The 144,179-nt window shown below is 42.3% G+C and overlaps 1 long non-coding RNA gene across 1 annotated transcript; it reads left to right on the top strand.

Annotated features, from left to right (window-relative positions):
* The first annotated feature begins 33,136 nt into the window (after window positions 1-33,136).
* On the top strand, window positions 33,137-134,544 carry LOC121827600 (uncharacterized). Its single transcript, XR_013049162.1, has 10 exons — window positions 33,137-33,445; window positions 33,526-33,566; window positions 48,327-48,477; window positions 48,623-49,178; window positions 49,273-51,029; window positions 51,373-51,744; window positions 60,119-60,255; window positions 64,065-64,109; window positions 128,055-128,331; window positions 130,864-134,544. It is a non-coding gene; the product is annotated as an uncharacterized LOC121827600 (long non-coding RNA).
* The last annotated feature ends 9,635 nt before the right edge of the window (window positions 134,545-144,179 follow it).

The following is a 144,179-nucleotide window of genomic DNA, read 5'->3' as shown; positions in this document are numbered from 1 at the left end:
CTCTAACAAAGCCACACCTCCTAGTAGTGCCACTCCCTTTAGGGGGCATTTTCTTTCAAACCACCCTACCATTCTACTGGCTGTGAATGCTTTTTCTTTATCACTCACAGATGGATAAGAGTTTGCATGGTTTCTACCATTTGGCTGTTGGGAATCATGTTGCTATATACATGAATATACCATATCTATTTAAGTCTCTGTTTTTATTTTCTTTTGGTAAATGTTTCATTAACTTTTACCAGTTAAAGATGTTCTCAGTTACTTTAACACAGGGTTGGTTCAACAAAGTCTTTTTATGAGGACTATTGTGGTTTGATCATAGAGGGAATAGAAGCAGAAAGGAAAAATTTTACCCTGGTATGGAGGGAAGAACAGCCTTTATATACGTGAACACACCAGAGATTTATTTTTCAAGTTTCTGTTTGGAACATCTCTTTATTTTTTGTGATAAACGCCATGACCAAAAGCGACTTAGAGGAGGAAAGGGCTTATTTCGGCTTATTCTTCTAGGTCACAGTATATCATTGAAGAACATTAGGGCAGGAACTGAAGCAGAAACCATGCAGGAATGCAGCTTACTGGCTTGATCTCTGACTCTTGTTCCAGTGCCTGTGTTCAGCTAGCTTTCTTTTACAACCCAGCCCCAACTGTCTAGGGATGGTGCTGCCCAGAGTTAGCTGGACCATCCCACATCAATCATCAAATAAGACAATGCCCCACAGAATACCCTGATTTGGGCAGTTTCTCAACTGTGATTCCCCCTTCCCAGATGCCTCTAGTTTGTGTCAAGTTGACAGCTAAAACCAATGAGGACAGAACCTTGTAGCGGTCATGAGTTCATCTTGGGTGGTCTCCAGTGGTTGTAGAATAGAATAGGAATTGCTGGTGGGATGGGACAGCTAAAGCTAGCTGACCCTGTCATTTTCTGCCTATTACGCACAGACAAGTTGTGAAGGAATTTGAGCTTTGAAATTTACTTTCCTTGTCTGTAAAACATGGGTGACTACTTACCATGGATAAGTTGGTACTTGAAAAGGAAGTGCTCAATGTGTTTGCAACCATTGGCCCCTTTATCATGGTGTACTAAACTTTGTTTTGGTTCTATCTGCTTCTGTGTACTGTATCTCAGGAAGGGAAACCTTGATTTGAATCTGGAGGTCCTCAGTGAGGGGTAGCATCTTTTCAGAACCTTGCCTTGCCTCTCAGAAGTGAGAGCCATCTTCATATCCCCAGGGACACAACTGGAGCTGGATCAGTGTCCTCTTCAGCTCCGGTAAGTCAAGCTTTCAGAGTGGCTGCTTCATTTTAGAGTCTCAGGCTGGTGTACCCATGTCTTTTCCAGCAAGCCTTTGTTTGTTGTCATCTTTCTGTTGTCCTTCCCACAATAAAATGTAGTCTAGTTTCCAGCATTTTTAGCTGATATATAATTTCCATAGTTAGGTCCTGTAAAGCTGCCACCATCTCTGAGAACTTTACAGAGAAACACAAAGCCTGCCATGGAGGGGTGGATCCATCTGGGCTTGGGAATTACTCTCCATTCTATTTGCAATATACAGTGAATAAAGATGACTCGAGTTGGGGTTAAAAACCCAGAAGACTGTAGATGAGAAGGGCATAATCCCAGGCAGTGGGCAGAGTCCATTTTGACAGATTCCCCAAAGCTAGTGTAGAAGAAGAGTCTAACGCCTCTATATGATCACCACAGGGGTCTTTCATCCAAAGCCGTTCCCTTTTCACAAACTATCACTCAGGGATCTAGTATAAAGACACAGTCCCATATTTAGCAGAAATGAGGCCATGCTGGCCTAGTCACTCAACTCTGTGGCTTGCTGAATGCCTGTAACAGGCCATAACTTCATTGAATTATCTTTAATCATCACCTATACAAACTTTCAGTAAGAAATCATATATAGTTCCCACTCGCCAATGATGACATGGAGGCTCAGAGATGTTAATTAGCCTACCCAAGGTCACACGGTTACCGACAGTCAGAGTTAAGATTTGAAGCTAGTGTGTCTGACTGGAGCCTTGGTGCAGTCCAGGGATCACCAGGATTTCTAGCAGCTGGGAGCTTGTTAGGAATGTAGAGCCCAGGCCCCCTTCCTAGACCTTTGAATCAGAGGCTCCACTTTAACGAGATCCCTAGGTGATGTGTAGGTTCTGTAAAGCTTTCAAAACATGACTCTTGTTGGTTTTCTTTTCTGTCTGTTCTGGTGGAGTCTGGAGGTCACTAAATAAACAAGCTGATTAACTAATGAACAGATAGATGCACTGTGGGTTGAGTTCTAGGATAAAGTCTTTCCTAGTAGACTATTTCATTATCATCCATACCAATCAGCATCTGTGGATGGGAGGAGAGAAAAGTGATTTTTCACTCTAGGAGCTAGATAGAAGATTGTTGTGGATGCAGAGTAGAGAGCAGATATATCTCATCTCCCCATATTGTTATCAAGTAGACATGAGGACTGACAAGGGGCATGCAATATGGAGAGGAAGTTATGGCAGCACAATCAGGGTAACAAAGCAACCTTGTGTAGGGTCAGATGGGCTGCTTTACGTATTCAAGTCACAAACTCAAGTGGACAAGAGCATCAATGTAATTCTCTTCCTTTTAGCTCATCATTTTGAACTTTCAGTCCTCTGAGTAGAAGACAATTTTTAGTCCATTTGAGTCCTATCATGACGTAGGGTTGTGTCTGAGATCTAGAGGGTCCAAGGGTGAGTGAAACTGTAGGCATCTCAGACCAGATGTGGTACATCTATTGATACTGCTGGATGTGGGATAAGTTGTGCCCCACCTGAAGGTCTGTATGGATCACTGCCTGCCCCATTCATCCTGATTGAAAGACCTTCTATGGTGTTCTTAGTTAGGTCCTCATTTCTCTGATACCAGGTCTCTCTGCATTTCATGTGGCACCTTGGGAACAAACATTGCTGAAGGGTCATCTCAGATCTCTGAAACTCAGCTACCACCACAGAGATGTTCCTTGAGCTGGAGTTGGGACAAAGGCTCCTCTTTATCTGTATCTTAGAACTTCTCTTGAACTTTTGCCGTCTGCTCCCCCCTATACTGCACAGAATCATGGGTAGATGGGGAGGATGGGAGCCCCTTTTCAGGAAAGGCTCAATTCATCTGCTTATTGCTTCTTAGAAACCTTTTCTTATACTTGTGGGCAGGTAGCAATGCTCTGATTCAACACCGTTTTCTACAAATACATACTTATCTCCTGGTTCTCTTGGAGTCTGACTTTTCAACCTTTTCCTTGCATTCTGACCTGATAGCCCTTTCCTGAAATGGTGAAGCTGGGAGATCAGAAGATTAAGCATTGTGGGGAATAAGTGAATCTTGGTGGAAAGTCTTCAGACTGTATTTGGGCTATTAACTCAGCCCTTCAGGTCTATACTCAAGTTAATAAGAGTAGCTGTTATTGTATCTTCCATTTGAAAATTATATAAACCAAGTCATAAAAGGACAAAGCTTTTTTTCAAGGACGCAGAGGTGATAAGACTAAAAACCAAGGTTAAAACTCAAGATTGGTTCCCATCTGGAGCCCAAGGATATGAATTGGGTCATGAAGGCTTGAATTTTGGATGACCATTTCACAGCAGTATGCTTTTGAGCAAGCTCCCTAGCCTCCCTTAGCCTGCTTCATGATCTTCCACAATGATGGTGGGGGTGCCTAATGGAGGTGACTTATAGGCATCAATCATAGAAAGTTCTACCACATACAATTGTTCAATAAAATTAAATTAATATTAATATTTTTATTATTTTGCCATAGAACTAGGGCAACATTTAAAATCTTAGAATCTTAGTGTGACAAGATGTCAAGATTGAAATAAAGTGACTTTGGAAATGAGGCACTCAGACTTCCTTATTTCACAGATGGGAATCCTGAAGCCCATAGAAAATGAGACAGCTACACAGTAGCAGAATTTGGTGCCAGTCAAGAAGGGTGGCTGATTTGGGCAAAAGGTAAAGTAATTTTGGGAATAGTCAAGTTGAGAAGCCTGGGTGGGTGGCTGTGGGAGGGCTTCTTCAGGTGGAGGGGACATGAAGCTTTGTGGTCCTGGGAGAGAGCCATGCTATAGCCTGTGATGGAGGAACTGCTGGCATCTGAGTGGCCCAAACTCCAGAGGGATGTCTGAATAGTCATGAGATGTGCAGCGTCAAATAAAGAGCTGGGAAAAGTTATGAGTTCCATGACCATGTGAGAAGAGAACAGGGATAGTGGCCATTGGGGAATCTCAAGAAGAAAAGGTAGAGATACCAGATAAAGTTGGGAATAGTAAAGAGTTATCAGGCTAGGCTTACAGTTGTTAGAGGAATCGGCTTTGAAACAGCTAGGTAGAGAAGCAAAGGAGCTACCTTGGGAGACTTAGATGTTGTCTGAGTGGGGATCAAGATAATCTCTGTGATCAATTCGAGGACAGCTTGTGACATTTGCATGATCTATGGAGGGCTATCATCTTTGTGTGTGTGTGTGTGTGTGTGTGTGTGTGTGTGTGTGTGTGTGTGTGATGTACTTTCTCCCTTTAAGTTGTGGTCTAGCTTTGTTACTTTGTAACTTGAAAAAATAGGGTTTTCTTGTCAATTGTCCTTGTTTTCTATCATGGAGTCAGAATAAAACCAGGTGACATTTCACTCATCAGGAAGGTTTGGCACTGTACTTGTGCATGCATTTGTTTTCTTCAAGGCTCCAACTGTGAGCTGGAAGAGATTTCAAAAGATAAATCATTTGACTTATTGCCTAGAGTAGGAATCTATCCATAGCATCCTTGGCACATGGTTTTCCAGAATCTTCCGGCGTCATCTAGTGGGGTCCCTTGCCTTCTCAAGCATTGGATTGTTGTTTTAAGAGATAGAATTCTTATCTGGTTCTTCCTTACATTTATCTGGTCCTGAACTTCCACCTAGATGACCTAGATTTGTTCCCTGGGGTCATATTGAGATATCAGTTTTTATTTCCATTGGCCTATATGGCTTGAAAATGCCTCATACTGTCCCTTCAGACTTCTCTTTTCCTTCAGCATCTTTGGTCTTTCAGCCATGGCTCAATCTTTTAGTCCCAACAAGGCACCGATGAGAGGGGAATGACTAGTCTCCTGCCTGGCTTGCCAGCCCTCATCCGGAGACAGCTCAGTCACCAATTTGTACCTTTTGTTACTCTTCTCACCTCTTTGTTGTGGCTGTACTCTCTTAGTTTTCTTATCACAGATTTTATTTAATTGATAGTAAGTTCAAATCCCAACTTTCCACTTACATGATATATATATATGCACATTTTCATGTTTTTAAATTGAAAATAGATACATTTTTCATACAATATATTTTGATTATGGTTTCCCCTCCCCCAGTTCTTCCCAGCTCTTCCCCACTTCCCCATCCATTCAAATCCATTTCTCTCATTACACTACAAACAGGCATCTAAAATAATGATAATAAAATAAGATAAAAGAAAATAAACCAGAATAGGACAAAAAAAACTAAACTAAACTAAAAACAGGGGAAAAAGCCAAAGAAACACATATTGATGCTGACACACACACATATTTACACACACAGAAAACTCATAAAAACAAAATCAGAAACCTTAATATATAAGCAAAATATCTGTAAGGTTAAAAAAAGTTCAGATAAAGCATTGTAGACAAAAAAAAAAAAAAAAAAAAAAAAAAAAAAAAAAAAAAAAACCTTCAGAAGTACTATTGAGTTCTTTTTGTGTTGACCATCTACTACTGTAATGGGCCCTGCCCATAAGTGTGGTTTGTATACACGATTAGATTTCACTAGAGAAAGCTAATGTTCCTTTGTGAGTGGTTATCAACTGGAGATAGCTTCTGTGCTAGGGATGGGGGTTGTGTCCATTTCTCTCAGTGCTTGGACCCCATCTGGGGCAGATCCATGTAGGACCATGCTTCTACAGTCTCTATTAGTTCATATGTGCACTGGTCTTGTGGTGTCTAGAAGGCCTTGTTCCCTTTTTGTCCTCCCTCCCCAATGGTTCTTTCTTAGGTTTTCCATTTGCTATAAAGAGACATCATGGCAACGGCAACTCTGATAAAAGAATACATTTAATTGGGGATGACTTACAGTTTCAGAGCATTAGTCCATTTTCATCATGGTGGGACATGGCAGTTTGCAGGCAGACGTAGTGCTGGAGAAGGAGCTGAGACTTCTACATCTTGATCTTCAGGCAACAGGAACTGGATTGAGACACTGAGCATAGCTTGAGCATAGGAGACCTCAAAGCCCACCTCTATGATGACACACTTCCTCCAACAAGGCCATTCATACTCCAACACTATTAGGCCACACTTCCTAGTAGTTCCAGTCCCTATGAATGTACGGGGGACAATTACATTCAAACTACCACAGACTTTTAAACTCTTTTTGCTTCCTCTTCCACAGAGTTCTCTGAGCCCTAAGGGGATGGGTTAGATGAAGACATCCCATTTAGGACTGTGTACATTTCTTAAACATACTAAGTTCCATTTTGAGAATGAAAATGGTTATGCACCAACCAGATAAGAATGTTGTGAAGAGTGAATGTGACAACTTAAAGGCTTAACATCTGGAAAACATAATTGGTAAGTTATTATTGACTGATTATGCTAATCTAAAAAGCACTCATAATTGATTACTATATAATGGGAACTATTGTAAGTATTTTGGAAATACTAACTCATTTAATATTCATAACCACTCTGGAAGATACAAATATTTTATGTCTTTTTTATAAATGAGGACATAGAGATGTGAAGTCAGTTATTACTACTATTTGTGTGTCTATGTATGTGTGGTATATGGACATACATGTATTTGCATGGTATATGAGCATACATGTGTATTATGCACAGGTGTATACATGTGGGGGTCAGAAGAGGACACTGATATCTTTTTCTGCCTGCTATATTCCTTTGAGACGGGGTCTCTAACTGAATCTGGAGCCACATTAGCAGCCAGTAAACCCAGATGATTCTTCTGTCTTTGCTCTCACAGTGCTATGGTTACATGTGTTAGCATCATCATGCCCAGATTTTTCTTCCCTGTGGATGCTGGGATTTAAACTCGGGTCCCCATGCTTATAGAGCAAGCAAGCACTCTTACTAATGGAGCCATTTCCTCGGACCCCCGATGTCAATTATTAATGTTTAGTGCTTCTGGTGTCATGAGTTTTTGCTGTGTCCCTGTCTCCCACAAAGCTTCAGTGGCTTTCTGCTGAGTCATCTTCCCTGGCTTGGGTTCCACTGGGCAGTTATGCTGCTCTTGGCTAGCCCCACCCATGGGTGTGCCAGTCCTTTCACCTTCCTTATAGGGATGCTCTGCTTCAGAGTCCCTCACACTGAGCCACAGAAACTTTGAAATGAGAAAGGTGTATTGTTTGGAGCACCTGTGCTTTGGAATAAGTGTAGGACCTCAGTCTCCTCCTGTCTTCTCATTGCTTCCAGTCTTCTGCCATGAAGGAGCTTGCCTGCCACATACTTCCCAAGGAATCAAGAGAGACAAGTGATCTTGGAGCTTGCAAAGCCAGGAGCCAAAAGAAACCATTTCTTTTTCTAGGTTCTTTGCCTCAATTATTTTTATTACAGGGATGAAAAGTCGATTAACACACAATGGCCAGGCCTATGGTGGGGTGTTATATCTGGCTTAAAGTGAAACAGCATTCAAAGTTTTGAGATAAAAGATGTGATAGAATTGGATCCAACACATGTGGACCCAGTGATGTAGAACTGAATGAGACCTGGCCCTCCCCTTGGAGAGCTATGAGCTCATAGAAAGATCAGAAGAGCCTCTGGAGTATCAGCACTATTTTTCCCTTTAGTGGCTTGACATTGACTATTTGGATAGTTTCCTGAAAAGCTTACTACCCTTACCATAAATTGACAGAGGGAGTCTTCCAGTTCTGAGCACGTCCCTGATTACTCTCCTGAGTTAGAGTGCAGATTCTTTGCTGATGTAGTTTCTATGGCCCTAGATCTCACCAACTGCTAACAGAGACCTGCAGGGAAAGGAATTCATCTGTTCAATAAACATGTCTGTCCAACCATAGAAAGAAAAATGTTATCTATCATCTTTGTCAATCAAGATAACATGAGGTGGTTTGGCACAGGAGGAAGCTGGGTATGAAGTATCAGTCATCAGAAGCCCAACGTTCAAAGTCGGGGGATCTCAATACATAGTCTTTGGTAAGTCTGTTAGGACACTGTGCTAGGCACCATCTCATCTGAACATCACAAGGGCTCTACAAAGTAGGAATCACTGTCCCCCGTTTGTGGGTGGGGAAACAGAACCAGAGAAAGTAAAGCTACTTACTGCTCAAGGACACAGAGCACCTAAGTACTGCATGCAGGAATGTTATTTACCTAGGCAGAGTTCTTTTCATAGGAGAACATTTTATACCATCTTCCTCTTACCGAATTTAACACTAACATTATGGAACACTGACTCTGGTCAGCACTGGAGCAGGAGTCCTATCACCTTACATTCTAATTGTTACTGCCATGATGCATAAGTACCTTTCTTGAAGCCTGTTTTGGTGATGCCACTAACAATTGTCTACTGTATTGAAAAGGCTTTGAGGCCAGGCTTGTGCTCAGTGGGGAAGGATTTGATGCTGAGGCAGAGAGCACTGAAAGACGTGTAGCAGTGGAATAGACAATCTCTTAGTTCTTTTGAAAATCTTTGTCTCCTCTTCTGTTTCTCTCTCTCTTTTTCCACTTTATGGGTTTTGATCAGGCAAAGCCAATCAAGAAAGGTTCCATCTGTTTCTGAGTGTTCAACTGTTGTATGGAAATAGAAAGCTAGATGGGCAGGCAGCCCTCAAACCTGCAGGGGGATGAGTCCACACAAAGCCCCATATGTCACTATTCTGATAGCACTGTTTTACCACCTAGTGTAAAAACCCCATCTGTGAGAGAAACCAATACCATCAACTAAAGGGCCATAAGAACCTTATGAAGGCTGTGGGCTCAGATGCTACCCAGAATGCACCCATCATCTTGGAATATGGGTGGCACCACTGTGAGCATCCAGCTGCTGGGATGCAACTTTGAGCTTCACTATTGAGAACCCAGACAAGTGGATACATCTACTTCAGAGCTGGTATCCTGGAGGGTTCCAGGAAAAAAATACAGGCCTCCCATTTGCTACTAGGTGTACTATTCGTGGGCCTTCAGTGGTTTGGCCACAGTTGAGTTACAACCATCCTTTTTTTGAGACAAGGTCTCATGTAGACCAGGCTGCCTTCAGACTTACTGTATAGCTAATGCAAGCTTAGAAGTTCTAATTTTCTGGCCTTTATTTCTCAAGTGCTGAGATTACAGGCATATGCTACCATTCCATTTTTATGTTATACTAGGTGGAACTCAGGGTCTCATTTTTACTAGGGAAGAACTCTGCCAATTGAGCCACACCCCTGCCCTCTTAAGTTAATTTTAATTTAAAAGTGAAATTATAGTAATAAAAATCTCCTGCACATGTTGGCTCTACATAGCACTCCTTGGCTAGGAATCCATCCTCCTAATTGATGCTCAGATTTTGTATTAGCCAGGATTCTCTAGAGAAACAGAACTGATAAGATGAATATTTATTAAAAGGTGATTTATCAGTTTGGCTTACATGATGTGGTTTGGGTAGTCCAACAATGGCTGTCTCATACCTGAAAGGCATAGAATCTGGTAGCTTCTCAGTCCACAGTGCTAAATATTTAAGTAGTTCCAGCCTGGGACTCAAGGATTCCTGGAGAGCTTTGGGTCTTTTGTCCATGTTGGAAACGTAAAGCTAGGTATTAATATCTGCCAAGGAATGCAACAGTAGCAGCAGCAGGATGGATGAATTTGCCAATGAGAGTGAAGGTAAGTAGACAAAAATCAAAGCTTCCTCCTTCCATCTTTTATCTAGGTTGCCACCAGAAAATGCCACTCATATTTAGGGTGCATCTCCCCACCAAACAATCTCATGAAGAAAATCCCCTATGAGTACTCGGAAGTTTGCCTTTTAGTTGATTCCACATCTAGTCAAGTTGAGAATGAATCATACCAATTACAGGGTGTGTCAGGAAGCAGCTCTCAAAGTGCAGTGGTCTGTTGTGGGACACGAACTACAACATAGTTTGTTGATGACAAGAGCAGATTTTGGACCAACTTTTAGTTGTTTCAGCTATGGCAGCAGATAAAGTACAGAAAACGGAAATGATGTTTGACCCCAACTAAGAATAAATTAGACATACATATCTGATAGTGTATCCAGCCAAAGCGGGCCATATGAGATTTTTAAAATGATGTTGATTTCTTACTATTCCTAAATGCTACACTTCATGGATTACTCTCCCTATTCCCTCCTTCCTCTTCCCCTCTCTCCCTTCTCTTTCTCCTCTCCTCCTCCTTCTTTTGCCAAACAGTGAAGATTTTAACGGTCCATGGAGGCCTTAGTAGGCTCCCTCAAAAGACTAGCACAGAGTTGTAATTGATCCAGGCACTACTCCAAACATTGTGTATACATTTACCTACTTATTTAAAAATTGAGCTGTGACATAGTATTACACATATGCAGTGTACTATGCCAAATATGTATATAAGTAATCTATTATGATCAAATGGGAATAATTAGCATTTGTGCCCATTCAAACATTCATCTTTGTTTAAGAATCTGATGAAGAAGCTGAAGCACAGAGACTTTAGGTAATTCGTGCAAGGTTGCACAGCTAGTGATTGGTGGATCAAGGGTTTATAAGTAAGTATCTTGTCTTCAGAGCCTACATCCTTTACTGCAGTCCTTCTCAGGTCTAGAACCACACATTGTGTCATAACCATCTCTGCCTACTCAGTGCTGCTCTGTCCCCATAAACAACGGACTCTGATTGTGCATCCAGGGGACTACTTCCCTGACCCAGCAGCACGGGTCTGTCACAGACTTTCCTAGGCTTTTGAGCTATCTGGAAACCAGGACTTGTTTCTCTGGACCATTTTCCTTTTTCATCAAGGTTGTTTTAAATATCATCTTTTCCCTTGAACCTCTAGCATCTCTCCCCTTCCTTCCTTCCTTCCTTCCTACACTGGGACCTAGTTTTTAGCTCACAAAGATAGCTGCACTCCCCCTTTCTTCAGGCAGCCTCTGCTCTACAGTCCTTCTGAGGACCAGCACCTTTACTCCCTCACAGATGTCACATGTCTCCCGGTCCCTTCACATAGGACACAAATATATCAAAAGATGTACCCGATAAACACCTGAATCTCACTCTCCCTTCAGATGCTGTTTCATGATTGGTTCCCTTACAAAGCAAAAATTCTGAGAAGACCCATTTTTACTACTGACTCAATCCTTTTGGTACACTTTCTCCTTGCAATATTCTAATTGGACTCCTGTTCTTATCACTCTGTCAAATCTGACTTTATCACCCAAGATGATCTCTGCCAGCTCTCATTGTCTTTATGATGCTCAAGTTTCATTGTCAGCTTGACTGGATTTAGAATTGGCTAGGAGACATACTCCTGGGCTTATCTGTGAGGGCATTTTCCTGAGAGTTCTAGCTGAGAAGACCCACCTAGTTGGGTCTGAGGCTGTAGTGACAGCACCTCCCTGACTGCTGCTTGTACCAAATACTTTGGGGGACAGCTTTAGTTCCACTCTTTCTTTCATACCCTGCATACAACTGGTCAGGATCCCCTATTCATTCGACTTGCAGAATATACCATAATCCAGCCAGAGCTCACAATTGCCACTATCACATTGTATATGCCACTAGCCATTGCTCCTGGCCATTGTCATGGCCTCTGGTCCTTCTGATATCTACACCCTGTCAGTCTCATATCCCGAGTGACCTTTAGAAACAGCAGATTTCATTCTGCTGAAAAGATGCCAATAGCACCATGGTGGTACTTCCAAAGCCATCCCTTCCCTGTCTTCAGTTCTGACCCCTACCCCAAAGCTCCCCTCTCTTTCTTTCTCCTTTGCTCTTCCCATCATCCTTCTTGCTCTTCCTTGAACTTTACAGGGCAATGGTACCAGTTGTCTTGTTCGTGCCCCAGCATCAAGGACTGACTCCCTCATATCTTTCACATGATCCATTGCAGTGTCTTTGTGGTTGAACTGTCTTTCACATGTGCCCATTTTACCTTTCCTGCTTTATTAATAATGTCCATATCACTCCTCACCATCACACTACAGATCATCCCCTTTGGAAGGTGAAGTTTCCATCTCCCACGTGCCAAAGGCTTAAACCTCAAGATGAGACAGGCGGCTTACTTTTTCTTCCAACAGCATCCTCCGAGGATGGAGCCATGAATGGTGCCTGAGACACCCAGGAGGTAGCTAATGAACAAGCAAACATGTGGTGAGCCATTCTACCATGGATCTGTGCTGGGAGGAGATAATTTTGTAGAACTCACATGTCTTTGACTTCCTTTTATGTTTCTGGATCACTTTGAAGAGTAGTCAAACACTGCAAATTGATTTCTCTTCTTCCTTCTTTTTCCTTGACCCACTAGCATTTATCTGTGTAAGCCATGTTCTCAGAACAATGTACAGCTAAAACTAATGAAAACAATGAGTTTGTTCTGATAAACATAAAAGGGGTGCAGTCAGGGGGTTATGATGATGTTTTTGGTTTTGTATCAACCTGAGCATAGCATCTAATTTGTTTAATCAAAACAGTCCTGTTCTTATTGACTGACTTTATAATAAGTAAAGATTATAATCTGCACTTAGACAATAAATCTGCACAACTAAAATATTTCTTTTTACTTTTCTTAGTTCTTTGAATATTTTGTATAAAATGATTTGGTCATATGCACCCTCCCTTCCCCAACTCTTTCCCGATCCATCCTCCTTTCCTTTTCCACCAAACTTTGTATCCTTTTTTTTGTCTTCATCAATGCCAATTTGTGGCCCAAATATTCTTGAGTATGTGGCCTGACACTGGAATGTGGTAGACTTACAAATGGCTACACTTTTAGAGAAAACTAGCTACTAAAGGAGAGAGAGAGAGAGAGAGAGAGAGAGAGAGAGAGAGAGAGAGAGAGAGAGAGAGAGAGGTTGGGAGGGAGGGAGGGAGGGAGGGAGGGAGGGAGGGAAGGAGGGAGAGAGATTTCAGAGCTCAGATGCAGTGCTGTGTTTATGTGTGGGTATGCATGTGTGTATATGTGCCTATGCTAGTGCACATACACATATGTGTTCCTGCATGTGGAGGTCAGAGGAAAATCTCAGGTGTCCTTCTCAGATTCTATTCACATATTTTTGGAGACAGAGCCTCCCTAGAACTTCTTGAGGGGTCCAGACTGGCAGACTGGCAGTGAGCCCCATAGATCCTCTTGTCTGCATCTACCCCAGCTAGGGTTACAAGTGTAACCACTGTTCCAGGCTGTCTTTTTTATTTTTCTTTTTAAAAGATGGGTGCTGGGGCTTGAACTCAAGTCCTCATACTCGCCTTACCAACTTAGCTGTTCCCAGATTCTAAAAGGCATTTTTGCATGTATTCTGGTTTCTGCTTGCCAGCATACCAGTTTGTTTTCCCTTCTTTCTATAAGAGAACCTGTCATGCCTCTTTGGCCTTTTATATGCCGTGGACTGCCGTACCCGCCCTCCACACCCACCAACTTGATTTTAATCCTTTTACCTAAATTTAATTCAGGCGTCATCTCTAGGAAGAATTTATGCCCCTCTGCCCTTCTTGCAGTATCTTCCCTGGGCACGAGTGTTCTATAAATAGTGACAGCTGCTGTTTACTAAGCATTTATTACAGGTGGCAGAGCCTGGGCTAGTTATTTAATGTGGGTTTAACAATTCTAGAAGCAGGTACAGTCATCCTTCCCATATTCTCATTTTATAGATGTAGAAGAGGGAGAAGGAAAGGGTAGAGAGAGAAAGGGGGAAGGAGAGAGAGAGATTTTACATAGTTACATGTCACGTGATCAGTGAATGTTAATTTCTCCGTCAGGGACTGAGCCAATTGTGTAGGCCCAGAGGTAAGGCAGGAGTTAATTACTCAGTAGGGTCAGTGAAAGTTGGCTGCTACTACTCAGGTTGGATGCTAGATGTCTGTTTCCTGGTCCTATCAGGGTGTATGTTAGCCCTACTGGTCCTTTGCAGAATGTAAACACTTGGTGCATTTGTATACTTCATCCTCTGTTGATGAACTCTTTGAAATATTCCCTCTGGAAGAGCCTCTGAGCTCCCACTCCTGTGGGATCTTTCACTTTTGTTCTGAAAAAAATGCAACAGAATACATCTGAGCTGTTGCAATGTCAGAATGGTGTTTATTATCACTATCTGATCCCAAGTTGGGAGCAGTGTGGCAGATCTAGGAAATAACATGACAGTAGCTGGACATCATTCCAGTTTGTAAAGATCAGAATGTCCAAGAATGAATCCCAGGGGTGGTGAGTGGTTCTTGTGCATAAATGCGTGGGCTCTGTGTGAAGCTACTCCCACATATCCTTGGGAAGTAAGACCAGGAGGAAATGCATAAAGTATAGAAGGTTGACGAGGTAGAGAAACAGAATTGGAATCCGAATCACCAATTTTTCAGGGCTTCTATAAAAAAAAAATAATACGTTGAGACGTAGCTAAGTGGTAGAGTTACCTAGCATGTACAAAGCCCTGTACTTGATCCCCAGCAGTACTGAGTAAATAAATAAAAATTTAAGAATCGTAGGCTGACTCAGGTTCTAATACTATTACTGTGCTGAGGCTGGACTCTTTCTGAATATATATATATATATATATATATATATATATATATATATATATATATATATGTGTGTGTGTGTGTGTGTGTGTACATATGTATGTGTGTTTGTAGTATATATGCATACATATATAATATGCATATGTACATAGGTCTGTATATGCTTGCACACATTGTTATAGTTTGAATATTGTTTGTGTTCTCCAATGCCCATATTTTAAAGGCTTGGCCTCAGGATTATGCTTCTGGGAGGTGGTGGGAACTTGGAGGGGTGAGGTCTAGTAGGTCTTTGGATCACTGGGGATGTGTCCCTGAAGGGGATGGTGACATCCTAGTTGTCCTGTGCCCCACCCCACTCTTTTTGGCTTTTTGACAATAAGATTCCACCACATACTCCTGCCATGTATTATTACTGTATCCAAAGAAACAGGGCCAACTTAATGTGGATAGAATCCTCCAACCCATGAGCTAATAACCTTTCTCTTTATAAGTAGATGACTTCAGATATCTTGCCATAGTAATGTAGTGCCAACTAGCAAACATGCAGAGGCATATACATATGTATATACACACTTCTGCACATCAATACATTGTGGCATCCCTAGTTTTCTTTCTTATAAGTCTTGTTGAGTTGCCAAGTGTGAGAGTGGAGTGACTGACTCTGTCTCAGGCAGCTTACAGCAGGTCAGGAGCTGAAAGCTTTTGTGTGGAGAAAAAAAGAAAAAAAGAAAAAACGGAGAAGGTGGTGATGAATCCTTTGGTATTGTGTGAGCTATAGGAATGAGGAAGTGAATAATCTGTGTGTAGGTAGGGAATACGGAAATTGACAAATGACATGAGAATATTTCACAACAGCTAACCCACTGTAAGCTTAGAACATGAAACAAAGTCCTCGAGTTCCTGCAGCTTCCAGCCAATGTGTCCCCAAGACCCAGAACTGTCCACCATTGGGCTTTAGATCTTCTGATTTTTCCAAATTTGAAAATGTTAGACAGAGTCTCCTACTAGCTGCTGTATATGTGCATCTTGGGCAGAATCTCTCACCATCTGGTGTACCAGTCGGCATTTGCCATGTAACAATTACCATATGAAATTACCCTTGCATCTCTGGGGTTAGCGGGGATGTCTGTTGCTCCAGATCATGCTTGACTGATGGCATGGGGGATTCTTATTTACCAGTGGTTAGCTGGTGAGTTGGTCAGTGGCTTTGTGGTCCAGCACAACAGTAGCTGGAATCCTCATCTTTCTTTATGTGCCTCTTTCATCCAGAAGGTAAGCCACGTTGGTGACCGAGCCCAAGGAAGAGGTGAGGATTTAAATGCAAGTACCTTCAGAAGCTTCTGTTTGCATCATATTGCTATTTTCCAATTGATGGGAAAAATCCAAAGGCTGAGACCAGATCCAAGGAAAACAAACTATAAAGCTGTGGACACTGGGAGGCTAGTGTTTGGGGCCATTAATGCAATTGATTATAACCCCTGGAAACACTCCAGTGAGTTTCTGAAGAACAGAAGCAAACTTAATTAATGAAATGAACATTTTCAAATCTGACCCTTTCCCACTATTTAGTGTACTATGGATTTAGTATGTGTATGATCCCAGCTGAGGTCCTAAGGGAGCCATGTGAGAGGCTATGTTCTCATCTCATCATTCTCAGCAGTACCAACTGGTGCCCAGACTGTGGATATGTGGGAAGCACAGAGTGAGTTAGGATGAGGGATGGGGGGCAGAATGGAGGACTGGTGAACACCAGGTTCCTCTAGCCCGCTGTCTTCCATTGTGACTGTAGAGGACCCTTTCCACTGTGACTTCTTGCAACTATTCTCCACACTCCAAGCTCCCCTCCCAGGCCTCCTTAACACTTGACTTATAACAGAAACCAGAGCTTCAGCTACATTACCATATGCATGTAGAAGCATGAATCTCTGAAGTCGGGGAGCAAAGGCCTGGAGAGGAAATCTATATTCGAAAAATCGTTAATTTCACTTAAAAATCACGTCCAAGCTATTGACTATGTCTGCTGCCTGGGATTTGGTTTACGGTTCCACTTTGTGGTTTGCATTCGGGGGCTGTGAGGAGGGAATGAAGGAGGGGAGGTCTGATCCATCAATGCCTTTTTCATGCAGCCAGGTTGGAGGCTCACTTAGGATGGGGTAACTTGGGGGTGGGGGGGCAGAAAACAGTATTTGTGTGTGTAGCCTTAGAGCCCTGTTTTGTTCCACCAGAAAATCTGACCCATAGTTTACAGGTAAGGAAGCAAGTGAGTTTCAAGGTCATGATTACCCAAGCTCAGAAACCTGTGAAGGCCGACCTGATTCTCCCAGTCCCCTGATTCTCTGCCTTGTTCTACTAGTTACCTCATCAGTCCCAGGAGATACTTCTGCACTGGGGCTTGTAGGTGCCAACTCTCAGCCCCACCTTGTCTTCTCTTCCCTCCCTGGCAGTGCAAAGACTTTATTTTCTGAAGGCAGAAACTGTTCCCGACATAAAATCATCCCTGGGAAGATATACTTTCCTTGGTGACTTATCGTTCTTTGTGTTCTTAGTAAGATTTTTATGTTTCCAATAACCCAAAGAAAGATGATGGATATATAATAACACTGAGCAATAACAGACTGTATTTACAAACACATATATATGCTCCATCAAATGTACATATTTTTATACCTCTCACCCATCTTTCTGGGGCAGCCGCAGTTTTTGAATTACATGGTGTAAGCAATGAGCCCATCATGTCCTTCACACATCCATAAATTACCCAGATGGAGTGGGGCATCCTAGAAGCATCTCTGCTGTAAATCACCTGCAAATCTATCTACCCCTCCTCTTTCCTGGATGGCTCACCCAGGAATGGGGTGGTGGGCATTTTAGATGGGGGAAGAGGGTTTGTAGAGAGGAGGGGGAGGGCATGGGCTCTGGTTTTCTTCCTCATTATTGGCTGGCTATGGGATCCTGACAGAGTCAACTCCAGACCTCAGTTCTCCTATCCTTTGAATGGGAAACTAAAACAAGCCTAGGGAATTCTTTAGCCTCTGCATTATCCAGCAAAGCAATCAGCAGCAAAACCAGATGTCAGCCTGATCTCTCTTGTATCTGCATCCTGTCTGGGCCCCTGTGATCATGGCTCTTGCAGATTGAGAGTGTTAGTCACGCTTCTGCTTCCTTTAAAACTCAGTGGTATTTGCAGGTGGCTCTGTGTAACACAGCAAACTTTGGGGGGGGGGCATAGGACTGGCTTCTGGAAAGGTGATGTCACATCACTCGTAAGTATATTATATTGTGTTCATTGTCTGGAGTTCTCGGTTTAATGTTAATTCATAAAAAGCTTTGGAAGGGCTGGAAAGATTGCTCAGTGGTTAAGAGCAATGGCTATTCTTCCAAAGGACCAGGGTTCAACTCCCAGCAGCCACATGGTGGCTCATAACTGGCTGTATTTCCAGTCTCAGGATATTCAATGCCCTCTTCTGGCCTCCACAGGCACTGCATGCACATGGCACACAGACATATATGCAGATAAAACATACATATATATAAAATAAAACAGATGAAAAACTGAAAAGCTATGGAGAAAATAGGACATGAGAGGTCACATTGGAAGGCTGATGAGGAACCAGATCATAAGTATAGCACTGAAGAAGGTAGCAGGCCAGTGTAAAGGATTCTATACCACAGCATTCAGAAAATGAGGCCTGGCTTTGAGGAAGTGTGAAGAATCACTAGGTGGATCATGTTTAGCAAACTTTCCTGCTGTGGTCAAAGCTGAATTCATCCAAAGCATCCAAGTTTTGCATCCTCATCTTTAATTTAGCCTCCTGGAGTTTTCCAGGTCACCATGTATTATTCATGAGGCCCTTACCAATGTGTCATCTAAGGTACTGGATAAAGAGATGTCACAACCAATGAAGAACAAAATATTATCTTCAAATAATCCTGAGGCCTGGCCAGGTGATTCTAATAGCAGGGATTGCTGCTGGGCCCAGTCTTTGGGGATCTCCGCTCCAACCTTTCCTTGGACTGCATATACAAATGAATATTTCAGGGTTTTCTTTTGGAAAAAAAAGCTGATGAATAAATGAACCACAGTCACTTCTTCATCAGAGAGATGTCAGAGAGCTCTCACACCAAAAATGCGCCACCTGGTATGTTTGCATTCATGATACCTAGTGGGATAGAAGCAAAAAGAAAGAATAAAGGAAAATGACCACTTAAATAATTCATTGAGGAAGTTGTGAGACAGGGCCCTATTCTTTGTCTCAAGTCTTTTACTGTGTGTTCATCAGGTTCAGCACTTCCAAGTTAATGCTTACAGAAACCTTTGGAAACGGGCAGTGTTATTATTCCTATTATACAGAAGCAGAAGCAGGCTTAAACAGATCAAGTTACTTTTCCGAGATGGCTTACAGAGAGTTAGTTTATTTTGCAAAGCAATTCCCAGGGATAGAGAAATGCAGTGGGGGAGGTAAGTAAAATGAGAGAGGTGGAATAGACTCATCCATGGTGGATGTTACTAACTTAGGACTTTGGGCTCCATTCTACTTGTGATCCTCTCAGGAATCAAGTGGAATATGTTTCAAAATTGTCTACTCAAAATACAGAAGGGGTACATTAGTTACTTTTCATGCCATGTGATTAAAAAAAAATGCAACAAAACAACCTAGGGAAGAGAGTGTTTATTTTGGCCCACCGGTCAAGTTTATAATCTGTCATAACAGGGAAGCCCCAGGAACTTGGTCTCACTGCCTCAAGGTGGCTGGTTGCATTATAGCCAAAGTCGAGAAGAAGGGATGACGAATGCTTGTGCTGAGGTTTTTGTTTTTGTTTTTGTTTTTTTCCTCTTTTTTATACAACTCAAGACTTTCTCCCAGGTAATGGTGCTACCTATAGAGGGCAGGTCTTCCTACCTCAACTAACTTAATCAAGGTCACCTCCTACTAGCATACCCAGAGGCCAAAGATGATTCTAGATCTTAAATTGACAATTGAGAATAACTATCACAGAGATATATTTAAATTCTAGCTCTTCTCCCTTTTGAGTCAATAAGGAGGTTGTTAACTTCCAGGTTGGTACAATTTGATGGTCAATGTTATGCATCAATTTGACTGGGTCACGAGGTCCTTATTATCTGGCTAGCCACTATTTCTATGTGTGTGTGTGAATATGTTTGCAGAAGTGATTTCCCTTGAGTAGGTGGATTAACAAAGCAGATGTTTATTCCTAATGATGGTGGGCATCACTCAGCTTCTCACTGAGGGGCCTTGTAGAAAAAGAGCAGGACAAGAGAATTTTCTCTCTGTGTTCTAATAGGAAAATTGGTCTTTGACTGACACTTAAACCATCATTCTCTTGATTATCAGGTTTTCAACCCCAGGCTACAATTACTGTACTGGCTTTCTGATTCTTTAGAGTGAAAAGGGCAGATCATGAGACTTTTCAGCCTCCATAATCATTTGAAGCAATTTCTTATAATTCTGTTTACTGTATTTTTAGCAAACACATGCATATTCCAGAGCAGCCTATTGGCTTTAAAGTACATCCTTTGTAAGATAAACACTGTAGCTGTGATGAGAGTCAGCCATATTGTACATTTACCTACAGCTGATTGCCATATCAAAAGCTATGGCAAAAAGGCACACCAAGAGGAAGTAATTCTCAACACAAAATATTGTTTGATTTGTCCACCCATTGAATCATTTGCATTGTTTTACTTAATATTAATTCTAGTTTCTACTCTATCACAGAATCTGTGAGATAGTAATGGGTCACTATCTCTACAAAGTACTCCATGTGGATGCATTATAAATCAAATTATAATTTCTGCTGCAGAGAAGGGGTCTTAGATCTCAGTCAACCCATCAATCATCATCACCATCACTATCATCACCACTGTCATCATTGTTTCCACCTCTGGCCAGCATTCCAAGTTATTTTATCCTTTTCAACTGCTCCAGCACATTGACCTTGCTTGGAAAGGTAAGGATATGGTAAACCTGATAAGAAAATGCAAACTTCCCTGAAAAAAAAAATCAGATGCTAAGTAGGTGCTTTGCTTTTGTCAAATTGGAGTATTGACATTTCTACTTACCATGAATCATGGCAGCTGTGAGTCATGGAAACACTAGAAGATGATAGCTGTGACTCTTGTGATCTAGAGAAACTTTTTTCCTGCTGCAGTTATGTAGCAGAACCATCAGTGTTCACGATTCCCGTCAGTCTTGGTATGCTTTTTATTCCTCTGTAGAATGTTTTCCTTTACCACACTAAAGGAACCAGTATGTAGGCATGGAAAGTATAAATACAAGTGTGTCATGGGATGAGGATATGAGAAATCAACCCTTCCTGGACCTGCATATTTTATCTATTAGTAGTCTAATACCTCATCCTTAAATACTCGTCCCAGTAATTTAGATTATTGTCTTAGAGTTGGCTCCGCCATGGAGCTTTTACTAGAGTATTTAAGTGTTGAAAGTCCTGAGGTTGTGCACTCATAGTGAAATGATCATGAATCTCTTAGTCTAAGATAATTTTGCATAAGATACCTTTTCAAGATTTATAAGGAATTGCTTCACAGGATTATGAAGGCTGAAAGGTCTCACAATCTACCCTTGCATAGTGGAGATTCAAGAGACCAGAATTGTAATTATAACCTTGAGTTGAGGACATTCTTTAAGTCCATGGTTGCTGGTGCTAACAAGAAGGGGGATACAAATAGAGACACTAAATCCACAGCTTGGGTGGTATTTTTTCCTGTGTGGATAACTGTTGACCTGTCTTCAAGAAATAAGCTAGTGTGAGCCAGGTGTAGTGATTCATACCTATAATCTCAGCATTTAGGAAACTGAGGCAGGAGGAATGCTCCATGTTGAAGGTCAGCTAGGGTTACATAATGAGTTCCTGGACAACCAGAACCACAGAATGAGATTTTGTCTCAAAACACCAACAAAAAGCCCAAACAAATTCATAAAAACAAACAAAACAAATAAAAGCAATAGAAAAGAAAAAGAACCAATGTCATTAATTTGCAACAAAGCGGTGGCTATTGTCTCATGGTGCCACTGTTAGGAGTCATTTTTAGGTTCTGATGCTGTTAATTTTGCTACACATCAATGGTAGTAGCTAGATAGTCCTTAATGAAAAGAGCCCATAAATGACTTCTACTCTTGCATCATGCTGCTATATGTATTGGACTCTTGCTTAGCACCTAGGAAGGTAAGAAGATTAAGTAGGTTGGTTGACATCCACTCCTTCTATCATCCTGTCTAGCTTTTAACAGCTTCTGCTTGAATTACAATGCATGTACAATAATGTGAAACAAACATCTGCATGTATCATTTAGAAACCCATAACTCCATCCATATGCTTCTACCCCACATTTCCTGTCTTCAATCTCCAATGGTCCTTGGAGATTCTGGATCTACCATGAAGAGCATTTGTCATCACCAAGAAATCCCTGTGTATTCATACTTTAACAATTTCTCTTCCTTCATATAGAGTGAATAGCCAAGTATATACCTCAAAATTCTACTATTGAAAAGAATTCATTCATTAAATTCCTTCTAGGTTACCTGGAGCAGAACTATAGTCAAATCCCTTCATCTTAAAGAACATTGAAATCTCTATGAACCACGCTAAAGTTGTTCATTAGGAAGTTCTCATGAGGTCATATGTACTTGTTGAGAGAAAAGTGGTGCCCAAGATGGGAAGTGTCAGGCTGTACCCAAATACAGGCAATTGCCATTCTAATGACTATACTGAGAAAGTGGGTGGAAATGATTTGAAATGGGGCACTTAAAATATCTAAGACAGTATTGATGGAAAGACCAAAATTCAGCACTAGGTGAACTAGTAATGTGTGTGGAGAGAGAGAAGAAATCTAACATTTGTTCAAAGCCTATTTGTAATGTGACATTTTAAATATATTACAATGATTAGCCTTCACAACATTTTTAGATTTTATTTTTTCAATTTACAGATAGAAAAACAGGTTCAGAGAAGGAAAGTGATCTTCCTAAGGACACACCATGATTCATTAATGGAGACAGATTTTAATGCTGTATCAGTTTGATTCTGAGGGCTTTCTCTACTAACTGTAATTGCAACCCTGGATATGAAACTTTATTTTAGTTTGTACCCTTTTGGAAAGTTTCCCTTGACTGGGGAGGACTTCATTCTTAGCATCAATGTCCTTGGCTACTTGAGTTCATCACCTACAATGAACAAACTCAGCAAGCAGCCATCCTTTTCTGTTGCTCTCTCCCAAGTCACTTCTGTGATCCTTGGTGAAGATTTGTCTTTCAAGAATAACAAGAGGATTTCCCATAGATCTTCCAGCAGTTACCAAGGCCTACTCCTTCAGAATTTAGTTCCCAGAAGGGGATGAATTTTTTCCTATTGAAACCATCATTGTTAACATTTTGGGAGACCCACAGTGTGTGCCAAGTGCTGTTCTAAGCACTTTTAATGTATCCATTTATTTAATATTTGCAATAATTTCATTAAGTAGGGACCATTTTCATGCTTTTTTTTTTTTTTTTTTAAAAAAACTTGAAAAGAAAGCAGATAGCAAGAAGTGTTTTGTCTGAAGTCATGTACCTAGAAAGGCCTAAGATCCAGATCTGGTACCTTCTCTGTGACCTCGATACCACTACCTCATGCAGGTTATGGTTTAGAGATGAGTCACAGCATGGTAGATTGGAGGCACAGAGATACAGGAAATTGCAAAAGTCAGGTACGGGCCTGAAGAGATGGAGGAAGCTACCATTGGAAACATCTAGAATCTTAGCTATTTAAACTTCTGACTCTACGGGACTTAATGTTGTAGTCAACTTCATTGATGTCTGATCCATCGACCTTTAAGCCCCACTTCCTACCTTAATTCCAATGTCAACAGTATTTCTCCCTGTCTGAGGGGGTTTCTACAAGGAATTTAACTTCACTGCTCACATTCCAGTTGGCTTGATAAATGTATCCTTGGGTGATATCTCCTTCTCTTCTTTCCTTCTTGTTTCACCCTGAGTTTCCACTGTTTCCAGATACAATGCTTACATTCCCATCTCCTCTTTGCTTTTCTACTGGGTGAGCCATACTAAAATAGATGTGGGATGCTGAGTACTCAAGAAGAGGGAAGAGTCAAAGATATTTGTGAAGGACTGAGTGTCTGTCATGAATGTTTCCTGAAGATTAGGACCCTGGAGCAGGAGAGCACTTGGGTAGAGAAGGATGTGTGACATGGAGGACCTGTTGAATCTTAGATACCTTTGTGGTATTTCCGAGGAAATGCTTCACAGACAATGGGCTCTAGGAGCCCAGGAGAGAGACAGGGTTGGAGAGTAAGTATCCTTATGGGAATTCATGGCTCACTTCTTGGTGTATGAGTGACTGGCCATGGACCATATTCTTCATCATATCTGATCTGTTCTCTCCATATCTTATATATATGGAAGGAACGAATGTGGGAGTGTTTAGGTGGGTGGGAGCTGAGAAAGTGCTTGTTAGAAGAAAGAGAAAGAAAGCAGGCTTACATTGAGGGAGCATTTATTGAAGTTCTGTCAGCCGCTGCAAGCAAATCGTTGATACATTTCAAAAAAATGTCTGGAAGATTTTCCCTGCCCTGTAGGGAGTGTTTTTTAATAAGTGATGTGGTCAGGACTGTCGGGTTAATGTTTTCTCAGCCTGTGCTGCAGGTACACTAAGAGTTGTTAGAGAAATCCATTTAGACTTTATAACAGCCAACATGGAGAGGCCAGCATGCCTTGTTGGCATTCTCTACTTTCTGGGCAGGATGTGTTCTGTGCCTGAGCTGGGATTTTCCTAGTGATGTGGTGCTTATTCCTTTCCAGCTCCAGTAATGTTAACATTACTTTACTGATCTGAGATATGCCTTCCATTGTGTCTACTCACACCATCTGACTTTGTGGGTGCCACCCGGCCTCTTCTCCTCCACAGGTGTGGAACAGTTCTATTAAAAAGCTGGAGATAGTGACGTGGCCTTGTCACATGGACTCCTCTTGTTCAGCCTGAAATTGTTATTCACTTTACTTCCTCAATCTTGGAAATCCTCAAACCAAAATCAAGAGATGAGGCCTAATAAACTGGACCATGCAGACTGTTCTAGTCTCTTTACCCATATAGACACATATGAACACCATTCACATTGTAGACACCCCCAATCTGCACACTTTTTTCTTCATGGCAGTTTTGTCCATTTTGGACCTTTCATCAGAAACCTATAGTCATGTGTCACATACACAGATAGTTATGGGAAGATAGATAGATAAGGAGAAAGGAAGTTACTATATTAATAAGTTTCCTATCACTGTCACCAAATACTTAAGATAACTGTGCAAGTATTTTTTTTTAACTTGTTGCACACCTAGACATATTTGGGAAGAGGGAATCTTTTTTTAATTAATGAATCATCAGCCAGCCTGATCAAAGTTTCTTCTCCCTCCCTCCTCTCTGCCCAGTCCCTCTCCCAACCTCCCCTCTTCTCCTGCATCCACTCCTCCTTTCTCTTCAGAAAAGGGCAAGCCTCCCATGTGTATCAGTCAGCCATGGAATATCAAGTTGCAGCATGGCTGAGCATCTCCTCTCCCATCAAGGCTGGACAAGGAGACCCAGTAGGAGGAAAGGGTCCACAAAGGCAGCCTCTACTCTGTGTTAGGAGTCCTACAAGAAGACCATGATATACAATTGTAATACACGTACAGAGGGCCTAGATTAGTCATATGCAAGTTCTCTGGTTGGCTGTTCAGTCTCTGTGAGGCCCTATAAGTCCAAGTGAGTTGATTCTATGTTTTTTTATAGTGTTCTTAGCCCCTCTGGCTCTCACCATCCTTCCTCCCCCTGTTCTACAGGATTCCCCAAAGTCCACCTAAGATTTAGCTGTGGGATCTCTTCATCTGTCTCCATCAGTTGCTAGGTGAAGCCTCTCTGGTGACAATTGGGCTAGGCAATGATCTATGAGTATAGCAGAATATCATTAGGAATCATTTCATTGACTATTGACTTTTTTTCTTTTTACCAGTCATGTTTGGTCTATTTTAGGTCTATGGGCTGTCCAGCTTCTGGGTCCTGACGATGTAGTCAGTGTCAGGAGTGGGCTCCCTCTCATGGTATGGGTCTCAAGTAGGACCAGTCATTGACTGGCTAGTCACACAATTTCTGTTTCACATTTACCCCCTCATATCTTATAGGTAGGGAAAATTCTGGGTCCTGGTGAGTTTGCCTCTTAGTAGGTCCAAGTTCTATGTACTTGTGTCCTGTCTGCCCTGCCACTGTCCTATCACTGTTTCATGCATTGTCCCCACAGAATGTCTTCCCTGTTTCTTGCCCTTGCCACACTTTGGTCCAGGCTCTTTACAGAATCCAGGATTGTCTCCTTTAAACTTAAGATCATACAGCTCTTCCTTGCTCAGGACTCCTCTGGGTTTTCCCAATGCTCTAAGGCTGAAGAGCAACAGTTTCATCCAAGGTTGCCCTGGCACTTAGCAGTCAGGCACTCACTTCCCTGGGAGCTGCTTTTCTGTGCTGCAGAGGAACAACATGGGTGCAGGAGGTAGTTGGAAACTTCAACCAGATCATGGTGTCTTCTACCTTGGCACTGTGGGCATTTGGAGCTTGATGCATCTTTGTTGCGGAGCATTGCTCTGCCTATTGTAGGATATTTAAAAGTCTCTCTGAGATCTACTCATTAGATGTTATTATAACCCTTCTGTCTTAGTTAGGGATTTTGTTGCTGTGAAGAGACACCATGACCACAACAACTCTTATAATGGAAAGCATTTAATTGGGGCCATCTTACATTTGCAAAAGTTTGGTCTATTGTCATTATGGTGGGAAGCATGGAAGCATGTAGGCACATATGGTGCTAGAGAAGCAGCTGAGAATTGTACATTTTAGCAGGCTTCAGGGAGAGAGTGTAAGACACTAGACCTGACTTGAGCACTTGAAACCTTAACGCCCATCCCAGGACACACTTCTTCCAACAAGGTCACTCCTACTCCAACAAAGCCACACCTAATAATGCCACTCCCTAAGCATTCAAATATAAGAGTCTATGGGAACCATTTTTATTGAAACCACCACATCTTCCTATCACCAATTATAACAGTAAACAGTACTTCTAGACCTTGCTCTCTCTCTCTCAATGTGTGTGTGTGTGTGTGTGTGTGTGTGTGTGTGTGTGTGTGTGTGACAATCATATCAGATAACCTGCATATAGTACTTGACAACACAATGCTATGCATAAGGCAAATGTTCGGTAAACAAATCACAGTAGTTATTGCAATTGTGGATGTCTTCAGTGTCCTTAGTGTAGTCACTCAAACAGAACTATTAGCTGAAGTTGATGGGCAAAATCCCTTAGTTGTATCTGCTTCCCACCATCTCCATCCTACAAAATAACCCCTCCCTCCCCAATCCAGGGAGGAAACCAATGTGTACCCTCCTTCTGAAGAGTCATTTTCTTACGGGAATGAGCACAAATGGGCTCTTGTCCTTCGGGAAACAGTGGCCTTTTCCCGGGGATGCTTTAATCTTTTGAAGACAGATGACTGTGAGCTGCAGTAATCCTGTAGTGCTATTGGGAGAGCTGAGGAAAGGGAGAGAATTTCAATAGGGCCTTGGAGACTTTGAGACTCTGTGATGCATTCCTGAACATGTCATGGGGCTAGCAGAAGGAATTTAAGGGATGGAAGAGGTGAAGGTCATACCCTTCTCTGGGTTACTTGCCCTTTAGATCCACTCTACACATTACCCTGCTGTGTGTGTGCTGGGAATCCATTCTTAGGGACTGTAGCAAGCTCTCGTTTGCCTGTGGATTTTATCAATGGAAGAGGCTAAAGATGGAAGACTGGGAGGAGAAAGACCTTGGGCCAGTTTCCTTCCCAGACAGGTTCCTGTAGCCATTCTGTCTGCTTTTGCAAACTGTTTCTTTTCTTCCTTGTTTCACACTTTGGAGAAAGTATTGCACAGCTCTGTGTTGGCTTAGCCTAGCCTTAGCCTGGCCTTTGCAAATTAGACCTTTATTGCACTCATCTTAGTGACCACATTTGAATGTGTTACTAGTTTCCTGTAAGGTCTGTGATAGAGTGGCTCCTTAAAGAGCCAAGGGAAAGAACTAAAACCCAGGTTTTAATTAGGAAGCCTTCTAGCCTCTGGCTTCTTATGGATCATGTTTTACCCTTCTCTGATTCTGTACTCCACATCTGGTATGGAGGAGGGCTGAGTCATTGCTGAACAGATTTTTATGCAAGGAAGGCATTGCATTTGTCCATGTATGTGGAGGCCAGAAGACAACATTTGGGTGCCCTTCTTTTGTCTGAGACAAGGCCCCTCATTGGTCTTCAGCTTTGCCAGCAGGCTTGGCTAGCTGGCCATTGAGGTCCAGACATTAATTTATCTTCATGTCCCATCTCACTACTGCTGGGGTTTTAGGTTTTTCTTCAACCTGGACTCAGTTTCTCACATTTGTAAGACAAACACTTCAGCAGCTGAGGCAGTCTCTTGTTTTGGATTTTGGAGATAGGGTTTGATATGTATTCTGGCCTCAAAGTCATTATTACCTGTGCTTCCTGGGATAGCCTAGCATTCATGATCCTCCTTCCATCTCCCAGGTGCTGGGGTTATAGCTTTGTACTGTGGAGTCCCACAGTTAATGGGCTAATTATGACTTCAAAAAGACACAGAAGTCACAGCAGGGGACTTTTTCTTTCATAACTTGCCAATGGATACTGATGTTGGGGGTTTCCCAGGAATATTTTTATAAGTGACAGCAATGTTGATGGAGTTGTGATCTAGTCATGCAATCTCAACGCCATTGTCTTGGCCTGTAGGTGCTTCATAGGAAAAACAGAGCACACTCAACTCTGTGACCCGTTCCCCAGCAGAGATGTCACTCCCCAGCACTTACTGTGGCTTAGCTCATTGCTGTTCACACAGAAACCATGGAAGATAGCTCTATCCCTTTTCATAGTACCAAAACAGAGGCTCAGAGAGGTGGATTGATTCATCCTAGGACACACAGCTGAGAGGAACATATGATTTTAAACTCAATTCAATTTGTTTGAATTCAAATTGTATTGCAGGTCCTTATACATTATGGGTGTGGCCCCAAAGAGGTTTGGAGGACCCTGACACTTCTTTATTCCGGCTTCCTGACACAAGATGAGCAATTTGCAGTCAGAACAATTTCCAATTTCTTCTCTGTGGTCAGTATGACAACTCCACAGTTTCAGAATCTATTTTCTTTTAACACTGCTTGCTAAGTGTCAGAATGATGCTGGAGCTAAAACAGAGTGAACAGAAGAAACTACTCATTGTGAATTTAAGAGGTGATTTTTGCCTTTGAGGGAGGAAGACAAAGGCTAGCTACATCTAGACAGCTATGTAGTTCTCTCTGGCCTTTAAGTGGTAGTCAAATCAAGGTGCAATTGTTTTTTTCTGGCCAGCAGATGGTTATGGTCTAGGCAAAGAAGGAAATCTCCGGAGGCATCCACCGAGGTATCTTCCTAATGGTCGGGGCCTTGTGCAGATTTTAGGGAGTTGGGAGCTATGGAGGAACCCTTTCCCACCACAAGGGAATAGTCTTAGGGCCACAGATTCCAAGAGGATTGTAAAGACTATGGCAAGGAGTTATTTTATTTTGGGTTGTACATCATGGAGTGATAAATTGATTAGATCTTGCTTGTTGATAGAACAATGAAAGATAGTAGGTAGCATGTATGAGGGCAGTGGACCTCATGCGAGGCTGTTGTTTTAGTTCACGCTTGTGGTAACAATGGTTGGACAATGGTGGTGGCACTGGAGTGGGGAAAAAATGAACAACCTAAGGACAAGTGTATGAGTCAGAATATGGGAGATGGTAGGAGGAAGTAAGGAGTCCCCTCTTCAGTCATAATAGTGTGTTGGGGTCACATATATGACAGAAGACACTGTTGGTGTGAGACCAAAATGTCTTCATCTTAAAAATAAGGCCTAAGCTTTCTCCATTTTAGGTATGGACCTTGAGTTACTGGAACCAGTCAGCCCAGATTCCAGGAACTAGAAAGGGCAAAGTACAGAGTCATAAGGTATTCATGTGGTGATGATTGCTGGACCACAGAATGTCCCAACCATTGTTCCCAGGGTAACTGTTTGTCCACAGAGTGTCCCAGCTCTAGTCTCCATGGTGACTGTTTAATCACCAAATGTCCCCACCTGGGGGTAGCCAATGAGAAACGGTGACAGGCAACCACCCCCTTAGAAGTAAGATTAAATCATTTTTTTTTCTGGAAAGTCCCTAGACATGAGCCAATCAGAAATGTACATGTATGAAAACCCCCTCTTATTGTAATCTTGTGGGTTTTGCCTTTAAAAACTGTGTTCAATTCAGGCTGAACACTTCCTCCAGCCTCCACTGCATTGCATGTGTTGGACGACACCCCTGCCTAGACTTGTATTGCTCTTGGATATCTAGAATTAAAGCCTTGCTTTTGCATTCTGGTATGCTCGTTTTTGGTGTTCTCTCTGGGGGTCATGATGTGGGCACAACATTGGTATAAACAACAAAGTTCTCACCTCAAAGAGAATATGAAATAGATTGCTCTGGATCCAAAGATGAGTGACCATGGCTTTGGGGGGCACATATTCAGGTTACCCTCAATCCTGTGCTCCAATGTGATAAACAGTTTTGTAAAACATTCATAACAAAGTCATAAATCAGGGCACTTTGAAAATGTGTACTCGAGCTGGGAAATGGTGGTACACGCCTTTAATCCTAGCACTTAGGAGGCAGAGGCAGGTGGATCTTTGTGAGTTTGAGGCCAGCCTGGTCTACAAAGTGAGTTCCAGGACAGCCAGAGTTGTTACACAGAGAAATCGTGTCTCAAAAAACAAAAAACAAACAAACAAAAAACAAAAACAAACACACACACACAAACAAAAAACCCTGAAAAAATAAAAAAAGTAAATTAAAGACATCAGGTAGACATATTATAGCCATATAAGGAAATTTGAAATTTCTGATGGCCTTCTTACCTTTGGGTTGGTGAAAGCTAGGAGTATGCTTGCATATTCCAAAAGCACTATTTAACAGTCATGAGGATATTAGGTTCAATGTAGGCATAGACAATGCATGGCTATTTAGAGGTCTAAGAGAGCCCAAGATAATTTAGCTCTGACTTTCAACATTCCAACTCTCAATCATTGCAGTTTTAATTAGTCAACCAGCCTTGAATGTTTAGTGAAAGCATTGCTCCTTCTACCCCCTGGGAAATTCAGTTCACAATTCAACCATTTGTAGTTGTATTTTCAACTACTTTTAGAATCTCGGAACACTGCTTCAATGGGTGGTAGAATGACATTCCCTGCTTGTTTCCTGTTGATGTCCATGAGAGAAACAGTTCTCTTTTCAAAGGATCAAAAATGATGGTTTATTCTGGAACCAAATATGAATGACCATGGCTTGGGTACACAGGTTTAGGTTTCTTCCAAATAGCATGTCCCAGTGTGGTAACAGCTTCATAGAGTTTTTATAGTAACAAAGTAAATAATAAGTGGAGACAATTTTCAAATCCATTTGTGGCTATAGCAGGTAGGAGGATTACATAAAAGGAGAGAAATATCAACTACAAGCTTTAGATGCTGTCTGATGACATTCTTAGCTTTCTGGTTGGTGGAAAGTAGGGGCTTATTTTTATATTCCAAAGGATTTACCTCATGGTCACAAAGATGTTAGGTCACATATGGAGTAAGACAATAAATGGCTATTAAGGGGGTTAAAGATGGCCTAAGATAATTTGACTCTGGTCTTGGCAATGCTCCTACCTCTTCACAACACTGAAAATCTGATCAATCAATGAGCCTTTGTATTCACAACTTCTTTCTTGGCATTCCCATTCACAGTGGATATGGGATGTTACTACCTCTCTCTGGACTATTTTTTCTGCTTCCAGGCATGGTTGAACTAACCCCTTTCTCCACCATTGCTATACTCTAGGACTAGGCCACCATGCTGTGCTTTCTTACAGAACACAGCTATACTGGTTCATAAGTCCGTCCACTTTTCTGAATTTCTCAAAAAGCTAACTTACTGTTTTTTGCTGTTTTTTTTTTTGTTGTTGTTGTTGTTTGGGTTTTTGTTGTTGTTGTTGTTGTTGTTTTTACATCTCTGCTTTAGGCATGCTTGCCCTAACACTTGGGGCTTCCTTAGTGTTTCTGTGATGCTCCCCTTCCTGCTACGTGTCTGATGGTCTGCCATGTGTTTGACCTCCATGCTGGCTTAAACAGCATGGCTTTCTTTCCTTCTTTCCTCTATTCCCCTTTCCTAGCAACTTGTCTGCCCTGGAGGCTTTGCTTTTAAACTTAAATAAAATTGTCCTTGTGTTTCTGTTTGAGTCTATTCTTAAATTCTTTTATTAATGAGACTAAACTCCAAGAGAAGACCCCATTCCCTTTGTGTTAGTGCCTACTATTTATTTTCTTTCTCCAAACAATCTGGCAAAAATATCTACAGTGTTTCGAGATAACTGTGCTGTGCATTCACAGCCTGAGTGATTAAGGAATGAAGATCAGTGAAAGTAGTGACCCAGAGAGACCTAAAGAGTCCCCTGGGCTGAGACAGGCCCCTGGGGCAGAGAGAGGCTCTGGGCCATCCAGCAAGGTGCCTAAGATTCTAGGATTATCCAGCCTCTTCTTCAGGTTAATCACAGCTCTCTTCAAATGCAAATGTCTTTAGGATGGGCACTGCACATTCATCTCCACCTACACATCAACTGTTTTGTTATTCTTAATGCAGGGAAATCAGACATGCTGAAAGTTAGGTATCTGGCATCTAGCAGAAGGTGCTGGAAAGATTCATACAGTCTGACCTTGAAAGTTTCTTAATTCCCTTGACTTCAACTTTTCAGTCATAAGTAGGGGCTCCAGGGCACTCCCTGGCAACATTATTTTCAGATTAAATCCTATAACAAAGATGCACCCAGGGTAGTGCTTGGCCCATGCAAAGTACTCAGTTATTTTTTTTTTCCTTACCCATGATCAGGATCTCAGGTTCCATCCTGTCTTTGTGGTCCAGGCTCCCCGATCTCCCTTCCTTGCTTGTGGTTATTAAATGGGTCTTGGCTGAGACATTGCCTATAATAAGATCTCTTTGTAGAGGCTGCCAAATGTCAGTCCTTCTATAATAAAACTTTCTTTCCCCATTGGGGTTGGAGGAGGGATGGACAGTTTGATTCTGGCTATCCCTCTGTGATTAAGGTCTACAATCAAGGCAGCTGCTTGATGGAATAGAGCTGGCTGATTAGCAGGGTGCCCTTTGGCCTTAGATTAATGGATGATCTCACACTGTGGCTGCAGAGTAATTACCAGTTAAAAGGTTGGAGGCCAGGGCTCCCTGGTCTTGGGGAGGTCTGGCCCCATTTAAAAGAGAACCCAGAAAACAATATTATTATCCAGGCCTGTAGCAGGTAGCTACTGCGGGGACCCAGGGCCCATGGCTGTAACTCGAACTCCAGGTTTAGTTTCAGCTGGCCAGACAGAATAGAGGTCAGCATTTTAATTATTATTATTATTATTACTTTTTTTTTTGTCTTCAGAGAGGAAGCGTGGGGTTATGGCGAGAACGTGTCTGGGGTTGTGCAAGCTTGGGAGAATTCCAGCTGAGTTACTGTTTATCCATGGGATCTTTGGCAGGGCATTTAACCTCCCTGTCCCTCAATGTCCTCATCTATAAAGTAGGGTTTAAAGTGGCTGCCTCAGAGGTCAGTGTGAAGCTTAATCAGGTATGTGTAGCCTCTGGTGAGGCTTTCCATGCAGAGTGTCTGTGGCTGGTTAGTGACTCTCCCCCTCATTCTTTGTTCAGATGGTTCCTGAAGATTGACTTTGTTGAGTAGCTATTGTGTGGTGAGTATGAGGCCACAGTGGGGATAAGATACTGTCTCCAGATTTAAGGAGCTTCTGGTCCTGTGGGTGTTCCAGGCTAAGCATCTGACCGCTGGTACAACATGTTCTAGTATCATTTCTGTTGCTGTGATATAAGGCTTGTTTTGTTTACAAATCAAAGCTACAACCCACTATTGTACTACCATGAAGAAGAGGAACTTAAAACATCACATCTCATTCACAGCCATGGAGAGGGAGGGAGAAAGTGAATGGGAGGTGAAAATGCATAAATCCTTGCTTAGTTGTTTGCTTTCTAGCTAATGTTCTCCTTTCTTAAACTGTTCAGGAACCACTGACTGAGGAATGGTGCCACCAATAATGGGCTGAGTCTTCTTACAGTGACTGCCAAGCATGATAGTACCCCACAGACATGCTCACAGGGCAACCTGATCTAGAATAATTCCTCTTTACAGCTCTCTTTCCAAGAGTTCTAAATTGTGTCAAGCTGGCAGTTAAAACAAATGATCATAAATGTTGTGATAGAGAAACTGAGGTGTGGAACCCTGAGACCCCAAGTCAGCCCATGATTCCTGGAGAGAGAGAGAGAGAGAGAGAGAGAGAGAGAGAGAGAGAGAGAGAGAGAGAGAGAGAGAGAGAGAGAGACTGAATCTCATCTTAGGGCTGGAGGTGATCACATATGAAGTAATTTGTCGAACTTAAGAACAGTCACAGGCGCAGAGGGAGGAGCGCTGAGGGCCTGTTTGTGGGAGGAAATGAAAAGTACTAGACCCTGATGGCAGATGCTGATGGGTGCCAGAGCTCACGAACGAATGAATGACAGAGCAAGCAAATGGGGAACGAGGGAATGAAAAGAGGTTGGCTACATGAGGCTGCAGCCCTTGGGAACATGAACAGGGGATAGCTGGTGGACAAAGGAGACGACTGTGGACGGATGAGGGCATGGATCTTGAGCTAAAGGCTCAATGGAGGGGTGTGCGATAAATGGCATGTGTTCAGAGCTCTGCTCCTGCATCAGCGTTTTAACCCAGGACTGTCTCTTTATCTTACTGAAAATTGTCATCTGCACACTCCCACTCCATGCTGCCAGTCACCCTTTTCCTCCTCTGCTTGTTTTTCTTCCTGTGGTTGTCGGCACCCTCTAGAGATATTTAATCTGCTGATTTATTCTCTAAGCTGGTTTTTCTCCGTGTTTTCCTCTTTCTCACCGGGGCAGGGACTTTTGTCAGATCTGTTTACTGATGTTTCCTCTAGTAGAGTGTCCTGCACACAGTAGGTACTCATGAAATGCTTGTGGGGTGAATGAGTTCGGTGAATAGTGAGTGAAGAAGTCAGGGATATTTCCCGAGCCTGAGTGTGTGGGCAGGGACCTCAGCCCCCAAGGCCATACCCCCGTGAATGGGTACACCTTGGCTTTATTACAGACATTTCTTTCAGAATTCAGTAGCCTGGGCCCACACATCCTCAGAGAAGCTACCTTGTGTTTTCTAGGTACTGCCCTGGGGCTGGCTTTACTGTGGGTGGTGGTGGCCCCTGAGGGAAGGAAGAAAAGGAAGGGAGGGAGGTGAGGTGACAGAAAGCAATGTCTGCTAGAGAAAGCTATTCTGTCTCCTTCAGCAATCTCAGCAGTGGCCACTTGTCAGAAGAACCAGCAGGAGGAAAAATGACAAAAAACGCAAGTCCAATTTATCACCTTCAAATGGTGTTGAACAGGCTACTGTAGCTACTTGGTTTTGAAGAACTCCCCCCTCCCCACAGAAAACAAACACCACTAAATGCCTCTCCACCTCTTCAGCTCGGTGATGGCAAAACTCCTGCCAATTAAAGGGCTTCCTGCTGTGGGGCTGTTCCAAGGTGGCCACGAGAAGAGCAGAGGAGAGAATTGAGTCATTAAAATGGGAGAACAAAGGAGACCAGACATGTTAAAAAGGAAAATATGCCTTGGGACATTTGTGTCCAGGGTTGAACTAAGGCCTTAGGTAGAAATTGTATCTGGACTAGATTCTGAGATGGTGTGTGTGTGTGTGTGTGTGTGTGTGTGTGTGTGTCCCCGCGCGCTGTTTTGTCTACTCAGAATGCTTTGAGAGGAAACCAGGAAACCGTGTGTCTTCATGCCCCCTGTGTCTTCATGCCCCCTGGGTCAGGGATTCCTGGGCAAAATAGTCACCAGCCTCAATGGGTCCGCTTGGTTTTGTTTCCTGTGGCCTTGGTAGTACATGCTGACAAAACTTAAGGGAGAGAGGGTTTGTTTGACTCACAGCCCCAGGTTACTGTCCCTCATTGCAGGAAAGTGAAGATGGCAGGAACTCGAAGCAGTTGGTCACATTACACAGTCAATAGCAGAGAGCAATGAATTAATGCAGGCCCATGTCGCCTACTAAAGCTCAGCTTGCTCTCTCCTTTTTATTCATTCTAGGGTCCAGACCATGAAATGGTGCTGCCCCCATTCAGGGTGTGTCTTCCCACCTCAATTAACCCAGTTAAAAAACTCCCTTATGAGCAGGCATAGGACCACACTTATGCCCACAAGACAACTCAGTGAGACTCCCTTTCCTGGTGATTCTATGTTGTGTCAAGTAGACAGTCTAAACTAGCCATCACAGGGTCCAACACCTTGCTCCAATCCAGCGCCACAGTCTGATTGTGCACCTTCTGTGATGGTGCTGACTCCCAGTCAGGGAGCACTTTCTCCCTTGAGGCAGCATATCCTCTACTTTGGTAAACCATCAGCTCTTAACTAGTCCTTTCTTATGACAATGGTGATAGATAATTGGAACCTACTGAGAACTTACTACCTGCTGGACACTCTGGCAGGAGCTCGCATCTTACTTCTCTTTCCTTTCTGCTCTCCACTGTATACTTGTCTTAATGTCTTCCCTCTGGGTCCCTTGCTCAGTGGTTTCCTGTCTGGAGAGAGCACTGTCTCTCACAAAATGTTATAGATGATGAACATGAAAGCATCTTGCTGTCCCTGATGAAAGCCCTGCAAATGATAGCTATTTTTATTGCCTATACTTGGCTGACTGTCAAATAAACTATTTCTCTTCTCTGAAGCCTACTATTACAAAATTTCTTTTATCATTTACCTCAACACTTAGCCCCGATCTCAAGATTTAAGAATCACTAAGATCTAGTGATCTTTGGTGAGAAAAATGTCATCACATCTTGGCTTAATAAAAAGAAAATGTTCTCATTTTGTTTCCGATCATCATCATCATCATCATCTTCACCATCACTACTATCACTGTCTCTGTCATCAACGTTTGAGATTATTGTGGTGTTCATCTCTATCACCAACACCATCAAACAATGATCACTGTCACCTCAGTATCATCATTATTACCTTCATCATCATCATCATCATCATCATCACTATCAAGCAACCATGACCACTATCCTGCTCAACCATCTTCCTCACCATCACCACCTCAACAACATTATCATTATTATCATCATCACCAACACATCACATAACGAACACTATTCCTTCTATCATCATCATCACCACCAACACATCATATAACCATTATTATCGTTATCATCATTATAATCATTATCACCATCATCACTACCACTTCCATCATCATCATCATAATCATAATCATCATCACCATCCTCCATGCTAAAATCTACTATATTTAAGCATCTATTTTGTGCCTGGTACTCTAAGTTGCTTTTCCTCTGTTTTCTCTGATCTTCCACATGTCCTTTCCAGTTGGGGATACTATGGCTTAGAGAAGCAAAATAACTTCCCAAGCTTATAGAAGCAATAAATACCTTTGTCATTATTGGAGCTTGTACTTTTCTGACGTCACAGCCTCGGTGTTTTTGATAAAGTCCCAAGTCCAGCATCTTTAGTGTTCTACTTCTTCTGTGAGCTTAAAAGAAGGCTCAGTTATAGCCCTGACTGTGTGGACAACTGTAACAAAGCTAGCTTTAATTTGGGGCTGGTTTCGATAGTGCTTACCATCATCTTTTACTTTTAAATCTTTCACATATAGACCTCTATATTTCTTCCATCTGGAACATTGTCAGATAGCTTTGGGATCAAAATGCAATCATTTTATAGCCATTTTTATGTGTCAGTACTGTCTGGGTTGCAAACCCTGCCTCACTTCATGTGCTGCCCTGTCCTTCAAGCCAGGGCCTCTGAATTCACCTTTGTGACAACATCCCTCCACAAAGACTGAGACTGTCCCTGATATGGGACAAAAGAGACCTTAGTTTCATGTTCTGAGATTGTGATGAGGTACTAGCTGGCTTCATGACTACTCCCTTTGCTACAAATAACATACTAAGGTCGGGAGTTCATTTGAAGGTTCCTGTATTGACAGATTTCTTGATTTCCTCTTGTCTGCCCTGGTAGAAATGGCTACACCTTTTCTTTTAACCTGAGACACTATACAAGTTCCATGTCAGAACTAGCATCTCTAAAATCTCACCTTTAACTTCCTACCCTGAGGCAATTTTCTGTTGTCTCCTAGTACTTCCTTAATCAGGGTTGAGGCCTTTCCTTCAGGCCACAATCATCCCAAGGTACCCTAGATATCTCTAGCTCTTCTTCTCTGGAGTCTCTGGGTTTAGAAATGCATCAAGACTCTGGGGTTATAGATGGTTTCCATGGGATGGACCTATCAGAAACAGTCTTAGGGCACAGTCAAATACCTCAGCAATCTATATACCCCATGGATGATAAGACCGACCTTTGGCCGACAGGATACTTCTGAGTCCATTTGTATTATTTAAATCCTGACACTTCAGCTACTCCACAGCCATTTGGTCACTCAGTCTTCTAAGCAAAGGTTGACTTCACCCTCTTTGGTCCATGAATGTCCCTTCCAGATTTATCTGTCTCTATTCTTCATCCTGCACCTAGTGTTTGCAGCTCTGCTGGGTGCTTCTGACTCTGTTTTTATTTGCCAGTATTCACAGCAATGTTTATTTTATTCCCTACAATAGATGATTTAGACTTTTCTATTCATCCTGGGGTTCAGGGGAGAACTACCACAGAAAGAATTCAGTAATCTCAGAGTCTAACAGCCAGCATGGAGACTGATACTCACAAACATTTTCTACCATGCTGCATTTCCCATAAGAGTGAAGATTTGGTTTCATTTCTCTTTCTCCCTCAATGCTTTACCTGGTACAGAGCCCCACAGCAGGCACTCAGCAACTTCTGTGAATGAGGGAATGAAGACTGATCTAGTTTACTGTATCAGCTTTGACCTGCCATGATTTCACAGTGTTCCTCCCAGACATCTGGTACCACAGTATTTCCTCTGAGAATGACAAAGCTCAGAAAGTCCAAGTGACTCCCTGAGTCACAGGATAGTAAATGATAGAGACTGGAACTGAACTCTAATCTTCTTAGCAGATGTACCTTCTGCTTACATCACTAGAGCTGTGGCAGTCAGAATGTGGTTCCTGGCAAGCTAAGCTCACCATTGGTCCTCAGTTCGCCAATTAAACTGACAGATAATAATGAAAAGTAGAGAGAGATGTATTCAATGTGGATACACAAAGGAGAGGATCAAAAAAGCCTAGTGACACCCCCCCCAGGTCTGTCTTTAGGGTCCTGACGTGAGATTTAGGTTTAAATAGAAAGCAAGAGGTGTGTTTAGCTAAGCAGTCTTTGCCAAACTCTGTTTCTACCTATCTTTGAGAAATAGTTGTCTTGACTCTAGCCTATCCTGCAAGGTGGTCTGGTATGTCAGAACTGTGTGAAGTCTTGCTCTGGAAGACAAGAACCTCTTCTGGTACCAGAAATTCTATTGGTTTCCACTATTTTCTTTTTCCAGCACAAGATTCCTGGAGAAATTACAATTCCTTAGGTGCGATGGTTTCAATAGCCTTGGAGAGGCAGGAGTCTCTTTAATGAACCTTCACTGCTGCCATGACTATTACATTTATCACTCACCTCTCCCTTGCTCTAAAAAGCTGTAAGAACTACCCTGTTACAGATGACTCATTTGTAGACTTATGTATCCATCCTCAGACACTTGTTGGCTGTAATTTTTTTAGTTAATTTGTTCAATTCTCAGCACTCATATATAGATAATATTGACCTAAAGTTCGCTGTATACCACCATATAACTTACTATATATGCAAAGCTCTTATTTACATGACTTGAGCACAGTAGCATTGTATTGTGGTTCAGATATGAAATGACCTTCACAGACTTATGTGATAAAGACTTGGCTCCCCAATGTAAAGTTTATAGGTAAGTCTTTGGAGAAGTAGGATCACAAGGATTCATTTCGGAGACCCATTGATGAATTTATAACGAGGGCATTATTGAGATGTGGTAAAAAAGGAGGAGGAGGTGGTGGTTTGGAGGAAGCAGGGTACTTGAGGTGTGCATGTAAAGGAAGATCATTCTCTGTCCTCACCCATCCTGGCTCTCTATTTCCTGGCTGCTATGAGATGAACACCTCCATGCCCTTCTGCCATGGTGTTCCACTTCAGTACAGTCTCAGAAAGAATAGATCCTCCTGATTCCTGATCATGGACTGTAAACACTAGTACCATGAGACAAAATAAATTCTCCTTTCATGTGTGATGTGTGCCCACCCACATGCATGCAGTACATGTATGCACATGTGCATGGAAAATAAGAGTTGATATTATGTGTCTTCCACTAGTACTCTTCAGCTTCCCTTTGAGACAGTCTCTCACTGGACCTGGAGATCACCAACTGGCTCCCAACTCTAGAGTAATAGATGAGTATGACTCTGCCTAGCTTTTATATGGGTGCTGAGGATCCAAACTCAGATCCTCTTGCTTGGGCTGAAGGCATGTTACCCTTTAAGCTATCCCCTCATGTCCTCCTTCTTCTCTGTCATAGTGATGGAAAAGCAGTACATATCCTCTGCAAGAGAAGAACTCACTCTTGATCACTGAAGCATCACTCTAGGCTTCCATCATCTCCCATCCCTTCCTTATGATGCGTGTAGTAATTGAACTGCAAATTTGCCTTGCTTATCTCTAGGACCCACAATAGATAGTAGGTGCTACTTAAATGTACAGTCACTTGCTCCATTAACCAAACCCTGGGAACTCCTTGGGATTTTTCCTGAAGAGGGAGGGTTAAGTGAACCACCCCTGCAACATACTGAAAGGTAGGCTTTTGGCTTCCAGAAAGCTTGCTTCTGCCTCTGCTTCTAGGCATTCATCATCACTCCTGCCTCCTGCCTAATGAGTACCCAAAGTGATTTTCTATTGCTTGTAATTCACAGAAATTGTTCTAACATTTGGAAAGGCCTGGAAATTGACAGCCTAATACTTTGCTTGCCTGTCTGTCTCGATGGCTTGTTGAAGGATGAGCTGATTGCTTCTCCTGCAACAATTATTCTGGAGCTTCAGACAACATCAGAGGAAATAAACAATTGGAAAGGTTAGAGACAAGACAGGAGGGGAGAAGACAGAGAAGAGGTTTGGAAAACTTTGAGTAAAAAGCCACATTTGAGATGACTGAGAAGCTGGCCTGAGAACTTGAAGCAATAGACAGGGGACCACTCATAATTCTGAGTCTCCTCAATTGCTGGAATCCAAAATAGCACAGGACATATCAAGTTTGCCCCTTATCAGGGCTTGTGGGCATCTTCTGGGGTTTTCTGATCATCATTTTCTCATTTTATAGAGGAAAAAATGAAGGCCTGCTAAAAGGAAGGAGCTGGCCTTGCAAGGCTTGTGGCAAAGCCAGGATTAAATTTAGACTTCTGTATCTCTACAGATGGATTGAAGAACATGGGCTTGGGGCAGGTACCTTACCACTTTCCCCCATTCCCTTTCAGTTACTATGGCTATAGAAGAAGGGGAATTGCTGGATCATATGGTCATTCTGCATTTAATATTTATGAAGTATATTCATGGTGTTTTCTATAGATGAAGACACCAGCAATGTATGAGTCCCCCTTTCCATGTCTTCACTAATGTGTTTTACTTCTTGTTCTTTTGGATACTTAGCACCTAAACAGACACGACATGATTTCTCATAATGGTTTTGATTTGCATTTTCCTCAAGGTGGCTGATATTGCCAATATTGAGGGGTGATGTTTTTCATATGTCTGTTAGCCATTTATCTATCTTCTTTGACGAATTGTCCTTTCAAATATATTTTTTCTTTTGTGTGTATTTGTGAGTGCATATGCTTCTGTGGGTATGCATGCATGCATGTGCACATGGGTGTGGAAGCAAAAAGTCAACTTTAGGGGTGATTCCTCAGGAGCTCTCTACCCTGTGCACAGTTTTTGAGACAGTGTGTCTCACTGTCCGGAAGCTTGCCAAGTAAGCTAAGATGGCTGGCTAGTGCGACCTTGGAGCCCTTAGCGATGACCTTGTATCCACTCTCCAGGGCTGGGATTACAGGTGCACACTGCCGTGCCTCAGTGTTTTTACACATGTTCTGTAGATGGCACGTGGGTCCTCATGCTTGCACGGCAAGCGCTTTACTGACTAACCTGTTTTCACAGCCCCATTTTGTCCATTTGAAAATGTAGTCATTGATAATTTCTTTTGCTCTTGAGTTATAGCAGTGTCTCATAAGTTTGGGAAATTAAGCCAGATCAGATTTATGGCTTATATGCCATATTTATGGTTCATATATCTTTCTCCCTATCTCATAGGGCGATTTTTTTGCTCTTACTTTGTTGATCACTTCCTTTGAGGTGCTGATCTTTCCATATTCTCATAAGGAGTGGCACTATTAGGAGGTGTGGCTTTGTTGGAGTGGAGTATGACTTTGTTGGAGGAAATGTGTCAATGTAGGGTCTGACTTTGAGGTTTCCTATGCTCAGGATATTGTCCAGTGTCTCAGTTGACTTCCTGTTGCCTTCAAAATGTAGACTCTCATCTATTCCTCCAGCACCACATCTGCCTGCCTGCCATCATGCTTCCAGTCATGATGATAATGGACTGATTTTCTGAAATTGTAAGTGAGCCACCCCAGTTAAATCTTTTCCTCATAAGAGTTGCTATGGTCATGGTGTCTCTTCACAGCAATAAAAACCCTAACTAAGACAGATATGTTATCAAAACACAGGGCAGGCTAGTGAATTCTATACAAGATGCATAAGGCTACTACTTGAATCACATCTCCTGGCTTCCACTGTCAAAGCAAGTCACATGGTCCAATCTATATTAATTATGCATAGCATACCCTTGTGCATCATGGGAATGGGAACAAAATGAGCATTTATTGAACACTAATCTACACCCTGGTCTAGGCCTTCAAGAAAATTCGACCTGAGCTTGGCAGTCTGACCTTGGATGAATGGTATCCCCATTCTGCAGCCATACTATCTCAAGACTGACTTCTTTGACTCATGGAAATCTATAAACCACAGGTCAGGAATCACCCAGAAATTCAGTCCTAAGGACTATCTTGGGACAGTGCTTGGGGAGTATCCTGCTTGTGTCAATTGGGCTGGTCAGTAAGTGGAGGCAGCAAAGGATAGTGAGAACAACCTGAACTCTAAAGTCAGGTGGACTGAAATCTTACATAGATGAGACTCCAACCCTACCATGACCTCCATGGTCCCCATAGCTGGGCTCCATTGTGTGTGATCTAAGCTTTCCTGTCTTCCTCCCTTGGCTTTCACAGATTACTTGGACAGAAAGTCTGCCTCAGCTTTCTGTTTGCTGTTCTCTTGGTCTAAAAGATTCTTACTTAATACACTGTCATGGATGGTTCTTACTTATCCAGCATCTAGCTCAGACATCATCTGCTCCCAGAGATCTCTCCCACCAAGTTGACTAAAAATAGGACTTGAATCACGTTTCTTTATATCTCTTTCACCAACTGGATGTATTTCTCTTGTTCTTGTCATTATCTAAAATAACCTTTAATTTTTTAGCTCACTCTCCTCTCTCAATTTTGGAAAATAGGTTTCATAAGGAGAAAAATAGACTTTGGATCAGTTATTTCCAGAGGATAAGACAGTGCTGGGCACATTGTGGCTATTTAGTAAATATTTGTGAAACAATGAATGAATGAATGCATGAATGAAATGAATAAAACATAGACCCTGATAACTCGTTTTTTTTTTTTCTGCAAAGGAGAATTACAAATAAGGTCATTTATTCTTGCACAGTTGGGATAAGGTATTTCCTATGAACTATATACTGGCCTCTAAAAGTGGCGGCATCTAGAATTATTATTATCTTAGCCTAGGACATTTCTGATTACTCTCCTAGGGTTTTTTGGTTTGTTTGCTTGTTTTTGTTTTTGTTTTTTTCCGGGAGGGGGTTGATATTTTTATTCTTTCTAGCATTTTCCTGGCTGGTCTCCACTGGCCTTATCTCCTCACCCTCAAAAATATGAGGAAGTCAAGAACATGGCTGCAGCACTGAAGGGAAATCAGATTGGAAAGGATACTTAATTCTAAAGGATTTGTCCCTAAACCCAGCAAAGACATGTTAAATTTGAGTCCTTCCCATAACTCATAGTCTATCTCCATGGAAATGGGCACCATATGGAGTTAATTAGTAGAACAACAAAACAATCAATTAGTTCCTTAATTAGTTTTACTAAGAAATGATAACAAACAAACACAAACACTTTATTCCAACTAATGCCTGCACCACAGTGATAGTTTAATGGCCTTGGAAAGGCAGCCCAGGCACCGGGCTGCTGTGAACAAAGATTTATTCCCATGATATTGACAGGTTCCCTGGTCTCCGTCCAGCCAGTGTGTTTCATCTTTATGATCAATTATTTACAATATCTGAACACAGCCCAGGGGTCGTCTGGAGCTTTTCTGTCTAGATAGGGAAAAAATGCAATAACTCAAATCTTATGAAGCCACCAGGCTCTGAGATGATCATTCTCTGAATCATTTATTTGACAAACATTTACTGAGCATTTTCTATGTGCCAAGCATGGCATTGGGCATGGGGTAGAGAGGGGAATACGAAGTAAATGACAATGGGGCTTGCATTTGGAGTGGGGTGGCATATCTGAAAAGCCGGTAGACACAGATTCAGCTGTTATAGTCTATGTGCTAGGTAAGGGGAACATAATGCATTGAGGTAGTGGGCTGGGATGTAGGGGAGGGACCTAGAAAGGCTTTTTGGAAGACATGGTGGCTGAGTCTCCAGAGGTGAATAAGAAGCAGGTCCTACTCCACAGGTAGCCAGATGGAGTGAAACAAAGACAAATACAAGACAAGGAAGCCATAGACTCTGTAATCCTGTGGGTACATCCAAAGCCATTGTTTTCATTTCCTTTAAAATGGGGGGATGATATACAAACTTCTTTCAAAGTGTTGTTAGGAGATCAGATGAAAATACAAGCACCTGGTAAATCCACAGAGTTTTACACAACAAGGTATAAGATCAGAGCAGAGGCCAGCAATGAGTGACAGGTCCCAGGCATGCCTTAACTTTCTAAAGAGTTTGCAAAGGAAAAGGATATTCCAGGAACATGTGAGGTATATCTACACATGTATTGATTTCTATAGTATATACTTTTATAATATTTACATATATATATATTCACATATACAGATAGGGAAGCATAGCTGAGTATATATGGATGAAATATTTATCTGTCTGTCTGTCTGTCCATATATCTATCATACATCATCTATCATCTCTCTGTGTGTTATCTTTCTTCTATATCTGTCTATCTATCTATCTATCTATCTATCTATCTATCTATCTATCTATCTATCATATATCTATCTATTCACCCATCCATCAGTCTCTATATCATCTGTCTGTCTGTAGTCTATATATCATCTGTCTTCACAGAGCATCCATTTACTATTTGTGTAGGGGTAGGTATAGGTATGGGTGTGAGTGTGTGTATATACCTACCAGAGGTCAATCTGACATGTTCTTCCTTAGGAGCCTTCCACATTGATTTCTAAGGCATGGTCTTTCATTGGGCCTGGAACTCACCAAGTAGTCTAGACTGACTGGCCAGTGAGCCTCAAGGATCTGCCTTTCTCCTCTTCCCAAATTCTGGAATTCCAGGCACATACCACCATTTCTAGATTTTTACACATATGCTGAGGATTTAACTAAGGTCTTTGTACTTTTATATCAAGTACTTTACAAACTGAGTCATCTCCTTATCCCCTTATGCTGGTTTGAATGTAAATGATCTCCATAGACTCATATATTTGAATGCTTGGTTACTGGGGAGTGGCACTACTTGGGAAGGATTGGCCTTGTTAGAGTAGGTGTGTCCTTATTGGAGTAAGTGTGTCACCGAGGGTGGGCTTTGAGGTTTCAAGGGCCCAAACCAGACCCAGTAGTACTCTCTCCTTGCTGCCTGAGGATCCAGATGTAGAACTGTCAGCTACATCTCCAGCACCATGTCTGCCTGTGTACCACTAGGCTTCATGACATGATGACAATGGACTAAACCTCTGAAACTCTAGGAACCCAAAAGCAAATGCTTTCCTTTGTAGAAGTTGACATGGTCCTGGTATCTCTTCATAGCTATAGAACGTGGACTATGACAGTCCCCAATTAAAAAAAAAATAATATGTTAGTGATAAAATATTGAAACTGTGAAGAATAAGTTTGTCACCTTTCTAGCCAGACCCTTGTATGAAAAATCTTAAAAAATAATGATTGCTACCTTCTGTATCCTTCTAAGTCACTTTGTTCAAACAGTGTGTTTTAATAATCTTTTTCTTTAAAATGTACTATTATATAGTTTAACTTTTTCATGAATTACACCTAAGCCAAGGACTCATGTCTGTACCTTTGGATCTATTGCAGTTTTTTTTTTTAGTGGTTTAATGCTATTTTTTTAATCTACCTATCACCTAGCCTACTTGGCAAGTTTCAGAACTCAGTGAAAGCCCCTGTCTCAGCACATAGGGTGGAGCTAGTTAGATAGCACAATACTTTTTTTCTATGACTATTGACCTAGATTTGATCCCTAGATACCACATGGTAGAAGAAGAGAACCAACTCCCTCAAGTAGTCATCTGACCACATGTGCCATGGTGCATGTGTATGTACTCACACACAAATTCATATGTGAGCATGCACAGTAGATAACTAATAAAAAATGTTTACAAAAGAGCTTTAATGTGGATGGTCTCTATTTAATGATGCTTGAGGTTGGCTTATGGCCTCCACATACACATATACATGTATGTGCATCTATACCACATAAACATGCACACACACTTCCATACAGAAAAATGAATGTCCTGTAGGGATAGATGCTAGATACATGATAGATAGATGGCAGATAATATGCAAAACAGAGGATAGGTGTGATTTATTTAACCAGTCCTCACTCAACAAACATAGGTTATTTCTCATATCTTCTAACCTAAGCAATGAGTTGGGTTGGTATCTAAGCAGCTTCCCATGATGTATTGAATTCTCTGTTTCTTGAGATGGGATGTGTTGACCTCCTTGATTTTTATTTATGTCTTGAAGAGTAATTAATACTCTGTTTTATTGTATGATATTTTCTTTTTATCTATTGTCAGTAAGAGCTGAAATTGATTTGAAAACGCTGTTTAAAAAACATGCACATTAAATTTAGGGTAAGGATTACAGGTATCCAGATCCATGCAGAGAATCAGCTATTAAAATACCTTTACAGAAACATAAAATGACATCCTATGACTGGTGGGCACAAGAATTTTCCCTTCTGTCTTTTACTCCTACTTGCAACCCCACAGGTGTTAAGATTTTAATTATGCTCTTCTAATCCACTAACTGGTCAACCTATGACAAATGCCTCTTGGTACAATTTGAACAAAGAACTTGTAGTAGACATTGGCAGATGAGTCTAACATTACCCAGAATAGCTATGTTTCCACATTTAGTTTGGGAAACAGAAGAGCCTAACTAAGCAGTTGCAGGAGAGAAGCCAGAAGCATGTGGCATATAGCATCCAGTAGCCTTGGATCCTTACTCTGTCAAGTCCTAAAAGCACTGTGGTCTCTTAAACACTGTTCATTTGCAGCTATACAATGAGGGAATCTGTTCTATTGCTCCAAAGAGGAATAATAGAAACCATAACATGAGGGGACTGGATTCACATCTTGATTCAATGTGACTGTTGTTGATTTTTTTTTCACTAGTCCTTAGGTTACATCAATTATATCTTAATCAAATCCCGATTATTATCTTCAGGCTTGGATAATGCACATCTTTCTATCTTCCTAACAATAGGGGCACTTCAGAGTCACCACAAGCACATTTGTACTCCATTCTGTAGAAGGAACATGCACCTACAGAATGCTAATGCTTTTCTCTGAGCTAACCTTGAATCTAGATGTCATCAAAACAGTGGCTCAGTAGGAAAACAGGTCTCAGCAGCCTTGTGTATGTGTGAACCCTCCCCTGCTACATACTGTGATGATAATGAGAGAGGAGCAGAATCTACCTCCTCTACACAGAGAGAGGATACATCAAAGAAAAGTCACCAACACCATAAATCTCAGAGACAAGAATAACCACCTGACCAGAGGGTATTTCCCCCTCCTATATGAGCTGCTGGTTAAAGATGAAATGGAATGGCTCTTTAGATGTCAGCCCACTGTCTTCTCAGATTGCCGACTGGCTTTCTGAATGGAACAGAGTTTGAAAATTCAGTTTCTGGTTTTTGCTTATGTGCCAGGTGATAGGAACTAGAAACAGTTAAAATAATGACTTTAATGGAAGACACTTTTCCTAAGGTTTGTCCAAATGCACTATAGAGCTCTGAAATCAAAACCTTAGACATACCACATGATGTACATGTCGGTGTGGATTCTCTTTGAATGACTTGTTTATTTTTCAGTCTCCTTTCCTGTAAAATGAGGATATTAATAATGATATGAAGATGATGATGATGATGATGATGATGATGATGATGATAAATCAGCTGTGAGGATTAAATGTACTAACAGAGGGATTACTGGAAAGAATGCTTTCTTGCACAAAAGTGCCCTGTAAGTATTTTTTGCTGTTTTGAGCTTCTCATATTTGCTGGCTTACAGACTGCTAGGAAAACTTTCCTTTGAACCAATAGTTTTCTTTGTGAACACAACAAATTTCCCTTCTCTTGTGTTTCTTCTACCTTCAGTGAACTTGAAGGAGCGACTATTATGGACAACACAAAGACAGCCTCTTTTCTTCAGTTCTTACCATCCTCAATTAGACAAAGAAAAACAGCACAATCACATCCTAAGTCTGTCTCTGCCATCGGAGGGGTGAGCCTGTATCCAGACCCTCAGATTCTCCTCAGTTTGAAGAAAATAATTTTACCCTCTCACATCCAATCAATATCGTTGCTGGGTCTATTGTGAGCTGATAATTTAAATACAATTGTCTCCTTAGCAACCATCCTTTTATGGGCTGCCTTCCTGCCTTTGAAAGAGCTGGCAGTTATAAAATTCACACTTTCAGCCAGAAACTTTCTTTCTTACTTTTTGGGTTTTTTTTTCTTTAATTTCTGCAGGAATCATATTCTCTTCCCAAACAAATTCTTGCAAAGATGGAAAAATGGAACAGGATTTTTAAAGTAAGATGAAAATTGTCTAATTATAAAGGTAATTAAGAAGAATTTTACAAAAAAGAGGTGAAAGAGTCTTTACTGCCTTCACTCCTTAGTTACAAGACCATATGGATGGAGTTAGTTCATCAGATGCAGGTAGGATGAACTAGCATCTTAAGATGCTAGAGCTGGAAGAAGATGAAAGAGTCGTTTAGTTTTGTACCAACTTTCTCTGCCCTCTGTTTTGCAGAGAAAAAAACAGAAGACCTGAGGATTGGTAATTTCTTCCAAGGGCTATCAGCTCCAAGTGTAGAAGCTAAACTGGATCTATTACCTTGTCCTCCCTCCATCTATTGCTGTCAAAATGTGGCCTCTGGATTTTCTTGGGAGAGGTAGACATGTGTTAGTACTATGTTTTGAAGTCATCTCAACCCTCATTTGAATTGCTGGTTCTGGTAGGTTTTCCATTGTCCTCATTTTCCTTTGATTAATGGGATATTTCGGAACTTGTGACTACCAATTCCCAAATCAAGAAAGTACCAAACAAGCCTGGCTCTTGTCACTTTGATGACGAGTCCATCTTTAGGAGGATTGGAGAAGTCCAAGTCTCTGTGTCCCCACCTACGGTCATGATAATAGTACACTGCTTGAGCTGGGGAGGTGGCTCAATTGTTAATGACATGAGTTTAATTCCCCTTCAGAGTGTAAGACACATAAAATTCCAATGTTGAAAAAGCAGAGAGAAGTGGATCTCTGGGGTTCACTAGCCAGCCAGTCTAGTTTAACTGGTGACGTCCAGGCCAATGAGGAATCTTGTCCTAAAATACAAGGTTAACTGTTCTCTGACCTCTGTATGGGTGCACACACACACACGCACACACACACACACACACACACACACACACACACACACACACACAAACCCACACTCGTACAATCATAGTTTATCTCTTGATATGAGTCTACAATAAAATACTGAATGTTAGTTTTCTTTCCTTCTCTTCAGATTTCTTCTGTATGTTTCAAAACTCCTCACTCTCTTTAGCTGGAAAACATGGGGATCACTTAAATGTGATAATAGAAATTGTTCCCCAGGCTGGTCCAGTTCAAGGGAAGTCAGGGAACATGATCTTTATCGTAGAGGGTCCAGTATTCTAAGACAAGTTCAAGTACACTTCTCCTAAATGCCACCCACAAAGTGAAAAAAAAAATCAAAATTCTCTTCTTGGCTGCTCTTGGCAGCTGTGATTAATCATTTGATAACAAGACAGTTGAAGCACAACTATTTATTTGCATTGGATCAAGGAGATTACAGAATATAACATTTTCATAAATTTGTTAGGATTCTAGATATATGTTAGCATGATAAATAGTTTAGGTCACAATAGATGTTTTCGTTTGAATAAAGTTATTTTGGGGATATATTTACATGATGAAATAACCTATTATTTATCCAACTGCATTTTTATGAACTAATTTTTCTTTTTGTGCCAACTTGCAATGGTGATTCATTACTTTCTGCCCTTCAATTTTTCTTGCCTTATAAATGGTTTCTTGTTTATTATTTTAAAGTGTAGAACTCCATTCAGATCCATCGACCAGTTTCTCATGTGATCTTTGTTCTAAGCAAACAGCTTCAAAGAACCTCGAAGTCACTTAAAAGAAAGTCACTTTATTCTAACTGTATCTGGGCCCTGGAGCTTAATGGGTTTATGACCTTGGATGAATCACCTTCTGTCTTGGAGACTCAGTCTCCAAGGACTTAGTAGGTTTGGGGTGCAAAATAAGCACTCAGTAGTTGTTGAAAGAAGGTTGTGGGAGAATGAGGTACAGAGTATGGGAAAGGGATTTAGTTGGAGGGCTCCAGGAAGAAGTCTTTAAAGGAGGGCTTGTGCTGTTTCCCAGGGAGAGACCTAGGAATCTCTTTTTGTACCAGTTTGTCCATTTTCTGTTTCTTCATTTACAGTAGGAAGAGGCTGTAAATTCCTGAAAGGGTGTGGATTCCAGGTAATTTACTCAGGCTGGGAGTTAATTCCTGGTGGGGGAGGGTGGGTTTTATTTTCCAGGGTGGGACATTTTATACTTACTTCCTTTAAATTATTTAAGCCTGAACAAGTTAAAAACTGAAGTAGAAAATTGATAGTTGCATGCCAACAATATGATTCAGTAGGTGGTAGCAAGATCTTTGTTTGAGCAAATGTTAAGAAGGTTCTTGAATTTTCTGGATGAATTTTCTTATAAAATCTAGCTTTAGCAAGAGTCCTACTAAGTCAGGTTAGTGCGAATTCCCCATCTTTGATTCCCTTCGCCCATAACTGATTGGATTCTTCCCTTTTTTTCACTCCTCAAGTGACGTCTGATTGCCTGGCCTGTCTTCAGTAGCGGTTTCTCCAGAGTTTCCTTTTGTACTTAACATTTACCTTAGTAATGTTTTCTTAGTAACTCAGTCACCTCCATCCTGCATCTCGGCTGTAAGTTTCTATTTGCCTACTTTGTATGAGGAATTCAGCTCAACTCTGCCCCTTGCAATGGTCCCTTTACCTGCCTCAGTGGTCCTGAATAAAATCTTCTGTTGCATTATTTAACATTTGATGTTTTTTGTTTTTCCAGATAGGGATTCTCTGTGTTACCTTGGCTGTCCTGGAACTAGCCCTATAGTCCAGGCTGGCCTTGACCTCACAGAAGTCTGTCTGCCTCTGCCACCTGAATGCTGGGATTTAAGGTGTGTGCCATTGTTGCCCATCAGCATTTGGGAATTTTTTTAAAATAATAGCTATCATAATAACAGAACAGAAAGTAGATGTATGAAGAACTAGGAATCTGGAGTTCCAGGTTTAGTTTACATTGCTGTATGATCAGAAACAAAGCCACATGCTCACTCTCTCTGTGTGTAAATTTCTTCATCTGTCTGTAAATAAGTTAAGTTATATGGCCTTGGGTGATATATATTTTTAACAGTTTAGTTCAGTGTTTCTGGGGTCATGAAACTTGGGAGTCTATAAAGATATTCTTGAAGCTTCTTGAATTATGGGGATTTTTATGACTTTTCGCTTTGATTTCAATTTCCTTTCACAAATTTTATTGACATTGAACATTTGCATAGAGTGAGTGAGACTTTTTTTTTTTAACACTGAATGTTTTTCAAATCCCCAGCCAAGAATATGGGAAGCTGGTAAGATCCACCTTTCTTTAAAGGAGATTTGCACATTATTCTAGAAATATCAGGTAGCTTACAAACATCAGTACACTGCTTTAAAAATCACAGGGAGGGAAGATGGACCATTTGATTGAATGATGGACCATTGATGAAATGATCGGGAATGAGAATGAAAGACTAGAGAGCAGGTGCTGGTGACGGGGAGGGGGGGGTTATTTTGTGTACTGTTTGTAGTGAAAGGAAGGAACTATCTTAGGCCATTCAATCAACTGGTTACTTAACAGATAACCACTGAGTACTTACTAAGTATCAAGCACCCATACAACATTAAATAGAAGGCAGCAGTGATTTACTCCCTGCCTCCCAAGGAGCCATGGACTAGTGGAGCAGTTGAACTAGTAAGGCAAAAATGTAATTCAGCGAGATGGGAGTCACGGTAGAGCAAGCATGGAGATGGTGGTTTCCAGAGGAAGGTGGCTTTTTGTTTGTGCGGAGACTGTGGTCAGTGGTAAAGGAGATTCTGAGTGGAGCTGTGGGAGAACAGTAAGAAGTTTCAGGCAGAGGAAATGCAGAGGGGGGAGCTCTGAGGATGAAGAACTGCTTGTGCAAGGGTGCACACACATGAGGAGTGAAAGGGTGAATAAGAAAGACTAGCTTGCAGGAGTTCACTATTGGAATACAAGGGGTGACATGGGGATGGGGATTTAACTTAGTGGTAGAGGCCCTGGGTTCGGTCCTCAGCTCTGGAAAAAAGGGGGAAAAAGGGCTGACATGTAATGTTTAATATGACCATATCGTGAAGGACTGTGTAGACCCAGATAAGGAATTTTATCTTTTACACAAAGGCCAGAGAATCCATGGGAGATCTGACAGCAAGGCAGTGACACTCAGGCTCATGTTTTAATGAGATCTCAGTAATATATGTTTGTGCTTAGGGTACACTGGTAAAGCCATCCTGGGGGCAAGGCTGGCCAAAGAGGGTGGGTTTTGGTTGTTCAGAAGACAGATTATAGGCTGGCCAGGAGTACCACAGGGGAAGTGGGTAGGAGGTGTGTGTGTGTGTGTGTGTGTACATATACATATATATATATATATATACACAAATACGTGTATATGTACACACACATATATATGCATATATGTATATATATGTAGGCTAAATAAAGATTAGGTAGGAGAGGTTGTGTTAGTCACTCCTCCATTGCTATTAGAAATACCTAAGAAATATAACTTAATGGGAAGAATTATTTACTTTGGTTCATGGTTTCAGACTAACATGGAGGGAAGGAAATGGCATAAGCAAATCATCTCATGGCAAACAAAAGCCAGAGGGAAAGAAAATGCCTGAAAGTATAGTATTTCTCATTTTCTTTTTTTTAATTTCATCTGAGCCCTTGACCTATGAGATAGTAATACCCGTATTTAGGACAGGTCTGCCCTGCTTAGCAATCCCTAGAAATTCCCTCACACACATTCTCAATTGTGCCTTATTAGTCTCCTAGGTGTTTCTCAACCCAATCCAATTGACAATCAAGTGTCTCTATCAGAGAAGTAAAGGGGGCAAGAGAGAGTAGAAGACCTCTAGTCTACTGGCTTGAATGATATTTACTTAAATTAGGGAAAGAACAATTGACAAGATGACTTTGTGCAGGTTGAGTTTGAGATGTTCGTGAGACATCCAGACATGGAAGTAAGGCTTAGAAGGGAGACAAGGAGACTCTTCCCTTCTATTATCTCATGGACTTACCTCCATAGCCACATAGAGTAGAAAGACAATGGTCACCACCAGGTTTTAGAGCCAAACTGGAACTTTGCTCAGTTAGTCACATGCCTAGTGACTCCGGCAGGCTCTATCCTCTTTGAGTCTCAGATATTTAATTTCTAACTTGGAGAAGAGAAGCCTTGCATCCTATAATATCTGGGTAGCTTAATATACTAACAGATAGAGAAGATGAACCAGAAAGGGCTGCTAGCCTCAAGCTGCCCATTGTTTATATTTTAATAATCCATTCAGGTCCTTTCCCCAGTATTGCAGAACAAAATCTTTACAAGTCAGGATCTAGATGTCTTTTAGGGAAGGTATTTTCTGTGCTGTGGAAATAGCTTTGTCAACTATTAGGGCACTGGAAAAGAAATGGTAGAGTGTGTTTTACAGAGAGAGGAGAAATGGGAGGGAAGACAGTGGAAACACAAGATAAATAGATGAGGGAAGGAGAGGTGAAACAATTACAACAGGTAAGAAAGATTACAGGTTATGGGAGAGGAGCAGCTGTCAAAAATTCTGTGATGGTTGTAGGACTAAGGGGCACATTAAAACATGGGTATATAATCTTTGATTAGAAATTATTCATACTTACATAAACAAAAAACTTAAAGAATAAAAGAGCCAGAGAACAAAGAGTTCTGTGAAATAGTGGCTTCTGGACATGACATGGCTGTTGTATTCATGGACTCAGAGCAGTTGTAGTTACTTACATAAGACCAAGCCAGTTAAAAATTTCAGCATGAAGTAGGGAGAGTATTCCTACACCCCACCCCAAGCTGAGGAGCTATTGGAAGTGGATGGCTGCCTAGAGAGGGAGAGTCACTTTTCTTTAAGGAGGTGGTCATTGATGAGTTGTGCTGTGGAATAATCCTTCTGTACACTGTGAATATGTTTTGCTCTCATTGGTTAATAAAAAGCTGACAGGCCAGTAACCAGGTTGGAAGTACAGGTGGAACAGCCAGACACAGAAGACTCTGGAAGGAAGAAGGGTGGAGTCAGGAAAGATACCAGCCAGCTGCAGAGGAAGCAGGATATATAGAAAATGAAGTAACAAGGCATCAATCATGTGGCAAAGCATAGATAAGAAATTTGGGTTAATTCAAGTGTAAGAGTTAGCTAGTAACAAGTCTGAGCTATCATTCAAGCATTTATAAGGAATATTAAGCCTCTGTGTTGATTATTTGGGAGCAGGCAGTCGGGACAGAAAAACTCAGCCTACATGGTTGCCCATGCCCCAGTGGATGACTTCACAACACCCTCAAAATGAGTGGCATTCACTGGAATCAATAAGGTATATGAAAATGCATGACATGAAGTTGGAAGAGAGATATATATGGGGCATCCAAAGGAGGAACTGGGGAGAGACAATGAGAAGTGGATACCATAAAAATGTATGAAATTTTCAAAGAAAAATTAAATTTCTTCTCTAATTCTTTTCTTCAAATGACTGGTAAAGTTAAGCATGCCCAAGAAATCACTGTGTATATGAAATGTTTCTTGTAACAAATGTGGAAGGATTTGAGCTTCTTTTTAGATGTAAATGATATAGGATAGTGGTGGAACATATTATATTAACATTAATTCTGCAGATGCTGAAGGTCAGAGTTTGGATGACTCTAGAGGGTTCTGTGCTTCCATGGGTAGATAATCAGCTCAATCTGATCATTGTCATTTTCATTCATTTGTCCATTCATTCATCTGGTGCTTCCGAAAGGTATACTGTATGTCTGAGACACTAAGAATGTGACTACAAGCAAAACAAACTTCTTGCTCTTAGAGGACATTCTTACTGAGACATTCAAAATCAACAGAAAAAATATATCAGACTATATTAGATCATAGTAAGAGTTATCTACAAAATCAAGGCATGATATAAAAGGATGGTTCAGAATTCCTCTTTGTGGAGGTGGCATTTGAACAGAGACATGGATTAAGTGACAGGAGTAACACAGGGAATAAATTTCTATCTTCTTGTTTATGACCTTGAGAAAAAGGACAACCTCTTGATCTAGTGATTTTTTTCTATGTGTATGTGTGTGTGTGTGTGTGTGTGTGTGTGTGTGTGTTTATTTTATTTTTTTGTCTAGTAAGTGTTGAAATTTCCATGTCTTGAACTAGAAGTCAGGGTTCTTAGAGATTGTTTGAAAATATAAAATGCAAAACCAGGCCTTTTAGTACCCACCTATAATTTCAGTTACTCCTACTGAGGCAGGAGGATCACAAGTTCAAGGCCTTATTGGGCTACAAAGTGAGGTAAAGACTAACCTGGGCAACTTTGCTAGACACTGTTTCAAAGTAAAGAGTAAAAAATGGGGCTGGAGATAGACTTCAGTGGTTGAGCACTTTTCTGGCCTGCACCAGAAAACAAACAAACAAAGCAAAGGACAAACTTGAAGGATTGTGGAAGACCCAGACAAGAAATTAGGGTTAATTTCACACCTACTATAAGGTTGGATCTGGACCAAACCCTCAAGTAAATTGTATGATCTTTCTCTAAGATTTGTCAGGCATTGGGAGTTAAGTCAAAGCTGGACTATATATTAGAATGTGACTGATCAAACTCTGCTGAAGTGACCTGGGAGAAGTGTCTTAATATAAACTATTTCCAGAAGCTCATGAATTCTGTATTACAGCAAGCCATCCCATGATTCTGCAATTGTCTTGCTGATGATACAGTCCCTGCTGTATTTATCATCACAACTCAAGCAGAAAGACCTGATAAATCTTGGCTGCACAAGGACTTGTCTACTTTCATCTTGTTGACTTCTTAACCCTTCACCCACTGGCCAGTCTATTTTGAAGAACGGCACAGAAACATTTAACATCAGCTTTCCCTTCATTTGACCTTGTGGGTATTTATTCTTATTCTTGGCTGCTGTGGTAGACATTATTGGTTGTCTATTTCTTGTGTGTGTGTGTGTGTGTGTGTGTGTGTGTGTGTGTGTGTGTTTACACATGTGGTGATCAGAGGCCGCCTTCTGGTATGGTTCCTCATCGTTCTTCCATCTTGTTTTTTTGAGCAGTATTTTTCATTAACATTGGGCTCCCTGATTTTCCTGGGCTAGGTGGCCTGCCTCTATTTCCCCAGTTTGGGGATTACATGCATTTATTCATAATAGTCAGAACCTAGAAACAACCTAGATGCCCCTCAACTGAAGAATGGATAAAGAAAATGTGGCACATATACACAATGGAGTACTACTCAGCAGAGAAAAACAATGACATCATGAGGTTTGCAGAAAAATAAATGGAACAAGAAAATATCATCTTGAGTAAGATAACCCAGACTCAGAAAGACAAACTTGGAGTGTACTTACTCATAAGTGGATACTAGATGTACAGCAAAGGACAAGCAGACTACAACCCACAGCTCTAGAAAAGCTAGGTAACAAGGAGGACCATAAGAGGGATGCATAGATCACCCTGGAAAGGGGAAATAGATGAGATCTCCTCATGGAGTGAAGGGGAGCAATAGAGGGTAGGAGATGGGGGAAGAGAACATAAGGGAATGGAATGGTTGAGCTGGAATAGGGACAGAGTGGGAGATCAATGAAAGAGACATCTTGATAGAGAAAGACATCATGGGGATAGTGAGAAACCTGGTGCTTGTGTGTGTGAGTTAGAGGAAACCACAAGGATGACCACAGCTTAGACTACTAGTTATAGTGGAGAGGGTTTCTGAGATGGCCTACCCCAGTAATTAGATTGGTGAATACCCTAACTGTCATCATAGAGCCTTCATCCAGTAACCGATGGAAGCAGATGCAGAGATCCAAAGCCAAGCACCAGGCCAAGCTCCAGGAGTCCAGTCAAAGAGAGGGAAGAGGGAGTCTATGAGCAAGGAGCATCACGATTATGATGGGGAAATCTACAGAGATAACCAAACCAAGGTAGTGGGAACCAATGAACTTTAGACCAACAGCTGTGGAGCCTGCATGGGACTGGACTAGGCCCTCTGCATGATCAGGACAGTTGTGTAGCTTGGTCTGTTTAAGTGGCTCCTGGCAGTGGGATCAGGATTTATCCTTGGTGCATGAGCTGACTTTTTGGAATCCATTACAGATGGTGGGACACCTTCCACAGTCTTGATGCAGTAGGGAGGGGCTGGAACTGCCTCAACATTCAGTTATAGTGCCATGCTCTGCTAACTCCCCATGGGAGGCCTTACCTTATTGTAGGAGGTGACAGTGTGTGTGTGTGTGTGTGTGTGTGTGTGTGTGTGTGTGTGTTAGAGGGGCATGCCTGGGTGGGGAACAGGAGGAGGGAAGGGGGAGATCTGCAGTTGCTATGTAAAATGAATAAAAAATTTCTTAAAAAAGAAAAAAAAAAAGAAGTGGTTACACATGGTGTCTTGAGGCCTTAGAGCACTGACAGTCTGTCTACATTCAATTGGCCAGAGTAAGCTGCAAGTCCACCCTACATAAAAAGACTGTAGAAATGGTTCTTGTATGAAAAGAAATATGAAGACTTGCTGCAAAATGTGTAAATAAGGGAGAAATTATGTGTTGGAGACTATAATCAATTACCCACACTATATGACCTAATCTTAGATAATGCAATGCTTTTCTTAAACAGGGTAGCATGTAGTCACAAAGGGCCAAGCCTAATGGTTAGGATAATAGAAAGAGAATAATAACACAGGAGGTTAGGAGGAACTCAAGTTCCTGATGACACAATTGATTTGCCGAATTAACTATGTAATCATCTTCTGGTGGATATCTTGTTATGAGAGATAATGCATTTTTCCCCTACCCCCATTGTTTAAATCACTTAAAGACACTGGTTGTTCTGTGACTTGAGACATAAAGCATTCTTGTCTGCTCTAGGGACTCACGGGTTGAGGCATCCTGTTTCTGTTCTACTTTATGAGCACATTGCATCCTTTGACAGATGCTGGGCTTCTTTGCTTTCCCAGAAAGGTGATAGGTTCATAAATCAAGAGCTCATACTCGAGAGTTTGAGTTAGAAGACAGCAATATGAAGAAGCAAGGGTTAGCTACCTAGGCAGTAACAGCTTTGATGGTAACAATCTGTGTGATTGCCTGATGCCACCTTGGAGAAAGCAAGAAGGCTGGAAATCCAGAATCACTGATGGAAGGCTTGGAGCAAGAGATCACTTTGAGCCAGAAAAGTTTTTTTATAAGAATGTAAGAGGCTTTTTTTTTTTTTTTTTTTTTTTTTTTTTTTTTTTTTTTTTTTTTTGCTAAGCCACCATTCTCCACAATGCTTGGCAGCAGTTACATACTGATGGTGGACAACAAATATCATCTTATATTCATCAACTCTTTTACAAGGACTGGCATGAAGACTCCCCCATCTCACGGCCTTTCTCACCCCTTCAGCCTGTTGATAAGCTAAATTTCACAGTTCAGCCTAGTCTCTACTTTTGGACAGAGACTCTTTCTAGTATGCATTTAGAGAAGACCCAGTTCTGTTTCTAGCTGTCTCATGCCATAATGCTTCTCCCCCTTGTTTTAGCAGCTAGAGACAGAAAGAAGATGGCAGTGTGCACAGATTATCTCTGGGAGTAAGGGCCTGGTCTCCCACTATGAGTCTGTAAAAAGGAATGTAGCCTAGCACCTTGATGTTAGCCCAATGAGACCCAAGTAAGATTGTTAAGCCAAGGAACTATAAAACTTGTATTGCCTAAGTCTTTTAAGTTGGTGATCATTTGTTACACCAGATTTAGAAAATAAATAGAATTCTTCTTACCCCATGATTCAGGAGGATACTTTACTTGCCTTAAAACTACACACCTGATATGAATACACACTAATCTGAGGATATCCTCCAGTGGCAGTGTTCAGGGTTAGTCTTTGCACTTGTTCTACATATCAGGTAGCCCAGTGACTTGTTAGTGCTGTGCCCAATATGTGTGTGATAAACACAATGTTGGATCATGATCAGACTAGAATTATGGATTGAGTTCTTTAAGATATGAGGTTAATTGAGGCAATTGCAAATTTTCATGTATGGGTCAAATAAACCAAGCTGGGTGATTTCGAATTTGTGATATTAGCAGGGGGATGAAATGGTTTTTGCTATGGATGGCCATTTGTGCTGTACACTCAAGGAGTAGAGAGTTCAGGTGGGCAGCCTGGACCTATGCCTTAGAATTTAATTCTTAACTCATAGAAGTTTCTGTATTTTTCCCTATTTATTTTTCCTTTTTAGTCTAACACTGAGACACTGGGAAATTACAATTCTTCAGAAACTCCTATCTGTCTTAACTCCTTCATCGATACACTGGTCCATTCAGCTGAAGTCCCTGAATCTGCCAGGCACAGACCTCCACCTTGCTAGCCTGAAAGGTAACCTTTTGTCATCCTTCAAGCCTCATTCAAATGCAATTGCCTCCTACTGGCTTTTACCACTACCCTGCTCCTGGCAGAATAGTTGCCCTCTGTGATTGATTGATTGATCCATTTGTTTTCCACTATGTATATTATAGTTATTTATCTTCAAGCCTACACTCTAAATGCCTGGATTTATTTATCTCTGCAGCCCCAAGGCCAGACAAACAGTAAACATTTCACAAACCTTTGTTGACTAGAATAGAATTCAAGTTGCCACCGGTTATTTAGAATAATTTAATCTTTAACACCAGATCAGACTTCAGCAATCACCTTGCTTGCTTCTGCATTTTACCCCTGGAGAAACTGAGACCCAGAGGGTGGCAAGGGACTTCTCCACAGCCCTTGTAAAAAAATTTAGAGCAGAGACTAGGACTCTGTGTCCTAATAGATGGTCCAAAGTTCTTACTTATGCACTATGGCCTTTGATTTAGTTTACTTTGTGTGTACATTAGGATCACTTGGAAACAGATTTAAGATGTTGTTATTTTTGACATGTGATCTCCAAAATTACTTTGAGCACCGAGGTACAATTGGCAGATGGAGAAAGAGACAAGAGAGGAATATATAGGAGATTATTTTTATGGATCTGGTTTTGTGATGATTAATTTTCTCTTTTAAACAACTTATTATTAATGTGTGTGGGGAAGGTTCATGATATTTGTGTGTGGGGGTGGGAGACACGTGACACAGTGTGCCTATGGAGGTCAAATGACAACTTTGTAGAGTTGTTTCTCTTCTTCCACCTATCTGTGGGTTCCAGAGACAGAACTCAGGCCACTTGTGCAGTAGATACCATCACCTACTGAGCCATCTTCTAGGCCCAGAGATGCTTGACCTAAAGCACACTCTTTTGTGTTACTTTTGTCAGGGCATTTTATCCAAGCAACAGGAAACACTACTAATAAGACAAGAAGTGACATATTCAACTTCCAGTCATCTGCTAAAGCAGCCTGGGAGATGTGGTTCAGATGGGAGCCCAGGGAGAAAGAGGAATTAGTTTAACAAACAGCCATTCTCTGCTGCTGCATCCTAATTCCTTATGTGGGTTTCCATTTCTATCACTACACTGTATAGTCCAATCTGCCCTCAAATTCAAGATCCTCCTGCTTCAACATCCTGAGTGATTTCAGGAATGCACCACCATGTCCATTTTAATTATTTATGTAACCACTGAGAAGCCTCCAATAGGCCCACGTGAACTTAAAGTTTCACCTCACTGTTGAAACTATTATTACTGTTTTTATTATTATATTAATGATAGATGGAGAAGTGGCAGACAGGAACTAACATGAGTTACTTTGCAATGTTAACCCCAAACACATCGTGCCAGGCAATTTGTCCTTTATCTTTAAACCTATGAGTGTTTCAAGGGAAATTTAATCCTTGTGTTTCTGATTCATTTGCACTTAACTCATCAAAATGTTGCTTTATAAGGTGTGTTTGATGTACAAGAAGGCTCATAAGCCTTTTCATTAGCTGTTCAAATGCCTTTTTTCTTTGAAGCCAAAGTTTGTGCTCTTCCAGCGCTAAACAGGGCTCAAATTTGCAAAGTCTTCAGTTACCTTCTACCTCAGAGGGCACAAATTAAGGTGGTTTGTAGAGCTCAGCAGTGGAAAAATACTTCTTCTTCCCTGGTGCATGGAGGCATCCTTGGGGAGTGAAGACACAACCATCACTCTGTCCTCATGCTTTTGCTCATTGCCTTCAAAGCCAGAGTTTTTTCTTACCGCTTGCTTACTGCTTCTTTTGTACTTGGAGGGGTCCACAACACTATGAAATTCCTTGACTTTTCTAGAAAACAGCAAGCAGTCATCCCTTAGTGTCTGTCGAGTGCTAGTCCCTAGAACCTCATTGGTACCCAAATTAATTAATGCTCAAGTCCATTGTATAAAATAGTGAAGTGTTTGGATTGTAATCTTAGTGAATTCCCCTCAGATGATTTGAATCATTAATAGATGATTTATAAAACCTAACACAATGTGAATGCTGTGAAAATAGTTGTTTAGGGTATAATGGCAAGGGACAAAACAGTTTATATAAGTTGAGTATAGGTGGAATTCTTTTCCAAATATTTTTGATTCATCCTTGGTTAAAACTGTGCGTGTGGCCCCATGAATATTGAAGGCTGACTACCTTTTCTCTCAGATTCCCCTGTATTTTACCTCAGCCATAGTAATTAATGTTAATTGAATACTATCTACCAGACACCTTCCTAACTTCCTCCCAACTGATAATTTATTTAGTCCTCCTAAGGGAGGTGTTATTTCAACTTCTTTACAGATGAGGAAACCAAAGAGGAGAGTGGGTAACTAACTTTCCCAGGTCCCACACCAAAGAGAGATGATATATAGTCCTATAGAGACTGATGCTGATTCAACATAGCACTCATCAGGTGCTTTGCAGGGAGGTGCAGCCCCTCTCAGTGTCTGCTCTGGTTATCTGGAAGCCTGGCCCAGAGTGTTCTTCCTGAAATCACAGGAGAGGCCTGAGGACACAGCATTGAGGAGTTCAGAACTAAAACTCTTCCTCTGCCTCTTGGTTTGCTGAGAATTGGGGCTAGATGTTTAAGTCTTACATTTCTCTGTTTCTTCACTGACAAATGGGGACAATAATAGGTTTCTTGCTGGCCTGGGTTATCTTTTTAATAGTATATATAAAGAGATTAGTAAAAGGAGAACCAGATAGTAGGCATGTCCCAGTCTAATAGGGGGGGGATAGGATTCTGAGATAGAGTCCTGCACAATAAGACACAGTGGGGATGACTAAAAATTTCATGCTTGATATAAACATCAGCAGCCCAGGTGGGTGCTGGGAGAATAGAGAGAGGAGCTTGCAGGTGTCCTTGACACAGATGCTGTTCGAAAGGAAGCATGGGAACTTTAGTCTGCTAAACACAATCTAGAATCATCTGGAAAGAAAGTTTCAGAGAGGGATTGTCTAGATTTGAGCAGTCTTTGAACATGTCCATGAGGGTTTTTTTTTTTTTTTTTCTTAATTGGGTTAAATGAAATGGGAAACTCCCACCCTGAATATGGGTAGCACCATTTCCTAGGCTGGACTCTGAGCTGTGTAGGAATGAACAAAGAGAGTTGAATAAGAGGCCTTCATGCACCAATTTCTCTCTGCTCTTGACTGGGGATGTGATGTGACTAGCTGCTTTGGGTTCCTGCCTTGATTTCCCTGCAGTAATAGAGTATAACCTGGAATTATGAGAAATCAGCCCTTTCTCCCCTAGCTTGCTTTTTGTCAGGGTATTTTCTCAAACTAACAGAGATGAAAGTGGGACAGAGTCAAAGCCTGTGATCCACTTCTGTCCATCTAGAGCGATTGTTAGAGTGTGGTGCTTACAGAGGGCAGAGCCTGGCTTGTGCATTGCACATCAATGGTGACAAGAACTGCAGTCATTTATAGGATTCTGCTTGGTGATTTTTACTTGTATTGCACTTGTATGATTATAAAACATATTCAGTGTTGCCAATTTAGAAAATTTAGAGAAGATTGAGGCAGAAAAAAGATTATACATAATTGTATAACCACTTCATAATAGCTTGGTGTATTTCCTTTCTCTCACTGTCTGTATATATTTCAGATGTGAATTAGGATTTCTTGGCCCCTTGAGATCTAGATACATTTGGCTCAGATTTTCATTTTATACTCGGTTGAAGTCCAGGCTTCTCAACACTTCTGCAGCTGTCTTGGCAGTTCATATTTTAGTGTCACCACTGACTTGATTTCTTGTCCCTCATACTTTCTTGTTCTTGCAGCTGCTTTTGGCTCGAGATCTCCGAAGAAGTGTCAGGAATGGACAGGTTGGTTCTTTCTTCTGACTTATCCCTGCTGAGACAAATGTCATCTATCTGTCTATCTATCTATCTATCTATCTATCTATCTATCTATCTATCTATCTATCTATCTATCTATGGATGTAAGTATGTCTATATGTATCTATCTGTCTTTAGCATATCTGTCTGTGGAGTGGGGGGAGTGATTGATTGCAAAGAGTCTTATTGTAGTATATTCAACAAACAACCAGCAAGCCCACCCTACTCCTACTTGTTCCAATTAAATCTTTTTGCTCACTTGGCCACATTAGCATCATTGATTTATGGTGGTGATGATGGTGAGAAAACTTGGAAGGTGAACTGAGCACGTGCCAGCACAGGCTCTGTTCTGAGTGCTGTCAGCATCCACAGAGGAAGAACTGCTGTTGTTGTCTGTTTACAATGAAAAAATTGAATAACAAGGTGCCTAAGTAATTAATTCAAGGTCACTAAGTAGTGGAAGCTAGATTCAAACCTGGGCCTATTGATGACATTTATTAGGCAAGCACACATTATTTGACAAGTGATTTTAAATGATTTACTGCAACCTATTCAACGGCAGGAGGTCTTCATCATTATCTCTGTTTTGCGGACAAGTAGATTGATGGATGTTCCTTGATTTAAGTAATCTGTTCAAGGTCACTTTTGAGTTAGGTCTGTTTGGTCTTCAAATGCAGCTTCCCTCTGCACTTTCCAGCTGTATGGTATCATCCGATTCAAACGGCGAGCATTAAGCACATATTCTCTCCCTGTACCCACATTTAAATATCACACACATTGGGAAGTGCCACTTCACTGATTATGTATGGCAAATGAAGTTTACCCATAAGGGACCATGACACTAATGCCATTATATTAGAAGTACAAAGATTCCAGTAAGTTTCTGAGCACAAGTGTTACAGTAGCCTTCTCTGGGTTTCCAGTGAGAGTACAGCTTTCTGTTGATTTTCTTAGCCTCACACAGTTATTACAGTGTGATTTTCCCTAGTGCTCCAGCCTCCTTCAGCTCTCATTTAGATTTCCCTCCTAGATGCAGCCATTTAAATGCATATCGGCAGCAATTGAACCCACCAGATTTCTTTTCCGATTAGTTGGAAAGATGGTCCTGTTAGTTATCTGTGAGCTGAGTAAAAAATCTGTCAGGCTGGGAAAATTGCTTTGTGACATGACCTGGTTTGGGCAGTGTAGACAGAGAGGTGATTTACACGAGTCCACATGTTGGGCAGGAGGGAACTTGGAGAGTTATGGGGAGGGGCTTGTGTGGAGAAGTATGAGATTAGAGATTAGGGAATCAAATAGGGTTATGAATGCACGTGGTGGGGGAACACTGCACAGAGGTTGGGTGAACAGTGTATTTACATCACAAGACTAGTATGTGTGGTTGGGTATATATGGAGTGGATTTTCCATAAGAATGAAGATGTGTATATGTGGTTGTGATTGGCCTTCAATTATTTGGGTGGCTAGATTTGTATATAATAAGACTCAGAGGCAGGCCATAGTTTAACATGGAGGCTCTAATGTTAGCTTCCATGGCTTGACAAAGTTCTAAGATAAACCATGTAAGGGAGGAAGGATTTATTTTGGCTCCCAGTTTCAGAGGTCTTAGTTTATGGCTTTATTGATTTGAGGTAAAGCCACCATGGAGAAGAGTATGGCAGAAGAAGGCTGTTCACCTCCCTACAGCCAGGAAGCAAAGAGCAGACAGGAAGGAACCAGGGCAAGATATAGCCCCCAAGGGCACAACCCCAGTGATCTAGTTCTTCCAGTTAGGGCTCACTAATTAAAGTTTCTCTCAGTTTTGCAAATAACACAGCCAGCTTGGACCAAGTCCTCAATCCATGAGCTGATGAAGCACTCTTCATGTTCAATCTGTACCACTTCTACTCCCCAACATTTATGTTTAGGGAGTCTCACCCAGTTGAGGGTGGATGAGGCTGGGGCATGCTTCCTAACATGGAAAGCAACCAATGAAGGATTTGAGGCAGAGAAGAACAAAGTTGACCTGCTTTCATCTGGGCATGTTGTTTCTTTTTCCCACTTCACAAGTCATATCTAGTCTTTCTACATTCAATAGACAGAAAAAAATAGAGAGGCCAGGACTTACACTAATTGCATTCACATTCCTAGGAGGAAACACCAGGGCTGGGAATATATACTTCCTGTCAGCATGTTCATATTATGTATTGTGTCAGTGTTGAATGCCTATTGTTATCCCAGGACCTACTCAGTAACTGAATTCTTACAGGTGTTCATTGTGAGTGGTAGAAAAGAATAGAATGGTGTTTTTAGAGTGAGAATGCAGAAATTAGCTAGACAAGTAATAAGTGATATGAAATGTGGTTCTGGGTCATAGATGTGTGATCCAACCTCCTAAAGTATAAATATTTGGAGAGTTCAAGGAGAATCAAAAAGGCTTTGCCTACCGGCATAGGGCTGTGCATAGGCAGAAGATTATATGCTGATCAGAGGTAAGTGTGTGTGTGTGTGTGTGTGTGTGTGTGTTTGTGTTTGTGTGTGTGTGCGTGTGCACGTGTGTGTGCTTGTATGTGAGAGACTGAGACAAATAAAAAGGAAGCAGATTGTTCAAGAGATAGATGAAGAGAAACAAAGAGGAGACAGACTTAGACATATTAACAGACACAAACAAATATTACATATAAGTCAAAGATGGAAGGGGAGCTCTTTCCTTTTTGTCACTGTCCCACTTCTGCTTTCTGGTCCCCTCCCACTCTTTTCCTTTCCTGAAGGCTTCCTCTCTATCCACTAACAATAACACTACATGCTTGCACGGTGCTCACATTCACACACCTGCGCTGGGCTCTAAAGGAATGCACAGCTGACATTCGGGGAGTTCCTTGCAGGTACCAGGCTCCCTACACAGCATCCTGCACCAGATCATTCCTTCTGAGGGGCTAGGTGTATGAATCTCTAGTGTAAGAAAGGGAGTGTGAGGCTCAGGGAGATAAAATGTCCCAGTCACTGACCTGATCCTGTCTGTGGCTCTTAAAGTTCACACCTACTGCCTATCTCTTTTCTTCTCCTTTCATATCCCAGAAGCCCCTTCCCCTTTTCCAGTCTAGACCCTGAGGCCTCAATAATTCTCTGTCAGTCTCTTTCTGAGCCAGCAACAGATACATAAGACTGGGCTTCAGAGTCTGGATGCCACCCTGTGTCCTTCCTCAGACAACTAGTTTTCCAGTGACCTGTCATTCTTGTAACAGTGTGGCCAAAGCTCAGGATTTAAGTCCAGGGGGTCTTGGGATCAATCTGGGCAGTGTGACCTCATGATATAATTTTGGCAGAACACCTCACTTTTGTAATCTTTACTTGTTTCATTTGTAGAGTAGTGATCATCAAACTGCATCCTTAGGCAGCTGAGAGATTAAACAAATCTTGTCCATGGACTGCTTGGCAAAGGGAAGATGTCTCTGGGATGCTTGTCCTTGTCCTGTGTGCCATTTCTCATCTGAGTTGTTCTCTCATCTCTGCCATTTACAACCTGTCTTGAATTTGGTCCATCAGGCAGGTCCAAGTCTTGGCCATTTGAAAGGAAAGCTGAGAACATCATTTTCCCACTGACTTCTTTCCTATCTCTAGGCAGAGGCACAGCTTCTGTTGATTTATTTCTTTAATTAAAAATCAATGGCTGATTCTCTGTCTCTGGATGTCTGAAGTGAGCTTCAAGCCTTCATCTTTAAGGCTGCTCCTCTTCCTCTACTTGTGCCTTATAAGAGCCACGTATAAAGTTCAGTATGATGATGCAGACTTATAATCTCCGCACTTGGGAGACTGAAGCAGGGGGTTACCAGTTTCAGGCAAACCTATCCTACAGAAAACAAAAAGCCAAACCGAACAAACCAGAACTTTATAAAGCAAGGTGACATGATTGCTTGTGTGTTTCAGAGAACGAGGCTGGTGGTTACATGGCAGCAGAAGAGTTAGAGCTAGAACTGAAGTTCTGGTCTCTTGGAGTGTCAACCCAGGCACTTTTTACATTTAGAGCTTATGTGACACTACCAGGGGTGAGAAGGCACAGGTGAGGGAATTAGGCACCTTTATCCATCAGTTCTAGAAAACCTAACTATCCATGGCTTAAGGTAGATACTCCACGATGAGGTTTGGAGGTTGAAGCAAGGTGCCTCCTCACTGCCTCCTGGCCCCCAACAGCATAATTAGCCCATTAGCAAGTCGCCCAAGGTATAGAATCACCTTTCCTGACAGGCTGTCAGAGGCTGGCCCAAAGGTGGGCAAGGAGGCAGAGGTGGGAAGGGAGCTGACTGTAGGCTTGCTCAATCCATAATTTAATACCAATGTGATGTCTTCGATCAATTTCATCTCTCCTGCACATTTTATGAAGCTTTTTTTTTTCATACAGCTCTTTAAAATAACTGAGGCAAAAAGAGGCAGCTGGAGGTCAGATCCCAGGCACTGAGGTAAGCAGAAATGCCCCTGCCACCTGCTGGCTATACAGAAATGGGGCTTTGTGGTCAAGGGCTTACCATGCTACCACCCAAACTCTATGGTGGTGAAAGTTGAGACAAGGTTAAAATGCCTGTCATTCCTGACATATGGTTAAGAAAACACATAGCTATGGGAGAACAGGGTATAACTTTAGTGCATGGAAGCTGATGCTTTCTTCTGAAGCCCATTATGAGCCAGGTGACAATACCAAGTCACTGGTCTCCATTAGGGCCTCAGTCTTATGTAGAACAGTGGCTATGAGATATCTGTGAGGCTGGGGCAATGATTAAATTATCTGGTACATCAGAGCCTTTAGCATGCTTCCTGGAACACGATAAACAAGGAGGAATAAGGAAGACAATCAAAGACGCCAGCCAGTTGAGGGTTTCCATTTTTGCCACAAGTCCCCATTGCATGCTGCTTGTCCAGAGGTGAGGCTTGGAGTCCCAAGAATTCAAGGCACTTCCTTAAGGTGAAACAGCCTGGAATCTACAGTAAGAGATCCTACCCTGGTGGTCAGGCCAGAGAGAGAACTGGAGATACTTGGCTGGTAGAGCTTTGTCATGAAGATGGGATTGTCCTTAAGGTGAAGAGAACCTGGCTTTCCTCCTGGATAATGGGCTGTGTGTTGTGAGCATCCAGATTCCATGAAGGGGTGAATAGAGGGCTCATCCTCGAAAGGATTTCTCCCAGGGTTCTTGGGAGCCTTTTGACAGGGTCAGAACTGCTCAGGAGATCAACTGACAGGTATATACCACATGCTAAGAGTCCCAGGCATGAAGAAGTGAGGCTGGGGAGGCCAATACACTTGACCTCTTTCTTTCATTATGTACATGGAAGGCATAAAACTATAGCTGTATGAAGCCTTGTCTCCCACCTGTTCATCTCCCCAGACAGGATTTAACAGCTAAAGTCCTCTGGTGTGCCTTGGGAAGTTCAGTGGCTATCAAGTACCTGAAGACACCATGAGGTTCTCAGGAAGCTTGCCACTCACTTCTGATCCTTCTCTCCAGCATCCCCCATTGACACTGATCACTCTTGACTTAGAGAAGACAGAAGAGTGGCCCCTAAGCTACAAGGCTCAAGGGAAGTCTACCTCCTTATCAGCACTTGAAACATTCCATTTTCAAAGCACTGGGCTTACCCAGGCCTCTCTCTAGTCTTCTTCCACCTGGGGCCTGGGGCCCTATTCTCTTCTTATTTCAATTACAAATGCCAGCTAGTTACACACCACAGGATCTTTCTCATGCAGTTCTCCCTTACTTATGGTAAGGAAACAGAGACTAAATATGTGGGAAGGTCTGCAACATATGTCTGTGAATAGCTAAGACCACAACCTGGGTCTCTGCATTTCTCTGAGAGGCATCAAGGGTGTGGGAGAGGCCATTTGAAGCTGGGTTGTTACCAAGTAACCATTCCAGTTCCCTTTCCCATGTCCTTTTCCCTCTTCCTTTCCTCTTCCTCCTCTCTCAGCTCTGCTGTCATCCTCGTTTCACAGCAACAGTGACATAAGCTGCAGATGGAATGCCACTTATTGAGAACTTGCTGTGTTTGAAATATCACATTACATTTTATCTTTCATTTAAATGCCCTCCCCAGTGATCCCCCAAGACAGACTGTTTTGCCAATGTTCGAGGTGAGAAAGGTCATATGTAGCAAGAAAAGTTAAGGGATGGACCCCCAGGTTGTAGGGCCAGCAAATCCAGGTCAGTCTGGTCAGGCTTTTAGCCACTGTATTCCTTTGGCAGGCATGCTGCTATGAGAAGGCTGCAGTATGAGCCAGCAAGCTACCTACCTACCTCTTCAGGGTACTTCACTATGTAGAAAATGAAGCTCTTCTTTCCATTGTCTCCCCCATGCCTCAGAGTATCACTGGGAGGTTCTAATGACGATTAAGTAGAAAGAACAAGTTTGACAGTTTGATGAGGATGGCAGGCCACAGCATTCCTCTATCTCTGTATGTTAAGTGCATGCCTTAGTGCCTGGCATGTATACAGCAGGTGACTGGTAGAAATTTAGAACAGTCCCCATTCCTGTCTCCAGCAGTCTACTCCCTACAGGGATGAGACTCTCACCTAAAGAAACAGGGGGGCTGGGAGAGCTCTATTGGTATCATGTTTACCATATAGGCAGAGGAGACCTGAGTTTTATTTCCAGAACCCATATAAAAAAAAAAAAAACAGTTATAGCAATGCGTGATTGGAATCCCAGTACTGGGGAGGGAGAGACAAGCAGATCTCTCCTTCTGGCTGGACAATCAGCTTAGCCAAATTGGTGCATGAGAAATCCTGTTTTGAAAAACAAGACAGAGGGTGCCTGCGTGACAAGAGCCAAGGTGGTTCTCTGGCCTGCATACACATGTACATTTATGTATTTCTGTACTCACATGCATCTTCTCCATCACACACATACACACACACACACACACACACACACACACAGAGAGAGAGAGAGAGAGAGAGAGAGAGAGAGAGAGAGAGAGAGAGAGAGAGAGAGAGAGAATGAGCAAGAGCCTTGTCCATCTTTTTGCCCTGTCTCATTGCCTGTGGGAGGGGTTGGGTCTGAAGCAAGTGTGTCTCTGTCCTTGTGGCCCCCAGGGTTCAGCCTCCCCTGGAAGTTATCAGTGAATACTTAGGAGAAAAAAAAAAGCAACCCTGGAATTGTGAGGAGAGAGGGAGGCAGATTGTCCCTTCAAAGCATTTTCTTCTTCCTTTTTATTTTTTAATTTCATTTTTTCTTTATCCAAAGAGCTGCAGAGCTGAAATAATTTATTTTGGATTTGAATAGGATGTGATAAGCCAAAGAAGGGGCGGACGGGGTGGACATGGTGGAGGCATTAGGTTTTAAATTAGTCATTTGATGCTGGTTTGGGGGGCCAGAGCAAGGACTCTGGCTGGCAATGTGGCGCCGTGTCCTTTAGCTGGCTGCAGAAGTGGTCTGGGTGGGAGAACACAGAGGGCTGCCAGAGTGGATACTGTAAAGGATTTGGGGTGAGGCATTGCAGGACTGCCTTCCTGGTTGCATTTTAGGATTTCCATGGGTCTCTTGCTTACTTCTCTGCTTCTGCTTATAAGCCCTGTGACTTTGGATGACTCTCTTTGCTTATCACAGCCTCAGTTTTCTTGTGTAAAATGGGGATAACAGTATCTATACTGTCACAAGTCTTGTGAACCTTTTTCTGTAAAAGGTCAGCTCACAAATGTTTATGTATGTGCAAGCTAGACAAGCTTTATTGAACCCCTCGGTTCGGCTGAGCATAATCAGAGTAAGGACAGGCATATAAATAAGTAGATGACAGCTGGCTATCTATCTAGTCCTTCCCCACTTAATGACAGGGATGAGCTCTGAGGAATGTGTTTGGTGTGATCTTTGTCATGTACGCATCATACAGCGTTATTGGTACAAACGAAGAAGGCTGTGACATCATTAGGCTGTGTCACCTGGTGGCACCACTTTCACAGATGTGGTGTTATTGACCAGAACACACTTACATAACACATGTCTGTATTTTTAAAAATTGCTATTTACAAAAACAGAGAGCAAGCAGCATTTAGCCTTCAGGCTGCAGGTTTGCAGACTCATGGGAAAAATTAAGCAGGGCCACATGTAAGAGGTACAAGTCTGTCACCTGCCCAGTCAGAAGTTCCTCAGTGTTCATTCTCCCCCTCAACTCAGTCTCCTTGAACTAAACCCTCTAAATCTCAGCCTGATGTTGCCACCTATCTTCTTAGAAGCCCCAAGAGCCTCCCTGCTGTGTGTACAAGGCTACCTAAATATCTTTTCTTGATGCTCAGGCCTGACACCCTCTGTTCTCACTAATCATTTTATCCTCTGCGCCAACTAGGTCCCTTATCCGTTCCTTGGTTAAGTCTGCTGGGCTTGTGGTTCTGGTCCTTTGAATTTGCTACTGGGTTCTTTCTTCCTTTTTCCACCCCCCTGTGAAGCTGTAAAACCCACTACAGAGGTCCCTTGCCTGGGAAGCCTCCTCTGAGCCCTGGCATAATTTGGAAGAAGTCTTTTCCTTTCATTCCAGGTTATTCTGAGAAGCTGGAACTTCATGTCCTAGAACATGGCCCTGGGTGGCCTAACTGGGGACAGAGAACAAAGGCTGTGACCATCTAAGCCTTCTAGAGGCCATTTCCTGGGAGCTTTCCTTTACCTTTGCCTTAGAGAGGATTAGGTTTGTTCTATTAAAAACTGTTCTTAAGGCTAAACGGAGGGTGGAGCACCCTTTAATCCCATATACTTATGAGGCACAGACAGAGAGATTTAGAGTTTCTGTCCAGACTGGGCTACTCAGGGAGGTCTTGCCACAAACAAAAACAAATAAATTAGGCTGTTTTTTAAAAAAGAATTTTTATGCTATCCTTTTCCATAGAGAGGAAGGGTGTGATATATGCAAGATAGGGAAAGGATTTTGCTGGCAGGGGAAATTTCTTTATAGTTGTGTTTCTAATTATTATTACTAGTGTTATTACTAATCACTCAAAACAGAGGCATTTCATTGTGACATTTTCAAATATATATTGTTGTACTTTGCTCAAATCTGCCATCCCTCATTACCCTTCTCCTGCCCTGATGTCCTTCCTCCCACCACTGTCGTGGAAGTGTTAATCCTTATTGTTACTTATCATTTTTCTAGTTGGTTGATCTGGGGCAAATTTCTTTACCTTTGCAAATTCATTTTCTTATCTTTCAATGAGGCAAATGCCTGTGTCACAGAATGGTCACAAGAATATTAAAAATAATAATTATAGTCATAGTGACAAATGTTTATTGAGTCCTGTCAGGATCCAGGACTGTGGTAAGAACTTTAGAAATGTTAACTCATTTGATCTTCATAGTGGCCCTGGCAATGAGTTCTATTTGTCCCCAGCTTCAGATGGAAATGTGGAGGCTTACAAAGGTCCTTAGCAAGTAACCTTGATGTGTGAACAGCCCTGTTCTAATTTCATTTCTGTTGTTGTTAAGGGAGAAAGGGCTTATGTTACCTCACAATTTCATGTTGTAGTTCATTGCTTTGGGGAAGTCAGAGCAGTAGGAGCTTGACACACCTGATTACATGACACCCCACAGTCAAGTACAAAGAGAAATGAATATATACCTGTTCATGTTAATGCTTGCTTGTGATCAGCTCAGTTTCTCCACTCATAATGTTCAGGATCCCCTGCCTAGGAAACGGCATAGCCTGTAGTGGGCTAGGACTTTCCACATGGATTAATTTAAGACAATCCCCTACAGACATGCTCACAGAGCAACCCAATGAAGGCAGTCCTTCATTGAGCATTTATTTCTTGGCAATTCTAGATTCTAACAAGTTGGCAGGTAAAGCTGTCCATCACATCACAACCCCCCCTCCCCCGAGTCCTGCCCTCTATATCTATAAATTCGTGGACTACACAGTGCAGGTGTAGGGCTTGACACACAGTAGGTACTCAGGAAATGCCACATTCTTCCTACTCTTTGCGAAAGTGTGTAGACCAGCTGGGATGGCTGTATTTGGCTCATTTGGGGCTAAGTCTGGTTTCTAAAGTATCTCATTTCCTTCTTATTGTCTTGCCAGGGGAGTAGGGAACATCTGGGTATGCTGTTGGTGGGGGCTGAAGTGGAGACACTATGGAGAGGGGCATGATGCCTTCCTCAATCTCACCTGCACCCATTCACCAGATGGAACTTGGAAATGAATCTGAAAGTGCAATGAGAATGACTTGAGAAGGAGATAAACACCTGGTGGTAAAGATCTCCATTTTCTTTTTAGAGCCATTACATTTACAGTAACTCATGAACTCAGCACAAACCTAATTAAGCTCAAATAGAGATGCCTAAGTTGAAGAGAACATGTACAGGGAGAGGCTTTGAGGTGGTTAGAAAAGCAAGCAATGGGATACAGTGAGACTTGAGGAAAAGGCAGCTGGACCCTATGTAGGATGGGCACAAAGGCGGCTTTTCCATCTGGATCATAAGGGAAGAATGTTTGCTCACCTCATTGATTCCTAATTTGCATTAACATTGGTGGAACTCTGCTGCTGAAAACAAAAGAATGTGTCTGTGTCTGACAGGCAAGGATTCAAACCCTTCCTCTTTAGTTCTTTAAGTTTGTGATTTGTTTTATCTGAGTCTTGATTTCTTACCTGCAAAATGGGAAACCTACCTCCCTTCTGTGCAGATGAAATAACATAATGGTGCTTGATACCCTGCTAGGCCCATAGTAGATGCTCAGAAAATGACCACTCTTGTGAGTTTGATGCATGTTCTTGTCCATATGGGACAGGAAGGACACCTTCTGCTGCTCTTGTAACTCATTTGTCCACCCTTTTCCTTTCCTTGTGCTCTATCTATAACTTTGCAAGGGATCTCTGACTTTGGTTTCAGTCATTTGACCTCCAATGGCCAGAAGGACATTGACAAGTACGATATACTCAGTGTCTTGATAAAATACTTGTATAATGTAGCTTTGCCTCTTTTTTGATTTTTGTGATTCCCTGGAGTCCCTCCCTCTCCAGATGAGGCTGCTTCAGGATGAGAAGCATGTGGGTGAGGCTGAGACGTCTCAGTCTTCCCAGTCATGGCCCTTCGAGATCATCTGACTCCCACCCGATGCCCAGATATGTAGAAATGTCAGCTATGGTGAACAGAGCTGCCCAATCAGGATACAGAATCATGAACCAAAAGTATAGATGATTATTGTTTTAAGATCCTGAGTTTTGGGGTGGCTTGCTATGCAAGTTTACTGTGGCATGAATTACTTATAGACCACCCATCCATTTTGTAGCTACTTTTCAAGCTTAGTTCAAATTCCTACTACTAGTCAAGTTATGGAATCACCCTAAGAGCTCGCTAGTGATGGATGAATGGATCAAGAAAATATATAGATATATACATATAATGGATTATTATTTGGCCTTTATAATAAAGGGGGAAAGTATTATTTGTAACAATATGGGTGAACCTTGGAAGCATTATGACATATGAAATAAGCCAGGAAAAGAACAACAAATACTGTATGATCTGCCTCACATGGGAACTCTAAAAAAATATCAGATTTCTAAAAGCAGAGGCTAGAGTTGTAGCTGCCTGGGAGGGGTTGCGGGTGGAGGAAAAATGGAGCAAAGTGAGTAGGAAGGTGCAATGTTTCACTTAGACAGAAGAAATAACTTCTGGATACCTTTTTCACAGCCTGGTCACTGTTGATTATAGCAAATACTGTATAGCACACTTGGAAATTGCTACAAGAGTAGATCTTAACTGTTCTCATGACACATACACCTGCACAAAGAAAACTATGATTGGTGATGGATGTGTTATGAGATTGTAGTAATCATTTCAGTGCCTGCACATACCATGACAGTGGACACCTTAACTATCTACAAAATAGTATATATTCCCTTCTCAATTATAACTTTATAAAACCTGGGTTGCGGGGAGTCCCCATTCCTCCTGGAAGCATTTTAGAGATGACTGGCTGGATGATCTGCTCCCTGAGGAGGCTTTTTTTTTTTTTCAATGTTTCATACAATGTATTTAAGCTTTAGCTGGGCCTGTGAGGTCTTGCAACAGGGTCAGGTTAGAACTGGGACTTGCTAAGTTGTAGAACCAGGGGAGAGATGGTTGTCCTTGTCTTCATGCTATGTAAGTTCAAGACAGTGGACTGGGAAGGCAGGCAAATGAGATTGGAAGCCAAGTCTGGTACCCTGAAGGCAAGCTGTGGGATAATCACAGTGGATGCATGAAATGGTTAATACCTACAGGTAGCTTTCCATTCAATGTTAATTTGCGGCTGGTGTGGTTGTCTCCAAATTCAGTGGTTTAACCAGTGGGTGCCATGGCAGGAATCCTGTAAGTGAGGTGACATCGGGGTCTTATACCCTGTTCACCAGCAGCCAGTACAGACTTCCCTTGTTCTCTCTGGCATCAAATGGTATGTGAAGTAGCCACCAATGGCTGGAATAGGAGGCCCATCATCAACTGGCCCTAGGCTGCCCCATCCCATGCTGAATTTCCTATGTAATCCCTCACATGAAGCCCAGACATTATTCTCCTCAGTTGATGCAGTCACTTCTTTCATAATTGATTCAAAATTGGAGGTAAGAGGAACTTGATATTTTATTACACTCAAAGAAAGATTTTCAGAAAGGATGGTGAGTACACTGTCCCTAAATATGTACTAGTGGCAGAATCATATGTTGGCTTAGTGTGTGTGTGCGTGTGTGTGTGTGTGTGTGTGTGTGTGTGTGTGTGTGACTGTCCCTAAAATGTACATGTAGTGGCAGAATCATATATTGGCTGTGTGTGTGTGTGTGTGTGTGTGTGTGTGTGTGTGTGTGTATGTGTGTGTGTGTGTATGTGTGTGTGTGTGTGTGTGTGTGACTGTCCCTAAAATGTACATGTAGTGGCAGAATCATATATTGGCTGTGTGTGTGTGTGTGTGTGTGTGTGTGTGTGTGTGTGTGTGTGTGTGTACGTGTGTGTGTGTGTATGTGTCTAGGTAGGGGCCAGAGGACAATCTCATTCTTCAGGTGCTGTCTACCTTGATTGTTGAAAAAGGTTTTTTTTTTTTCCCTTGGCTTGGGGCTCATTGATTAAGCAATATTGGCTGGCTGGTGAGCTCAGGGATCTGTCTATGTTTCCCTAGCACTGGGGTTACAGGATGTGCCACCAAACCTGGCTTTCCACATGAGTTCTGAGGATTTAATTTAGATCCTCATGCTTATAAGGCAAGCATGTAACCAACTGAGCCACCACCTAACCCTCTATTGACTTTTCCTGGGGATGAGTTAAATGACTTTGGCTGCTCCTAAAATGACAACTAAGATGATTTTTTTCTATGAGACCACCAATAGAAAAATTACATATAGGGCATAGTATTAAAAATGATGCAAATGCAGTAGCAATTTTGATCCAAGAATGATTTTTATGATTATATATACCCTGCAGCCTATGTATCATAACAAATAGCACATCAACATATTTTCTTTTTTTCTCCCTCCTGGTTCTGGCAGGACCATTATCAAGAGAAGAAAGACTCTACTGACAATTCCCATGTCTCTGTAAAGGCCTTTCATGTCTGGTCTCAAAGCTGCTGGGGAGGAGGCAGGTTTGGCTGTGGGGACTGGTGAGGCTGTCCTTCATGTGCTGCTCCATCTCTGCTTTGCTCACACAATGCTGTAAACATGCTTGCTGCCAGGAACTTCAACTGGACTGTTACAGGGAGTAGTTTTCATGGAGATTGAAGACCAGCAAGGGAGAGATGTGTGCCAAGTCAGTGACATGAGCAATGATAAGAAGGAATCCACATCACTGATGATTCTACAGGTGCATAAGAAGGGTCCAGTATAAGATCCAGAAAGGCAAAGTAACAGTTGTTAAGCACCTACTGAGTATTGGCCCTTTCTGTATACATTCATAATTACCCTCACAGGAACCCCATGGGGGTAGAACAATATCTTCATTTAACAGAAGGAGCTGTCAAGACTCAGAGGAAATAACATATAAAATTCTGTGCTGCAGTTGAAATACAAGCCTATGAAGTGCTACAGTCACTCCCATCTGTACATCAGACATCATGTGGGTTTTAGATCATTCTAAAGGAATTGGGCTGTAGGATGAATAATGACCAAGCAAGAGATGTTGGTGTCATAATCCCAGGGACCCATCAACTTGAACAAACAGAACAGAGGCACTTGGGCATGTAATCATGTTAAAGATTTTGAGTGAGGCTGTTACCTACTGGCCTTAAAAGGAGAAATCTCAAAGAGAGAGGTAAGAAAGTCAAAGGCTAGAGGAAGTAATGTCATACTGGAAGAAGAACATGGAGTTATGTGAATGACTGTCAAGGGACATGGTGACTTCTAGAAGATTGAAGGAGGCAAGGGGCAGATTCCCCAAAGGAGACTAGCCTTGACTTTAGTTTCATTTTTGGACTTCAGAGTTCCAGAACTGTAATAAAAATCAATGTGTATTGTTCTAAGACAGCCCACATGTGTTTATTTGTCATAGCAGCCAGAGAACCTATTACATATACTTACCTTGGATAGCAAATGTAACTTTACTATTATTTCCTTGCTGACTTGCCCTTGAAATAATGTCTTGGCCCATATTGAACTTAGAATTTAACTTTAGCTAAACAAATTTTTACTTTTGAGGGGATCAATGAATCTGGATAACTGTTAAATGATCATTTTGATCGTTGGAAGTCAAGGACAGTGTTACACAAAGTATGGTTCCCTGCTGGTTCATGGATTATTAAGAAGAAAGCATCTTCCCTGCCATGCCCCCTTCACTGGCTCTGCCTCTTAGGAGAGGCAAGAAGTTCTGAAAATGTGCTTATGTTAGGGTTTAAGCCCTTTAATAAAGGTTGGGAGGATGGTTCAGTTCTTTTAAGTCTTGCTGGAACAACTTGAGAACCCAATTTTGATCCTAACACTCATGGGAAAGTTTGTCATGGTGGAACACATGTATAATCTTAGCACAGAAGTGGAAGAGGCAAGCAAAGCTTTGAGGTCTCCTGGAAAGCCTGTCCGTCTGAATCAGCAAGCTCCATGTTCAGTGAGAGACCTTGTTTCGAAAAAGGCAGAGAGTGATTGAGGAAGGCACCCAATGTTAACCTCTACATAGACATGCACACATATGCATGCACATCCACAGACATACACAGATAAAAGCACTTGCCTATGCACTTGCTCCTACATTTACATATACACATACACATACATTCACTCCCCCATTTAATGTACCCCCAACATGTATACATACAAACACACCACTACATGCACCTATATACATGTATATGCACATGAACATATTCCTGCACACATGTGTACACACTTGTAAATACACGCACATATATTAAAATAGCAACCTTTCATAGTAATGTGGCATCACCAAGACATCTACCCCTGTGATTACAGGATGCACTTGGTTGAATTGCTGTCCTAGTCATAGCTCTATTGCTGTGAAGAGACACCATGACCACAGCAACTCTTTGAAGAGAAAACATTTAACTGGGTGCTTGGTTTCAGTTTCAGAGGCTTAGTTCATTATCTTCATGGCAGGGCGTATCGTGTCAGACATGGCAGATATAGTGTTGGGGACATAGTCTGGAGTTACATGATCCTACTGGTTCTCAGGCAGAGAATCCTCAAAATCCACCCCTAGTGAAACACTTGCTCCAATAAGTCAATACTTTCTAATGCTTCTAATCCTTTAAAAAAGAGCCACTCCCTGGTGATTAAGCATTCAAATACATGAGCCTACAGGGACCATTCTTATTCACAGCACCATAACTATAAGACCATTTCCGGTATGGTTGTGAGTGGGTATTTAGCAGCAGGTGGCATGAACCAGTCTTAGTGACATACTACATGCACTTGTCCATACAATTTTCCATGATCAACTGGGAATTAACAACTACAAAACCAACATCTAATCTCTTACAAAGTATGAGAAGCACAGACAGGATCATATAAATTACATAGACGTGGACACTGTGAGATTCTAATGTTTAATGCACCTTTGGCTTTCAACAGAATCATATTAACATTGATGTAAATACTTTGTGTATTTGAAGATTCCAGATTGAACATCTCCTCTGACTTTTAGAGACTCATAAAAATTCTTCCCTTGTTCATTTGTGGTGACGTTCACTACGTAACTACTACTCCTGGTTTCCATGCTATGTTGGTGATTTTAGCTCCTTGAGTTTCACCTGTACCCATTCTCTGGTAACCTAGCACCAAGAGGATGGCCAAGGCACATGGTAGACTTTGGTGGACAGAGAGTGAAAAGTTCTCTCCTTGATTCTGTGTCACACTTGCTGACCAAGAACTCTGGTCAGCAATGGTTTGAATCTGAGTTGCCCCCAGTAGACCCACATTTTTAGCTCTTGTTCTCCCATTTGATCACAGTAATGAATGCTGTGAAGCCTTTAAAGTGGGGCTTGGCTGGCAAAAGTAGGTCACTAGTGGTAGCCCTCTGAAAGTTATAGCTTGGTCACTGTTTCCAGCCACTTTGTTTCCTGGTCTGCTATGATGTGGACAGCAACATCAAGCTCCTCAACAATGAATGCAGCAGCTTTACCTGCCATACTTTCTGCACCATGACAGACAGAAACCCCTCTATAACTATGGACTTTGATAAACTGTTCCTCCTTTAAATTGTTTCTGCCAGAAGTTGTGATCACAGTGATGCAAAAGTAACAAATATTATAATCCCAAAGTCATATTTGTGTCCTAGATTCTACAGATTCTTACCAATACACCTCCTCTGGCTGGCCAGCCAGGATCTTGCTCCCCTAAAATGCTAAACTCATCTATAGCAATTATATGGAAGGGGTCAAAGTCTGGGTGTAGCAGGGTCCTTGCTGTTGTTCCCTTTGGGGGTGGGGTCAAACCACACAGACTCCAGGAGAATGTGGAAACAACAAGCTCAGTATATTCAGGAAGAGGCAAGCCTTATATACCCTTCACTCCACCCCACCCTGGGGGGAGGTCTAATGAATATGCACCTGCTGGTGTGACATGGCTGCCTCTCATTTGTCCAGGTCATCTCCAGATCATGTTTCAGCTGCTGTTGCTAAGATCATCAGGCAGACCCAGGCTAGCTCTCAGAAAGTATCTTTTTTACTTGTTTGTGCCGTCTGGCCCTCAAACCTGCGAGGGATGAGTCATCCCACATATCCACCCCTTTTTATTATTTTATATGACATGCTCAGTGGGAGCTAGGGTGCATTGCCCTAACCTTGTTGACCCCACCTCAGGAGAGCTCAGCATAATGGACTGTGCCTGTCTTAGATTGGCTTGCCAAACAAGCTTGTATCGGTCATTGACCACCAGCCCTGGAAGAGCATCAATCCTGAAGAGCTGTCTGGATGTTGGGCTTTAGGCAGTAGCCTTCTGTATCTCAGTGAGCCATATATGCATTATCTCTCTAGGAAGACTTTGATCTAGGTGTCTGAGAGCCAATAAAACCTGTAGGGTCGCCTTTGTGGCCACCTTCTGTTGGTGAACCTGTTGCAGAAGATATTTGAACAAGAGAAGGATTAGTCAGAATTTTCAATCTCAAGGACATGGATGGGACTCCAGTCATTTTTATCACACCAATTGAAGTCCTTCTGGTGAAGCATTAGCGACCTTGTGGGGGTGAGGCAATTGCTTAATATCTAGGGTCGCATGTCAGTGATGACATAACCTTTACTAATGTCACAGTAGTAGGACCAATCATACATTATCCCTCTGAAGCTTTTTCTTTGTCAAAAGTCTCTTGGTCTGTTGCTAGACGCACATCTCTAAGGGTAACCATATTGGTGTGGTGGTATTCTGGAGAAAAATGCAAGCATATCTTCTCCCTGGGTTAATAGGGGAACAGAGTGTTGTCACTGAAGGGTGATGGGATCCCTTCATTGCACCAAGGGCAATGGTGTCTCCCAAGGCAAGTAAATAAGTGTGTTGTCCAATTTGGGCTTGTATGACAGGTTTAACATATGGTCCTCGGCCTGTGAGCATCTCAAGAGAAACAGTGATATACTGTATATTAAAATGAGCCTGAGCCTCAGCCCGGTCATCATAGACAGCTTGCCAATTAAGGAAGACCACAGGCTCCAACACAGCCTTCATCAAATTGTGCCAGTCATAGTAAGTCTGTAAATGCATTACCCATTGCCATAGGACTTGTTCAAAATATGGTGAGTTGGGACCTGATTCATTAGCAGCCTTACGGACCAAAGACAGGTCTGCAAGAGGGGTAGGTATCCATGGATGGTTAGCTATATTCTGGCCCACATTAACTGGAAATGCCATGGTGGGCATGTGTGGCACCATAGGTGGAATAGGCTGGGAGGTATGCGGAGCAGCTGGCACAGCAGGCAGACATCTAGGCAAATCACTTTGTGGATACTGCAGTGGTGGGGTAGCCACTCGAGGCATGGGTGGAACAGAGAGAAGTACTGCCAGTATAGACTTAGATGCTGCTGCAATCATTTCCTCTCTCTTGCCATCCCTTTCCTTCACTTTACACCTATTTTCATGCCTCTCCTTGCCAGCAGAGGCAAAGGAAATAACAGTCATGGATGGAATGAAGGCAAAAGATAAGTTAGTGTTACATTGTTTCTGACAGTGCTTGTTGTGGGCTTTAATGACCTCCTCAGTAGAGGATGACTTTAGGCCTTCGATTATGGACAACAAAATGGGCATAACAAATAATTGGAGAGTTACTCTTGAGGCCACTACCCTTTTTCTGGCCAGGAACAGAATTTTTATCCACAGATCAGGTTCTCACATGTTCTCTGAAAAGATCTCTGGAGCAAGCACTGCTAACTACTGATCCATCTCTCCAGGCATCACAACCCACAAGCACATGCATACATTCACAAATACATACATACACACATACATATACACATATATACACATATACAACTAAAAATAGTCAGACTGTGGCTATTGTTTCCTGAGGGACCAGCCCTTATGTGGAAACTAGGCAAGCCTGAACAAAAGTATATGCCACCCTACCGTACAAACAGACTCACAAGCAAGACAAACAGAAAGAAAGTGGGGGTCCCAGCATTTACCTGCTGAAGGGACCGAATTTACACAACGTAGAGGGGCCTACTCACTGAAATATACCACTCAAGGGGGCTTCTCAACCAGCACCGCACATGAGTAAAGGGAGACAAACAGATCCTGTTCAAGTACCAAATTTCCTGGGTTTCAGCACCAACTGGGTACTTGCCCCTCTTTTCCCCCATCACTTCTACTTTCTTATTTCTGCATCTTTTCCTTGGATATTGAGATGAACAGTCATAATTCAGTGTGGACATCAGTACTTACAGAGTATGAGTTTATTCCTGAAGCAAAATCAACAGGACTTATGAATGGATTAAATGTGGTAAAGAATGGAGAGAAGAGATTAGGGTGCTGTCTAGAAATAATCTGTGTGTCCCATCTCCATGTAGACAGTGGTTCTATCCCCATTGGTCACAGAAGAAATACTGGAGAAGAAACAAATTCTAGGGAGGATGGCAAACCCAGTATTGGACACTCTGAGTCAAGAAGGTAATGCTAACTTTCTTATGTCACTGTGGGAAAGAAGACAGGAGACTTTGATGCCTAGCAACTTCCCTGGCACTTGTCCTGTGGCCTCTGTGTTTTAGGACCCAGTGTGCATTCACAGCCAGCCTATGGTATTATCCTGCCAGATAAACAACTTTCCAGAGTGCCAACATTAGACAGGGTCACTCTGTAATTGTGATGAGGTTACAGACCCCTTCACAGTCTTGTCTGGGCACAGACAACATCAAGGTCACTGTGAAAATCAAAGAAGCAAACAGCTCCCTGGAAGCTAATATGAGGACTGCCTTGCATATTCTAGCTTTACCCTTGCTGTATTCTTTCTCTCTGTGTATCACATGAGATTCATGGTGGTACTACAGTTGTGGAGTCACCCCCCACTTCCAAGTAATCATCACTTGCTGGACACTCCCATCCCAAATAACCTTAGCAAGGGCTCACTTTCTATGTTTGTCTCAGCTCTTCCCACTGAGATACCTCAAGGTTCCATAAGCATTCTCAATGATGTGGTGAATGCTGAAGTTAACTTTGTCTGACCATAGGTGTGTTCACAGTCCAGGTGTGTTCCCGATGATCCTTTGTCTGGGAGAGATTGACAGTTCCTGAAGGATAGCTAGTGATGATGTCTCCAGATAGTCAGGTAGCCATTACCTCTTCTTCTGAGTGTTCCTTGCTCTGTCCCCAGGTCATAATAGTCCTGCAGAAACTTGTAGATTGTGAAATGATCTCCCTTACTCAAATATTTTGGTCTTTTCTTATAAACCCCCTTCCCCCATCTCTACCTCCCATCAGTTTACTATGTGGCTTTGTTCCCTGCACTTTCTCTCACTTCCCCTGGGTCTGGAAGAGCCTGAGATTCTCAGAGCAGACACTCTCCCACTTCTTCATGTCTCTCTGTGTGTGGGAATGTGTATGGGTATGAGCATGTGTGTGCACTTGCACATGCATTTATCCTTTCTCAGGTGCCTTCCACACTGTTTTATAAGACACTTGCCAAGTGGGGTAGGCTGACCTTCCAAGAGACCCAGGGAGCCAACTTTCTGCTGCAAAGGGCGGGGGTACTGGGGATCGAACTCACATTATCCTGCTTGCAAGCAAGCACTTTACGTCTGAGTTATTTCCCCAACCCTGTACAGATGTCTCTTCAAAGGGTCTGGCACAGTGTTTCTTTTTGCCTTTACTATGAACAAGATTTGCTGCACACCTCAGAACCATGAAAGAAAAAAGCAAACCCTTTGTCCAAATCCACACTGCAGCAAAGGAGCAGGTAGCAGGAGGTGCCCTCTCCAAACCTCACCCAGCACCTCTGGCCACCCTGAGGATGCAGCTCACATTCTTGGGATGTGGATTGCCATTGATCCTCTCCCCGAGGAGTCTGGCAGTTCTATTTGGCTATGAAAAAGAGCCTGCCATGTTGATGAATTATTTAAACCTTAGCAGCACCCAATTATGCAAATCCGATTATCTGTTTAAGGGCAGCTTGGCTTGGAACAGCTTGTAGTTGTGATACTTATTATTATTATTATTTTGGCTGAAAACCTGGCAAATTCAGTTGAAAATGGAGAGTTTAATTTCACCCGAGGCCTGCTTAGCTCAGAGCTCCATCCTTGATGGGGGCGGGAGGCCACCTTGGTTTGTCTGGGAATGCTTTCCTCTTTGTTATTTTTACACACAGCTGAGGCTTGGGGGTGGGGGGCTCCAACTAGTTGCTTCCACTGCTTCCTCTTGCAAGGTAAAAAGCTAAAACTGGCCATATTACAAGCAGGATTCTGGTGGAGTGAGGGCTCATAGCCTTGCTGTAAGTCTAGACTGGTCTTTTCTAATTCCCACTGCTTCTGTGCTATGAGGAGGCAAATAGACATCAGGGCTCAGAGCTCGATACATAGGTCTTAATCCAAATCTGTTGTGGTTTAACAAATGAATTACGGCTTCATGGGTGGCACAGAACAGTTAAGAGTCCTTAATTTAGAGACAAGGAACCCAATCAATCTCAGACTTGCTCTGAGATTACAGCTTCCATCCTTTCCTGAGCTTCAGATCTAACTATCCTGGAGAACAGTTGAGGAGATGTATTTAACCTAAATTATGTCTGTGAACTTGCCCAGCTACAGCAGTCTGAGAATTGATTCTTAGATTAAGTAGGACACCAGGGCCAGCTGCATGTGGCCTCTACAGTGGCTCAAGACACCACACTTGCAAGAGCTTCATGCTTGATTGTATAGTCTAGCCATTATTATTATTATTATTTTGAGGCAGGATTTTATGTAGCCCAGGCTGGCTTCAAACTGACAATGTAATGAGGATGACTTTGAACTCGACCTAAGAAGAAAGCACCATGCTGACCCATCTCCTTGCTGTGACCCCAGAGAAGCTGGGAGCCATTTGTTCTGCTTGGATATTCCATTCTTCTGTCATTTTTCTAATGGGCTCTTCTTATCCTGGGCCTTCCTCCTTCCTCTAGCTCTTTATGACTGCCCTGCTGACCCCACTTAAGCCAGGCAGAAATAGCTCTTCTGTCTCACTTCTGAGCCAGACTATAGTCTTCTCAGTCCAGTCTCTTTGATTATTGCATTAAATAGGCCACAGAGCAAATATCCAAGGAGATAGAAGACCACAAACAGCCTTTCACTGGGAGTGTGTGGAAGGACTTGAGAGTGGCAGCAAGGGACTGATTGCTCAGCCATCAGAAGCAGCAGCAGCAGCAGCAGCAGCAGCAGCAGCAGCAGCAGCAGCAGCAGCAGCAGCAGCAAGATTTCAGACATCAGTCTTGCAATTACAAGGAGCTGCATTCTGCCAAGAACCATTCTCTTTGGAAGAGGGTTCCAGCTTCAGGTGAGGTTTGCAGAGTTAGCCAGATTTTAGACCTGTGCAGATAATCCAGCTGGCTGTACCAGGGCTTTTGACCAATGGAAACAGAAAGAGTAGATGTGTACTGTTTTAAGCAGCCAAATGTAAGTAAAGATTTCCATAGCTTCTTGTTTACTTCAGGAAAAATGAAACAAAACAAAACACCACCACTAACAACACCCCCCCCCCCCCGCCGCAAAAAAAAACCAAAAAACAAAAACTAACAACTCCTTAGCAAAGATCCAGGCCTTCCATTACCCAGGCTTTGATGATTTGATCAGACCCATCACTTAACCTTCTGTCCTTTTCTGCTGTGGTTAGCTCTCTTTAATTACTTTGGAAGGGTGTCTCTCTTATTGTGCCTTTGTGCCTTCCAGCGTCTAGAATATTCTCCGTTCTCAGCTGACTTTCCCTTTTCTTTCTAGCATCTCTTCTTGGGGGTAACTTTACCTGAGATAGTCCTATTTCACCCCACAACACACCACACTCTGTCCCTTCCACAACCTTTATCTTATTGGTTTGTTAGTACAACTTTCTCTCTTCTTCACACAAGACTGTGATTCGTGATGGCAGGTGCTGTATCTAGTCTGTTCCCATAGTCTTGGAACCAAGTGGATGCTCTGTGAGTGCAAATGACTGGAGTTAAGGGGTTTGGCTTTTAGGAAATTGCTCTTGGTGACTGGGGTAGAAGATAGAATGGAAGGGCTGGACAGAAAACACAGAGAGGACTCAGAAGGAGTTCCCAACAGCCTAGGCAAGAGATGATGGACTAAAAGTGTAGTGGTAGGAAGTCTGGAACTCATTGCAGAAGCAAAATTTTAACAATGAATGAAAAATACTCATTAAAATGGCACCTGACTCTCAGGCTCTGATACAGCCTCTCAATCCACTAAATACTTAGGGAAACATGAGATAAGAGCTCACAAATACGTTCAGAACCCAAATTGGAAACTGATGAATACAGAATCAGGGAGGCTTTCCCACTAAATGTAAAGCACAAGAAGTTGAACTGAGGGGAACCCATTTCCTTCTGGCCTTATAAAGAGCTGAGACAATTTAAAGAACAACATGAAGGGACTTGCAGAGCATTCTTTGATACTGAGACCCTGGGACAGTCATGATCAGGTGATGAAGCAGTGAAGTCACCAGAGTATTGCTCCTTCCAGCCTCCTTTACTCATGCTGTGTTTCTCATCTCCATCCATACAGCATGGCCTATGTTATTCAGAAACAGTAATTGTCAACAAAGACAAAAAGTGTGTGTATGCACACGAGAAGGCTACTTTCCACTGTAAAGTTGAAGCAGTACAAATAAGGAGCTGTAGGCAAAAGAAAGGGCACATGGTGACTCACAATGCCGTTGCATGTGGGCAGTTGTTCCATGTGTCTTACTGCCAACCAGTCAAGGAATAAACAACCAGTCACCAGTGTAAGGAGATGGAGGCAGGAGGATTCAGAAGTTCAAGGTCATCTTCAGCTACATAGTTTGAGGCCTGCCGGGGTTACCTGGCTGTAAGACTGCCTCACAAACAAAACAACAACCTGTAAAAACCTCTCAGCTCCTCTCTGTTGAGTACAAGGTGGGAGCAGTGTGCTGGTTTGAATAAAAATCACCCTCATAGGCTTGTAGATTTGAAGACATGGTCACCAGGAAGTGGTACTATTCGGGAGGTTTAGTAGGTGGGGAAGTATGTCACTGGGGATGCCTTTGAGGTTTCAGATATTCTATTCCAAGCCCAGAGTCTCTCTTTTCCTGTGAATCCTGATGTAGAACTCTCAGCTATTTTTCGAGTGCCTTGTCTGCCTGTGTGCCCCCATGCTTTCCACCATGATGATAATGGACTGAACTTCTGAAACTGTAAGGAAGCCCCAGTTAAATGCTTTCTTTTATAAAAGCTGCTGTGGTCATGGTGTCTCTTCATAGCAACAGAACACTGACTAAGATAGGAATTGTATGTATTTTACTCTGTATTTGTACAGAATTTAGAGCGATTGTGGTTTCTTAAAGAGGAACAATAGAAATATCATATGAAAATTCTTAAAGCAAAAAAGGTCTTTTTCTTTGATTATTATTGTTACATACAAATATAGTACATGTAAATATACAACACAACTTGCTAAGTCTGCTTTTGTTTTTTGTGTATATGTGGTTTTGTTGTACATGTTTCTCAAAATCCCCAGAGACCACCAAGGAGCTGGTATCTGATGCAAGCATATAAGCAATCTTTTGTTATCAGGTTCTCACCTGGGCCACCGCATGGCAGATGGAGGGAAATGTGGCAGTGGCACGTGGGCCAAGGGTAGAGAGTTTTTATAGGGAAAACTGCAAGCTGGGAATTACATGCTTTGGCATGTTGGGATTGGGTAGAAGGGTATGGGGCAAGGTGATTTTTTGAAACTATTGGGTTAGACTTTTGGTGGGAATCACAACTTACAAGCAGGATTATCTAGGCTGCTCAGCAGGACTATCTGGATATCTTCAAGGGCCATAAACCCCAGACAGAATGTCTGCAGGAGCATACTGCTCTGTAACTGTTCAAGTTGTCATGGCACATTCCTGACATCCTTCCTGGAACTGAGTACAGCAGGTGATCTAAGATGGTGGCCCTTCTCTAAGATGGAGTCTGTATTGCCTTCACGGTTTCAGGACTGACTACTTTGTATTTGACAATCAATAAGGGGCTTATCCTTAGGAAAAAAATAGAAGGTACCTTGGAGTGGGTAGAGGCAGGAGAGGGGAAAGGAAATGCTATGTGATTCCATTTTAATTAAAAATGTATTAAAAACTGGTTAAAATAGTAAAAGAGGCCATAAATATGAAAGAAAGCAAGAGGGGGAGGTGGGAGGCTTAAAGGGAGGAAAATAAAAGAGGAAAAGATGTGGTTATAATATAATCTCTAATTGATTTTCTGTCCCAATAATAGATTTCTCTACCCACATAGTAAGCTATAGATGTAACCAACTATCTTATTAAAATAAGAAACATAGAACCAATGTAAAAGAGAAAGCCAAGAGATCAGAGCTCAGAGCTAAAATCTTACCTCCTGCGGTGCTCCTACCTCTCTGAAAGAGAGCTACTTCCTGTGTGTCTGTCTTTAAATAGTCTTTCTGTTCTGCCTTCTCATTGGTTGTAAACCCAAACACATGACTGCCTCGTCACTGCCTGTAGGTACAGCCCTCCAGGTCTTAAAGGCATATGTCTCCAATGCTGGCTGTATCCCTGAACACACAGAGATCTGCCTAGCTCTTCTACCAAGTACTGGGATTAAAGGTGTGCACAGCTGCAGCCGCCGCCGCCGCCGCCACCACCACCACCACCACCACCACCACCACCACCACCACCACCATGCTCTTGTTATGGCTCTAATAGCTCTGACACCCGGGAAACTTTATTTATTAACATACAATGAAAATCACATTTCAGTACGAATAAAATACCACAGTAAGCCAGATCAATCTGAATTGAAAAAATATGACAGCAAGTTTATTTGACCAGAGCAACTCCTGGAAGGGTTGGTTCTCCAGTCCCAGAGATAGAGGCTGGAGGATTTGCACTCACACATGAAAGCAGGGAGACTTTAAAGGTTGTAGGTGAGGTGTAATGATATGTCTATCACAAGATGGGTTTGTACCCAGGTATGGTCAAAAGCAGAATGCTTAGGTGGGAACTTGGGAAGCTGGTGGCAACAGGAGAGGAAGTTGCAATGGTCACCAAGAATGAAGAACTGGGCTTTGTGGTACCTTTCTTTTGTTCATAGATTCTCTGAGTGGGAGGGGTTTGAAGAGCAAACAGGAATGGGACTTTCCAGATCATGCTGGGGTGAGCTAGAAGTTCTAGCTACACAATCTCAAAAGATAAAAAAAAATAAGAGAGAGAGAGAGAGAGAGAGAGAGAGAGAGAGAGAGAGAGAGAGGAAGACAGAAAGAAAGAAAGAAAGAAAGAAAGAAAGAAAGAAAGAAAGAAAGAAAGAAAGAAAGAAAGAGAGAAAGAAAGAAAGAGAGAAAGAAAGAAGAAAGGTTTATGATGGTGATAGAATCCAGAGAAAAAAAATTAGCCAAGTATTTTTTTTAGTTGGTACACATTAAGAAAACATAATCAATAGTCCAATTGAGAAATGGGCTTTAGAACTAAACAGAGAATTCTCAACAGAGGAAACTCAAATGGCTGAAAGACATTTAAGGAATTGCTCAACATCCCTAATCATCAGGGAAATGCAAATCAAAACAACTCTGAGATACCACCTTACGCCTGTCAGAGTGGCTAAGATCAAAAACACTGAAGACACATTATGCTGGAGAGGATGTGGAACTAGGGGAACTCTCCTCCACTGCTGGTAGGAATGCAAGCTTGTACAACCACTTTGGAAATCAATATGGCTCTTTCTTAGAAAATTGGGAATCAATCTCCCCCAAGATCCAGCTATACCACTCTTAGGCATATACCCAAGAAATGCTCAAGCATACCACAAGAGCACTTGCTCGGTTATGTTTATATCAGCATTGTTTGTAATAGCCAAAACCTGGAAACAACCTAGATGTCCTTCAACTGAAGAATGGATAAATAAATTGTGGCACATATACACAATGGAATTCTACTTAGCAGAGAAAAACAATGACATCATGAGGTTTGTAGGCAAATGGATGGATCTAGAAAAATCATCCTGAGTGAGGTAACCCAGACTCAGAAAGACAAATATGGTATGTACTCACTCATAGGAGAATACTAGATGTGGAACAAGGATGACTGGACTGCTGCTCACATCACCAGTGAGGCGACCTGGAAAACAGGACCCCAAGAAAGACACGGAGATCACCCAATGATGGAGAAATGGATGAGATCTGCATGAACAGCCTGGACATGAGTGGGAGCAATGAAGGGCGAGGGTCGAGGGAAAGAGAGCGGGAGATCCCAGCTAGATCAAGAAGAGAGGGAGAACAAGGAATAGGAGACCATGGTAAATGAAGACCACATGAGAAAAGGAAGAAACAAAGTGCTAAAGAGGCCTACAGAAATCCATAAAAATACCCCCACAAAAGACTGCTGGCAATGGTCGAGAGACAGCTGAGACTGACCTACTCTGGTGATGGGATGGTCAAACACCCTAATAGTCGTGCCAGAAACTCCATCCAAGGACTGCGGAATCTGAATGCAGACATCCACAGCTAGGCCCTGGGTGGAGCGCTGGGAGTCTAATTAGTGAGAAAGAGGAGGGTTTATATGAGCAAGAATTGTTGAAACCAAGGTTGGATAAAGCACAGGGACAAATAGCCAAACGAATGGAAACACATGAACTATGAACCAAAGACTGAGGGGCCCCCAAATGGATCAGGCCCTCTGAATAGGTGAGACAGTTGATTGGCTTGATCTGTTTGGGAGGCATCTAGGCAGTGGTACCAGGTCCTGGGCTCATTGCATGAGTTAGCTGTTTGAAACCTGGGACTTATGCAGGGATGCTTGGCTCAATCTGGGAGGAGGGGACTGGACCTGCCTGGACTGAGTCTATCAGGTCGATCTCAGTCCTCGGGGGAGACCTTGCTCTGCAGGAGGTGGGAATGGGGGGTGGGCTGGGGGGAAGGGGAGGGGGGCAGGAAGGGAGAGAACAAGGGAATCTGTGGCTATTATGTAGAACTAAATAGTATTGTAAAATAAAATAAAATTAAAAAAAAAAAAAGAAAGAAAGAAAACATAATCTGGGGCTATGGAGATGGCTCCATGACTAAGAGTGCTTGTTGTCCAAACATGAGGACCTAAGTTCAGATCTCCAGCAGTCATGTAAAAGCTAGGTATGGTCACACATGCCTGTAATCTCAGTCATGCTGAGAAAGGAGATACAGATCACTGGGGCTTGCTGACCTCCAGCTTAGCTGAAAAATAAAAAAAAGAGTGAGTTATAGATTCAGTGAGAAATTAGGTTGTGAGGAGATTAATGAGAGAGTGAGAGTGATAAAGGAAGGCACTTGACATATTCCTCTGGCCTCTGCATTTGTATGTATGGGTACACCCACACACACACACACACACACACACACGCACGCACGCACGCACGCACGCACGCACGCACGCACGCACGCACTCACACACGCACTCGCGCGCATGCACATGCATACATACACAAATACATGAATACACGATTTTCATGAAAAGAAAATAAATAAACCAAAGTAAGGAGTTGAGCTGAAGAGGGTACTGCATCAAACAAAGAATTCCAATTAATCTTAAGTAATTGAATAAAAAAACAAACTATAATTATTCACTGGGTATAAAGGAAAGAACAGTGTAACTACAAGAATACAGCTTACCAACATGAATGGAATATTTCCAAAGATATACCAAAAGGAATATTCATAGCCGTTAACAATTTTCTGATCAGGAAAAAGAGAGAAAAAAGTATAAACTATGCATCAATTTGACTAGTAAGAAAAAAAAATCTATAAAATTAACTCAGAGTAAGTAAAAAAAATCAGAGCATATTAAGACCAGAAGGTAATAAATCAGCAGAGAGAAAAGTAGAGGAATTGCAAATAAATCTAAGATTAAATTTTCCTAAGGAAATGAATAAAAAAAAAATCTTTGGCAATCTGGAGAATTGGAAAGCATGCCCTCCCCACCAAATATTCAATACTAGAAAAATGTAAAAAGAATCTAAACATAGATAAAGTGGTAATTGAGGTAAAGTCCTATAAAATCATACTATTGGAAAATCTGAAAATCTGCAATACAGAAGGAATTTTATAGAACAGATAGAAAGGACACAAAAGGAATCCAAGTCAATATATAACATGGATGTTTGCACATACATGTTTATTGAAGTACTATGTTAAATGCTAAATTGTGGAACCAATCTAGGTGTCTAGTAACAGAGGAATGAAGAAAGAAAATAATGAAGCATTTTTTTTTTTTAGCCACAAAGAAGAATGAAGTTCTGTAGTTTGCAAGAAAATAGACAATGGAAATAATCATGTTAATCTAATTAAGTCTCAGAAAGACAAACACTTATTCTCTCATTTGTGGCTCCTAGAATTTTATATAAATGCTTAAAATCATATATGCATATATGAAATGGAAGTAGTTGTAAAACTACTGGGAGAACAGAGAGTTAAGGTATGGGAGGAACATGAAAAGGGATACAGGAGGGTATGATGAGAATGTGTTTAATTTACAATGTGTACTAGTATGAAAATATTTTTAAAATCTATTTAGGTGAACATGACAGAATATATCCATAAATATGTGAGAATGAATATCAGATAATTACCTTAAAATGGTAAGAATAATTGCTAGGTAATTTTCTCTAAATTTCCATAAAACAAATTATCTTTGCAAACATTTTCAGTGCATAAAAAAAGGAGGGGAAGCAAAACTAAATGAAATTAGTTTAGCGATTTCTACATAAGTTAGACTGAAAAAAACCATGACACAGATCTTATACCCAGCTAAATGCACAGTTAGCAGGAAAACTTTCTTGGCTATGGAGGGTTCCTGTCCCATTATAGGAATTTCACATCACATAAGTGGAGAAGAGTGGATCACTCAGTAATTGATGCTGGGGTGAATGAATGTTCCTAAATACACACGTATTGATAATAATCTCCTATAAATTACTGAGTTATAGGTACACCAAAGGAAAAATATCTAAAAGAGAAAACACGTTAAAGTTTTTTTTAAATATAATAAGTTAACTTGAAAAAGAATTCAGAGAATTGAAATAGTTGGTGACTTTTATCAAAAGAAAAGCAAATAAGTGTTCTGATTGTAGAGTTGGCAAAACTTTTCTAGGTAGTAAAATAAAATCTCAAAAAAGAAAATATTCATAAGACTTAATGAAATAACTGAATTAAACAAAATTGCTAAATAAATGTAACAGTCTTCAAAACTCAATAACTGTATTTAACAGCTAAATATAAACCAAGGAAGCATTGCACACACAAGTACATGTCACATGCACATACACACACACACACAAAAATTCTAATTAGAAAGGGTAAGATGGGAATGTTGAGATGGCTCCATGGTTAAAGTGCTTGCTTATTAAACAGGAGAACTCAGAGTATGTATGCCTAATTCCCATGTGGAAGTTGGATAGGGTAGTACATACTTGCAATTCAAGCACTGGGAGGTGGGGAGTTGTGGGGGCAGAGACAAGTACATCCCAGGCATTGATTTGCTAGGGATGAAAGAAGTTTTCCATCTACAATGCTAAGTGAGCATGTGGGAATAATGGGGAGTTCTATACATGATTATTGCAGTGAAAAATATATGTAGTCTCTAGTCTCTATGGGAGGAAACTTGGTCCACTTGAAGGTTAATTTGGTTTTTTGTTTTGTTTTAGATTGTAATTTAACGACATTACTCCCACAGTTCTCCTTCAAATTTATGGCCCTATTTTCTACTAATTATTACTGCATGCATAGAAATATATGTATATGCATATAGATTCTTAAACATAACCTGTAATCTTGATTATCAGCTTAAAAATAGCTAGGACAAAACATGTGGACTATAGGAAACCTTCATATACTGCTATTGGAAAAGCCTAGTCACTATGCACATCAATATGGACATGCCTCAAAAAAATAAAAACAGAACTATCATTTACCCCAGACACAGTACTCCTGAGTATTTTCCCAAAACACTCTAAATCAACAAGTCATAGAGACACTTGAACATCAATGTGCATTGTTATATGATGCTAACTTATAGCATCATTCCTGGTGTACAATCACTGAGGGATGGATAAGTAAATATGATATCAATATATATAAAATGGAATGTTTTTATCCCTAAAGAAGATTTTTTTAACAGGAAAATTGATACTACTGGAGATAATCATTGTAAATGAATTAAATTGTTCTCAGAAAGATAAAACATGTTTTCTCTCTTTGGTGGTCCCAAGATTTTATACAAATATCTAAAATAATTTATGAATATAAACTCTCTAGGGGGATAGAAAAGAACAATGAGAGAAGGGGGAATGAGAATAAGAAATGAGAGGGGCTGATGAGGGATATGGGGATATGCTGGAAGCTCACATAGAATGAATATACAGAATGAAAATTTTCAAAAGTGGTTATAGAAGTTCAAGGAAGAAGAGGAAAAGGGGGAAGAAAAATGATAATAAAAAAACAACAGCAACAATAACAACAACAGCTACCACCACAATAAGGTATGCCTTTAGGAGATAAGTGAACACCCTTTTGGGTATATCTGTTAGGGAGTCTACTGAATACAGTTATCTAATGAGGACTCTGATGAAAGAAATGAATGAATTCTTTGGTGGGTTCATAGCATGGTAGGGTTATTAGAGAATGCTGAAAAGTAGATTGAGGATACTCCTAGGGGCTATGATTTGTCCTGACATCTTCCTGTGTTCTTCTCTCTGCTTCCTGTCGGCTATGAGAAAGCTCCCTTGCCACAGGATCCTACCACCAGGTTTGCAGCCTCACAGATGGCCCAGAAACAGACAGACAAATGACTATGGCCTAAACTCTCTGAAACTGTGAGCCAAAATCAGTAATTCATCCCCTAAGATTATTCCTGTTGGGTATTAGATCACAGCTATAAGAAAATGATGGACACAGCCAACAATGAGCTCTAGAATTAGGGGATTGGTTAAATTATGTATTCCCATGGTATGGGACACTGTGCACCATTAAAATGATATAGAAGAAGTTTAATGCCATGTGAAAACTTATGTGGTTGAGTACAAAAAGTAGATAGTGGAAGAATTTGAAAGTTGTCGTGCTATGCATGCAAACATATACGTAGTGGGCAACTACATATGTCAGCATGCATGCACAAGAGAGGAAGGCTCTAGTGACATGTCTGAAAATACTAACACTGGGTTTTCTTGTTGATATTCCTCTGGATGTTTAAAGACTTCTACAACGCATGTATCTGACTTGGCAATCAGAAAAAAAATCAAAGAAAACAAACACATTTTCTATCACAATACATGACCCACTTTTATTTTTTCCCCATATATCTTCACTCATGAATAGTAATATAGCCCAGACATGCACAGAGGGCCCTGATTCTCCAGCTCAGTACCTCAAAGGTATTTAAATTTCTTCTCACAGCTTCTGATGGTTTCTGGGCAACACTACCATTGTGCTCTGTTGGTTCATGACTCTGTGTGCACAAGCTACTTTTTTTTTTCATCAGTCTGATCATGCAGTTCATCTACTTTTTTCATTGCCTAACAAGCTCCTCACCAGCATCTGTGGATGAGTTTCTCACATGACTGAAGTGTAGATCTGGTGGAAGGTCCCTGGCCCTCCAGAGGAAGGGCTCTGACTATTTTCATACTCTCTCTTCTCCCCTCTCTTCAGTGTCTCTCCCACAACCATATTTTTCTAAAGCCACAGAAAAGCTTCTCTTTTCTCAGCTCATTATGACTCACAGTTATCTCACCTCTTTCCCCGAAATGCACCACAGCGATGCTCATTCCCTTACCAAGAGGAATGTAGGTCATGGATCAGGAGGGGAGGGAGGGAAAAATTTTCTCTATCTTGTTAGGTGAACATATTATATACAGCCTCATGTTTATACAGTATTATTTACTCTTTTTACTAATATCAGTATGACTTCATGTTGCTACTAGTTTTAAACTACTTTTTAAATTGGGAGAATAGGCGATCTACTTATTCAGATTACTTTTCTCTGAGAATAGCTGCATTCCCCTCATTCCCTTAACCTCTGCATTCTCTCCACATTGTCTGGTCTAAATGGCTGAGGTTTTCTTTAGGAAGGAAGGCTAGTGGTGACTGAAAACTTACACCGTGCTAAGCAGTGCACTCCGGGATGTGTCTGTGTTATTTCACATGTGTTTCAGATCCTTCTGGAACAAGGTGAGTGTATAAATGTGTTAGGAAGCTACATAGATTCATGGAGCCCTAATGGTGGGCAGCACCACAGCTATCAGAGAGGAAGAGGAGACCAAGGGAAGTGGGCATTGCTGGGTAATGGGGAATTGCACTTTGGGGTTCAGCCTCAGGCTAGTTGTTGAAATCATTCTGAGAGGATGCACATTCCAGGCCTAGGCAGCCTTGCTGTGCTTCTCTGTATCGACACACCTGTTGGGCCAAGCAAGTACAGAGAAGTAAGAAGAGGTCCAATCCTGAGTCATGAGATCTAGCTGCCATGCCTTTTGGCTAAGCTTACCCTACTCTCTGTGACTTTTACCTGCCTATAGCATCATACACTCATGCCCCATTTCTTCTATATTTCCTGGGCCTATGATTCTTGCAGTGATGTTGGCAAGAATTGTCATGTGGTGATGTCACTCAAGGTCATCTACCAAAAAAATTAGGTACTGCAGGAATGCTTACAAGAGCTTAATTTTTGTAGTGCAAATGTTTGATTTTGATTTTTTAATACTTTTCATTGAAGACTCACTGTCTTGAATAGCATGCCCAAATTCCTTTCTACCTGAAATCTCATAGTGCGACCTTATTGAGAAAAAAGGCCTTTATAGATGTGATTAGTTAAAATGAGGATATATTGAGGGTGAGTCCCATATCCAATAAATATGCAAGAATAGAAGAATATGTAGACTGACACAGAGGGAAGGCCCCCTGGGAAAACAAAAGCAGAGTTTCAGTGGAGGCAACCAAAGCCAGGAACCACTAGCATTTGCTAAAAACCGCACAAATCCAGGAATAGACAAGGAAAGATTCTTTCCTAGAACCTCCAGAGGGAATGTGTCCCTGTCAACATTTTAGTGTCAGACTCGACCTTTCAAACACAGGAGAGAACAAATTTCTATTATTCCAGGCCACCCATTTTCAGGCAATTTGTGGTAGCTAGCCCCAGGAACCTAGTATGTTGCTCTTCTTGCCCTATTGATCCAAACACCATACCCTACAAGAGCTAGTGAGGCTTAAAATCTGACAGACTAGAGAAGAAGTAGGAACTTTGGTGTGTGTGTGTGTGTGTGTGTGTGTGTGTGTGTGTGTGTGTGTGTGTGTGTGTATTAGTCAAGGAAAAATGTTGGGTTTGTGTCGTGAGAGATGAATGGCCACATGTGTTCTTAGTGTGAGTTGTATCGCTAGAGCAGAGGCAGGGGCTCCAGTGGAGACTGCAGATTTGGAGCATCCTGTGAGTCCTTGATGAACTGTGATTTAGCCATCTGAAACTGGGCAAAGACAACATTTGCTAGCTTCCAGATTTTTTTCCCTCAGCTCTATCAAGGACAGTATTGCTTATTCCCTCCATCATGGATGATTCTGTGCTGAGGCAACATGTGAAATGAAGCAGAGAACATCAAATAAATTGTCTAGGACAAAGCGTGCTTCCTCTTTTGAGGCAGCAGAGAGGCCACATTGGGGATTCTGCACACAAAAGCTTCTATTGCAATGTAACTTGGAGTTGACTGGAAGCCACTGCTTGTCATCCAGATATAGACCTGGAGCCCAAAGGATAGGGGGATGCCATGCTCACTAGTTGATGACCTCTCTGATCCCTGACCTTCTCTTCTGTACTATAAGCTTGTCACTATGAAGTCTGGAACAGAGTAGCTGCACTACAGGACCTTTTTTTCTAGTTTTTACACACACACACACACACACACATGTTACAACCACCATATGTATGCCAGTGCCAGTAGAGGGAAAAAGAGGACATTGGATCCCCTGGAACTGGAGCTTAAAGGTGGTTGGTTGTGAGGTCCCAGGTTCTCTGTAAGATCAGGGGGTGCTCTTAACTAACTACTGAGCTATTTCTGAAGTGTAATAGCTTTGAAGACAGACTTTTCTGGGAAGGTGGGTGCCTTTTTTGATAGTCTCTTGTATGAGGAAGATAGTTTTCTTTTTTCTTTTAGCCACTTGAGAGTATTGCTTCCTTGGACTTTGGGCATGAGAGGGAGGTGAAGGTCTCTTTAGCCCTGGCTTGGGAAGTAGTTCATAGTAGGAGGAGTATGAAGCTTCTAGTCAGCCTTCTCAGATTCCCAGTAGCTTGAGAGGTGCGATGACCAGTTCTCAGTCCTGATTCCCTCTTGCAGACTTCTGCTGTAGCTACCTAACTAACATTTTCTGAAAAATCCTCTCTCTTCTTTTGTTTCCTTCCCAAGTCCTCTACATGGTAGGAGATTCAGGTTGCTTTCCTGGGTGTCTCCTTTTGGACTCCCCCACACACTGGATTTGCACCCACCTCTCTGTTCTACTAGAGTCCAGGATGTCAACTGCCCTGTCCTTCAATGTTTGCCATTGTTCCCTTCCAACTTCTCACAAGTGCTTCTCAGATGTGCACCAATGAGTAAATAAATCATGTCATCTCAGAAGTGGAGAAGAAAGATCAGCTGAGTTAACCTTCTCATTATTTACTAATAACAAGGAATCTTAACGGGTGGCGATGTAAACACGAAATCTTTAATTTCCCCACATAACTGCTGCCAACTGTGCCTGCTGCTCCTGTCTCACTAAGTGGAAGGCTCCCTTCTCCACAGGCTGGAGCTACTGTCAGCTACTTTGGGTGTTGAGGGAGGCTTCTTCTAAGTATCAAGAACCATGTCTGTTCATTTCTAACCCTCTGAACTCATATTAATGTTAAAATCCCCTTTGCCTCACAGAATACAGAGTGAGACTTGAGTAGCTGAGGGAAGCCTGGGGAAGAAGTGCCCTCAGTTTGACCAGCCTCACCTCTCCTCCCTGCACTGTTCTTCCTGTGGTGGGGGCTGAGGGAGAAGAGGAAACAGGATAGAAGACGGTTATTCTTTGAATATTCTTTAGCCTTTCTGAGTGTCCATTTCTCTGTGGAAGGGGGAGAGGACAGGGACGGGGAGGAGAGAAGCCCAAGGTGTGAGAGGAGGGGATCTGAAGGAAAAGTGAAGAGGAAGGAGCATGCCTATTTACACGATTGCTCCATGAAGATAGATCTCCTTTACTTCAGTGGTAAGTGCGGATCTGTTTTGTGGCCTGTAAACTCAGAGGGGACTTGGGTAACTTCAACAGGTCCCACCAACGAGGGCTCAATCCTGAACATGTTTTGTCCTCTATAGTTTATTCATTCTTGGTGGTGGGCCTAAATCCTGCAGCTGACCTCCTTCAGACAATCCTATGTCCCAAATCCCTCAGAAGGCAGCTTCTATCAGCTGCTCACCATGGCTATGACCCCCAGACTATCTCTGTTTTGGCACCCCAATACTGAGATTCCTAATATGCTCATTACCATATAGTACAATGGTTCTCAACCTGTGGGTCATAGCCCCTTTGGGGGTCACATATTAGCTATCCAGCATAACAGCTATTTACATTACAATTCATAACAGTAGCAAAATTGCAGGTATGAAGTAACAATGAAATAATTTTATGATTGGGGTCATCACAACATGAAGAACATGTATTAAAGAGTCAAAGCATTAGGAAGGTTGAAAACCACTAATCTAGTGAGTTTGGGCTCTGAGATTAAACCCCAAATCACTGAGATCTGACTTCATTCTATTTCACACTTTCCATTAAATTGAGTCCTATCCTAAGGAACAATTTCAGAGTCAAGAAGTCAACACAGTTGAAAAAACATACATAAGAAGGGAAATGAAGGAACTGGGGATGTAGCTCAATTGGTGGACTATTTGCCTGGCATACATGAAGCCCTAGGCATGACATCCAACAGTATACACACCTGTATTGTTAACACACACCAGGAACAGGAGAATTAGAAATTCAGAGTCATCTTGGACTATATACAGTATTTTGTTCAAGGGCACCCTGACATACCTGAAGAACTGGTCTCAAAATTTTTTTTAATTGAGTTGTCAGGAAATTTGATTTTTGCTATAGATTAAACTGATTCCTAGCAACTAGTTGTACAGAGTACAGTGATGAGTACAGAGACACATTATGTTTGGGAACTCAGGGAAATAAATAATGGTTTGGAGAGGAATTGCTTATAGTCATGAAACAGTGGGAGTGATCCAAATATCCATCAGCAAAGAAAAGGTTAATTTATCATGTAATGTACCATAAAATGTTGCATACTCTCTCTCTCTCTCTCTCTCTCTCTCTCTCTCTCTCTCTATATATATATATATATATATATATATATATATATATATATATATATATATATATCCTGCCAGGTTTCTTTTTTTCTTCTTCTCCTTTCTCTTGAATGTGTGGTGCGTGTGTGCGTGTGTGCGTGCGTGCGTGCATGTGTGTGTGTCCAAAGTTGTTTTCCTCACTTTATTCATTAAGGCAAGGTCTCTCAATTGAACCTAGATCTCACAAATTTAGATAGCACAGCTAGGCAGCTTGTTCTGGTGTGTCTCCTGTCTCTACCTGAAATTACAGGTGGTCTGCTGTGCCCACTTACCATGCACATGGGTTCTGAGGATCTGATCTCCAGGCTTTCCTCACACTTGCACAGCAAGCATTTGAACAGCTAAACCATCTGCTTAGTTCCTGGGTTTCTCTAACAATCCTTGACATGAGTATTTACTGTATGCTCACTCCCATCCTCAATCATTCTCAAACAGCAACCTCAGTGAGGACAAATATTCGGGGGGCATTGTGGGTTTGAATTATGGCCTATGGAGTCAGATTGCACAAGTTCAAATCCTAGCTCTGGAGGATGACCTTGTGTGAGTTACTTAACTCTTTTAAGTTTTAAAAATAGCATACAAGGTCTCAGGTATCATGGAATTTTTGAGCAGAGTATGGTTTAGTAGATTTTCCTTCCTTCCTCCTCCTCCAGGTCCTCACCCACCTTGTAACCTCCCCTCCAGTTTCCTTTCTGCTTTCCTGTCCCCTGTGTTCCTTTGTTGGCACTCAGTACCTCTTTCCACTCTTGTTTGGTTTTACTTACTAACTCTAGCTCTTCCTCTGAAAGTGCAGATGTGGTGTCAGTCTGAACACATAGAACTGCAAACCACCAATCTATAGCTGTTCCCGACACTAGGTCAAGGGGTTCATGTGAAGGACTTTGTGCCATTCCTGGCCCATGATGCACTGTCAATACATGCCAGCTGCACAGGTCAAGATGGCAGTGATGGTGGAGACTAAAGAATTCACACTTGGCACCTTGAATTACACCCGGCACAGTGCCCATGTGATGAATGAAAGGATGGTGCAAATGTCCTGGCATAGAAGAATATCTAAAGTCTAATGCTGGAAGTAATAATAATAATAATAATAATAATAATAATAATAATAACAACTAATACAGAACAGTTCAACCCAATCCCATTGGTACAAAATATTTTAAAAGTTGTTTGCTAGGAAGCGAAGTCATAAATGATGTATAGTGATCAGCTCTAAGAAAGGGTTCCAGAGCCATCCAGGAAGAGAAGGCTCACTTTTCACCTAATTCTTCTTGGTATTCCTTGTTATAATGATAACAGTGTGTTTCTGCTTTTCAAATTAAAATTAAGAAAAAAAATCTACTAGATTCCAAAGGCCCCAATATTATTTTCCCCAGGAATGATTATTTTTATGATCACAGAATTTTTTATCTTTTATGCTTCATTCATTAGTGGAACCAAAAGTAGATAAAGATGTCAGAGACACTCCCTGGGGAGTGGGCAAGAATTAGAGTTGGTCGGGTAGGACTTCCATGTGACCCTTAAAAACTGCTTTACCCAAGAAGTCACAGTAGCAGAGTGGGTGAAAGGGAGTCACGGTAGCTTGTCTCCTGGCAAGAGTCAGCTGAAGAAGAAAAGGGACTGTAACACGAGTTGTTAAATGATCTTTTTAATAAAAAACCCAGAGCCAGATATTGGGGTAAATGCTGAAAGATCAGAGAGACAAAGGAACAAGCCACAGCTACTTCTCACCTCTCCAACTCCGTGAATCCCCTGACTGAATGTCTCTGAGTCCTCAGCCCAGAGGGGTCCAGCAGAAAGGGCTTCCAGCTGAAAAGGCATTATTAGTTCCTATCTCCTCATGCCTTATATACCTTTCTCCTCCCAGCCATATTACTTCCCTCCTAGTGATGGGATTAATGGCATGTGTGCTTCCCAAATACTGGTAACAGGGGCATGAGATCTCAAGTGCTGAAATTAAAGGCATGTGATTCCCAAGTGCTGGGATTAAAAATGTGTACCACCACTACCTGGCTCTGTTTCTCTCCTAGATTGAGTCAATCTCATGTAGTCCAGGGTGGCTATGAACTCACAGAGATCCAGACAGATCTCTGCCTCCTGAGTACTAGGATTAAAGGTGTGTGCCACTACTGCCTGGCCTCTATGTTTAATCTAGTGGCTTGTTCTGTTCTCTGATCTTTAGGCAAATTTTATTAGGGTACACAATACATCACCACAAGTGACAGCAGAGGGTCCCCACCTGGCATCACATTCCCCATAACTGAATCCCAAATTCCTTTGTGTATGAAATGTGGATATTAAGAACAACTTTATCACAGGGTAGTTGAGATATTAAATGTAATACATGTTACCCAGCATATTGTTCAAGAGCCAGCCTTCTGTAAAAGACAATTTTGGTAAAATATAATAACTGTGTGGCCTTAGGAAAACAAGCTAGTGGCAGCCTCTGATCCTCAGTTTCCTCCCCTACAAATGAGGGTCTGAGACCTACTTCAGGGTGAATGGATAGACACTGTAACTTCCAGTATCCTGACAAGACCCATTCCATGCTCTTTGTGTTTTGGAATATGCTGAATCTTCCTTCTAAGGACAGGTCCCACCTGCCTCTGTTTGACCCAGGCAACCATAGGCATCAGCAGATACCCCAACATAGATGTCAACGAACCAGTGCTGGCCTGACTCACTGACTGGGGACACTCTTTAGCTGATAAGATGCTCTAGGGCAATGAGAGCTGACCTTGCTTTGGATTAGTTCTATGGTGGTGAGTGGGCTCCAAATATAATGGTGGAATGAGAGATTTGACTCCAAGCAGGAGAAAAAGTTTCCCTGGAAGAACTCTGGACAGTTCACCTGAGGAAGGCTTTGTGGAGGGATTCCTGGCAAAGGTCTGAGTTGGGATAAAAGAGTGAACAAGGGAGGTGGAAGTACCCAGAGACCAGAAGCAGTAGGAAGCCATCACCATGGCTGCCATCTCAGGAAAGAAGACAGTGCTTTCTTGGCACCATGGGAGAAGTGAATCACAAAGAGGTTCCTGCTGGAAGTTGGATTGAGGAGCCCTTGATGAGGAGGTAGTGCCAGGGCAGGAAGGTCAGGATTGGTAGAGGACATGTCTCTCTTTTCATCTGCAGATCTGATCTACTCTGGCCTCCCACTGGGTGAATGAAGAGAGGGGGATTAGAATGCTACAAGGCAGGGCCTAGGGTGCAAGTGGAGAAAGGGAGAGGATGTCAGGGACTGGAGGCTAAATCACTGGAATGCTGGGCTTTTGATGGTCACCTCCCTCTCTACATTCTCCTCTGGGCCTATCCCTCAGGCCCTCCTCCCCAGTCCCTTCTTCCTCCCCACTTTCCTTTTAAGTTTGCTATTCTGTTCCATTCATTGACTAAGTGTTTCCTACAAACCCAGTCCTGCCACTGAGCCCTTTGGTACCTCTGTGAGCTTTCCTGTGAAGTTGGGGTCCATTGCCTTCCTTCTGCTGTAGAGTTACAGGGCCCAGCTGAGGAAATGGACTCTCTGTAAACTCTATCACCCTGCACAAATATAACAAATTATTTTTAATATTTTATCCTGTAAGTATTAATGTGGCGGGAGGATAATTAGGACAATTTTGCATAAACTTCTGGCTTTGAAATTGGCACCAGAAAGCAGGAGGGATGAAAGGGACAGCTAAGCTCCAACTTTGAGCCAATGTGAAGGTGAAGATAAAATTCTCCCTTCATCTGTGCCCTTTTTTTTAATTGTTGCTGACAGATAAAGAAATAATTTTTCCCTTCCTCTTTGCTTGGAAGCCACAATAATATTTCATCGCCACTGCTTACCCTAAAAAATAGATTTCCTTTTCATCCTCGCCTGGTGATTTGGTTTGCATTAATGCCTTTCATAACTCATACATTTCGCTATTAAAAATTAATGCTTGGCACTGACATAAACAAATGAAATTTGTATTATTAATGTTTTACACAGGTAAAGCTCTGTAATAACAGATTCATCATAGAAGACTGTTTTAATTAAAAGACTCACTGGTTCCTTGCACACATCTGGGAGACTGGTTTGGGTGAAAGCAGGAATGAAAGAAAAAGACAGGTGAGAGAGGATTTCATTGAACACCATGAGATTGAGTAGTTTGAAGCTCTGGGTATTGAGAATGATGTCATATCCAGGTACTGCTGGTAGAATGCTGGTGGCATGAGACCTAGAACACAGTAGGTGCTTAGTTCACACCAGGATTTGACAACATAGAATGAACATTTGCTTCCTGATTAGTATTTCCCATTAATTGAATAATTCAACAATCATTTATTGAGCAACTGCTATATGTTGAGCACCAGTCTAGGCAATGAGGACAAAACAATGGGATAAAGATTTTGCTCTCCGGAATCCATCATGGAGCAGGAAGGGAGTTGATATATATATCCCATTAGCCATAAGGGAAGCAGTAAAATATACAGGTTGGGGTTGGGAAAGCTTGGTATGTTATGAGTGGGTAGGAAGACAAGCTTTCTGGCTGTCTTATTATGCAAAATGATGCTTGAGCAGATTGGAGGAGGTAAAGGAATGAAGAGGAAGCTCCCTGGAAGTTGTATAAGAAGGGCTAGGACAAAGGCCTGGAAGCAGGATCACATGGGCTAAGCAAAGGAGCTGGGTGGAGCCCTGAATGGAACTCCCATCTCACGCTGCTTTGACTAAGGTACAGGATATCGTGTTGAGTAATATTTGGGGTTAAGCCCTCCTTCTGCTACTTATTTGCTGGGTTACCTCAGAATGTTTCTTAACCTTTCTGAGTCTGTATTTTCTCAGCTCAATAAATAGATAATAATCTGGTTTTAGTAGGATTGTTTTGGAAGATGTGTCAAGACCTGGTCATTAGCTCAGTATGGGACACAGCATCCACCATCACTGGTGATGATGACTATCATTTTTTTACTCAGTCTCATGTGGTCTTTACAGTCCTAGGAACTGGGGATTGTCTCTGGCATTGTGCAGATTGTAAAATGAACCCAGAAAGGCAGGATAGTTTATGTAGGGATGCTCAGCAAGTTGAGGGTCTGTTACTGGGGCTCTGGGGACATAGAGCTGATCTTTTCTGACTGTTGGAGCTTTAACGAATTTATTTGCGTATTCCTCCACAAGCAAAGGCCCTGTACACTCAGTTCTCTCTGCTCTTCCTGCCACTCAGTTGGGGAACCAGGGCACAGGGCTGTCACAGAGATATTAGGGAACATGGCTCGGTCATTAGGCTGACTGCCAGCTCAGAGAACAGAACTAAGAGACGTTCTCATCTCTGTTGTGAAAATGCTGGAGATGCCGTAACACCCCATCAGCACATCCCTCGTTTGCTTGAGGGTGGAGGTAGTGCCAATGTTTGGGACTTTACCCTGTAATAATCAAAGTTCCTGCTTCTGAAGCACCTAGTGTGCACCAGGCACTAAATAAAGTACCCCATATGCTTATTTTCACATCTCCCAATAGGCCTGCAAAGTAGACACATGGTTTTTATTTTGTAGCAGAGAAATAGAGGCTCAGAAAGTGCACTCCCAATTCCACTGAGCCAATGAGAGCTCTTGTTTGGCTCTTTGTTCATTCATTGAGTTGGTTGATAAGTTCTCATCAAACACCTCCATGGGTCCAAAACTGTGCCAGGTATAAGGATAGATACTGACAAAATTGCTGCTCCAGTAAAGCTTATGGTCTAGTGTAGAAGCTAGGAAATCAACAAGGCAGCCAAGCAGAAGCCTGTCATTTGTGACTGGGGGATTCGGAAGATGCTGTGAAGAAGGCTACTTCAGTGATTTTAGAGAGCACCCCAGTGTTCAGCAAGTGTCAGAATAGAACAGAGGCTGCCTGTGGGAAGATCCAGGACTTAAGGACCTCGGCTTTTTCCACATTGTCTGGGAGGGGAGATAAAGTCAGAGAAAACAGGGTATCAAGTTCAGTCTAACAACTTCCTAGATGAGTAGTCTCAGGTCAGTGGAGTTGTCATTTGGAGCTTCAGTCCCTACCTTGGAAACTAGGGTGAATTCTCCTCTTACTGAGCTAGAACTTGAACTGGAAGAGAGACAACACTTCCTAAGATTCAAAACTGCAAGGCAGATGGTAACTGGATTGTGCAGATGAAGCTCTTGCGTGATTTGGACCAAATGCTAGTCATCTGCTGGGATGTCACCTCCATTCCAGCATCTATAGGGGACAACTCTGGGCAGGGCTGACTTACCCACTGCCTGTTCATTTTGTCTCATGTGTCAAAGCTGAAGTCATCTCTCTGGGATGTCAACAGACAGGGACAGCATACATTCAAAGCATTTGCTCAGGTGAGGAAAGTATGCAGGTCGGGAACATTTGAAAAACCACGTGGAAACCATTTGTAGCATATTTTGAGCCTTTGTCACAACAACATGAGGTGGGTTTTATGATAGTACACTATAAAAGGGAATTCTGTGTTATCTTAACTCATTCTCTCTCTTTCTTTACCTACTTCGAGGATGACTGCAATGGCCAGATGGAGCAATAAAGCCTTCCCTGGACTGTGGATGTTGTAGTCTATGGTACTATAACAAAACACCTTAGACTGGGGAATTCATGTTGAATAGATATTCATTCCTCACAGTTCTAGAGGCTGGAAGTCCAAGGTTACAGGGCCAGCTGGTTCTGTGTTTGGCTGATACCAGGTAAGCATGGAGTTAGATACAAGGTATCAGGAAAACTGCAGTTGCCTCTTGGTCACTGTGTTTTCTGCTAGTCAGAATGACATTTTGTTAAATAACCTTGAATATGAAGATAGATTTCCACACCATATCAGAAACCGTGGTATTCTCCCATATATATGTAATGGCAAGCAGTCTGTATCCTCAAAACCCTTCCAGGATATCATAATATTACTTGCACTGTGGTTTTGACCCCTCCCTTTTTAGAGGATCATAGGAAGCAATGCCCCAACAGGAAGCTATGATATGTCATGATTTAGGAAAGGTAAAAGGGTCACTTTTCCCCAGGAGTGTGCCACTCATCTCATAAATATTTGCAAAAGTTCTTTAAAATACATAACACAGAACCTCCATGGCATGGCTCAGGCCATTCCTCCCTTTGCAGGGTCTGCTTTGATAAATAAACTTCTGATTAGGCTCTGTGGTGGTATTGTGTTCCCCAAAATATTGTGTACTCTAATAAATTTATCTGGGGTCAGAGAAGAGACAGCCACTAGATACAAAGGCTGAGAAATGGTGGCACTCATGCCTTTAATCCTAGCATTCCAGAGATAGAAATCCCTCTGGATCTCTGTGAGTCAAGGCCACATTGGAAATAGCCAAGCATGGTGACACACGCCTTTAATCCCAGAAAGCCAGCCTTTAATCCCAGAAAGCCAGCCTTTAATCCCAGGGAGTGGTGATAGAAAGCAGACAGATATATAAGGCGTGAGGACGAGAAACTAGGAGATTTTGGCTGGTTAAGCATTCAGGCTTTTGAGCAGTAATTGAGCTGAGACCCATTCCGGATGAGGACTCAGAGGCCTCCAGTCTGAGGAGACAAGAGTAGCTGAGGATCCGGCCCAGGTGAGATAGCTGTGGCTTATTCTGTCTCTCTGATCTACCAGCATGGACCCCAATAACTCGCCTCAGGTTTGATTTTATTAATAAGAACTTTTAAGGTTCCTTCTACAAGGCTCTCCATTGTTTTTTGTTCAATTCTTTTCAAGAAGAGAAGAACTAAAAGGCCCTGGGTAAGGGGTAAGTGGTGATGGACTTTCTCTATTTCTGAGAAGGTAACTTACAATGCTTCCTCTGAAGGGGGCTGACTCTGTGTCTTTCCATAGGGTGGGGCATGTCAGAAGGCAGAGTGGGGACTACCTGGTTCTATCCCATCTGTAAAAGCAAAGAGTCCTCACAGCCTCTGTCACCTCTAAATAACCCACCTCTCAATGTTGTTTCAGTGGGAACTCAAGTTCAATTCAAATCCGGAGGGACGCAAATATTCAGATATGGTGTACTCACTTCATATGTCACCCAGAAAAGCAAGGCTGCTCCTCTGAGTGGTAGAAGTCCTTAGTGGGTGACACTGAAGATCAGGAAGAAAGAAGGCATGGTCATTGTAGAGGGCACTACCTCATAAACTTCACATCGTTCACTGACTTCGACAATTGCGATGTAATTATATTAGTAAATGTACTGTACTCTGCTCAGTGGAGGTAATGGAATTTTAATTGCATGTGACTGTCCAGCCCTGCTAGCCCTGTTCAGGTTCTGCAAGGATTTGTGACAGCTAGTGGCATTTATGAAGACATAGGTAAGAGTGGGAGTGATTTGCTAGAGTCCCATCATGTATTAGCAATATGATTCATGCTTTGCTACCATTGTAGTGGTTCCAGGAGGAATCCCAATTGCATGGATAGGGACCATAGTCTTGAATAATGAAGGGGTTCATATGAATCCCAAAGGTGAGATGAAACTGATCTGGTAGGCTCCTGGTGGACTCTCTTCTCTTACAATGTGAGGCCAGAAATGTAAAGAGTTGAAGCTGCATGCGAATTCCATCTGATGCTATGTCTACCACAGAGGAAAGGAAAATAGATTCTGGGAATATCCATTTGAGACAAGCATTTCTGAGCACATACCAAGGTAAAGAATGCTTATTTCTTCTTAAGGAACTACTGGGCCATGTGAAAGTGAACATGTAGAAGACAGAATATGGGATATTGGGGTAACCTAGGAGGGTTCCAGAAAGAGGATGCATTGGAGGTGTTGGCATGAAAAGGATGACTACCCCTTTGAGAACCCATCCCTCTCAGCTGTCTCCATGCATGTGTTCAAGTAGACTGTGGGCAGATTCTGACTTAAGTATTTTTTGAGTGCCTATCATAACACCTAACACACAGTAAGTGCTCAATAAATGTGGCAGCAAATTGAAATCTCATATGAGTTTCAGTAAATCACTCTTTAACAGTGGAAACTGAGACATGCTGAGTGTTGTATTGAAAGAAAATCTGGTAGAATTTCTGCAGGTGGCTGGCATGCTCTTTGGCAGAACAACATAGACATGGAATTAATGTTACTGTTGTCCCTACTAATGTGTGTGAGGGAGATGATGCTGGTGGAGTACTGGCAATAGCCACTGTGTATGAAGCATTTATCATATGTGACAAATACTCAGGAACTCTTTCACGTAGTTTCGCCATGCAACCTTCATGAAACCTATCAGGCAAGTTCTATTATTAGTCCCATATTATAGGAGAGGAAACTAAGTCTCAGAGACATTAGGCTATTTGTATTGACTCATACAAGTAGGAAGGGATTAAAGCTTGAATTCAGGCCTGGTTCTTTGTAATGAATCTTTCTTTTTTCCACCAGGCAGCTCTCAAATAATGACATGGAGACTTCTTATTATGAAAGCTCGGCCTATAGTGTAGACTTGTTCCTAACTAGTTCTTACAACTGAAATCAACCCATTTCTATTAATCTATGCCTTGTCTCAAGGCCATGGCTGCTAACTCTCCCCCTGCATGTCCTGCTTCCTCCACATCTGGCTGGTGACTCAACATCTCTTCTTCCCAGAGTTCTCTCTCTGCCTGGAAGTCCTGCCTATACTTCCTGCCTAGCTATTGGATATTAATTATTATTTATTTTTTTGTTTTTTGTTTTTTGATTTTTTGTTTTTTGAGGCAGGGTTTCTCTGTGTAGCTTTGCGCCTTTCCTGGAATTTGCTCTGTAATCTAGGCTGGCCTCGAACTCACAGAGATCTGCCTGCCTCTGCCTCCAGAGTGCTGGGATTAAAGGCGTGTGCCACCACTGCCCGGCTTTTTTTTTTTTTTATTACACCAATTACAGTAATAGATCTTCACATAGTATAAAAATATCCTATAACAGCCCTTGCTAAACCTTACATTGTTTCCTTACTCTGCATGATTTACTATGCCACAAGGAATGGCCAGACACAAGCTGATCCTAAGGAAGGAAATGATAGGATGAGTGCTCAGGGAGTCAAGGCGGCAGAGATCCAGGAAAGAGCCAGTTGGGGCTAGACATTAGGCTGTTAGGTTCTCTCTCTCTCTCTCTCCCTCTCTGCTTTCATTGGTATCACTTTGTCTGAACCATGAACTTAGAGCTCTTCTAGGGGACTAGGAGTGCAAAGCCACTTCTGATTCCCCAGAGCATATTAGAGGTACTGACAGTGGGTGTCATAGAAAACTTAATAATGGCAGGGGAATTTCTCTGCCCCTCGCCAGTGCCCTCCTCCATCTCTCAAGCTGACTTCATTTGAATGAATAAATGGGAAAAAAGGCAAGTTCAGCTAACCTTTCAAAACATCTGCCTGGGGATGCTCCATATTTGGAAGTTCATGCCTGGTTGGATTTCCTGAGTGGCTTCAGCAACAAGGTCCTGGTTGTCAGTCTTTGAGTTATTCTTATGTCCTAAAGGTTTGAGATAGAGGCTTGAATGTGAAACACACACACACACACACACACACACACACACACACACACACACACACACTTCACTGTTTATTCCTTCTCCCATTTAAATGTTGCTGAGCTCATCTTTAATTTTAATTAATGTTTTAATTTAGCATACACACCATGAGGCACTTTCTCAGAGGGAATAATTACGTTAGAAAAAATTGGCTACTCCAGCCTTAGAGGTTGGGAAACCAAAGCTCAGCACGGGTGGGCTTGTGAACCAAAGTCATTCAGCACATTAAGGATGGGTTTTAGAGATAAAGGGTCTTTTAGGGAGCCCGAGACAACCTTAGCAGCTCTTCTTTCTTTGAGTAAATTCAGATGATGGATGAGAAGACAGTGATTGACATTATGGGACATCTCTCGTGTGTAGAGCATAGCCATGTGGAATGTGCAGTGCTGTTTCACAGTATCCTCTCATCCTTTCTGCAAACACACAAAGCTGTTGTTTTGATCTCACTTCCTAGATGAAGACTCAAGTACAGTAGCTCTCCTTATTTCAACAGATAGAAAAAGAAAGTATAGAACCCCAAGCCCGAACCAACCTATTCCTTAGCATGAGTGTGTATTACATGACTACATTTTATGTATTTATTTAAGCATCCACATAAAATACTAAGTAGTTACCTTGGAGCTAGCATGGGAATCCTGCAATCCAGAAAGGAAGAAGCTCTGAGCCTGAAGTGGAACTAACCTTCATGATGATATTCAGAGTCATTTTTGAGTAGCCTTAAAGCTCAAATACCAGGCTCTCAGTTACTCTTACTCACAATACCAGAAACTTTGCCAGGGTATTGTATACTCAGTACATTACAACTTGAAGGGGCAGACTCTGTCATTGACCCCACTTTGTAGATGAAATTCACAACAACTTATATGCTTTGGGGTAGCTGGTCTCTTTCAAATCCAGGCCCCATCTTCACCGATGAGGAAATGTAGACAGGAAAGCTCTGATTAACACTAGTTGGAGTCCCAGGCCCCATATATCTGCTTGCCCTTCAGTGGTGGCTGGCTGGCTCATATGAAAGCTGTGCTTCAGAGGCTGGAGATATGGCAAGCATTGGTTCACAGACAGTTCACTTGCCACTGCACAGACACTGGCCATGACCAGATGGAGGCATACCTTAAAGGAATCACCAGATAAGGGTGATCACCTGGTGGAGAGCAGAGCAAGTTGATGCTAGTGAGAGTTTGGTGGGTCCATTCTGAGGGGATGATACCTAGGCCGGGGACTGAGTGACAGAAAGATCCAGCCTCATCCAGAGTTGGGCAAAGCTTCCTGAGTTGGGAGTGACAAGAAGTGGCCCCAGAACATGAAGTCAGTTCAGTGCCATCTTGCATTTCTTGCATTTTCTTTCTAGGATATTTCAGAGCACACCTACCACAGTGGGTGACACGGTCATGCCAGACTTTATTTCTTCATCTCCACCTCTCACTGACCGAGTTCAAAGGGACAGGGTCAAGACTGTTCTGTTCACCATTGTAACCACAGGGTCCAAAGACAGAGTCTGACTGAGAGAGTTGCAGAACAAGTGAATGCATTATTAGTGTGATGATTAATTTTAACTATCAACTTCTCAAAACCTACAATCATTGAGGAAAAGAGTCTTAATGAGGAGTTGTCTACATTAATTGGCCTGTGGGCATATCTTTGGAGGATTCTCTTGATTAGTGAAAGACCTGCCCTCTGTGGGTGCTATCATTCCTTAGGCAGAGGAAGGGGGGTTCTAGATTATATAAGAGCAGAGAAAGCAAGCTGAGAATTAGCATACATTAACTAATTCAGTGCTCTCTGCTCTTGACTGTGGGTATAATATGGTAAGATGCTTCAATTTCTTGTCATCTTAACTCCCTGGAAATGATGGACTGTAACTTCTAATTGTGAACCAAATAAACTTTCTCCTTTAGGTGTCAGGGTATTTTATCACAGTAACAGGAAAGGAAACCAAGGCACTTAGTAAATGCTATTGTCAACCCTTATTCCCTTTCAGTAAATTGTGAAGTCTAACCACTTGTCAATTTGGGAGGAAAAATGGGTACTTGGCCCATCTGAGGAGTAAGGAGCAGGAGAGAGCTAGACTGGGTCCTCATCTGCTGTGTGACCCACTGCCTTCAGTTCAACAAAACTCCCACCTGCCTAATTTATGCAAATCAAGCCTAGTGTCTTCTGGGTACCTGTCCTTTGATTCTGGATCTTGTGACTAGCCTGCTGAGTGGCCTGCATAAGACCCTCACACTACTCAAGTGGGGAAAATATTGTTTTCATTTACATGGCCAACCTTAATGATCCTTTACTGCTGTGACAGTACTTTCTCCCCTCAGATTACCTATTGCAGGTCTTGTTCCTCTTACTGGGGTGTCAATATCTGGGGGTCTACTTCTGTGATCTTGATTTCTGGGAAATACAGGAGGAACTTTGAGAGATAAGGGCAGCCCTGGGCCATGAATGACTTGCTCTTGCTTACTCTGATAGTTTTATGGTATCTGTGTGTTATAGGCTTGGATTTGGGTCCAGAGGGCATCCATTGCTAGTACTTGTGTCCTGGAACAAAGAATTGGACCCAGGACCCATGGATAGTGGAAGAAACAGAGACAGTTTATTAAGGAAGAGAAAGACATTCCAGAGAATGTAAGTGGACCAGAGAGCTGGGAAAGGTTAAAAACTCAAAGACCTTGGACCAAGAGTGCAAAGACACTTTATGGGCCATATATGTAGCAACCTCCTCCTCCAGTATTGGGAGATAGTTCCAGACATGCAGCCTTGGTGTTTGTGGGTGCTTTCCAGGTTTTCTGCTATCTGGGTTCTTTGCTAATCTTGACGCTTCTCTCCCTCTCCTCTTTTCTTGCCATGCTTGCCCTGAGGTATGTTTGATAAACATGGTCCTATTCAGCACCTTCTTGCCCCAGTGATTGTGAGCACTCTCATTTCTCACCTTCCTTGTGCCCTCTGTGCTTTCCCAGTACTATCAGACTGCCTTTGCAGTGAAAACAGTACTTTTGCATGCAATTGTTTGTCCCTCTGTGCCTCAGGGTGACTCAGTTGCAAAACCATGCATGTCTCGTTCCTGTCTGTCCAGTGCCTACCACAGGGCCAGACACACACAATAGACCCTCAATAAATGTTTATCGGGGATGGGGGGGCTGTGGGGAGAAGTCTTGGAGAAGATGGCCCATTCTAGGAGGTGGTCAGACTGGAGGCAGTTTCAGCTGTTCCTGTGAGAGGCCTTGCTTTGGGCTATCCTAGTGGGGGTCATTTGGCCTTCACTGCACCTTACAAACCTCTTTATGCTGCAGGTCTGACGCTGTGAGTCTGGCATGTGCTCGCATCCATCGCTGCAATTTGGGAGTGTCGAAGCCATTTAATTAAATGGGACGGAATTGGATCTGTGAGGCTGTTATCGCAGATATTGTTTTCTGTGCACGGTCTGGCTCCGAGGGAATCTGCAGGAGGCCTGAGAGCAGCGAGCTCTTGGCTTATTCAGAGACCTTGCTTCTCCAAACTCCCTGGCCCAGATGGCATTAGAAAGCGGCTGAGATTCTGGGCCCAGATCTGAAGTCAGAGGTTCAAAGCCCCTCTGTGTGCAGGACCCTGCGGGTGGGTCAGGATCCTTGCCAGGCTGTATGCCTCTCCCCGGGAGGCAGCCAGAGCTTCGCAAGCTAATTTCGCTGAGGGGAACTTTGCCAAGCCAGAGCGAGCTTTCATTTGCCTAAGTTTGCATCAATAATTAATCCAACCTGGTTTTACACAAGACCTGACATAAAATTATTAGCTCTGAGAGCTTAGCTTAAGCTGGTCCCAGAAGAGGCTGAAGATGAGCCCTGGAATCGAGGACCTGGTAGGAAGGACAGCAGCTCAGAAAGTCACTTCCACTGTCCCTCTTCCAAGCTCCCTCCATGGCTCTATCTAGGCTTCTGCCACTTGCACTGCAACTATGAATTTGAGGTTATGGCCCTGCCCAGACCTTGGTTCTATAGCACCAGTTCTCCCTAGTATTTCCCATGTTCCTTGCATTCTCTTTCACAACCACCTGTGTCCGTGTCACTAAACTGCCTTATCTTTAGCTCACTCATTGTTTTGCCTGGCACTCAGCACTCATATTTCTCTGAGATCAAATTCCATGCATCCTTAAAGGCTTATATCAGTTGCGACCTCCACTAGGAAGTGTAGTGGGTAGCCATTCCAGCTTGGATCTGGAAGTTCCAACCCCCATTGAGACTCTGGCAACTGTCACGCCTATGAGGCGGGCGAGGGGAGGCACCTGGAGACCCGAGAGCGGGATGGGCCAGCGCTCTCTCTGTGTGCTCTCTGTGCCAGGACGCTGAACGGTGAAGGTGGATTGTGCAGAGCTCCGGAGAACACCGCTGGACTGCAATACACCTTCCCCAGACCCTGCGACCTACCTTTCACTTACTTTGTGAGTTACACCATTAAATAAATATCTTTTTAACTACGTGGAGTGGCCAAAATAATTTCTCCAATAAGGAAGTCTTTCCTCATTTCTTTAGTGAGAAGCATCCTTCTTCTGCGGTTCAGAAGTCTCTATGTTCAAAGACACTGTAGTCTGCCTTGCATCATCTACATCCAGTATCATCTACATCCAGTTTCTGTCCAGAGACATTGTAAATTTCTAGATTCCAGGAGCAGCAATTAACAAAGGAATACATACACAATGAATGTCCATTGGGGAGGGAAACAACGGGCTGGGCAAAGTCTGACTGAGGGAAAGAAAGAGACAGCTCTGCTCTTCCCCTGATTGTATTCTCAATCTTCTCAGGTTTGCTGAAGAGCACACATGCTCCTCAGTGACAATAGATTGTTTTCCTGGCCTTGCACCTTTCTCCTTTGGCTGATTTTTCCCCCTAAATAATTCTTGCTCCCTTATGAGGAAACTCTTTGGAGTCTCACCTTGTTCCTCAGTCCCTCCTTCATGCCAGCAGCCCTCACAATCAGTTTGAGGACACAATTTCTGCTTTGCAACTCTTCTCATAGATGCCTCCCAGCCTTCTTTTCTAATGTTTCCATAATACTCTTACTTCCCTGCTTACAAATATCCCATGGCCACACTGGGTCCAAAGTCAAAGCCATAGGCAGGTCAAAGCTACAGCCTCACTTCTCCTCATTGCCCTCTAACTTCCCATTTCTGAAGAGCATCCTTCTCCCAGGAGACCTCAGGTAGTTTTCCTTGCCAAAGTTTCTTGTAGGTCTTTGGGTACCTTGCAGCCCTCTCCTAACCTTTCAAGGTGGACTTCCAAGTTGCTTCTGCCATGCCTTTTTAGAGTAGAAGATCTTTTTTCACAGCAACATGCCATTCAGACTTTGATGATAACATTTAACTGCCTTGGTGGTGCATCCTTTTTTAAAAATTAATTTATTCTCTCATATATTACATCCTGACTGCAATTTCCCCTCCCTCCTCTCCTCTCTTCCCCCTCCCTCTCCACATCAACTCCTCCTCCATTCCCTTCAGAAAAGGGCAGGCCTCCCAGGGATATCAACTAAACATGGCATATCAAGTTATAATAAGGCTTGGCACCTCCCCTCATACTAAAGCTGAACAAGGCAACCCAGCATGAAGAAAGGGGCTCCCAAAGCAGACAGAAGCATCAGAAACAGCCCCTGCTCCTACAGTTGGAGTTCCACCAAAACACCAAGCAATACAACTATAACATATATGTAGAGGGCCTAGGTTAGACCCATGCAGGCTCCCTGATTGTTGGTCCAGGCTCACTGAGCCCCTGTGAGTTGAGGTTTGTTAATACTGTGGGGTTTTTTTTTTTTGTGATGTTCTTGACCCCACTGGCTCCTACAATCCTTCTTCCCCTTCTTCCTCAGGACTCTCTGAGTTCTCCCTAATGATTGGCTGTGGGTCTCTGTATCAGTTGCTGGATGGAGTATCTCTGATGGTGATTATACCAGGCTCCTGTCTACAAGCCAAGCAGAATATCATCAGAAATCATTTCAGTTCCTTTTTAAAAAAAAAAAAAAAAAACAAACAAACAAAAAAACCTCCAGGCATGTCTGGTTCTTCTTAGGGCTCTGGACCATCCAGGAAGTATCAGGGGAAGGCTCCCTCTCATGGCATTGGTCTCAAGCTGGACCAGTCATTGGCTGGCCTTAATCATCCAATTAATTGGTGCACCTAATGGGTACATCTATCTCCAAACTTTCATTCCTTTCAGGAAGTGGCTCCACCATCTTATGTCTCCTTCACCAAAGATCTAGTACATGAAACACAGCCAATAGGTACTCAATAAATGCTGTTGCAATCTTAAATAAGCATGTGAGCAGTTGGAAACTAAAGTAGGCAGTCTTACCATCTACTGGACAGCAAGGTACCTGCTGCCATCACTGTTATTCCTTTAGTTACTATTATTTCTATGAGTCAACCAAAACCTCTTCCTTACTGATCTTGCCCAGGGATCCAGATACATTCTTATGTCTACATTTCAACTTTCAATCCTTACAAGAGCATGGATACTTCTCAGATTGTATCTCCAGATTTTCTTTTAAATGCAATTCCTTTGAAAGAGTATTAGCCGATTCCTGCTGTATTCTAAGCCTGAGGTTATATGCTGGGGAGAGTATTCAATGACACATAGTCCTGAATTGAGAGAAGTCTCCCTTCTGCTTTGGGGAAAGGGGAGTCCCAGGGTTCCAGAAAGCAGAGTGTGACTAATAACGACATTTCTGATCTTAACTCTGCGCACGGAAAGGCAGTCTCTGTAGTAATAGAGCCGTCACCACACTCCTGTCTTTAGCAGGCAGGACTGGCTAGCGAGGCGCCAGCACATAGGAGAATTCAATCACTGTTTGAAAGGCATCGCCTCATCTTGAACAAGACAGATCGAAGGTGCCCATGTTGGTTCTGCCCTGCACACTTTCCCAGCAGTACTGTTTTCTTCCTTTGGCTTCCACTCCTTGTACAATCCCAGCCGCCTCCTCTTTTCTTCCCAATAAATCTCCTTTTGTTTCTCCAGAGACTTCACTGCCAAACCTGTCAGGAACTCTGCACAAAATAGTGTATTTCTGTCAAGAGTGCCTTGTGAAACGTTAGCTGTCTTTTGAACACTGGAGGCAGCCGAGACTGTGCAGGGACACCCTTGTCCTAATGTCTGTTTACTTCCTTCCTGGCAAGCTGGAAGCCTGCTTATCAAGCCTGTGGATGCAGACAGAGACTGGTGCCGAGCTTGGCTAGGCAGACTGGGCCATGGAGAAGAATTGATGCCTGAGGGTGTTTGATGGGGAGGCAGGGCTTTTTGTGACTAGAGAGTCACTGCCGCTTCAAAGCCCAGGCACCCCACCATGGGAGGGGTGGGGAGGCATGGTGAAAGGTTAAAGATAAACTATTGAATGTCCTCAAGCCAGGTACAGCCCGTCTGTGTCTCCGCTTCCCCATTCCTACAAAGAGAGAGCAGGTGTTCCCCAGGGTGCCTTCAAGCTCTGTCATTCTATCATTTCACAAATTTCCAGCAGCTAAAACTTGTTGAAAATGTAATTCTCTCTTGGATATCCAAAGTCAGTAGGAAAAAAAAAATAGTCTAGGAGGTAATTCAAAGACCCAGAAGGGACATTCTTTTAGGGCAGTAGAAATAACTATAATAATAAAAATCTAGGATCAAAGTACTTTTCTACCTCTTATCTCATTTTATCTCTCAAAATTCTTGGAGAGAAAGCCACAGACACAAGACTTTCTACTTGACCACTGGAGCCACATGTACAGATGTTTAAGATCTGCACAGCCCGAGTGTGACATATCTGAAGAACACTATTATAAGAACTATGGGTGAACTTATGGGATGGTGTGTAGAGAATCCAGGCCCTCCAACCGACATCTGAGGCTATTTACGCATCCAACAGAATCCACAATGCAGCACAATTACCCTAGAACACATAAATACACACTTTCTCTGACCTGACTACATGTTAGGTGACTCTCAAAGTTACCCGCGAGTCACCTTTAGAAACAGGATTCCTATCTGTGCTGCTGAACATGATGCCATTGGCCCAGGTAGGACTGGCAGAAAAGGATGTCTCAGAGACACTGTTACAAATGGCAACTATTCCAGGCCAGAACATGAGTGTTCAAAGTGGGCACATTTCACTTGCTGACCTCTGAAACCTCTTTGGGGCAGAGCTAGGCCAGATCAAGGGCATGCCATCGAGGGGATGGCAGCAGCAGTGTCATTGTCTCTTTATGACACTTCCATATCCTTCTGCCATCCACTCAAAACCAAGTCCAAACATGCAGTGTCTGCAAACCTCATCTAAGGGGCAGAACAGAGTCCTGGGATGAAGCTCCCTCACTATCCCTTTGTCTATATTTTCATTTCTTCACACAGGAGCCATTGAATAGCATTTCACATTGCTGTGAGTGTGTCCATTCACATTCTGCCCAGCAGGTACAGGTCATATATCTATGCAGGCAAATATTCCAACCACAGGCCAGTGTTGCTGGAGCTAATGTGCCTATTCCCAGTTTTTACAAGGCCCTGTATAGGTTGGTGGTGGACATGCTAAATGCCCATGTCTCTTTTCATCCCATCCTCTCCTGCAGATAACAAATGCATCTTCCAAAGACATTGTTTGGATGGTGCTGCTTCCTCCCACAAACACCTTCTACAGCTCCATATTTTCTGTTATAGGGCGTTATAATGTTGACAGAAAAAATACATGTGTTATAACTCCATGGGCAACATGAACACAGTATATTTCCAGGTTTTGCTTCAGTTTTCAGGTGTTGGAAGTGATGTACATTGGGGGAAAGCACAGACAAAGGTGTGTGTGCTCCCAAGTGACATTTCATTCTGGTAAGGAACACCTTCTGCAGGATGCTTTAGACCTGGCCACAGTTTCCTAGGAAACCTGTAATCACAATCTGTTTCTTCTCCTGTTGCTCACTTCCACAGACCATGCCCCATAGTGCTCAGGCTGCCTGGTTACTACTATCTGCATGCCACATCTTCCAAGAAGCCCTTCTTGTATCTCCATGAAAATGGCTCCCTTCTTCTTTTGTGTTCATAGGTCCTGACTAGGGAGACTTTTGTGCTGATAGAACCACATTTTCCACCCTGTATTTCTACAGTTTCAGGATTTTTGATGAAGGGAAATGACAGATGGTGACTGGGCATGTGTATGTGTCTGTCTGTGTAAGTATGTGTGTCCATGACTCTCACTCTCTCTCTTTCCATCTCTTCCCCTCTCTCTCTCCTTCCCTCTCTTTCTCCCTATCTTTCTTGCCATCTGTCTTTCCCTCTCTCTCCATCCTTCTCTCTCCCTCCCCTCATATGTGTGTGTGTGTGTGTGTGTGTGTGTGTGTGTGTGTGTGTGTGTATGTGCATGCAGGTGTCTATCTGTTAATGTGTATTCATGTCCATGCACATGTCTTTGAGTGTGTTTGCGTGCAGTAGGTATCTGTCCAAGTCTGTATGTGAAGGTGTCTGTACATGAGCGTGTATGTATGTGTGTGTGTGTGTGTGTGTGTGTGTGTGTGTGTGTTGTATCTGTCTGTCTGTGTGTCTATCTGTATGCAGACATCTGTGAATGAATGTTTTGATGGATGTTTTCATGCAGGTGTCCATGTGTGCCTACACGTGTGTGTGTGTGTGTGTGTGTGTGTGTGTGTGTGTGTATGTGTGTGTATGTGTGTGTGTGTGTGTTTCTATGTTAAAGTACATGGATTTATCCTTCTATTTGTGGCATATTCATGTGTGTGTGCATATATGTTTGTGTCTTTGTGTTCTCTGCTCCTTAGTCACAGACCCGAGGACCCCCTGTGGCCCATGAGTGAAGTTGGGCATGGATGCTAGGGCACTGACCCCTGGAAGCTCTGCAGTGTTTCCTGGATGGTAGTGAGCACCTCATGTGAACACAGTTTGAGTGTATGTGTCCCAGGTCCCTGGGAGCTGGAGCTTAGATGTGCATGACTTTGGCCTTTTTGCTGTGAGCTGATATGGTCAGTGTTCTCCTGGAGTAGAGTGAGAGGCACCGAGGGCTTGATTATTTGTCTGCTGTAGCAAATTTTTAGGGACCAAGTAGTTCAGAACAAAGGTATTTGTCTTTCACAGTTCTAGAGGCCAACGTTTGATACCTCTTTGGGATTCCAAGGGGAAATATCTGTCTCACAGTCTTCTCTTAGAAGATAGTGTTCTTGGCAATCTTGGTGTCACTGGTTTGCAGTGGCCTAACTGGAATCTGCCTCCATTGTCATGTGAGGCCCTTCTATTTCCCCACCTGTATGTTCTCAGGCATTCTACTCTCTGCGTCTATCACATCTTTATTTTTTTTTTTATTTTTATTTTATTTTTTTAATAAGGATTAGATTAGACTGGATTGGAGATTCATCTTCTCTAGTCTGCCTTCATTTTGACAACTTGCATAGGAAATAACCTTACTTCCAGATTTGGCCGTAGCCTGAGGGACAAGCCTCAGGACTTCACCATGTCCCTAACACCAGGGTTGCAGCCCTGCTGCTGAAATCAGGTATGACACAATTTAGATTCTGGTCACTATGTCAGGGCTCATCACTGGTCCCACCTCCTGTGACTGTCATTGCTACTTCCAGGGGATGCAAATTAGGCCTTAAGTAGAAGCCACCCTCTGCTCTAAGTACACTTCACATGTGCTAATCCTTCCAATCTCATTAACATCTGTTTGACAGGTGTGATTCTTGCTCCCACTTTATAGATGAACCACGTAGTCAAGGTGAAACTGTGTGTTCCAAATTACAAATTGTAAGTAGCTATGAAGGATTGGCTTCCAAGTCATCTGTCTCTAGAGTCTTTGGGTCTAAGCAGTTTGCTGAGCTCCTCAGGTTAGTCTGTGAACACATTAAAAACTCTCCTACTACCCTTTAGAATACTCAAGGACAGCAGCTGATGTGGACCAGGGCTTCACTGTGAAGTGTGGCCCTGTTGAAATTTGAGTGGCAGCATTAACATCCCAGTTTTGTAGACACAGAAGTCTGATTGAGACAAACAATATTGTTCTTCATATACATTATTGTTTTTTTATAAGCCTATCATTATCTAGCAAGTCCTAAGCACAGCCAGAAGGTTTCCTTAGTCTTTAAGATCTCCACTGTATGCCTTGAAGGAAATCAAAGTTCCTTTTGACACTTATAAGGGCTTTCCAAGGCTTCCTCTTGCCTAGGTCACCTCTGGTTCCCTTTCCTTTTCTGAAGAGATACCCCAGTTCACTTGTTTGCTATCACCATTTCCTCTGGTGAGCTTTTCTAACACAGAGGGTATTCCACATGGGAGCCCTTTATCCACACCAAGACTTTTGCAGCATGAACTATTCCTATACCAAGCCTTTTTCACAGTGAACCTTTCCTACAGCAAGCCTTTTCCACACTGATCTTTTCCCACCTAAGCCCCTTGTTGCAGGAATCTTAAAAGTTCTTATTAATAAAATCAAACCCGCAGTGAGTTATTGGGGTCCATGCTGGTAGATCAGAGAGACAGAACAAGCCACAGCTAACCTCACTGGTCAACTTCTCAGCTGGTCTTGTTTCCTCAGACTGGAAGCTTCTGTGTCCTCCTCCCAATGGCTCTCAGCTGAACTGTTGCTGGAAAGCCTGAAGCTTAACCAGCCACATGCTTAACCAGCCAAATGCTTCTAGTTTCTAGTCCTCACACCTTATATATCTTTCTGCTTTCTACCACCACTCTCTGGGATTAAAGGCTGGCTTTCTGGGATTAAAGGCATGTGTCACCATGCTTGGCTTTTTCCAATGTGGCCTTGAACTCACAGAGATCCAGAGGGATTTCTATCTCTGGAATGCTAGGATTAAAGGTGTGTGCTATCACTGCCTAACTAGTGGCTTTTCTGTTCTCTGACCCCAGATAAGTTTATTAAGGTACACGATATTTTGGGGAACACAATATCACCACAGCCCCTTGCTACACTGAGCCTTTACCACATTTTCTTATATCTGTTTCTACCTTCTTGAATAATAAGTCAACAGTATGGCAGCCCAAAGTTTTTAGGATGCCCATTAGGAGGACTATGTTGCAGGATGCAACCAACATTAAATTAAGAGTGAATATTAGCTATTCAATTTCTGGAAATCCTCTTGGTTAGAAGGGTCAGACACTGTTTTTCCAGAGACCATGTTGACACCATAATTATGACTTTCCATTTGGTTTTCTCCTGCCCAAGTTCGTCTTAATACTCATATTCTGCTTATTCCTTTTCACAAACCTTTCCTGTCCACAATAAATATTCAAACTATTGAATTGTTTCTTGTCCACTTCTTACATGGCAAATATCTTACTAACGTTCTACCTCTCTGTTAGACAGAGGGAAGGGTAGAGTCATCTAATATTAAAAGGGGCCTATCTAGGTATTTTGTTTTGTTGCTGAACATTTTAGAGAAAGTCTTACCTCTTCTCAGAGGCAGGGATATGGATTCACCTGGTTAATATTATTTTTCCTTTACTACCTTTAGAGGAATTGGACATTTCTGACAGGCTATATGTAAGCTCCCTCAGAGCGTAGACCCTGCCAGTCACTTATTTGATCTTTTTGGCACTTAACACACAGAGTTAATGCTCTGTCAGTGTTGATTAATTGATGGAACCACACTGAGACCTGCTTTCCAGGATGGATGACAGGATTGTAGATCAACACTGATTTATGTCCCACTATGTGCTATTCAATACGTTTGATACACATTTCCTTATCTGAATATTAAGTTCTTATAGATGAGATTATATTCTTACAGAAAAAAACCCCCAACCAACAAACATAATTCAAGGGCCTAAAGTACTTGTTTTCTCCAGGTATGTGGTATTCAGGTGTGTGAATAAGAAATACAGGAGTTTGGGGGGTAATCTTTTGCTGAGGAATCTACCAAAGGACTCTATTTTTAAGCTGCTGGACCTCTGGGATTCCCATTTGTTTGTGAATGATGGATGTGATGTTCTGCTTTCTTTCTTTCTTTCTTTCTTTCTTTCTTTCTTTCTTTCTTTCTTTCTTTCTTTCTTTCTTTCTTTCTTTCTTTCTTTCTTCCTTCCTTCCTTCCTTCCTTCCTTCCTTCCTTCCTTCCTTCCTTCCTTCCTACCTTTTGGTGGTTTTTTTTTTTTTTTTTTTTTTCCGAGACAGGGTTTCTCTGTGTAACAGCTCTGGCTGTCCTGAAACTCACTTTGTACACCAGGCTGGCCTTGAATTCACTGAGATTTGCCTGCCTCTGCCTCCCAAGTGCTGGGATTAAAGGTGTGTGCCACCACCTGGTCCTTTTGTTTTTGAGATAGGTTTTCATGTATCCCAAGCTGAGCTCATTGAGCTACTTGATATGTAGCTAAGGATGACCTTGAACTTCTGGTTTTCCTATATCTGCTTCCCAAGTGCTAGGCAAGCATATCACAGTCAGTTAATGTGGATATGTGGATGAAATTTGAGGCTTCATACATAAGCTGTAAGTTTACTGACAGAGCTATGTCCCCAATAATAGTTTTTCAGTCCTGGAATACCTGTCCTTATCCACACTGGTGGTCCTGTCAATGACACTTTATGGCTGTGTCCATGGTACTGATTTCTGATTCTATCTGCAGCCCAGAGATGCTTGTGTAAATGATAAGCTTTCAGGATGCTTGTGGGGATAGCTTTTGGTTTTGCTTTTCCAGTCCAGTACTGATGTAGAAGCTATTATGACTGAGGTGCTGGGCCCTCTTCCACTCATCCTACATCATTCATCAGGGCATGTTTCTGGCGAGAAAGATCTTGGTGACTTCTTGTGACCCAGGACAACAGGCTGTAGCAGAACCAATGACCTTTCTCTGGTTGCAATGTCAGTGCTTATCAGTGCTCATAGAGACCTCTTCATTGTTACTGAAGGGAACATCATCCATTTAGTTATGCAACCAGAAGCCTGGGATTTATTCTTTGCATTTGCCCTTTTATTTCACACCCTATTGAATCCCCAGGATCCAGGGGGGCTTTGCTATGTCCAGCGTGGGATCTGTGGGAAAAAATACTACATACACTATGTTCTTATGTCGGTTAACTTTATTCCTCTAAGACAAAATTCTATCCATTCAGCTATAGCTTCACCAGGCATTCAAGCATATCCGTCTACTTTATTTCTCTGTGATGAAATCCTGTCTCCATAACTGCAGTTCCGTCCAGCTCCCTAGCTCATAGTCCAACTAACGACTAACATCTATGCTTTCAGCTTCATCTTCGTCCTCTGTATCCTCTTTCTCCATCTCTGCTACTCTCTAATCCTGGCACTCAGAAAACTTTATTCATCTGCTAACCCTCTATGGAACCTCTGTCGTCTTCTCTTCTCTCTTGTCATGCGGTTCTGTTTTTTTTCTATAGAATATACTTGCTGTTTCTTTCCCTGGGCCCCTCCTTCCCAGCCTCCTCGGAATGTTGTTTTATCTCTTACCTTGATATGTAAAAACCTCTTTGTTCTCAGTCAAAATGCTCTGGAGAACCACTAAGCCTCCTCAAGGTGAGGGGATGGTCTGAACTTCATTAGCACAGGAAAGCTGTCTCCCTCCAGCTTGTCTCTCAAGCTCAGCAGCGCAGTTAGTAACTTAGTAGGTTCAGCAGGTCTGGGGAGCTGAACTGTTTACCAATAGGTCTGGGTACACAAGGATTTCATAGCAGAAGACAGCTGGAATATTAAAGGTTGGGTAACACCAAATATTCATAGTAAATGGCTTTGCCTTTTGACAGACCCTTGGCTGGTCAAAGTTCAGCTTTAATACACAGCTGAATCTCTATGATATATTCTTGCAGCCTGCAAGAACACCCCAACACTTCTCCAAGTCCCGCCAATCATACTTCAATATATTGCAACCCCACATCTCTGCAAGCTCTATCACTACTATGTCATAAGAACCTTAATATTTTGCTTAGCTGGTTTCATTAGCCTCTTTTCTAGTTCCCCAAAATTCATTTGATCCAATCTAAACTACCCTCTGTAGTACAGTGTAGAACACTTAAATGCACAAAATTAATCTCATAATAGCTTGGTTAAAATTCTTCAACATGTTTCCACTGTTTTGGGACACATATCGCATTATTTAGAAGGTATTTGAGTCCATGACCAAAGAGTAGGAAACATGAAGAAAGTCCAGGACCCCTTACCAGAATGATGTTTTGAATGAGTGGGTTCTGGTGTCAAGGTAGAGGACTGGACAAAGAGATTTGAATTTGTAAATTGTCTGCATACTCCCAAAGTGTTCTGTGACAGATGCTCCCTTACCATAAATGCCACACTGCAAATGTGTGTGTGTGTGTGTGTGTACGTGCATGTGCACGTGTGTGTGTGTGTGTGTGTGTGTGTGTGTGTGTGTGTGTGTGTATGTTCATATTAGGAGATGGCCCATGATCTCACCACTTGGGTTGTTTCTTGATCTGCTATTTCAGTGTATCCAGTCACTGCACATTTTATGTGCTCCTTGTTTCTTCATAGACTGATTGTTGTACTGACACTTATTAAACACCTACTATATACCATCTTTCACAGAGATCTGATTTCATGCCCATGATCCTGAAATGTGAGTGACACTCAGTCCGTTCTATATGGTAAGGAAAAAAAGACCAGAAATTCAGAAACTTCTGTGTAGTTATACAATCAAAAAGTAAAGGGAATAATATCATAGGCCATGACTGTTGGGATGTAAAGGATACAGTATTTTTTTCATGTTGATAGAGCTCATCTCTTGATTCTGGAGTTTTGTCTGAATCTTTTCCTCATGCCAGCTTTACTCAAGGCAGAGCTCAGACACTGCCTTGGGTTGGCCAGGCTCTATGAACTTGTACCTTGAAGGTTAAGAATTCAGACTCTGTCATCAGACACTTGTGAGATGCAGTCCAGATTTGTTGAGGGACTTTAGACAAATGGCTCATTTTTCTGAGCAATTTTCTCAGAGAGCTGCATTGGAGATTAATATATATGAACTTAGTAAAGTGTCTGTCATGTAGCAAGTCCTCAGTAAACAATGACTACTTGTGCCATTATTTATCTATTCAGCCAGCGTGATGGACAACACCCAGCTAGACATAGTATCCATTCTCATCCTTCTTTAGTCCTGCATTCTGATGCACTTCTACTTATTCCTCACAGGCTGTGATCTTCACTGGGGCCTGTGCTGCATATGGAATGGGGATCTTTCCCTCCCTGAGGACTGGAACAGAACCGCTGCTCTTGCTTATCATTAGGAAGCATCTGATCTTTGGTGAAATATCACCCTCGTGAACAAACACAGCACAGCATTTGACCTTTCTCCACGAGCGCTAGTTTTGGCTTTCCTGCAAATTACAAGGAAGGAAGCAGATTCCAGGAGTAGGAGACCTGAATCAGAAGAATGTTTCCCAGGGGTTACCAGATGGATGTTTGAGTGGTGAGTTCCTGGGGCCGAGAACCACAGTTCAGGCAGATTTAAGGCTGCAGATTAATATGCCAGATCCTAGAATTCTGACAGGGGGAAACAAAATTCCTCAACGGCTGTAGATAAAAAAGAAGGGAGATGAGGCTGGCAGTGCAGGTGCCAAGGGTTAAGCAGGGCCTCGGCTGCTGTGGCCTTGGCCACCATACTCTGGTATCCCCCAAGTGCCCTGTGCAGCAATAGCAGTAGTTGGCATCCGTCAGACAGAACGCAGATTGCACAGCCGCCTGAGTTTTCTTAGGTTAGTGTCAGGTGGTATTTTGAGCCCTTGGAGTTAGCACTGCTAACTCTGGAGACGTAAGGTCTCAATATGACTTGTGATCAGAAACTGTACACGATGGGGGTGGGAGTCTCCAGAAGGAAGAAAAGTGAGTCTGAGGCTCTGGGGAGGTGGCTCAACAACCAAGAGAGAACTGCTCTTGAAATGGACCTGAGTGTGCTTCCTAGCACATCTCACAACTCTCTGGAAATCCCGATTCAGTGGAACCAATGCCTTGTGGGGCCTCTGCGAGTCCTTGCACCTATGTGTACATGCACACAGATGCACACACATGTAGTAATCAGAAATAAAATAAAATCTCTCTTAAATAGTGAATCTACACAGGAAAAAACTGAATTTGTGGGGGGGGGGATGGAGGGGTGCAAAGCCCAGTGCTAATCTCATCTGCATGAAGCTATTTGCTCTTATAGGCTGTACTTGTTTCCACTCACAGGGCAAGCAATCACTTCTCTCTGTCTTTAGAGGACTCTGCAGAAGAAGGGATCATTATGCAAGGAGCTGTTTTTGCATGGCTGCCTTCACTTTCGAGCATTTACTGAGACCTTTGCTGATGACAGGGCACCCAGAAACAAGCTAAATAAGGTCATGTCCCAGGAAGATAGATCTCACAGTCTGCAAGAGGGGCTGAGATGGGGACAGAGGTGAAGAGAAGAGATACAAAGTAGCAGAGACAAGCATAAAGCTACCAGTCACATTGTTCTCCTTGCTTCCTGAGTACTGAATAAACAGTGTTGAGAATCTGCAGGAGCAAGAATGAGGAACAAGAAGCCAGCAAGGAGCAGAAAACCACTGTTCATTTCCACCCCATGGTGCAAATCCAGATTCCAGGGTAACCAAGGCAGAGGGAGCTTTTGAAAGGCAGCTTGCGATTGGACTGTGGAAAGCATGGGGCTGCCTTCTGAAGATGGGAAGGAATTATTAAAGCTTTGCCCTCCTGTTCTTTGACCATTCAACGGGGTGGTATTTCACCATCTGTGTTGGAGGAGTGGCAAGGCCAGAGGCAGGAGGCTGAGTTCAGCCTTTACAGCAGGATGGGAGAGCTGCAAATTAGTATCTCAGAGTCCACCTATTTCTGTAGTCAGAAACTGGGGGCTTGTAGGTAGATGGGCTAGGGATATAGCTAGTCATTAGTGTGGAGGAAATTAGGAATGATCAGAAATGGGAATAGGTCCGGTAGGATGTATCTTCAATCCTGGAGCTACCAGGAGCCTGCCTCTCCCATCCCCTTGATTTCACTCTTTATTTGCAGCCAAGGTCTCAGATTCTGCAGATGCATCTAGAATAAACAAGCACAAAAATCAATGCAAACTGGCAAAGTGGAGATGGCAGGAGATCCCCATTAATTCCTTCTTCAATGGGCAGAAGGGTCAGATAGGAGGCAGAATGTGTTACAGAAACAACTAGGGTCTTAGCTACACACTGGTTTATCCATGAACTATATAGTTTCTAGGGGTCTGTAAATGAGGTGGTTATCAAATTCTAATAGTATAAGGGTTATGATGTTCTGAGAAAAATATCCATATATTGCTCAATCAGCAGTAGCTTCATTTTCTAGTGACTTCAACAAGGCCAGTGACAAGTTCTTGCCACTATGATACCATAACACCAGTGTCTTTTCTCCAATTTTCATTAACTCAAGAGGTTACTCTGTTAGCTTTCACTTCTCTTGGTAGAGGTCATCCATCATTCACACTTTAGTATGACTGAATCTGAATTACTGGGTGTTCCAGTGGGAATTTTCTTTACAGGTGATTCAAGATAATCTTCTTATTTTATTACTGGGAATCCTGAAGTCTGGAAAGGTCAAGGCAGTGGTTGAAAATCAGGAGTTGAACTCAAGTCTCCTGCATGCTATGTTGTTATCCATCCAACATTTATATTAAAAAATATTTATTTTATTGTTTTGAGCTCAGGCAGATTCTAGAAGGTGAGATGGGAAGGAAAAATGGCTGAGAAGAGAAAGATACACATCAGAGAAATGAAGCATTTTTGTCACAATTTTGAGGCTTTTTCTTGGGATTGGGAGCCCCAAGGACTTCAGTATTGTAGACAGGCTCTTCCTCAGATAAGGGGATGATTTTGAGGCTTTTGCACAGCTGTTTGAGAAGAGGAAGGTGACAGATGAAGAGCTCTGGCAAACTGCCCTCACATTCTGAACTTGTGTGATTCTATCAGTGTAACGGGCATATCTCTTACCACACATCTAGGCTTCATACAAGCTGTGAGATCTCCTGCTGCTCCACTAGCTTAAGGATGTAGGAAGCTGTTGGGTCCAGGAAACACTGGGACTTCAGTCCTAATAGGATCTCCCCCAGTTTAAAGGTATGCTCAGGTAGAGTGCTTCTACCTCCTTATCAATGAATGTTACTCATTGATGAGTCTCTGAGCATTTTGTACTTGATCTCTGCATTTTGGCCCCCTTAAAGAACTGAAACCACAGTATCTTACCAAGGATGATATGTCTGTGGTTACTATAGTTATCTTCTGTGTGTGCCAGGGCAGTGCATGCTCTTACTCTCTTCACCTTATTTCCAGAACAATACTCTTTATGCCCACATGGCATTCTGGTACTCAAGAGAACAGCTCACATAGTAACCGGGGCCACTTTGTTCCTGATCAGGTCACAGCTATCCTTACATAGTACAGCTTTGTAATAGGTTACATTTCCCCTTTGGGTTGTGCCTAGAGTCTCTCTTCCCTTAGCCAGCATAACCAAGACTGCTCAGTGTTATACTGTCATGTGTGAATTGTGAAGGCAGACTACCTGAGTTCAAGGCTCCTGTTTCAAACAAGAAATGGCTTCACAAAAGGTTCATATATCTTTAACCTCAGGTGGAGTGTTACTGAGACATGATTGGGTCATCAAAGAAAGAGCACTAACTCCATCAATGGGTTTATCCATTGATGAGTTCATACTAACTGGGCTATTAGGAGGCAGGTCACTGGAAGACAGTCTTTCCCCATGTCTTCCTTCTGTATTTTGTTATTGTTATTATAAAATGAGTAACTCTGTCTACAATGTTCTTCCACCATGATACTTTCATCTCTCTTCAGCCTAAAGTCATAGAGTTAGCCTATCAACCCTGGACTGAAACTTAGGATGCTGTGTCCCCAAACAAATCTTTCTTCTTTTGTAGTTGTCTGTGTTGGGCATTTCATCACAGTGATGCAGAGTGACTAACAAAACAGCCATCTTTCTACACACAAGCTTTGTGATCTTGGGCAGGTCATGTAAACTCTCTGGTCCTTTGCTTCTCTACTTCATTTAGTTTCCTTTTGTGTTTAGGGAAGCAGGATTTCCATGGATCCAAAATTGTTATTTATCCCAGGGTGTCCTTCAATATACTGACAATATATCTACCTCAGCTCCTTGGATGCTAAGATCACAGGAGTGTACCACTGCTACCAGCTTCATGGCACACATATCTCTTGTGTTCATTCTTGTTGTCACTCAGAACATATTGAATCGGTTTCTATAGTCTTCAGGTCACATTATATTCCTTCTTTTGCTTTCTAAGCCCTCCATAGCCTCCTTATTAGTTAAAGGGAGGATCATGCTTGGCCTGTCTTTGGGTTCTGAGACAAGTATGCTGTTTTCACTGTCAGACACCTGCCCAGTGAATGAATGGAATGTACTGACTTCAGAATTAGGCCACAAGATCTCCCAGGCTCCTTTCTCACTGGCATCACTTGAGAATTTGTAGTTCGCAGACTGGAAAAAATGATGGGATTCAGTGCCATGTAGCCAACATTATTGCATACTTGCTGGGCCCCAGGCCCTGTCCTAAGCCCTGGAAACACAATAATGTCTCTGTTCTCAGAGTTCACATTTGGATAGGACAGAGATGTGAGATGGGGCATGCTTAGTGCCTAATGAGAGGGACAGAGATGATGCCAATGATATAGAGAAAGGCTGTGGCCTTATCTTCTTTGTGGAGGGGGGTCAGAGATGAATCCATAAAGGAGACACATGAGCTGAGCTCTGAAGAGGGGCAGAGAATGGAGATGGAGGCAGGGAGCACCAGTTCAGCTTTCAGGAATTATTTTGATCCACTGTGGCTATAATAATTAAATCTATTTCTTCATCACACAAAATTACTCTTAGTCTTTTACATCATCTAGAAAAATCACTTAAAATACATTTCCATGAGAAATGAGTTTGGTAGGAGTTAAAATATGATGTCATAAAGAAATGTAACACATCTCATAGGCAAATTGAACTTTTAGATTCAAAAGTCAAACAAGGTGTGTTATTGAGAACTTCTCAGGGCCTTTTGGGTACTGATGAGGATATAGAGCAAGGAATATTCTCCAAGCTTTCCGGGCCTTGGAATCATTGTGTTCTGAGTTTCACATTTCTGTAAGTACCTATGGCCATCCTCTCTCTGCATTGTTAGGGCAGGTGTCCATAGGCAGGAAGGGAAAAAAAAACACAAAAGGTCTCTGTATGGGACAAAGTAGCAGACTCCAGACCCCATTTCCCAGCTAACACTACAAGAAGCACAGAGCCCAAACTCATTATCTTGCTTTGTGGTGACCCTGGGACTCTCACAAAGATGTGTCAATCATCTCTCTGCTATTTTACCACATACCATTCTCATGTTGCTTTCACAGAAAATAAGAGGGAGACTTAAATGAGCAATGGATTTACATAAGGTTATATTGAGAGCCACTGATAGCAAAAGTCCGTGAGAGTATACAGCAGTGACAACTAGAGTTCAGAAGGTCAACCTATCAGAGCTAAGGGCTCTATTAGAGGAAACCATCATGCAAGGCATTATGGAATTATTGCCTTTTCAATGAACTGTTTCTTGTTGTAAACTTCTTGTGCAATAACAGCTATGATTCTCCCCATTTACCATGCATCTCCATGTAATGTGTACATGTAATCTCATGATGGCATCTCAATCTTGGGCACTACTTTCCCTATACATTTGGGGTAATTGGACAACTGTCCCCAGCTGTGTTTATTTTTCATTAACATGTGTCTGGCCAGGGCCATTCTCTGGACAAAAGTATTTCAGCAAAGATACCCTTTTCCAAGGACAAAACTGCACATAGATAAACATTAGCTCATCTCACCCACAGATAGAGAAAAGAACCCCTAACAATTAAATCCTAAACTCCTTACCTTCACTCAGGTTATTTACACAAGACCCTAACTTAAGAGATTTACTGCTCACATTCCTGGGATGAAGTTTTAGCCATTTGCTAGTTACTGAGTTAAGGCAGTTACTTCCCACTGACCCAAGGAGATTGCCTTTAAGACCAGATAGATGATAGGTGCCAAGCTTCTTTCTTGTGCAAATTAAGTTTTAATTCCTCCTCAGCCAGGTGCTATTCCTAGATTTTCTCCTCAGCAATTACTCTGAGTGAAAGTGCTTTTACTAACCAAATACTACATGCTCTGACATAGGTTGCTTAGCCACCTAGCATACGTCCCCCTCCCTATCAGAAAGCAGCTGCAGCCGGGATGAGTGGGAAAAGCAGCACCAAAGACAGTTTACTTTCTTGTGACTTACTGACCCCTAACATTCTACCTAGCCATTTCTAGATCATAGTTTGAGCACATAAATTTCCTAATTAATCTTAGCCTTTAGTTGACCCTACCAGAGAACTCCCCTTTAGTCACTCCCCCTTTTTGGTTGTAATTGGAAGATGACAATTATTGCTTTATGTGTGGGTCCTTATCACCTTTCTCTGTGACCCTGAAAACTTCAAGCCTCACATTGCTTTACCAAAGAATTACTGTTTGGGTATATATATACTGGTTCTCTGAGAGCACTGGGGAGAATTGATTGAGAAGAACAAAGATGAGGACAGAGATGGAAAGAACTAGGGAGAATGATGGGAGAACAGCAGAAGGGACTGAGAGCAGGAGGGACTGAGAGGAGCTAAGTATGAGAACAGAAAAGAAACGGTGTAGATAGCATTTACTTAGAAGAATAAAGCGAATGGACTAAAGAACTCAGTGTGCTTACATTCGTTGACTATCCCTCAGATTAGAACCCTCAGCTGGTTGTTAGACTCTTCCATGGACCCTGGGAGCAAACAATATAGGCTGGACCTATTATTGTTTGCATTAAGGTGACATAGGCTGAAAGCTAAAGGGTTGGGGTTTGCACTACACCTGCCTATGCCCACTGTCCACAGAGTGGCTCTAGGTTGCTTCTTTCAAAAGCATCTAAGGTCACAGCCCTGGGTTCCATGCTTCTACATCTGGTATGTTCCTTTTCCACTTGATGATGAGGTCCAACCTCCCAGGACTGTCGGTTTTACATCTTGCACAGGGGCCTGGAATGACTGTCCACATTTCCACCTACTGTACTTCCTTTGCATCCCTATCACCTTGAGAGAAGAACTGTCCTCATTATAGTGGCCTTGAACCCTCTGCCTCCTAGCCATGACCAGGATGGATGGTGCCAGAGGAAGGTATCAATGCACTAAATTATCAGGCAGATTATAGCTCAATTTGCCTAGAAAGTGTGTGTGTGTGTGTGTGTGTGTGTGTGTGTGTGTGTGTGTGTGTGTGTGTGTGATTTCTCTAAATTCTTCCTTGATTTCTGCAATGACAGAGGCTGTTTTTAAACTGTATGTGTTGCTATCTTTTAGCATTCTGTCTGGCTTGCTGGATATTTTACTGAATGTTTTCAAACATTATACTCTTTTTCACCAGACATGGGAATGGAGAGATCAAACCTTCCGGCATGTGATGGGTAGGCAGTCAAGGGAGCAGATTTACCTACAGATTCTCAGAGAAGGGTGGGGCCTCCTGTTGCTCTCCTCTTACTGCTGTGCGACCTTGGCCATGGCACTTTACCTGTTTGTGCTATCATCCTATGATAAGGGTTACTATGCTGGATGAGTTACTATAGACAAAGCAGCAAGAAAACAACAAGTGCTTGGTAAACCTCAGCAAGCACAATTTTAACAGTTCTACTCACTGGGAACTTGCTGTGTACTCTGTATATATCAACTTATTAATTTTGGTAGATGGTTAAAAAAATCTACATGTTGACCCTATGTGACAGAGGAAGAAAATGAGTCTCAGAGAATAACACCACACGGCTTGGCAGAGAAGATCAAAAACAACCTGGCCAGTGAGAGGGCTCTGCCAGAAAAAGTACTTGCCATCACACCTGATCACCCGAGTTCCATCTGGGAGTCATACAGTGCCAGAAACAAGCCACTTCTGAATGTTGTCCTTTGACCTCTGCATGTACTCCATGGCATGATCATCTGTCACCCCAAATAAGTAAATATATTTAAAAATGAAAAGAAAATTGAACTCAAGTCTTTCAGACCACAGTGTCTATGCATCTTCTGCCTCCTAGATTTATTGAGCATATTTGAGTAAATGCCTTCTGTTCTCTATAAAAATCTGGGGCTCTCAAGAGCAGGTTCCTACTCTTGTTCATCTTTGTACCCCATAAACTGTGTACAGAATATAGTGATGTAGACATTTGTGGGGAAAGTGAATAGACTCCAGGAAACAGCAAGCTAACATTTATTGAGCCCCTACTGTGTGCCAGACAGGGAGTCAAACATCTCTTTAAAGTTCCTGGCAGGTATTATCTTTGTTTTACAGCTCAGAGAGCAGCAGAGGACTCACTTAGTTCCCAAGTTAAGAAAGGAGATTAGATGCTAGATGACCTTTTAATGGCCTTTGCAAAGATACACTTAAAAGAAAATGGAATTTTAATGCTGTAAAGAATTGCAGAGAGGCAAAGATGATGCCCTTAACCTTCTCTGTCTAGCAGAAGGCAATTCAGGGGCAGGAGGGAGGATTAGAGAGAACTTTTTCTTTGGCTCTAACACCTTCTAGCTGTGTAGACATTGGGCTTGCTCTTCGGCATCTTCAAGGTATATTGTGGTATGAAGGTGAAATGTCCCTTATAGGTTCATGTGTTTGAACTTGATCCCAAGCTGGTTTTGGTGCTATTTAGAAAAGTAGTGATCATTTAGGAGGTGGAACCTTGATGGAGGATGTGGGTCACTGGGGTTTGGCCCCTTTCCTGTTCACTCTACTTTCTAGTTGTGGGCACAAAGCAATGTGATGGTTGACTTCCTATTAATATGACGCTCTGCCATATATTCTCTGCCATGATGGAATGGTACTATTGTGCTTCAAGCCAGAATAGAATCTTCCTCCCTTAAACTGATTCTTGACAGGTTATTTTGTCACAAAGAATAATAGTAACTAAAACAGTCTCTGTGGGAAAAAGGCATTCCAAGCAGAAAACATATGGAGGAAGTTGGGTATGGAAGAACCCAGAATGGTAAGAATGGATGAATCAAGGCGCCTGTGGTGGGTGGGATGGTACAAGATGTGAATGGAAGAGTTAGGTTGAGGGGCCTGGTGAGGTTGTCCAGTCACTGTGAATCTCAGCTTAGTAGGCAGGTTTCTTTCTTCACAAATGGGAGGCATTCAGGAGTGTCATGCAAGCCAAGAGGTTATGCTGCCTTTCCATATAAAGCTTGCTCATGGCTTGAAAAAATAGAATGATATCAAGATGTGGAATTTATTCTGTATAGGTTGCAGAACTAAGATTTCCCCTTAAATGAATGTAGAATGTAAAGGCAAGAGGACACTTTAAGGTGACTCCAAGGTCTTGGGCAGTTGGGTGAGATGTCAACTTGTGAAGGAGGGCTATTGGAGTTGATGGTTCTGTTGAGAAGATGCTGAGTTCCAGATCCTGTAAACATCCATGTAGAGATGCTGACAGGGCAGTAAATGGTAAAGCATGTCTGGGTGATATACAATGGAGAGTCACAAAAGGACACCTAAACCCTTGAGTAAGTAAGGCCTAAGAGTGAGGCTAAGGAAGCCCACAGCTTGGCATGATGCATATGAAGTTTGAGATGAGTGAAGGATCCAGCAGAGGAGACTGCAGCCATGACTAATAATAAATATGGGTGGAACACAGTAAGAAGGTTATGGATACTTGGAAGAGGAATTGTCTCATCAGGGGAATCAGCCATGTAGAATCCAATCAATGATCAGGTGAGAATACAAGGTTCACTATTGTTTTAGGTGGAAATGAACCCCAAAATGACATTGATATGAGCTGTCTTCAAGGACTGTTCTGACTAGACTGGAAAATAGAAGTTTGCTTAGAATGGGGTGAAATTAGGGTAGGCAGTGAGAATTTGGGTGTAGCAAGGTCATTTGGTGAGAAATACAGTAATACCTGAAAGGATCTGTTGACTGAAGATTTTTATAAATCTAGGTGATATAATGACCTGTGTAATCCATTGTGTGCAAGAAATTAATCTATCAGTAAAACTCATAGTGCCTGAAGTTGGCATATTGCCAATTGCCTGGTAAGGGCCACCCTCCTCCTCTTTCTTCATCCTCTCCATTTCTTCCTTTGGTATTCAAGGATCAAGCATCTACTGTGCTGGGGTAGTGGTGGTGTCACTGTTACAGTAGCTATTACCACTGATTGATCATCTGTAGCTAGAAATGTCCATGTTTTGGCTCCCCAGAGGATTCACAGGTCTGGACAGCTAAGATTAGCCAAGAAGTAGTGAGTGGAAGTGATGTATGGCATGCTCAGACTGCAACCCTTAGTCACCAGCATGAGACCCTCTGGAACAGTCCCCTTGGGGTATGATGATAAGAGCAGACATCACGACAGCACTTTCACCAGCCTGAGCTACTATGAGCATGAAGGAGACTAGAACAGTTCTCCTCAAACAATGTATCTTTGGGGATGGTAATTTCTGTAGCAGATTTTCATTTCTTTTGACTGAATCTTTTATCCTGGCAATAGAGACCGAGTTGTTCTTACATAAACAGTGCATTCTCCAGCAGGGAGCCCTGCAGGACTACAGGTATGATGGGTGCTAGTACAGGGAGAAATGTAGGTGCTCTTTGAATGGGAACCTGATAGGGGGACCTCACATATGCTTTGTTTAGGAGAATTTCACTGAGGAGGGTATGACTGGGCTGTAACTCAAGGACTGAGAGACAGCCAAGTAAGTGAGAAGCTGGGCTGAGGAACTAAAATTGAGGGAGTTGATGTACCTAGTCTTGTTCTCAGATGAAGTGAAGACTATGCTTGAGATTGTAGAGCTTGAAAGAAAGAGCTAAAAGGTAAGTGAGTAGAAATAAGTGAGGCTTAGGTGAGAAAAGGAATTTTTATTCTAGGCATTATGTTGTTTATCTTTGCATTAGAACTGGGTCTAGAATCTCCCAGGGATATGGGCTGGAGTGGGTCCTCCTCCCAACAAAGGTACATGCTGAAGTCCTAAATCTCTAGTATGAATGCTTTTATAAGTAGAACCTTTAGTGAAGTAATTACATTGCAGTAGGTTTGCTTGAGAGGGCCATAATCCTATGTGATGGGTGCCCTTCTAGATCATGTGAGATCATAGAGAAAGACAGCTTTGTATGAGCCCAGGAGATAGATTTAAAGTTCAGGCCATATTTGGATGCTTTGGTCATGAACATTCAACTTCCAGAATTGTGTAGGAAAAGAAACATATTTCTGGTGCTTAGGTCATTCTCTGTGGTATTTTGTTATTGTGGCCCTTGCAAATGATTTATTCAGTTTCTGCCATATTTCTAGGTTTAGCCATCTGGACATTCTACAGAGAGTACTGTTGGTGTCAACTTGCAAAAGGTCTCAGGGTTTCTGAGTGGAGGGGAGGGGATCCAAGATGCTGTGGCTCTAGATACAGATTAGTGTGCTATGCACTTGGGTCTTTTGGGCTTGGTCTATTCTTAGTTGATTGTCACCCAAGACCCTGTGGCCAGAAGTCAGACATCATCATGCCCATTCTCAGTCTGACAGCTTAGAGTAAGCCAAAGATTTGAACTTCACTTCCTTTTGTTTTGGAATCCTGAGAGATGTTTGCACAAAGATCAATAGGTAAATATGAAGTGAGTTTTGACATTTTGCAAAGTGAAGGATACCTCCCTACCTCCACAACCTAATATAAAAAGATGATGTTAGAGCTGATGAACACAGAGTGGCTGGCATGGGAAGCGTGGGTGAGTCCCTTACCCCACAGTGCCTTAGAACTTTGTTCTCAACAAAATTCATAACCTCAAAGCTGGTGGCTGGATGCTACCTCAATCATTGGAAGACAGGTTGGTTAGAAGTACTGATATCCTTGCCTGGGGGTATTAACTATAGCCAGGCTGCCACATAGAAGCTAAGACTAGAGAGGAGATGAGTGGGAATGAGGTACCTTAAAGATCCTTGTTATTCATAATTCCATTAATCAGGAAGTAGACTAAATGGAAGACAAGGTCCTACATAGAGCCTAAGCCTTTAACACTCTGGGCCCACCCTGCTCAGGAGGGCTTTATGGCCCAGAACTTTAGGCACTGTAGGAGGGACACCTCTTCCCATGGTTAGAGGGAGGAAAGAGTGTTAGAAGCTTATGCTGATCATAATAACTTCCTAAAAGCTTCAACAGGTGCCTATCTGTATGACAACTAAGCTATGGAAATGTCACAACTGACCAGCCTAAATGACACAAGAGTAGCCAGGTAGTGATGGCACACACCTTTAATGTCAGCAGTTGGGAGGCAGAAGCAGGTGGATCTCTGTGAGTTCGAGGCCAGCTGGGGCTACGGAGTGAATTCCAGGAAAGGTGCAAAGCTACACAGAGAAACCCTGTCTCAAACAAACAAACAAACAATGAAACAAAGGTTGTCACATTTCCCTTTCTGAGCTGACACAGACATGTTCCTGACCCTTCCCTGTCCTGTCTCTTCTACTGACAGTCTCTTCTTCATCTCTATTGCTGTTAATGTCTATGCTCAAATCCTCAAAAATGGTGAGAAGCTGGGCTTGGGTTGGGAGTGCTCATTAGGTAACTGTTCCACTTACATGTTTTGTTCCCACCTCGAGTCTGGGATGAGAGAGGTGTGAAACTGAGCAGCGCATTTCAAGCCCACATGATCTAAATTGTGTTCCCTATTTTAAAACGTGCTTATTTATATTTTTACAGTTACTTTTTATAAATGGAAATAGAATAGCAATGACAAGCCTCTTCTCTCTTTGTATCTTACATAGACTCCACAAAAGTTCTGGCCCTGGATTCTCCTATCCCCACAATATCACCCCTGCAAACTGGTCCTAGGGTGGGGAGAGACACTAGCTTGGATAGACCTGTAAAATAGTTGTTGATTCTGTTCTGGTACTTGGAGGTCAAGCTGCATTTGACAACTTTCTTTCATGAAAGGTCTGTCCAAAATTCTATGTGTTTGACTTAAGATGAGGAGTATGGATTGGGTCAGATCAGTATTCTGTTCATTGGTGGTTAGTGAGATACACCACTCAATGTCAATTGGAGCATCACCAAAGAAGTCATGAAAGGGTCTCATGCACTGTTGAATGCATACTTATTGAGTGTCTATAGGACCTAGGACTACCCAGTACAAGATGAACTGAGGATTTTGTATGTTTTATGTGTTATTTCTGTGTTTTAGACCTACTTGCTAATGCAGATTCGGTCACTCAGTGTCAGTAGTATCATGGTAATTATACTACCATGCTGTGGAATGTACTTGAGGAAGCACAATAAGAGTATATTTGACTTTGTACTGATCATGGATTTACTCAACAAGCTTGAACTCTGAGGTGGAGAGAACATTTGAGTACAGAGATGGAGCTGAGGCCTTGGATTCAGTCCTGTGTTTGAATTCTAAACTCATCACAAATGAGTTGGGTAAATACTGGCAAGCTTTTTCATATCCTTGAACTCCAGCTTGTTCACAAAGGATAAAGAAGGATAAAAAAAATACTCCACAGGGTTGCTGCTAAAATAAAATTAAATAGTGAAGTAGAGATTCAGCAGCTTGTATCCAACATATAATGGTTTCCCTGACCTCCTTAACCTTCCTTCAACTGTGTACTAGGTAATGTGTGAAGACAGCTAGAAGGTGCTCATAGTGTAGACTGTGAGCTGAGTAGCACAGCTGTGAGGTCTCTCTAGAGCTCTGCTATGCACCCAGTCTTAGCACCCTGCCTGATCCAACTACATCCTTGTTAAACAGGTAGTTTACTGACTCGGTGTATGTGGACTTACAGAACCGAAATCAAGGACAGAGAACTGCCAGTGGCTTGGGAGAAGGTTGTTAGAGAAGAAAAATGGTGGTGAACAGGATTTAGGAAGAAGGAAGGGTACAATGGTGCAGTCATGGGGATAGCATGCTGACTGACAGTGAGGGTAATGAAGTAGAAAGTGGCAAAAAAAAAAAAAAAAAAAAAAAAAAAGGAAATGGGAAAAGTGGTGGGAGATGGTAGACAGGGCCAGGACATGAAGAGCTTTGAATTTGACTCTGTGGAAACCATTCAGGATTTTCTTCAAGGGTCAGAACAACATGGTCAGAACTGCAGTTTAGGCTTATCACTTGAGATGAATAGGAGAGACAAACAAGAAACAAGGGGGGCAGTCAGGAGATTAGCTATAGTTTGGGGAGCAGATGAGCTTTATGGCCTGGACATAGGCACAGGGCAGTGGGGAGGGGAAAAGCCCAGGGCTCTTAAGGCTGTATCACCTTCAGGACTCAGTTCCCATTCAAATAAAGTCCCGGATATAACTGTGTCCCTATAGAGCATTATAGGAAGCTTTCTGCCTTCCCCAGCGAGGACCAGGCTGTTGGAAAGTTCCTTTCTAAAAGTTTCTGCTAAGGGTGAGCAACTGCTATGTCATATCTTTTTTTTAACCTGGCTTGTCAATCTGGTAAACACAGGTATTGTCAAACTACCTTATTGAGAAGTACTTTAAATTAGCCTTGACAGGTGGATTAATAAATAATAAGGCCTGAATGTCTTATAAAGAAATCAATTACACCATAAATTTTAAAATGCTCAACCTCAATCCATTGATGTTGCTGCTTTCTTGAGTGATTCCAAATGTGCCCAAACTCAGTTCCAGACAATTTCACCACTAGGAAGATTAGCCAGAATGCATACAGGAATGTTTCTAGAATGGCCGAGAAATATTCAGTAGACAGGAACAATTTGTAGAAAGCAAGAACATTTATTCTGATTCTCAACCTGAAATGTTAGGCATCTGATTTGGATGCAAATCTTTTTGCATAAAGTCCCTGCTTTTGCCTGGGCTGGAAATGGTCCAAGGATCATCTGAGCCAATGGTTCTGAACTCGTCCCAGGTTAATATTCTGTGATGTTTCCTTTATTATCCTGAAATGGGATCCATAAATTGTATCACCTACCTAGACATCTCATCTGAAAGACCTATATAATGTACGAAACTGCAAAGTAAATGAAAAATAAAAAGAAAAGTAATTTATAATAAAGTAGGATGTATGTTGATATGTGAAGGGTTGGATGTGATGAGACTGGCAGACATCACAGCAGATGGATGACTGTTTGATGGAAACAGAAATGAGTTCACAGAATCGGCCACTCAAATACAAAAACAACGAATCATGGTTTTTGAAATAGAAGAAATCTGAACAAAAGAGGAATAGCCCTTTCTTGATTAGCATGGTAGCGGCTTCCTGGAAAGTCAGTATCCATTACAATTTTGCACAAACACTTTGTATGTGAGATGCAAAGTAGGATTTAGGAGTAGATAACTTCATCCTCCCCACTCACTTATATACCAGGTGAGACACTCCAAAGATGAGAGAGGTGTGTCACCACTCTTCACTGGGCCTTCCCATGTTTTGCAGTCTGCTTATCCTTCAATAGGCAGCCCTCCTTTCCAACTACACAACAACACTCTGGGCTCTGGGAATGTCTGAACTCTTGAAAAATTACATTTACTTTTTGTGTGTGTATATATGCATGTACTTATGTTATGGTATATGTGTGTAGGTCAAAGGACTTGAAGGACTTGATTCTCTCTTCCACCTATGGGTCCTGGAGATTATTTCAGGTTATCAGGCTCGTTAGCAAAACTTTTATCTATGAACTGTTTTACTGGCCTCCAATTTTTTCTTTTGTGGTTGAGTCATCTGTACAAGATTCATACCCTTCTCTAACCTCCTCATGGTTTAGATGTTGCTACCAAAGCCCAGAGAAATGAAGGCACTATGTTTCCACTAGAAGGAGTCTAAGACTCATGTTTCCTGTCTGTGAAATCAGTATCTTTCTGCTGGCTTGCCTCTTTCTTGCACACACACACACACACACACACACACACACACACACACACACACACACACAGGCCAGAGGATAACATTGGATTATCCTGTCCACTTTGTTTACCTTGTTTGTTTGTTTGTTTGTTTTGGCATGGTATTCTACTGGTCTTCCACTCACCGATTAGGCTAGGATGGTTGGTCAGAGAGCCCTAAGGATCTGCCTGTCTCTGACTCTTAGCACTGACATTACAAACCACTGTATCCAGCTTTTTCACATGGGTTCTGTAGAGTGAGTTCAAGTCCTAATGCTTATGTAGAAAATACATTTTTGAAGGAGCTATCTCTGCATCCCAACCTACTGTCTTTTCTAAACAAACTTGAGGAAAAGGGTGTGGATAATGTTATGTACCTTGTGATTTATGGGGCATTGAAAGCACTCTCTACATC

This window comes from Peromyscus maniculatus, chromosome 2 (assembly GCF_049852395.1).
Source record: "Peromyscus maniculatus bairdii isolate BWxNUB_F1_BW_parent chromosome 2, HU_Pman_BW_mat_3.1, whole genome shotgun sequence".
NCBI classification, from domain to species: domain Eukaryota; kingdom Metazoa; phylum Chordata; class Mammalia; order Rodentia; family Cricetidae; genus Peromyscus; species Peromyscus maniculatus.
This window is presented reverse-complemented; position numbering and strand designations above follow the sequence as displayed.